Here is a 123,492-nt window from a genome sequence, read left to right as displayed (position 1 = left end):
AAAAATTGTACACAATTTAAAAATACGGAAATAAATTACAACGAGTATAGAACCAGGACATATCCTTCCAAGTCAATTCGACATATTACAATTGGACACAAAGTAAATGATTGATTGAATCTAGTAACTCCGGATAAAGCTTCGCATCCTGGTTGATCGTGTCCAATCGTACTGTGTTGAATGGAATCCTCTTATCTGGGCTTTAATAAAAATGATGTCTTTTGCTGTCGTCCGATATTGCTCATTGTTACAAATCACAGAATTGTTAATGATTCCTAGAATAATATAAACGGTAAGACATGAATAGCAAATAAGTCAACTAATATCATAGTTGACGTCAGCGCTAATTAATAAGGTCTCACCTTGTTACTACTTACATGATTTGCATATTACTTAAGCGGATGGCACATCCGCTACCTAGACATTATATGCAAAACACATAAAAAACTTAAGTAATATTTTACCTATTCTATTCCCAAGTAGAACGCAAAATTAGGATGATATCAAAATGACGAGAAAATGACCGAATCATGATGAAAAATGAATTTTCCTCATTATTTTGACGTCATTTTGATGTCATGATCTTCTGTTCTGCCTCTATCAGAACGAAAAGAATATTTGCAAATAGACCTTTAATGTGCATTTTATGTAAGTTTTTAATGCGATCGATAAAATGTTACGTCTTAAGTTTTTTACCTATAATGTTTTACCTATAATGATTTTTTGTGTCATCCGCTTAAATGTTCAAGTCATGTACTTATAGACGAAACGTTAGCTTACTGTTATTAAGCTGTTATTAAGCTAAACGATACCGCTTACGTCTCAACTATGCATTGATTCGTTATTTATTATTCATGTCTTTCCGCTTACATCATCTATTAATCATCAGCAATACTGATCTGTAGTAACAATCAGTATATCAGATGCTAGAGATAACTACAGCAAAAGGCATCATTCTTATCAGGATTCAAATGGAAAGGTCCCGATTCGACACAGTACAATTAGGCACGACCAGGATGCGAAGCTTTACTAGTATTTGGTGTTACTAAATTGAACCAATCATTTACTTTATGTCCAATTGTGACTGACGGCAAAATTATAAATATTTACATCCACGTTTGATTCATATTCCATTGACAAGGTCTGTCAACAAAATCTGACAGTAGATTGGCTACAAAAACCGCAAGTATGTTTAAAACATTTAAATAGTTACAGATCTGCTCAGTCATCACTTCTTTCTGTCATTACACTGTACTAGTAAATCTTGTTATATTTCTGCTATCAACATACTGACAAAATGTACAGCAGACAAAATCTGCTATTGCAGGTTTGGCTATATAGGTAATTAAACTCGTTTAAAGATCAATTATATTTATTCTATATCATCGTAAAATCGCTAAGACATAACTTGTTCTATATTGTGTCATATTTAAATTGCTTATCAAGAAATTTACGCTATTCATAAGTGTAACGGATATCTATTCTCAATATTGGACTTACATTCTTTTCACGGAAAATTAAAATGAAAAACTACATGGAAATTTATCTGCAATTATAAAAAGAATTAAATTTCGTTAACTATTTTATAAAAGGATTTTTCTCGATTTCTTATATGAGCTATTAAATGTCTTTAAAATTCAAGATTATACACATTCTGTTTTAACAAAATAAACGAGAAAAATCGATTTATGTCAGAAAAACTATTATATAATATATGATTTTATTGTAAAGTACAAGGTGATTTTCTGAAACTAAAAAACAGAAGAAACTAAAGTCAAAAAAGAATAACTGCATTGAAAATTTTGCCGCCGTTGTAAATTTTGTAATTTATTCTCTCCCTATTCTTGAATTGTTACGCATAATTTTCACATAAAATACTCTTTTGTATATTGTTTGAAAATTATTTGAAACGATGATATTATATATAACATGATGATATAACATAACGATGATATAACATAAAAAGACATAATTCTTTCTACATGTTTTGTTCTAATCATTTTTCAATATGTCACTTACGTAACATAACATAAAGTCATCTTACGTAACAGTTTTTATTTTGAACAACAGCTATAAGCGGAATTCTTGGCGATCAGTCTTGAGTTCTACTCCGCACTTTCATTTTGTCTTCGTTACGCTCTAGACTGAGAATATAAAATAATGGCTCGATTAATCAGCATCATGGTGATTGTTGTGATTGTACTTGTGTCTGTCCTCACAGCCGAAGAATTCTATTCCGACAAATACGATGATAAATTGATGTCAAAAGTATCCTCCAGAATGACAGAGCGAAACAATATTATGATTGCGAAAACAATATTATGAATGTTTCATGGACAAAGCACCATGCCCAACCGCAGCTATGAAATTCTATAAAGGTACATATACATCCATACATATAATATAAACATAAAGTATTCTATTGATATCATAATATCGTTTACGACAAATTTTTTAATAAATTCGGTGTAACATTGCATTAAACGAAAGGTCAAGATGACTGTAGTTGTCTAAAATTCGATTCATCTCATCTAAAAAATTGGAATTGCTATTTTACAAATATGAACGTAGAAGTAAACCGAAATTGGACATAACAAGAATGTCCTTATTGGACATCGGACCTGTAGGACGTCCGATGTACATCCATCCACTTAGCGCTCAGTGAGCGGTTGTAGTACTGAATGCACCCAGTGGTTACATTACAGAAAACAAAGCGCTCACTGAGCGCTTAGTAACTATTGGTCCTTTCTGTTAGATCCTTACATTCAGACCAATAACGTTGACGAATTACTCAACCGTTGTGTAATCGTTGTGTTTTCTGAACGCAGCCATTATTGTAAAAACTCCCTAAGCCCGTATCAGACTACGGATTGGGATTGAGCGTTGGATTGAAATTTAACCAACCAGGAGTAAGTTTACTATATTTGAGATTATTTTCTTTTTTCCAATTGGGAAAATTTCAATGCAATCTCAATCCCAATTCATAGTATAATACGGGCTTTACGAAAATGGGAACGCAACTTGAGATGTTTCAAAAGTACAAATCTATAGGTGCGTTCAGCAGAGAAAACCGCTCAGTGAGCGATTATTGGTTCTTACTGTAAAGGCTCGTCTACAATAGCTGTAAGAGTAAGGCTGTAAGGTTGTAACGTAAGCTGTCAGCGAATGAAAATATTTCATTTCGTGTCTTGCAATCTTACAGCCTTACTCTTACAGCTAATGTAGACGAGCCTTTAGATCCTAAAGCGTCGTCTACAATGGCAATAAGCAGTAAAAAGTAAGCGTAAGCGGTAAGAAATAAACCAATCACAGTCAATTATGACAAAAATAATCAACTGTGGTTGGTCCATTTCTTACTGTTCACGCTTACTTCTTACTGCTTACTGCCATTGTAGACGACACTTAACATTCAGACCAATAACGTTGACGAATTACTCAACAGTTGCGCAACTGTGAGTGTCGTGAACGCACCCTACATTCTGTCCTTCAGACTGTGAACGTAATTGTGGTGTACTTTGTCCATGAAAATCCAAACATCAACTTTATCTTCGTTCTGAATCTTGAACAATCTACGTGTTACAATAATACAGTATTTATAATTATTTTGTCCTTGCATCAATTGCAAGAACTAGCTTTGAGAAAGTTAATTGATTAACGTATTAACAATAAGGCGTTTTTTCCTTTTTTAATTTTCTAGAGTTTGATGCTACATCTGTGCTGATAGTGAGTGTTCAATGATAAAGCAAGATACATGTATCTACATAATATTAAAAAAAATTAAAGTAAGATATTTCTTAATTATTTGCGCAGGAAGTCAATAATAAATAAGATATAGAAATGGCATTTCGTGAGCTAGTGGAGGGTGATTGTGGAAATTCCAGTTCGTTGTTAGGTTTGGCATCACATTATGTAAACAACCACGGGTTTAAAGAAGAAGGTATTCAGCAATTATGTGGGCCATCGAACCTGCATCAACCAGTGACTGGAGATGAATTAGTTAAAGAATTCTTAGGAGAATCATCTTGTCCACAAACATTCCGAATGAATAATTTGCTACAAGAAATGAAAATAATTGAGCAAAATATCTCTCATCCTATGGTGGTACCTAGAAACATTATGGTATCAAATAATTCTGATGTAAATTGGATAACTGAATATACCAAATCTAAAGAGGATATGGTGGTAATTTAATAAAGTATTGTTATTATAAAAAGAAATCTTTAATACAAAGATATTTAATTATTAAAAATTTGTGATTAGCATAATTAGAAATTATATTAACATAATATATACTTACTAAAGTAAACGTATGAAGCAATATTTTCCAATACAAACATGATATATTGATATTTCTGATATTACTAATAAGTTTTTAATAGGCTATTTGATATTATTAATATGTTTTCATGTTTGCTGAATTATTTAGAATACAGACATGCAGTTGACCAAAACTTATCCTGATATCTGCTTTGGACCAGAATGGACAGAAGAATATATAGAACAGAATATAGATCGCACACAGAATGCTGTAATAAGTAGCAATTCAGAGCAATTTCAGATTTCAGAAGATTTTAAAAGAGAATATCTTGAATTGCAACCAGATATTTTGGAATTTATGAAAGAATATGATATAAACCAACAAAGAAGACATCTTGATTCCCTTCGTGATGACAATACAATCTTGAACAAGGTAGAAGAGGAATTAGAAGCTGCAGGTACATGGACAAATGAATTTATAAAAGAGGATGCTTCATCAGGTATATAATTTACGTATAGATATATATTTTTTTAAATATGTGTTTATATGACATCTCATAAATATTTTGTATATAACAAATATCTGATATCTTATAATTCTCAATTATATTTAATTGCAATATATTGTATAAAATTAATGGACATTTCAGAAAATGCAGATTTCAATCACTGGGAAGAATTAGAAAAACAATGGGAAAAATTGGATAACACTGATTTTTTTCCATTTAGCATGTCAAATGATTCTGCTTCTGAGGTATATGAATTTCAACAGACAAATCCTATGAAAGATTTGCCAAATGCTTTGGAAGAAGGTAAAAAGCGATTAAAAATGGGAGATTTGCCAAGTGCTGTACTTTGTTTTGAAGCAGCTGTGCAACAGGAAGAAAATAATCCTGAAGCTTGGTATCTTCTTGGAAGAGCACAGGCAGAAAATGAACAAGATCCTTTTGCCATTCCTGCCTTAAGACGTTGTTTAGATTTAGATCCAATGAATGGTGCTGCTCTCATGGCATTAGCTATTTGTTATACAAATGAATGTCAGCAAAGGCAAGCATGCATTATGTTGAAAGAATGGCTATTGAAAAATGAGAAGTATAAACATCTAGTTGCAGAATCTTCGGAGAAACTCGAACAACATCCAGGCTCACCTAGCATATTATTAGAGTAAGTTAAAAAAAATAATTTTTAGCAAGAGATCTTTTTTAATGTATTATGTATCTTGTAGCAACGCTCTACGGAGAGAAGTTCAACAATTGTATATCCAAGCTGCAAGAATGAATCCTCATGTTGAAATTGACCCAGATGTACAGTGTGGATTAGGGGTATTATTGACGTTGATGAGCGAGTATGAGAAAGCTGCAGATTGTTTTCAAGCAGCTTTAGGAGTACGTCCTGAGGTAAATATAAACTTTTCTTTCAATAAAGTTTCATTTTGACGAATCAAATCTTATGACTGATTAATGTTTGAATATATATTTTCGAAAGGATCCTGGATTATGGAATAGATGGGGTGCTACTCTAGCTAATGGACAACGGTCTGCAGAGGCTATAGATGCGTATCGACGTGCCTTAGAATTATCGCCTGGGTTTATTAGAGCACGTTACAATCTCGGCATATCTTGCATTAATCTTGGAGCACATGCGTAAGTATGGACTTCCTTATTTTTCATGTTGGAGTAAAAAATAGTGATAATTATATTAATAAAATTATGTGACATTACAGGCAAGCAGCTGAACATCTTTTGATAGCCTTAAATCAGCAAGCTTCAGGAAAAGACACAGAGGGTAAAACTGTATCTTTTGAAGCAAATATGTCGAGAACAATATGGTCTACTTTAAGATTAGTAGTAGCATTAATGGACAAAGTTCACTTGATAGAATCTGTGGAGAACAGGTAACATTTCATGTTATCTTTCATATTAATTTAAACTGAAGTATATGAAAACTAAGACTAATATATTTTTTTCAGAAATTTACAAAAATTAAATGAGGAATTTGGAATTGTGTGGAATCCGCATGCGTAAATGAATTTATAAAAGTTAATATGGTAATGTCAATATTTTAGGTGTGGATAATTGTGAAGATAATTATATTTTTATTTTTGAATATGGGTAGAATATATGGATGATTAATAATAAATATTCCAATTTTATTAAATCGCACGCGCACGTATGTGTGTATATATACATATACACAAGTGCAAAAATGATTTTTAAAGTTTCCGCTAACTAAATCCCTTTCTAACGTTAAGTGCGTATCCCACTACTGGTTGCAGGTTTGGTTACGATTGGATGTTGGAAATCTACCAATCAGAGCGAAACAATTTACCGGCCAGGTTGCGAATAATAATTTAGAGTCTCCCAGTCTATTTTTGACTTATTTGTTATAAAATTATCCAAAAAGTTGCGAAAAAAATCATATGTAGACAGTTGATTCTTAAACGTGTAGTATAATCCGCCAATTCATTATTGTTAATCGTAATCGCGACCGCAATCAAACTCGCAGTTTGTAGTGGATTACGACCTTTCGATCGTTTTCCAGTAAGAAACATTGGTACACAAAATTATTCTATTCATATTATCGCGTGCAATAAAAGTCCGTCAATTATATAGGTTGAATCTTTACGCATGCGCAATAAGCGTAACTAGTATAGTGTATGATTAAATAAGGGTATGTAGGTTATGTTATGATATTTTACCAAACTGTAATAACGATTTTAAATAGTATTAATAAGAAGAAATTGTTATAAATGTTTTACACAAAAGTTCCTGAATTAAATATAACATAAAGTTCAATTATAATATCTTGATGTTAAAATTTATTACTATGTATTTACATATTATTAATATATTTACTAATATGTATGTTAAAATTAATTACTATGTATTTGTATATTTAATATTTATTTTATTTCAGACATACTATCAAGAATAATGACAAAAAGCAATGAAGAAATGGATATATCAAGTTCAGAAGATGAAATATCTACACATATACTTAAAGAAGCAGTTGATCAACAATTCTTAAATGAAAATCTTTATAATACTCAATCTAGTAAGTAACCTCACTGTTGTATATTTGTATTATTTTTAATTTCTCATAATTTTAAATGTTCACAAAGATAAAATGGAGAAGATTGGAAAATAATTTCGAAAAATAATTCGAAAATATCGAATGATGTTTTCAAAAGTCAAATATTATAACTTTCAAAATATTACTTTATTTCAAATATCGATATAAAAAGAAATTAATTAAAAGACTAGTCTATTTGAAAATGCAATAAAATATGTTATAAATTTATATGGGTAAATTACAAATTTGAAATATTGATATATATTTGTTGTTTTCTATATATTAATCGCTTTTGTGACTTTCTATATATTAATCGCTTTTGTGATTTTAGGAGAATTAAAAATCAACAAATCAAACAAAAAATCTTTGAGAACAAATTTGAAAGAGAAGAATCAATTTATAAATTTTGGTGTGACTACTACATTTCAGAATTTTGTTGCCAAGAAGCTGGATGAAATGTTAGAAAGGTATATATTAAAATAAATATCTTAAATTATCACTCATCATTGATTTACTATTTTATATCTTCTTTTTTTTTAGAATTATTGATACAAAACAATATAAAACTACTGATTATTGCATGAAATCACAAAGAAAAAGAAGTGAAAAATCAGGAATAAAACTTCTAAGTTCATCAAAAAAATTTTTAAGTACCACAGAAACATATCCAGTTCATGAAAAGAAATCTAAAAAGCGCAAGAACTGCTATGAGCTTGTAGAAGACGACGATGCAATATCGAAATTCCGAGAGGCTGCTGTTGATCCAGGACATATATTAAATAAATTAGATACAAAAGCTTGGACTAATAAGAGGCCAGAGCCAGAATTTAAATATAAAAGATTAAAAAATGGTACTTTAATAGAACAATCGTAGTATTTATTAATTTATATAAGTTAAATGTATATTTTTATGTATATGTGTATATATATAAGGTAATAATGTAATTATATATATTAGGTAATAATATAAAAACTTTGTATTAAATTTTGATGACCATATATTTCTTTCAGAATAAAGTAAATCAAAGTTAAAATATAATGGAATCTCAGTTTTCATTTTTTCCATATGTTCTTTTTCTATATCTGCTACAGAAATTTGTTTAATAAGAATAAATCAATCGTATTCAATAGATGGTAGTGTTAAAATCGAATAGGAAAGAGCAACTTGGAGCAACTATTATGTAGCGTTTTCTGTCTCTTTTCGCGCCTGCGCAGTAAAGTACATAATTTGTACGGTCGCGGACATAATAGTATGTGTCCGTTTTTTTTGCAACTTTCGAAACGCATCCCGACTCGAGAAGAATGAGAGTCACTGCTCCGCCTGCGGACACGCCTGCGCAGTGACTCACAATGGAAGGCGAGAAATGAAATATACGCGGTGGGACATATTATAATAATAAGTAGCTGTTATATAACAGCTGCTTCTAATATCTAATATCATTGCTTCTGCTATAGAAGATGGCTGTTGCTGAAACAATAAATCATATATAAATGTATAATAGAATCGTAATTATCGTAATACACTACAAACAATACGAACTTAATTCTTTTAATTAAGTTCGTATTGTTTTAAAAACATAAACATGTTTATTTATCTCTACCTTTTACTACCTGTCCCCCGGAGTATAACACTTACATCGGATGATTCTTGTCTGTTCTGTGTTCCCTCATTTCCATTTAATGCTGGAGTATTCATTTCATCCGAGTCTGTATTATTATAATATGTCCCACCGCGTATATTTCATTTCTCGCCTTTCATTGTGAGTCACTGCGCAGGCGTGCTCCGCAGGCGGAGCAGTGACTCTCATTCTTCTCGAGTCGGGATGCGTTCCGAAAGTTACAAAAAAGCGGGCATATACTATTATGTTCGCGATCGTACTATCTTGCGCTAGCTGTACTTTTACTTTTCTTTTCTCCTAAATTTCAGTAAAAAAACTGGCATTTAACAGAAAACTCAAGTGCTCTTTATAAAATGTTTCAGTACATTAAAAGCTGAGAATGCATTTCGGGCGATACTTTTACGATGTTTATAGTCAGTCTAGTTCTTAAATTTTGTGATTAACGACGAGTATAAAAGTATTGAAGAGATATTAAAGCATTAAAGTTCTCTTATTATTCTTTGCCAGGATAATAGGGTACTGTTGAAAGATTTAAAATAATGGAATTTCCAAGCACCAGTTCAGCCATTAAGATTTGTGAAATGTAAATAGTGTTTTATATGTGTGTCTGTTTTAACCAAAATATAACCTGTAAAACATATTTCTATAATTCTATTCGAATACACAAATATGAATGATTTTATATCTAACATATTTGAATATTTCAAATTTTGGGACTTATCTTTTCTTTAACGGTATATATTTAAAATTTTAGATGTAACGAATTTGTACGTTTATACACTTGTCCACGATGTGGCAAAGGTTACTGTGGGAGTAAATGCTATAAATCAAATGCACATATTGAATGTACCGAGAGCTTCTATAAAGAATGTGTTGAAGAAGAGTTAAGATCTCAGGAAAATGATCCTGCTATTAAAAAGAAAATGTTGGAGATCCTTAAAAGACAATATTATGATCATTGTGATGATAATTTTATAAAAGATAATGGTGAAGATAATAGTGATGAAGAAGGTTCTCCATTGGATTCTGATGATGAGGAGGAGGTAAATAAAAATAAAACTTTAAAAAGTTATGTATTATTTATTGTGTATCAAATATAAGTATATATATCCTTTGGTGTATTTTCTAGGTTGCTGATTTAAAAAGCAGATTACAAAATATCGATCTCGATGATTCTGATCAATTATGGTCAGCTTTATCTAATACTGAGAGGCAGGAGTTTGAAGCGCTTATAAAGAATGGAGAGGCAGATAAACTTTTACCTGAATGGATCCCATGGTGGACTCATCGTGTGAAAAAGAAACTTGTTCAACCTATTGAAGAAGATGCCACAGATGCTTTTAATGACTTGAAATATCCTGCTTTAATAGATGTACCATTATTTAATGAACTTAAGGTAAAATTTAAAGATATAAATCAGAGAATATATTTAAAATTATTAAATTTTATTAAGTAGGCCATTATTTATTTTTAGAAAGCATCTCCTTGTGTATATTTTAATATAATAAATGTAATATATGCTTATGCATATATAGCTCTTTACTATAATGGAGATTATCTTGATTGTGTTGAGGATGCTGCCAATGATTTTTTAACTATATGTATGAACATGAAGAACAATAAGGTGTTTAATAATGCAGAATCAGCGATTCAATCAGTTACAGAAAATGTTAAAAACGTAAGTTTGTATAGATATCATACCACCTACATTAATATCATATTGTACATTGTAATAAAATACATAAATGCATATATATCTATATAATTATTAATGAACTTGTAGGTTAACTCATTGCCAGGAGATAAGCAAACATTATTAGCATTTAAAGATGCTGGAGCTTCTATTTTGCAAGGACCAGTTCCTGAAGTTAAAACCATTTATACATCTGCAGCTCTTTCGGAACTGCATAGATTATTAACAGCAGCCAAGAAAGAAATTTTGACACATAAGAATATAGCTAATAATCGAGAATTCTCAAGAAAATTTTTACAGAAACACAGTCCTACTATAACTCTGTCAGAAAAAACTATTCTGCTGTGCTTAAAAAAATTGGAATACTATTTAGCATGGGTGAAAAGCCACGAAGTGGAACTGCAAAGTATTGTTTGTGATTAAAACTATGGAAATAAAAAGAAAAAAAATGTCTAGATACAGAGAAATGTCATTTGTGTGATTTTTGCCTATATTTTTTATTAGCTACTATTAGGTATTCTTCCTTTAGAAGAAAAATGCAGATTTTATTGATCTAGTCCAATTTTGCATGCAACTAATATGAATGAACCTAAATAGAAATAAGCTTTACTAGTAAATTGCATGTTAGAACACACGGGGTTGGTTAATTTCCATTGTTTTTTTTATGTGCACACCAATCCGTGATCTGCACAAGGCTAGGTATTTTTTCTTACAATTTACGGACACACCCTAAGAGAGTACGATACGATCGATAACAATCGTGAGTGGCATGACGTAGTAACCAGTAGCAGCAATCAGCCGGTGGTGGTCAGTGGGGAAAAATGATGGCGGACGAGAAGTTATTCTTCTCGAATGCCGTCCAACAATTGGCCAGATGTCTAGCCGCTATCAAGCCTACACCATGGGAGAAAGTAAGTTATTATCCTTCAGAATGATGTTTTAATTGAGCATTAATTTTCCAATAATTCTACAAATAGTTGTCATCTTGTATCTACCGATTTTGCGTATCAGGTAACTACAAGGAATGTCAGCTGTTATCTTGACATGTCATGTTATGATTTAAAGGTCACTTACGTCACTTCCAGGATTGTTGTTCTATGATTGTACAATTATTCTTGACACATATTAATTAATATCATTCTGACGTAAAAAATTGTTAACTCATATTATGTAATAACTGTTTGAAGGAAAATTTTGGGAATACAAAGTGATTGCATCTATTTATATATTTCATAACCCATTTGTATTTGATAATAGATGTCATAATAGAGATATACTTGAGAAATTATATTATGTAAAATACTGAATTTATGTAATAAATAAAAAATAATTTGGGAAATATTACAATACATTATATAAAATTCCTCAGAACTTAGTCCTTCTTTGTGATAACCGTGTGATTATAAAAGGAATTGATTATGTGACTGATATAATTTTTATCAAGATAAACCTAATAATGTTTGACGTTTGATTATAGGTAGCCAAATTGTACAAGTTATGTCCACAAGATTCAGCTCAGGGTGTATACCGTTTGGATCAAAGGGGTCAGGACGCAACCATTGCATTGGGGATTTATTTTCTGGAATCTGGCTTGCAACACAAAGATCGGATCTTACCCTATTTACTGAGATTGTTACGTGGTCTTCCGAAAGCAGTATGGCGGGATGAGGTGAGATGTTCACTCGCCGAGAGAGTTCCAGTTGCAGAGCGCTTTAGCTTCTGTCTCAATACATTGTTAAGCGACGTGGCAGCTAGAAGTGAATTGGCACGAGAAGAGATTATTTCAACACAAGTTGAAATACTCGCGGTCTTAACAAATTTGATACGCGGATATAAGGAACAAAATAGTAATAGGGGTTTGCAGGCAAAGAGTAAGTACTAATGAATAATGTCCAAGATTTTACAATTATCCTTATAGAAAATTATAGCAGTTTTTTGTCTTTTAAGTAAAATGATACTTGAGGAATAATTTTCTCAGAAGTTTGTTACAGCTTGTATTTGATCGTTACAATCTGTTCCTAACATTATATCTCGTTTCAGTATCATTATGCAAATGTTTGGTCCCAGTGCTGATTGGATTAGCACGCTCGATGGGTCGCTTCGCGTGCACGGATCCGCCGTTGCTTTGTCGTATCTTTCCACGACGGGAGACCCCGTCGCCAGCAACCAACATGGATCACAGTCGCTCAATGCCTGATAAGAAGCAGCACAGTTTTACAAATTTCAGACCGATCATTCCGCGATCGTTGAGTGGCAATTTCAATTCTTGTATCGACAATACACCTCAGTTGTTGTCTGCTTACGATAATCACGACTATCACTTCGGCAAGAGACCGTCGTTGCAATCTTCCCTGTCTGTACCGTATGACCCGACAACGTACTTCTTCAGCCGTTATGGATCAAGTTTCAATCAGTTTCCGCAGATGCGCTGCAATGAGAGTCCTGAGAGAAGAGCCGGCATGCAATTTACCGTAGTACATTTGCAGAGTGTGTTAGCTTTGGCCAAAAAGTTACTCACGAAAGAAATACTGACGTTTTTAGATGAAGAAGCGCAACAAGTGAGTCTTATTGTATCAGTTAATTTCGTTATTTATTCCTTGCTATTTTCTGTATATTAAAGAATTCATATAATCCTACTCATACACACAATAATTATTGCAGGTTTACAGCTCCGGTCAAGTGCATATTTTTCCATATCGTACGTTTAGCGAAACGATGAATTTGGTGATGGTAGCATTGTTGCGCGAGTTGCTGCAGAATCAACGTGACTTACCGGCCCCGTTCACGAGGGATGTGCAGGAATTTGTCAAAGGTTTATTTTTGTCGGGTCAAACAGAGCTGCAGTCGCGACAGCATGATGCGAGTGAGCGCGAAGACATCGATACGAATTTCCGGACCGTGAATCGCTTCAAAGTGAACGTGATGGCCAACTCTGCGTGCGTTGACCTGCTAGTTTGGGCGATCGGTGATGAAACAGGTGAGCACATCTGAACGACGAGCAAAAAATAAGAAAAAGAAAAGAATCGCGGGCCGGAGGCATCTTTTACTAAAATTAGAGGGGTATCGCATTTTTGTTAGAATAATAATATACCGCGGAGAAGTTTGGCGAATGTATTCGCAACTCGTAAGTGCATGGTTAACGCCAATATCAACATTTCTTCAACCGCGTCTACGCACAGATTGTAAAGCTATTACGTTATTTTTCCAGTATCCGGAGAATATGATTTGCCCGCGCTGTTCGCAGATATCAGTTCAATGCTGATTGGCAAGGGTATATCGATTTACCCGTGTGTCGCTCTCTTGTTAACATATTTATCCTTAGTAACTGCTAACAGAACTGTAGCCTTGCTTAGCGCTGACCGTTCATTCTCGCAGTGTGTTTGATTGATTTTCAGATTTGACGTAGAACAAGTAAACTATTAATCCAGAACTTGATCTTATAACTCAGTAGTGATTATTAATCTTATATCTTATATAAATCTTGTTATTCTAAGATCTATTTATAAGAGATCTAAGATCTATTTATAATTGTTATATCAAACCTTTTAATATTTTTCATATCCAAATCTGTATCAATATGTTGTATCATTTGAAATATATATCGGGCATGATATATTCATCGATGAAAAGATATACACATACGTCTTTAAATCTGTTTTATTAAAGTAGCTTATGGTTTAAATTCATATACAAATTCATACAGCTCTTATAAAATTGTTGTCAATAGTGTCTAAGTATCTAAGTAATCAATATCGATAGCTTTACCACACTGCGATTTATATATTTGAATATTTACGCATTTGTTATATTTATTAACTGTTTATACATTGTTGGTGTATACTTTAGGTGCAGACAGTTTGTGCGGACGACTCGTAGAAAAAATCAATTCCAATCATGGGCCGAAGCTGGTATTGGCGCACATGCCGTTACTCATGGTTTGCCTCGAAGGATTGGGAAAACTGGCGCAGAAGTTCCCCAACATAGCGAGTACATCGATATATTATCTGCGGGATTTTCTCGTTGTGCCGTCGCCCATTCTTCTGAAATTACATCAACAGCACAGCGAACGTACCATGAAAGAGCACCAGTTCAAAGTTCTTGGTAAGCTCTGGCACTTCGTAGTATCATCTTCATCATAATATTATTCATAAACTGATTTACCGGGTTGTGTAATAAATAATTTCGAACTTTGCAGGTCTAATAAAACAATTACGTTTTTATGTCAGTCTAATTTCATGAAACAATGTAAGGATGGTGAAGGATGGCAGAAGATTATAGATCCAAAAGGCCAAAATATTGTTTCATAAAATTATGACGACATAAAAGTACAATCAAGTTTCGTTTTACCTGAAGTCGGAAATTATTGCACAATTTAATAACATATTGACATAAATATATTGACTGTATTTAAACAGTTCAAGGGAAAGAAATCAGCGACACGAAGCAGACGACGTCATCGGTGCAGACTGCGTTTGAGAAACTTCGCGATGCAGCCATCGGCAATCTCTGTATTGCCTTGGAAGCTGCGCACTCGGTGAATCCGGATTGTGTGCCAGCGCTCGTAGCCAGTGTCTCGAACAGATTATTCACTGCGGACATTTGCGATGGGTACGTTCTACTGAAGAAGCCTGTTGGCTTATAATATTTTTAACAAAAAATATTACGTGAATTGAAATTTCCCTTCGGCTTCAGCGAGAGCGATGAGAAGTCAAACAGTGAGGTGATTTCGAAGAACATCGTGATCATGTTAGGCCATGTGGCTGTGGCGCTGAAGAACACGCCGAAGACTATGCGCACGATCTTTCCGTTTTTCCAACAGCTCTTTTGCCGCAGTCCCAGCGACCTGGACTTCCTCATAGTGGATCAATTGGGCTGCATGATCATCGCCAAATGCGAGCCAAAGGTTCGTAATATCTGAGTTGCTTGTAACGTTTACACAGCCTCCCCACACGATCACTAACGAGTATTTGTTGCACAGATTTATGAAGGGATAATGCAGATGTTCTCCATGTCGTTGGGCTCGAGTACGGCTACATACGCCGCGAACGACGATCGCAAGCAATATTGTCACGTCTCCAAGGCTGTCACGAATGCGTTGGCGAACATAGCGGCGAACCTGCAGGGCGAGTCTGAGCTGGACGACTTGCTGCTTCATCTTTTGGAATTGTTCGTGCAATTAGGACTCGAGGGTAAACGCGCGAGCGATAAGATGCCAAACAGTATCGCCGCAACGGTAAGACGACCGTTGCGATGTAGTTCTTGCTGCCTGATCTAAAATCGGAAATAACTGCGACAGAAACATTATTTTACGTGGTGCGCTTATCTGTGAAGCAGAAGGCAGCGAGCAGCGCCGGGAATTTGGGGGTACTTATTCCTGTCATCGCGATATTGGTGCGACGTCTACCACCGATCAGACATCCGCAGAAGCGGCTCTTGAAGTTGTTCAAGGACTTCTGGTTGTATTGCGTTATAATGGGTTTCGCCGCCGATCATCCTTCGAGATTGTGGCCTTCTGAATGGTACGAAGGCGTCAAAGAGGTTGCCGTCAAGTCACCCTACCTCATCTCTCAGACCAGCGCCCGTCTCGAGATGCGGGAGCTGCAGTATACATCAGCGGTGCGCAACGACAGCGTCTCTTTGAATGAACTGCAGGAGCTACGCAGTCAAGTGTTGAAAATCAGCACTCGGTATGATCATCATAACTTTAATATTCAGCTTTTATTAGTTTCTGTACTAATTATACCTCGTATAAAATATTGCCTAGGAAATAATTTATATTCGTTTATGTTACGATATTTTGTTTCCTATTTGCAAGAAAAATCATCTCTTCATTGTTGTAGCGTCAAGATGTGTGTCACCGTCATATTTCCGTCTTATCTCAAACATTTCCCGCATTCTCCTTTCAGTACAAACGACATATCGGCTTACGTGACTAAGTTGCAATTCGCGCAGTGCACCTACCTGTTGTCCGTCTATTGGTCGGAGACATTACGAGTAGCTAACAGCCCTGAGCCTAGCCTGCAACCGATAATGGAGTACCTGTGCGACACGGATCTGCAGAAGGATAAGAGCGGTATGTGGCAATGCATATGCTGCGTCGCAGACTCGGTCTTCGCGAAGTTCAAGGACGTGATGCAGCGCAAACCGAAGGACGAGCAACGCGAGCGGGAACTCGAGAATCATGCGCAGTTCATGCTGGTGCGTTTCAACCATGTGCACAAGCAGATCAGGCGAGTGGCGGACAAATATCTCAGCGCTTTGGTAGATGCTTTCCCACATCTGTTGTGGAACTGTAAGGTTCTTTGGAGTATGTTGGATATATTACAGGTACTTATTGTTTTGTTATGCACTTTGTGCATGCGCGCAGTGTCTCGACACACATGTCAGTTCTTCGATAGTTTACCAGACTAATTTTGAGGCGTATTCGCATGTTGCAGATTTTATCGTACTCGTTGCAACTCGACCCGAACGAAGAGAGCCCGAGTTTGAGGATACCTGGCACGCCGTACAGCATTGAACTGATGAATACCATCGAAGCAAGAGAAGTACGAATGTCCGATCATAATTTAAACTCATTAAAGTAGAAATTTATTGTACTACAGCATATTATTTGAATTGCAGATCATCGTGAAAGATTTCACCGCGAGGTGCAAAGGTATAGTGCAGGAGGCCATGAAGTGGGCGCCGCAAGCTACCAGATCGCATTTACAGGAGTACATCAACCAGATACCATCTTCCGGAATGTGGCATCATTCAGGTTTATCGTTGGCCATCGACTCGGTCCTCGAATTTGTGGACACCGCAATTCCCACAGCGGTTCCAACAAACGTATGTAATGAATTTTATGCACGTGACACTCTCATGCTGTAAGATTTATCTTTGGTCTTCTTTGGCACGTTATTAAGTGGGAACTATACTCGTTCATTGAATTCATGATAGCGATATATGTTATAGACGAACTCCTTGGATAAAAGACCACGCGGTCCTAAAGGCGCGAGCTCGTGGCTTCTGTCGATGATGTCTACGAGATCGTGGCATGCTGGCGAAGTAGCGGGCATGCTTGCCCTCGCGCGTACCGAGTCACCGACGGCGGAGATGTCGCTGGAAGAGAGCAGAGACAAAGTCGTCGATAGATTGATCGAAGCCGTCCATCGTGCCTGTCAAGATCGCAACGATGCCGCCCATCGTGGAGCTCTTTGGCGCGCCACTGCTCTGTTAATATCTATGCCTGGTAAGTGCTTGAATTCTGATCAAGCCTGTAATCTTAAGTCTTGCCTCTTATATCGACGATGATATAATAAATTTGTTTGCTTGACCTACATTGTAATTAGACAGATTAATTAGATGTGTATATTGCCGTGTGATTAAATGTAATTATAACAAGAGTAATTATAACAAATATACAAGAGTCCAATATATATAGAAACTTAGAGAATATTATTAGAGAACAAAGAATGGCTAAGATCGATTGAGATTGAATGAAATTACACATATAATTGTTCACCGAAACGTGAACAGCCATTGATGTTGCTATTTGTACTTCCAGGGATACACAGGCGATTACTACACACGGTCGCGTGCTCGCAAATAGAATTGTTCACGACCGCGGTCATGACCACTGCGGTTGAGTGCTGGCAGTGGATTCTCACCGTACGACCAGACTTGAAGTTGCGTTTCCTGCAAGAGATGCTGCTTGCGTGGCAATATACCGTCGACAAGCGGATGGGCCTCTTCGCCCCGAACGAAGAGGAGGTCAGTCCTCTCGCGGTCTACGAGGGCTGCAAACTGGGCCCGAATCCGCCTCACATAAAGCCGCACGACATCTGGGTAACGTTCATCGTGGAGCTCATCGAGACGGCCAAGTATTGTTGTCAGGAGACGGTCGATATGATCGCCATGCTACTGCATCGTTCGTTACCCATGACCGTCGGTGCGTCCGGCGAGGAACCTGGGATCAATCGACACGTCGCCGCGGTCGGCGTGCGCTTCAAGCTGCTTTCGTGTGGCTTGGTGCTACTGCAAGGTGACGTTCTGCCGAGGTAACCAATTCTGCCTGTTTCTCTATCCTAATTAACGTAAACTGATCTGAGTACAGTCGAAATTAACTGAGCACGCTCTTATAGGACATTGAGCAAGAATGTCTTGCGAGAACGCGTATATTCCAATTGCCTGGATTACTTCTGCCGGGAACGTCAGTTGCCGACTCAAGAAATCGACCAACTGACCGAAGATATAGTTACGCTGATACGCTTTTGGCAGGTAAAGTGGATCGCTTCCTAGTTTTTAAACTGTTAGCACATAAAATTAATTCGTACTTCTCACTTCTGGACATTCCTTCGTATCTTTGTGACGGGGACGTCACGTAATCTGTCCGTTGTATCTATCTAACTATCTTCTGTGTTTTTGACAGGTGATGCATAGCGACAAGAAGTACTTAATGATGACAGGAGCGGATAACGAATTTGAGATAGTGACCTCCCAGAGTTGCACAACCGCGATGATCGTTCCAAGCGAAACGATCGGCTCGTTAGCTGCGACTTTAGCCCCTACGCCGAACGAGTTCTCCAAGTCGTCCAGCAACGTGTGGATGAGCACCATGCCGATGTCGACTAGTAGCAATACGTTGGACAAACGCAGCAATCGCAGCAAACGGGTCGTGAACGCCAGTGTTTTTGTGAAGGATTATATCAAGAAGAGAAATTTGATTCTCGAGTTATTAGCGGTTGAGATCGAGATGTTGCTGGTGAGTATTGGAGAAATTACAAATGCTTAGAACAATCATCTATCCTTGTTAGGCGGGAAGCCATCCTCAATCGCCGCAATCACGTTTAGGTCTGGCGTAATCCTGGCGGCAGACCGGAGCTCGCCCTACAAGGGGAAGGAAGTATCGCGGACTGGCGCGCCAAGGCGATGAACGATCGTTGGCGCGAGTACACGCGACTCGCGTGGGAAATCAGTCCTGTGCTGGCGATATTCTTGCCAGTGCGGTTAAAGAACTCCGAAGTTATTATCAAGGAGATCTGCGGCTTGGTGCGCCTGAAACCCGTGCCTGTTATGCATGTGTCGGAAGCGTTGCAGTATCTCGTCACTACGGATAATCTGCTCAACGATGTACCTGAAGTAAGACGTTGTTATCATTCGGATAGTATTACTTGTACATCAATTAGGCAGATCAGTGGTTAAGTTTACACGTTAGGACGCTGCATGGCCATTTATAAAATTCCTAATTTTGCTGATTGGAATTTCAGTTAGTTTATATGTTAACCTGGGCAAGAGTGTCTCCGATTCAAGCATTGGCGTACTTCTCACGACAATTCCCACATCACCCTATCTCGGCGCAGTATGCGGTACAAGTGTTGGATAGTTATCCTGCCGACGCTGTACTCTTCTACATACCTCAGCTAGTTCAAGCCGTCCGTCATGATACGATGGGTTACGTCATCGAATTCATCAAGAAGATCGCCAAGCGGTCGCAAGTACGTGCGATAAGGATTGAAGCGAAGTGGAATGAAACGCATTGAACGAGAGCAATCTTAATTCTTCCAGGTGGTGGCGCATCAACTGATCTGGAATATGCATACGAATATGTATATGGACGATGAAAAACAAGTTAGAGACTCCGTATTATACGACATCCTGGATTTATTGTCGAAGAATATTCTGAGTGCACTGTCCGGCCCGGCGAAACAGTTCTATGAGAGGGAGTTCGACTTCTTTGACAAGATCACCAACATCTCGGGTGAAATTCGACCGTATCCCAAAGGACCAGAGCGCAAGGCTGCGTGCTTGGAAGCTTTGGCGAGAGTGCAGGTACAACCCGGTTGTTACTTACCGTCGAACCCTGAAGCGATGGTCATCGACATTGATTACAAGAGCGGTACGCCCATGCAGAGGTATGTTTTGAAGGGGATGACTTTGCAATGTAATTTACATATCGCTGGGTGATTATATGACGAAATGTCACATGACTGTTTTGTATTTTCACAGCGCTGCTAAGGCACCGTTTTTAGCACGCTTCAAGGTGCAAAGATACGGCATTAACGAGCTGGAGAACATTGCGTTAGCGGTGTCCACCAACGGGAAGATCGAGGGAAGCAAGAGGGAAGCGGATGAACAGACTTGGCAGGCTGCTATTTTTAAAGTCGGCGACGACGTCAGGCAAGATATGCTGGCTTTGCAAGTAATCAGCATCTTCAAGAATGTTTTCCAGAAGGTCGGATTGAACCTGTTCCTCTTTCCGTACAGAGTCGTGGCCACGGCTCCTGGGGTAAGACACTCGTCTTTAATAGGCATTTTCTAACGAATACTGTTGATAAATTGCCACTCAATTGCATCCATGTGTCACCCAGTGCGGCGTGATAGAATGCGTACCGTATGCGACGTCGAGAGACCAGCTCGGCCGTACGACCGACAGTGATATGTACCAGTATTTCATCACGCAGCACGGCGACGAGACGACAAAAGAATTCCAGAATGTACGCCGCAACTTCGTGAAGTCCATGGCGGCGTACAGCGTCATTACTTACCTGCTACAAATTAAGGATCGCCACAATGGCAATATCATGATTGATACGCAGGGTCATATCATACATATCGACTTTGGTTTCATGTTCGAAAGCTCACCCGGCGGAAACCTCGGGTTTGAGCCAGACATCAAGCTGACTGATGAAATGGTGCTTGTAATGGGCGGCAAGATGGAAGCCGCTCCGTTTCGTTGGTTTATGGAATTATGCGTGCAAGCTTTCCTCGCAGTCAGGTGAGTGGATAGTTTTTTCTCAGGAATTCGTAAAACTAGCACAGGAAGGCACGCAGCATGTAGCTGTGCTCTATGTATTGTAAGAAGATAATAATTTCGTTTTGTCTTACAGGCCGTATCAGGAAGCTATCATCTCACTCGTCTCTCTTATGCTCGACACGGGATTACCGTGTTTCCGCGGGCAGACCATAAAACTCTTACGCGGTCGATTTGTGCCGACCGCTACCGATCGGGACGCTGCGATCTTCATGATCAATGTAATACGTAACAGCTACCTCAACTTCCGTACGAAAACTTATGACATGATACAGTATTACCAGAATCAAATCCCATACTAAACGGTTACCGGAGAAAGTCTTTCCCTTTCCGATGACCAGTCCATCCGCCTTCTCTTCTCTTCCTCATAGTCGTTAGTTGGTGATGCGAATGACGCTACGTTCGCTGCGATTGTTGTTGTAGGTTGGGTATATGAATGGGTACTGCACTGTTAGATATCGCAGCGAACATGCTGCTTCACTCTGTGAATCTCTGTACAAATGCGTCGATGTCAATACTATTTTTAGCCCCATATGTATTTTATGAAAGCGTTTCGCTCTGTATGTATGTAATAATGTATATTTATCTACAAAACCACATATATATAATATATATATATATACACACACACACACACATATACATACAATAGTGTCTGTCTTACGCAGCATATCTGTATATGAACACATTCCTGTTTAATTTATGTGCTGTTAATGGTTAAAGATTAAATTAAATTACTTTAAACCTGTACAGAGCTTATCTGAAAACCTTTCACCATATTCTTTTATGAAACATAAGATGACTCCATGGTATTTTTCCTGTAATATTATGTGATTTAGAGAAGGAACAAATAGACAATTCATATTAAATAACTTAATTTATTTCCTACATACACAGGTTAAGACAGCAATTCTTTTATTGAACAACATTGCACTAATGAATCATTGTTTAACTCTTGCAATAGAAGTCACTATTCAACTCTTGTATTAATCCCATTTATAAACTTTTCCTGGGGTTATACATTTGTTTTCTACAGGAGGATCACCCCTAACAGATAAAGGAAATGTAGATAATAATAGTTATAAAATTTTTAAGTATTTGTTCTCCTAGTAAAATCTGTTTCAAAATTATTTTTAGAAATATTTATGATTAAAAAAGAACATGTGTACCACTTAAGAATAAGAATGCATATGTATCAATTTTAATTCCTTTAAACAAGTTTATAAATAATTATACTTACTTTTTGCTAATCTGTTTCGCCTCACTAATTATTAATGGTGGTTTTACTTCTCGTCGCGCATCATGAATATAATAATAAATTTCAGAAGTTTTATGATAAGGACCTCCTGGTATATTTGGAGGCGGTTGAGTACGTTCAGATTGTTTATCAGCGTATCTGTGAGCTGGCAGAATGGGTCTCTAGAATAAGGAAATAAATATTTAAGCAACGTCATTGAATTGTTGTCTAAACCAATTTCCTCAATTCATCAAAATGTAGTTAATTTCAGTCCAATATGTTAATCACACAGCCAAATTAAATTCTGTTATATACAGTTCATGTTGTGATACAAAATTTTTATTAACTAAATAACAAATATTTATGTTATAGTTTATTTTCTAGTTGAACTTGGAAGAGTATATCAGATAATTGTTGTGATATTGGGTTTTTTAAAATCGTACTAAAATTTTAATATTGAATATGTGTATAATGAGGAATGTTATTACCAACGAAATATATTTCATGAAATAAATTAAACATACGGTTTGCAATAAGCAAAAAATCAAGATGCATAAAAGGTTATGTAATTAAATAAAATATTGTACTTACGCCTCGACCGATATCGCGAATAATTTTTATTAGCCATGTAGCTGAATTATGTCTCCCTGAGCTTGACATATTTTATTAATAATCTGATTGATTTAAATAATCAGTTGAATTGAAGTTTTTCAGATTTGTTGTCAGTTGCACTATTTGAAAATATCAATCGACTGACTTGCCGTTATATCACTTAAAATAAAGGTCTGATGGGCTATCTATTGAGTTGTTGTACTACAACCTGTTTTTTTTTATAAAAGGCAATAGACCCGTTATGACACTCCTATAATCGTCTTGTTAGACCCATTCTTTTTATCAATTAAAGAGTCTTCGCTACGAGCCGCCACTGTCTTTAAAGAATCGAGATCGTGATATAAATCAACGACTAGTTCGACATGCTTTCTTTCCAAATAATAATACTTAATAATACGTTAAACGATCCTTTTTTTGAAATTTTACGATCCAATAGCAAATCAAAAGGCATTTTTATTTTCAAGAAGTACGATTCAAATTTAAAAAGGAATATTTGCTGCGACTAGCAAAATTCGAAACATTGCGGGATTCTATTCAGTACATTAACTTGTATTTAATTATTTTCATATCAATGTGAAATGGACATGAACATAAACACGAGTTAAATAGAGAATAGATATCGCTACTTTCGACTAATTAAATCAATAGATAATCGGACAATTAATCTTCACATTGATTATAAATTGAAATCGAAAACTACTTCTGTTTCCAAATATGCAAAGTAACAATTGGTCTGTTCTTTTTAGCTGCACTGCGGAACTAGTGCAATAAGTTAGAATGAGACAACTATATTTTTTCTCACTTTAACTTATTGCACCAGTTCAGTAGTGCAGCTAAAAAGAACAGACCAAATAAGTGAGTATAAAGGCTCGTCTACATTAGCTGTAAGAGTAAAGCTAAGACTCCATGCATGCGGTGAGCTGCGGCAAATGCTGCGATGACCAATCAGGAGGGAGGCGCAAGTCCGGTTGCGGCAAGCTCCAGCATGCGTCTGTCTCCTGATTGGTCACCGCAGCCGTTTGCCGGAGCTCACCGCATGCATGGAGTCTTAGCTTAAGGCTGTAAGGTTGCAAGGCACGAAATGAAATATTTTCATTCGCTGACAGCTTACGTTACAACCTTACAGCCTTACTCTTACAGCTATTGTAGACGAGCCTTTAGCCATATTTTCCTGTAACCAAAAAATTATACCTACACACACACACACACACACACACACAAAGATACATACATTATGTATCTTTATATAAAATTACAATTTCAATCCATGTAACTAATTATGAATCTGTTCTTTATAGCTGCATTGCTGAACTAATGCAATAAGTTGAAATGAGATAAGTACATTTTTTCTCACTCTAACTTATTGCATTAGTTCAACAGTGCAGCTTATAAAGAACAAACTCCATGTCCGTTACTTTGTAGATGCGCGATGGCGACGGCAGCGGCGGTGAGTGATGACGTTGACCCGTGTTGACAAGAATGGTTGACAGGAAAGAGAATAATCGGACCGGCACAATCATACAAACGAAAATTTATTGAGAGAAAAAGAGAGATGTGTCGCATCTGCGACGAGATCAAAACATCGATCTCAGATGATATGCATTCACACCGAAATAACAGACCGGTAAGAGAAAGAAGGAGAGCATTGAGGTAAAACGACATATGGAGCGATTGTGACTATTTTACAAGGCGGATAATTTTGAGATCGAATACTTGACTGTAGTTCGAAGGAGGACGAGGAATTTCGTGACATCCAGTCTTATTTATACAACGCTTTACTCATAATTGTAAGCATAAGATATATTTAATTCGATTTCAGCACTTTGCCTGTGCTATGTTCAATCAAGTCGACGTACATGGTGAATAGGTTAGAATTATATGAGATATTAATATATAATTAATTCCGTAACACTACAGCCAATTGTTCCTGGAAGATACAGATGTCCAATGTGCGACAAACAACAGTGGATAAATATCATATATGGAGTATAAATTTGTAGTAGATGGAATATTTATTGTGAGAATATCGTATATAGCGAATCCTTGTCATTAAGTCAAGAGTATGTCTGTCAACATGTTGGCAGAACCGAATGTAATCATGGAGTCCACTGATGCTGCTGATACAGTACCATTGATTGGTTTTATTACTACAGACGATGGCCATACTCTTTTGGCAGTAGCTGGTGAGAAAGTTATAGCATTCTATTATAAGAAGCGATATGGATAATAAATAGATACAAGATATTGTAGATAATTGCAATAAATATGTATTAAATTTTTCTATATGTTTAAAAATTAAAGTTTTATGTCCATATTGGAAATTTTACACTATTGTATTGAGAATACATACACACATAATAGATATAGCGGAATTTTAATTAAATATACAAAATTTCTATAAAATATCACATAATGTATATCATTTATCCAGATCTACTAAGAAAAATGTAATCTGTTTTTAGAACGTGAAGATGGCACCTTGGAAATCATGACAGCTCCTATTGCGCTGATGCCACAAAATAACATGATGTCCTCAACAGTAGTGAAGACTATGGATGGCAATTTTATTTTATACCCTGTGTGTATCTAGTAAAATATTTCTGGGTTATAAAATAGTACGAAATATAAATTTTTTATTAATTAAATGTAATAAACATTTATGTTATAGTCTATTTTCCAGTTGAACTTAGAAAGTATGCCAGGTACTGGAGTGCAACAAACTAATTTACTGCCAATGCAGCAATTTGACAACACACCTGTAGTTGTTGAACAAATGAAAGTACTTCCGGATGCAAATGATTGTGCTGTCATGGAACCTTTGTTACCAATTGGGGATGAAAGCAATATCTTATCAGATGAACATGAACAAATGACAATCGATATTTACAGTAAAGACGAATCTGTACCTGTGTTTATGGCACAGAATACTTTAAAAAAATCACTCGGAAGACCAAAAAAAACAGGGGTAACGTCGCAAGTATGTTAACATCAGAAATATTTCTGTCTGAGGAATTTTTGTTTAATAGTCATATGTTGTTACTTTTGTTATAGAATACACAGCCTCTGAAGTGTGATATATGCAGACAAGAGTTTACTAAGCAGACATTGTATCGCAGACATGTGGAAAATCACGCCGAAGAAAAGCCACATAGATGTCCAAAATGCCCGGCATCGTTTAACATCCCAGTGAGTCTTTTTGATGTGTTTCCAGTTGTAACACAATTGAACATTTTGAGAGAGCTAATTTCAAATACCGATTGAAGGATAGGAAAATGTTTATATTTATTACTGAAAGAACACTGACGATGAACTTGCCACTCATAGAAGACGGAAATACGCCAAGGACGACCGCTCGATAGCATCGCGTATTTTAATTTTAATCAACACATATCAATCGACAAAATATGCAGGAACAATTTGTACGATCACTCTTTAGTCTCCTGTATAGAATCGAATTAGTTGTAGCAGTTATGCCGCCTCTCGATCTTAGACGCGGTGGATCGGATTCAGTCTAGTAACTCCGCACAATGGTATCATTGCAGACGAATTTCACGCTTCATATGGCAACGCATAATACCGGCGACCCGAAATGTCCCGAATGCGGTAGGAAATACGCCCGGATGGCGAGTCTGAAGTCTCATATGTTGCTGCACGAGAAGGAGGAGAATCTCTTCTGTACAGAATGCGAGGATGCCTTTTCGACGAAGGTGAGTTTTCATTTAATCGTCTTTGTCTCAACTTGCGAGCGACATTTAGTTTCGAATTGAGACTGTAATCGGAGATTCAATGCTTCTTCGCAATATTTCCTTGAAATATCTTGTGGAATGTATAAATTGTTTCAAAAAACCATTTCTTATCGTTCAAGTGTCATACAGTCGTCTCGTGACACCCTGTATACGCGTAAAAGCCACCGCACCATATAACCATTGCCTTATCGATGTTCTGTCCTGCTGGACGCATTTTTGCTGATCGCGCAGACCTGCTTACCGATAACATTCACCTCTTTGCAGATATAGTATGTGTAATTACTACCTTGCAGCGATTAAGGTGTCGGCTATTTCACGTTGCATTCGTTCGTATGTTCATTGTGCTATCGTTTCACGTGCTCGACCTTACAGGAATCGTGCCCGACGGCATCGATTGATCGTAACGTATGAAACCCTATCGTCTGTTTAACATTCGCAAATCCGTGCAAAGCTTCTCTTTCGGAAAGAAGTATATGTCATCGCTTTGCAGCTATGTGACTCGTGTTAAGCTACCGGTTAGGATCTGTTTGTTACCTGAAAATAAGATTTAACAAGTGTAATAATACCGCTACGATGGATAACGACTCGACATAAAACAACGGATAACAACATTCAGCTCTGACGTTATCGGACAAGCAACACTTTCATGTGTCGTCGACACAGAGGAGAATAGCGACGATCATACTCCGAAGGTCAGCGTCGGTGACCCGCAACGACTTATCTATATCCGTCCGGCTGTTGGCCAAAATTGAGTGATCATAGAGAAAGATAAGAAACAGCGGATTCTCTCCCTGTTACGAGGCCAACCTCGTAATGAACCACTGTCGGATAAATAGAGGAGATGATTTAATCATTCTCGTGAATCCTCTGAAACACTGAAAGGGCATTATCTCATAACGTCGAGCAAGTATGTTGGCCTTGCTAACTTCGCACTCACCGTTGACATTTAACTGTCTCGCCTTTGCTACATATTCGCGCTATATAAACATATCTGTATGATTAACGCTATTAGCAATATTTCGATAGGAATAGGATGAATGAGTCACGCTCGCGATAGCGACGCGTATGCTATCGATCATCGAAGACGCATTCCTCGAGGAAAGCAGCGCTGAGAATACTGAGAGCACATTCAAGCGCACTCGGGATGATTTTCCGAATTTACGGGGACAATGACGGATTAATTGGGACCGCTCGCTGATGATCGCTCGTCGAGTGACCGTGATAAGGCAACGTGGGCCGTAAAACGGCGCGAGTAGGCGGCGGTCTGTATAATACGGCGCGCATGAATTACGCAACCGAATCGCATGATCTCACACAGATCTCTCGTCGATTGCTCGCGCAAGTTTAGTGGTTGCCGACTGTACGCCCGCGTGCACGCACGTCGAGACACGCACGCACGCACGCATACACGCGCGTGTAGCGACGAAATGTAGAGCGGAGCTAAGAAACGCATCGCATTGTCTGTTATTCGTTTCTGTCGTTATTCGAACATACGAGAATAAACTGAGTAGAAGAAAAAGAGACCGAGGGGTCGATCTCAAGATTCAAACATTAAGACATTTGAGACGAAATTATGTATAATCAACTCAAGTGCAATAGAAGACGATGAAAGGGATCGATGCGCTTTATTTGTAGCCGCAAAAGTATCAGAACGATTATTGCATTCATACTCGGAACAATTGCCCGAAGGAAGGAAAAAGTTAAAGAAGCGTCTGTATAAAACTTCAAAGACGCGACGAGAAATATCAAGCCAGTTATCGCGTACGTGAGCAACAAATAATTCGTTAAGGAGAAGTAAGAGCAAATATGAGAAATTGAAAAAATATCGGATTCTCTGACAGACGTAGCCGAGGATCGTTTAAAGCCGGTTGTAGCCGGTTGTGGTTTAAAAACCGCTGGCCGATCTATCCGGACAGTTTGCGGTTGGGTCTGAGAGCATCTGAGAGTACTAACTCTTGCGGGAGGAGAGACAGAAGGAGAGCCGATAACAATGACGACGAATATGACGATCCCGACGACGACGTAAGCGACATTTACAGTCGCTTCGTCAGTGAGCAGCGAGTATTCGTCAAGCGTGCACGTGCTCGCGCGAGTTTGTCATCTCGTATCCCTTCGACGAGATGCGCGATGTAATCGGGATCGAAGGGCATCGCACCCGCTGCCGCCGCTACGTCGCGACCACTTACGTTTGTTTACTCGTCAATTTCCGCGCTTACTTTGTGCTCGACTTCTTCCGCGTTGAGCGTCGAGCGCGACGAGGAAAGGGCTCTCGCGACGTGCGTTAATTAAAACACACTCCTTCCTGCCGAAGATATTCGCCGATATTTACAGTAGCTTGGCAGCGGCGCGGCGATGGAGAAGAAGAGTCCGCCGTCGAGGAAATAAGAGGATTCTGTTGCAACGGTGAAAGTGATATTCCTCGATCGTGGTGGGCAAAGCGTCTCTCCGATTTCTGCAACACTTTGTCCGCCAACGACGTGTCGTCGTTGGCGCCCAAAGCCATCAAAGGCCCGGCAGAGAATCCCCTGCCTCAGAACGCGAGGCGCGGCCATTCGGCATGGTTTTTACACCCTCGGCCACGGATTTGTATATTTTTTCTGGCGCCGAACTCGGAAGGTCTTCGAGGAGGTCTCCGTTCCTCCTTTCTCCGAATGTCGAACGTCCGCGCTGAAGATCGCGCAGATGGTGTTTCCATTTCCTCTCTCATGCGCGACGCGACAGACTTGGGAATGTGGGCGAATCTCCCGAGAATTGTATGTACCTCAGACTCGGAATTCAGCATACAAGTGACCGCGGTAGTGCTTCTTGTTCTTCAGGTACGCTCGGCAGCCGTTGGAGAAACGCCAGGCGCTCGAGAGGAGACAGAAGGCAAGGCAGGAAGAAAGGAACGTCGGGCGAAAAAAATGCGCCGATAATGTGCCGTTACGCCGCTGATAAGGCCGAACCATTGAACTTTACCGGGAAGAGCGAGGATACGGTCCCGATAACTCGGCGGCTGTTATTAATAACGTTAACCCTGAAAATCGTCTGATTCTACGGGACGCTTGGTCGACGCTTCTTCGTTCGCTCATTCGTTCGCGAGATACACCCAGGCGATTCGAGCCGACTCGAATCGGGTGCGCAGGAAGCATCGTAATCGTTCCGCCGTTTTCTCTCTTCTTCGTGGAAGAGACGATCTCGAAAGTGAGATCTCTCGAGGGGCGCGTATTTAGGCGTGTAGATGCAATAATAATCGCAGCGCGGTCCGGTCTGACGAAGAGCAGAAAGCCCGGCGAGATCACGTCGCCGCGTGCGAGACGCGAGCTCCAACTCGGGAGAGCGATTTGATACGGGGAAATCGATGACGTCTCTCCATGAGGTTGTATTTTGGGCAGCACGTTCCCCCGTGAGAAGAGAGAACACTCGCCGTTCCTCTCGCCCGGCTCTCCTTCTCGCGAGTTGGCCGCGCCGCCCGCGGCATCGCTCGCGTTTGCATGAGCCCGGCGCGAGCCCGCTTGACATTTGACACGCCGTCAATTGTTCGCGTGCCGCTGCAACAATGACTCGTGTTCCTGATCGACCTCGTTTCCAAGAGTGTCCGGCGAATTTCGACCATCGCGCGGCTCTCCCGCTCGGTGAAGCCCTACCGACGCCGCGATGTGTTCTCGCCGAGAACTTCACCGAAAGCGCTCCACGAGATTAATCCCGCTCTGGGTCGGTCGATTGACGAGTGGCGATCTTTCCCTCACCTGAGGGAGACGCGAGAAAGGTGGCGAATCAAGTGGGAAGCGAGAGAACGCGTCGCTTCGAGTGGCCGGCACTATACGCGGCAAGGATGCGCTCGTGCTGTCCTCGAAGGTGGGCGGTGTATCGAGGCCGGAGGTCGTTTCCTGAATCGCTGCGTCCGACGTGATTAGATGCTGCGTTCTCCGTAGGCTCGATGCGCCTCGCTGTAAAGAAGCAAAATATACGCTGGTCCGATCCACGGCTCGCACAGACCTTTTTTTTCGGTGTTGCCAGCGTATGAGAATACAATCTGTGACCGCATGAGGGAGAGGGAGAGAGAGAGAGGGGGAGGGAGAGAGAGAGAGAGAGAGAGAGAAAAAGAGAGAGAGAGAGAGAGAGACGCTGTCCTTAATCTCGAGCGCAATATCGACAGGCTTACGAGACTCTGACTTTTTCTCATTTTTCTCTTTTGTTTCCCCGTCGCATTCGTGCCGCATTCTAAGAATATAAGCTATGGTCGCTGCGGCGAGATATCGAGCGCCTCGTTGATCGACGGAACTTTTCTCAGCCGTTCCGGAATTATTCCCTACGTCGTAAAATCTCATATGAACCGCGTCATCTCGAGTTGACTTATGCAGATCGTCAGAGGAAGCGTTGTTCACGAGATTCGTCGTCACCGACATCCGAGGCAACCGAGATGCGAGTGGTGGGTCCCTCGTGGGTGAATCGAAGTCTCATTATCGCGAGGGAACGACGAGAGAAGGAAAACGGATCTCGAAGGAGAGAAACACACGAGGAGGAGCAGGAAGAAAGAGAAGGAGGGGCAGGAAGAGACGAGAGGAAACGGGAGGTCGCGCAGGGAGGTCTGGCGGAAGAGGAAGAAGAACACGACGGCGATTCATAGGCGGAAGAGAGAGAGAGAGAGAGCAGCGGCAGGAGTTGCGAGGGAGAGCGAGAGGCAACTCTGGGAAGATCAATCGGCGTGCGGGGAGGAAGCTGCCGCTGTTGCTGCTGCTGCTGTTGGACCACGAGCGGCGTGCGTGCCGGAAAAAGTGCAATGTCCTCTTTCGGACGCGCGATACCAGTCGCGGCGGCGGTGTCGCGCGGGAATTAAGAGGGAACGGCGATCTCGACGATCACGGGATTCGTCTCGAAGTCGGCCGGTACCTGCTCTGGATGCTGCGAGCAGAGCGGGAGCGGAGGAGTGAGGAAGAAAGAGAGAGAGAGAGAGGGGGAGAATATGAGAATATTTTATTATACATATGCGCTGGAACGTAAGATTCCATACAGGAAGATAGATACGGAGGTGAAGAATGTGGCAAAAGAAAAAGAAGAGATGATTAAATAATCCCCCCTGTATGCTTTAAGAAATTCTTCTTCTTCTTCGAGAGAGAGAGAAAAAATAAAAAGAGAAGAGATAATGATAAAAGGAATAAAAAAAGCAAAGAGGGGGTGGGAGAAAGGGAGAGTGAAACTCTCGAGTTTTTGCAGTTGTCCGGTTTCGCACGCGCGTTGCAGGCACGTGGAGTGCGCGAGCGCGTTTAATAAAGCGCCACGTTTAACTCGTTAGCGTCGCGCACGTTAATTGATCGAGTAGACCGGCGAAGACGAGTGGAAGTTTTTTCGCGGAAATCCATCCGTCGTGCCCGTTTGATCTCGACTTGGTTCCCTGGACCTCCCTTGTCTTCGAGATGCTTCGAATTGTCTGTCGGCCGTCAGGGTCCACTCGCGTAGCACTGATTCGCCATATCGGGACGCGATAGAAACCGTTCAGTTTTGTGTGTTCAAATTCGTATTCGTTGCCGCCCGTAAGTTCCGACGAACGCGTTTAGTTTTAGGCGCAGCCGGATGAGAAATAGTCACGATTATTCGGCAGCGCGTACTCCGCGCTCGATGCCTGCGTTCGTCCTACTTTTTGCTCCAAGCACTGCCATATAAGTATACTCACTGCCCGTCGGCGCGTATTACTTTATGTCGCACGACATAATCCGAGTCGCAGCGCCGTTCTCCGATATGTCGTTCACCGTAGACTGCTTGAATTACGCGCTCCTGCTCATCTGCACGCGTGTATTCCATCTAGCTCTTGGAATCAGCGCTCAGTATTACAAGGTACATGTCGACCTTCGATCCTTCGACGTTGATCCTTCGTTCGATCCTACAGCCCGAAAGCGCGGCACTAGTCGTCGGCAGAATCGGCCAACTCTGTTTCAATCAGCTGAAGCAAAGTTGGTCTCTTCCGTTCAACTGCTGTATTTCGAGTATACTTGCGGTTCTGTGAGAATAACGATGACTGTCATCGCACATGACGTTTTCGATGAATTTATAATCGACTCGAATTGTTTGTATCTTCAGGCCCAGTTGGACGCGCATCTGAAGCTTCACGGAGAGAAGTGGGCGAGCGAGGACGTGCGAAAGTGTAAATTATGCAACAAACAGTTCGTGCAGCCGGCGCTCTATCGAGTGCACATCCGTGGACATTACAGGGTGAGTCCGAAGATCTCATTAAGCAGCGTGCATAAGCGGATCAATAACACTCTGGCGTTTTCTTTCTTCATTCGCTTTATCTCATTTCCCTCGCTCTATCTGAAACTAGAAGAAAAAATTTCTCTCTTCGTATACTTTCTTCTTTTTTTTTTCCCGAGGGTCCCACTGTGCTGTCTAATAAACAATAATGTTCCGCTCGTTGGTGTTCTTATCGCGTTTCTTGCCCCGCAGCAACAGACGAAGATAGTGAAGCAAACCAAAAGAGGGACGAAGCATAAGACGATGTACAAATGTACCATATGCTTGAAGTCCTTCCAAAAGCCGAGTCAGCTGATGCGTCATATCAGAGTGCACACCGGAGAGAAGCCCTTCAAGGTGCGGCAATTTTCGACAATCTGAGATAATAGCGGGTAGCATTGTGTGACGTCCGCTTCATCTACGCTTTTACTTGTGCAGTGTACCGTTTGCAGCAGAGCGTTCACGCAAAAGAGTTCGCTGCAGATCCACGCGTGGCAACACAACGGCATTCGTCCGCACACTTGCAGTCTCTGCAGTGCCAAGTTTAGTCAGAAAGGTTCGGGAATTCAGCTCTCGCCAAAATGCAAGCCTATGGAAAGTACTGCCGTGCTGCATTTGTCCAGAGTTTCTCTCCTCTTTTTCTTCTTCGTCTTATCGTATTCTCTCTTTCTTTCCTTATTTTTATCTTGTCACTCGATCTCGTTCAACTTACTCTTCCATTTTACGATTCTTCAGGGAATCTAAAGGCGCACATACTCCGGGTGCATAATGCACCAGAAGGTGAGCCCACGTACGCGTGCTCCTACTGTTCATGCGTCTTCAAAAAGCTCGGCAGCCTGAACGGGCACATAAAGCGAATGCATTCTAATTCTTCAGAGGTACGGTGATTATTTGATCATTATGCAAAGCAACGCGAACTTTGAGACGCACATACAATCCGATAAACCGCTGCGCTTGTTCAGGAAGCCACTGCCAAGTTCTCGGAAGCTAATTCCAGCGTCTCGTCCGAAGCCGACATGCGTGCGACGGTGGACAGCGTAATATCGCAATTGGCGTCTCTGGAATCCACCGTGAGCAATACGACCGCCGTTTCCACGACAAGCGAAACGTTGAGCGCGAGACAGAACGATATCCTGCAACAGGCGTTGAAGAACAGCGGTCTGCCGAACAAGAATGAAACCGCTTCGAAAGGTGATTCTTAGATTGCGTTGTTCGTGCGTTGCACAGAAGATACATGTCATCCATTTTAATGTACATAATCGTATAATATTTAAATATTATCACTCAGAGTGATAAGATAATTTCAATGCGCTTTCGCTTTGCAGAATGCGCAGAGCCGAAGAAAACGAACGCCCGTACGACGTACGTCACACTTCTGGACAAAGCCGGTGGTGGCACCATGAGGTAAGATTCTTCGTCGCGCGCAAGACAAATAAAGCTGCAATGAAAAGCGCGACGATTTGGAGACACATGGTGAAACTTGAGGGGTCGCACGAGTCGAAACAATGGGCGATGCCCAAGATCGATCTGACGTAACAGGTTTTCTTACATTCGCAGAAAGTATCTCACCATAAAGCAACACTGCGTAGGAAACGTACGATGGTACGCGTGCTCGTTCTGTCTGAAGGAATTCAAGAAGCCGTCGGACTTGATACGTCATTTGCGCGTTCACACGCAGGAAAAGCCCTTCAAGGTAAAAGCGGACCTAAGAACGTTCGCAGCCGCGGCGATGGTCGGTCGTTCATCAGTTGAAGATATTTTTCTGTGCTTTTCAGTGCATGTACTGTGTCCGTTCCTTTGCGCTCAAGTCCACGATGATAGCGCACGAGCGCACTCACACCGGGGTGAAGAAGTATGCCTGCAGCTCCTGCGACAAAACGTTCGCGTGCCACAGCAGTCTCACCGCTCATACGAAGTGAGTTCTAAATGTTTTTCGCACAGACGTACACGCACGTGGTGTGGCGAAACGTCGAAATAAAACATCGTGTCCCCCTCAGATTACACACGAAGCCGCACAAGTGCAACATATGCGACAAGTCGTTCAGCGCCAGTACCATTCTGAAGACTCACATGAAGAGTCATATGCGAGAGAAATCCAAGATATCGCCCGAGGCGGAGAGCCTTGTGCCGCAAGTGGTCCTGCAGGAGCCGCTCGTCATCAGCGACGCTGGCAATCAAATCAGCGTGGCGCAAGTGCAGTCGAAGCAAAAACAGGTGTACGACGGCAACAGCGTGGCGCGGCCACACAAGTGCTGGGTGTGCCATGCGGCGTTCAGGAAGATCAGCCATTTGAAGCAGCATTATCGCAGGCACACGGGTGAACGGCCGTATAAATGCGTCAAATGCGACAGGTATGGGATATCTCGTTCGACATCCCTCTAGTAAAGCCGGATTAACCCATAAATCGCGTTAGTCGCAATTTATTGCATTATATTATTTTCTTCCGCTTCTATTTTGTTTTTTCATTAGTACTTGGCTAATAGACCAGGCTAAAGTGCATAGAAACGGCGATTAACAAGTATTGGAATAGATAAAAAACTTTGACACTGTATAACTATGGCGATGCATTGTAAACCTAAACGCTCGTGTTTCTTATTTACTTATATATACATAAGAGAGATATATAAAAGAAAAAAGTGAACGAATTTTTCAATTTATCTATTTGTCACTTTTTCATTATTTATCTTTTTATGTAATTTGCGTCGATAAAAGTTACCACCTTTTCGCATTTTCAGGAGGTTCACGTCCAACAGCGTCCTCAAATCTCACTTGCATACGCACGATGATTTGAAGCCGTACATTTGCTCGGTGTGTAACACGAAATTCTCCACGCAAAGCAGCATGAAGAGGCACTTGGTCACGCATAGTAATAAAAGGCCATTCATGTGCCCGTACTGCCACAAAACGTTTAAGACGTACGTCAATTGTCGGAAGCACATGAAAATACATAAGCACGAGCTGGCGCAACGGGTCGGTACATCTAATCTTTATAATTTACCGCTGTTTAAGAGTGGGGAGGGAGTACTAAAATTTGCATGCACGTACAGCAATTGGAGGAACAAAAGACGCAAGAGCAGAACGCACAGCAGCCCTTGAGCCAGGATAAAAGCACCATTCCGTCGTTGTCGGAAAGCATCACTCTCACCGAGGACATGGAAGTATCGTTTCAGCCGCAAATGGCACCGGATTTCACGCAAGCCTTCTCTGATCAATTTCAGAGCATCAGCGAGGAGAAGGAGAAGTCGTTCTTGCTGACGGACAGCGCGACGCCGTCCATCGTAAATCGTACGTTTCTCTAAAAATACGATAAGTGTCGGATCAAAGACAGAAAACATAAATGATAAGATGGATATGTATAGAAGTGATGTAATTTGTACAAACGTTATATGTATATAATTTATACCGTATGCGATCGTGTGTTGCAGAGAATCTGTCTGTCGATGCGACTAATTTAGAAACGTCGCAAACTCTGCACTCTGATGAAACTGGCGCTATCGCGTTACCTCATTACTCAGGGGATCAAACGCTTACACCGGTACATAGTATCAATATTCTGTCGAGATGCATTTCGTTTATTTATATAAACGCATACGTGTGGATAATGGTAATAAGAGGCGACGTGCAATGTTCGTGATGTTTTCGCAGGAAAGTATTCGAGAGATCGAAGAGACTCTGAATCAGCAACTGTTCAATATCGGCGTGAACCTCGGGCTGACGAGCAACCTTTCGAGGCCGATGGACGAGACGAACGGGAATCCTCTCGACAGTTCGCGAGAGCAACCGGTACTTAATATAATATACGAGCACAATAAGGGCCTGGAGTCATCTGGCAACGCAATATTCACGTCGCATTTCGACTCGTTCGACATGAGTCAAATTGCACTTCAGGTAAAGATGCTCGCTAAGCATTTTCTAAGCGTGATACGACTGTGACGTAGTATCAGCACATAGTAATCGGTTTTTCAGACGGACAATGACATAGACATTGGCCTAAGCGTGAGCAACTCCACGAGCATGTCCAGTATTTTATCAAGATCCGTGGGAGGGAACGGTGGACAACAAGCGGAAGAGCAACGAACTGCGCCAATTACGACTGCCAGCGATATGGACGCGTCTCTGATTACGAGAAACACTCATCTGATGATCATCAATTCTAAGGAAAACTGTTCAGAATTGGTCAAGCTCTCGCAAGTATGCCCGAGGTACTCGAAAGTCATCGCGAAGGCGGACACTACTAATGAATCGGAGATGCAGATTGTGAACGGGCAGGAGAAAACACCGCAGGAAAATAACGCTTTAGCGTGCGAGAGCGATAGGAGTAGTCTGTCGTTCGCGTAAGTTCCTTCTATTTCGTTGAACAAAAGCATTGTACCAAGCTGCTGAGTACTTGCAACTTTCGGTGGACTTTCGCACTTTTACTTCTCAGTTTACATTTATCGATTGCAAAAATGGACAAAAAGTTGCTAGTATCTAGCAGCTTTGCGCGATAAATCGGTAATTGTAAAATACGTGATGTTTACAGGAAGCCTTTTCAAAGTACGATACAGTCGGACTCGTTTATTTCTTCTGGCATGGATACCACGGCGACGATATCGGAATGCGCTAACTTGTTGCAGTGTCACATGTGCGGCAATCAGGGTTTCACAACCGAAGGGCTGAAGGTATAATTTTAACACGTTAAAGTTTTCGTACAATGACACAAATTACAATTAAACAAATATTTCCAAAGGGCTTTTTCCTTTTTAAAGTATTTAAGCGTTTTCCTCGCGATTCTTCTGAGATGTATACTCGGACGCAGGCGATACATTTCTGCACAAAAGACGTCATCGCAAGACTGCTTTAAAATACATGATAAATTTCTTACAGGAACATCTGAAGTCTCATCGCGGTGAGAAGGAATATCAGTGCTCGGTGTGTCTACAGCGGTTCTGCACAAACAGTGGTCTCAGCAGACACATGAGGACACATATAAACAAGTGAGTAAAAAGATCAATGAAAGAAACATCTTGTTTGTGCGTATGTATGATTGACGTGGCCGATTAAATATTAAATAGAATAACAGATATTTAATATTTATTATTATATTTATAATGAAAAGATTTATTTCTGACATTTGTTTTGATTAAATTTTTAACTTCTAATTAAAATTTTAATTAATTAAAATATAATTAATAATTAAAAACATTTTAACTAAATACTGTACTTAATATATTTATATTATTATTATTATTATATTAATTATTATGTAAATATTACATTGTTCTGCCGATCTTGTGCAGACTGTGGAAATGTACAACGTGTCACAAGGTTCTGGACACCAAGCAACAACTGAAGTTGCATAATAAGATGCACACTGACACGTGGATCGAGTCCATGAAACCTGACGGTTCTCAGAAGGAACCGATTTCGAATTCCGTTCTTCCTTCAATAGTGGCGCTCGATGTCCGAATAGACGCGGACTCGTCGGTGTCTGAGAAGGTCTTGCTGGACACAGTTGCCGAGAGAAAGATCATGGATTGCGTAGATGTGAGTGTCGATCGATACGAGTCCCTGTGTTGGCAGACGTTCCCGCTAGTCAAATGACTTACGTAATGATATACAACGTATTCCAGGAGAACATGGAGAAGAAAGAGACAAGAGAGTACACGAACAAATGCAAATACTGCCCGAAGACCTTCCGTAAGCCGAGTGACCTCATCAGGCACATTCGCACGCACACGGGTGAACGGCCGTTCAAGTGCGATCACTGCAATAAAAGTTTCGCGGTCAAGTGCACGTTGGATTCGCACATGAAGGTCCACACGGGCAAGAAGACATTCCGCTGTCACGTGTGCAGTAGTTTGTTCGCTACGAAGGGCAGCTTGAAGGTCCACATGAGGCTGCATACTGGTAATTCCTCGGAATCGTTCCGCGCCGCACTGTCATCGTGTCGCGAGTCAAGCGGCTTAACTAGAATTTAACACCGTTCGCTATAAGAAACTCAGTTTAACGCATAAACCTCCCAATGTAGTTATCTATGCAGTGAGTCGAGCTTCTTACAGCGTGCTAGTCATATCAGAATACATGAAGTCGTGTGATGTCGAGCAAGTTAGCTGCTTCAGACTAAGTCGGCTAACTCGTAGAAAGAGTTCACGTTGATTTGAATGTCTGTTTCAGGCTCGAAGCCGTTCAAGTGTCCCATGTGCGACTTGCGATTCCGCACTTCGGGCCACAAGAAGGTGCACATGCTGAAGCACGCGCGCGAGCACAAAGGTGGCGCGAAACGCAAGCCAAAACACCTGAAAGTTGCAGCAGTGGCAGCGGCAGCGGCCAGCCTCGGCAACAACGTCGATAACGGCAATTCTCTGGATCATACGAACGTGACGCCAACGACGGCAACGACTACGCCGACGACCATGACTGTGATCAGCGACGAGACGGTGGCGGCGGCGGTGGCGCAGCAAAATCACCTGAGCTACCCCGCGTTGGACACATCAGTGAGCCTCGACACCACCGCGGTGCTGTCGAATCAAATCACGTTCAATCAGACGGATGCGACGACAATACTCAACAACAACGCGATGCTGTCTGTGAACGAGAGCAACGAGCTCGTGGCGAATCTGCAGTTCCTACTGGCGAACGGCCTCGTCACCATTCAGACAGACGACTCGTTGCTGACGACGCAGCCGACGACTGGCGATCCTGACGGCGCCGGCATCATGCCGGCCAACGTCATCGAATTGGTCAACCCGAGCCCCTTCCCAGACACCTGCGAACTAAACAACGCTAATCACATGGTGATAACCAGTCCAGTTCAAGTACCCACAACGGAGACGACGAACTCTGACGCGAACGATGCGGCTGTGATTCAGATAAACGACTGTATGCCCGTATCTTCTGTGCCCGTGCAAGTGGATCAAGCTGCGGACGGCAGCAGGGTGTTCAAGGCGAAAATGAGTCATGTGACAAGCGGCGGTCTACAAGCAGCGAAAACGGCGCAGTCACGGAAGGAGTGCGACGTGTGCGGCAAGACGTTCACCAAGCCTTGTCAAGTGGAGCGGCACAAACGCATACACACAGGCGAGCGACCGTACAAGTGCGAGCTCTGCAGCAAGTCGTTCGCGCAGAAGTTCTCGTTACAGCTGCACCAGAAGCACCACACCGGCGACCGACCATACCCGTGCCCGCACTGCAAGCACTCGTTCACGCAGAAATGCAATCTGCAGACGCACCTGAAGCGCGTCCATCAGCTAGTTATGTTCGACATGAAGAAGCTTAGGAGCGGCCAGCAGGTGTTGGGTGCGCTCTTGCAGGATAATCAGGGTGACGCGAAGTTAGTGAGCTTGGACGATATATTGGTGGTAGATTTCTTCAAGTGAATATTAAGAGAAATAAAAATCAGTCGTTGCGGACAGATGTTCCTTTCAAGAGAGGGAGAAAGAGAAGAAAAGCGAGCTTGTAATATAGTAGTAGCTTGTAATATAGAAGCGCTGTAAACAAGAAGAGATTTCAAGCGCGTTAAGATGTATACGACATGCGTATATCAGTGTGACGCTGTTAGAACAATTCCTGCGTACTCTCGAGGCGTAATTTAACACTGTTTATAATTGACTATTGTTATGACATTTTATATTTGCCGACCTACGAGTCGATACAGTTCGCTGATTGTGCGTTTCGAACTGGCGCCTCGATTGCGCGCGTTCTTTCTACTTTAAATGCTGACACACGCAAATGACAGTCGCAATTATTTAAAATAAAAACGCGTTGTTATATACACCGTCGTATCTGACCGTACACACAAATCTGGATTTACAATCTTCTGCGAGATATATATATATAAAAAGGAACTCAGTGCTGAAAGTCGCAGTCGACTTCGAGAGCCGGACAACCATCAGGATGATTCTTGTAGAACCAACAGGGCTTCACCTTCCTCGCAGATGCGCCGCCGCTTCTCCTGCTCTTCCTCGCCTTGCTGTCGACGACAACTTTTTGTATATTGCCTGGGATCCTGAACTGCACCTTCCCCTGTGCCACGCGAAAGATGTGACTATGATTCTTCAGCAAAGTCTGCAGGCCTCCGCACTCGTGTCGTAGTTGCTGCAGCATCTCGGGTGCTATCAGCTTCGCCACTTCACTGATGTCGATCTGCCGGCCAGCGTTCCACGTTTTGTCAGGCCTCCGCTCCAGCGGTATCCTGCGCTCCGTGCGTAGCAGATGTGCCGCGACCTCGTTGACGATGCGCAAGACCAGGTCTTTGTCCAGCTGCGTGCAATTTCGCGTTCGTTCCGTCGGACTGCGCGGCTTGAAGCTCGCAGACCACAGGCCGCTATCTTCTGTCGCTACGCTCGTGGTATCGCCTTGAGGCGTCGCTCTTGCTGGTCGTGCGTTTATGATCATCTTGATGGTAGCGTCCAGTGCCTCGCTATTCTCTCTCGCGTAGTTCCTTTGCCAGCCGATGAAACACGTTCGCTTCGTCGACGGAATCCGCAGTCTGTCCACTTGCGTGACGAAGCCGCAAGCTTCGCACACGCTTCTCACATAGGACATGTACTCTGAATATTGACTCTCGGCGGCATTGCATCTCCGGTATTTCCCGTCGAACTCGTAGGCGCAACAGGGCAGCAGGAAGAACCGGCACTCGTAGGAACTGCGTGCGGCGATCACGGGGATCCACGGGGTGAGTTCGTCCGAGTGATTGCCTATGATCCAATCCACGTCAGGAAAGACCGTGTCAGAGGACGGGACGATCGTGCTGACCTGACGCAGTAGATTATTTTTAAATGTTTGGTAGGTGTATGTTTGTAAGGTGTATGTAACATTGATGAATATTATATCAGCCCGCAAAAATCATATGTTTTATCTCTGACGTACGTGGAACATGTAGGAGAAGTTGCTTATAAAATGTGATTTAGTTTTTCCTAATATTTTACTTGAAGGAAAAATTACAAGCTATCACACTGAATGATTTCACAGATTGATCTTATCTGTTACAATACAAGCTTCTGTTTGTTTCGAGATTGGACTGATATAACACTTGAGTCCCTATCAGTACACTGCAATATGTATAATTTTTCTTAGGTGCTTTTGCAGTTTCTCGCGGATAAATGATACTCAAGATCATCAGGTAAATAATAAATAATGATCTTAGAGATTTTTTTTTTACATACTTGCAAATGAGTGCTTTTTGGAAACAGATCCCAGATCTTTCTCTTGCGCAAATCGATTCCCATTCCCATGTGACCTTCGCTCGACAAGATGTAAACAAGGAGGCCGTTCCCGCAACCGAAATCTATGAATGTTTGCAACTTTTGCGTGCCCTTCTCTGATCTCTCCTTTTCCCACAACAGTAACAGGTACGTTGCAATCGCGACATCCTCGTAAACGAACTTGATCGGGTCTGTGTTCTCAGGCCACACTTTCACCATTTCGGTACCGTACTTCTCCTTCAATCGATTGTACAGCATGGTGTATTTCTCGGCGGAAATTAGGCTGAGAGAACTGATCTTCGGGCCAACGTTATTGTTCTCACTCATCATCCATTTAATGAAACGAGGTAAGAACTTGGATCTGAACCAATCGCAGCTTTTACTGTAATCTCGATCTTCCGTTTTTTGCATACTTATACTTGTAGTGCCGCACTCGTGGTATTGTATACTGTAGGCTGTATTTGGACCTAGAGACTGTTTGTCTTGAATGATATTTTTATGAAGACTAAAAACGCTGGTAGATCTCTTGTCGACGAACGTAAGCTCCAACATCGGTGAAAACAATTGCATATTGCGTGGTAATAATTTTTTCACGTACAAATAAACTTTATCATCATTTAATTTCTCAATCGGATCCAAATGTTCCAATGATTGGCAATATTCTGCAATATTCAACGTTTCTAATAGGTATTTTTGGCTTTCTGTAGGTGAATCATTCTCAAAATCATCAGGTTGTATCTGTAACTTGGCAATGTGTTCAAAAATATCCAAAACACTGCAATTTATTTCAATTGCTAATAATTCTCGAGATATTAAGATTCTGCGGTTTATAGCATGAGGATTTCTCATCCAAATTGAAATAGCTTTCCAAAACTGGGAGGCACTGCCATTAGTGCTCTCATTAGCAATTTGTTCAAAGTCCATTTTTTTCTATCTAATACTAATACTAATATCTTGTATCTTATATATATATACCAATTTATCTGAGTATCATAAATTTATTTGGGTGTTGGAGTGGTACCTGGTTGACTATACTATTGAACAGAAAAAAATACAAATTATATATATAATATTGAAAAATTATCAAATAAATATACAAGTTGAAGACAAAAGTACCTTTTGTATCACCCACTTGGCATCTAATAGTGCACGTTCCATAATCTGTTGCACGCGTTCTTCATCAGTCTCTAAAGCATGTTGTTTGAAGCTCTGAAAATATGTTTCTAATAACTGAAAATTTATAAAAAGATTTACTATGCTCAAACAGGGTAACATCCTGTCATGGTGCGACTGCTGAATAATTTCTTTGCATTTAATAGAGATGAAATTAATCCCCAGAACTATCCCACAAACAAGAAAAGAAAAATAATAAAATAAGTATATTCGATCGCACCAATCAGGTTATTAACATTTAGGTGAGAATATTTTGTGCATACTTGTTTCACGGAATTTTTGTAAAATTGCTGTGTATGTTTTGGCAGCTTTTCGCATTCGCGTAATAAATATTTGTACAGCTGTTTAGGCGAATTTACTGTCGTACTGACGAATACACGATTCGCCATCGTTTATTCAGTACCATGAAACACATGGATACCGACAGAACCTCAATAAAGATCGTTGGCAGAGAGAAGAAGCAGAGGCGTCATGGGCCGCCGGCTTTTAGCCGAGCCCAGTATGAGGCGCCCTCTGTACAACCGTACACATGAACTACGATGCCAATGTCCACGACTCTTTTCTGATTTCCCCCACCACGCACGCACCATAGCCTGAGCCAACGGCTCAGTCTATTCGTGTGGATCACGCGCTCGGCAATTGTCGGCAATCGTCGGCGCGCCGAGCGACAGAGAGATATTTCCTCCTTCTTGCTCTTGTGTTCGTTGAGCGACGCGAGCGAGAATATCTTTCCCTCTTTCTCGCTCAGCGACGCGAGCGAGGCTAAGGGCAAGAGCACAGACTTCTGCATAACGCATAATACACAACGCATAAGAGAATAAACCAATCAAAGTTCTTCATTTCTATCCTGAAGAGGGAAATGAAGGAAACATTTTTAACGATATTATTAGTAAAATATAAGATAATAAATATTTGTTATAAAATATAAGATAACAAATATTAAACTTAAAATTAATCATTAAAGTTGCATCAATAATCAAAGTCGCAGAAATTAAAATTTTACCAAGTACAAAAAAATTTAGGTTGTTAAAAATGTTATCACCGGTATCGGGCGTGAGATATCATAAATAATACAGAGATTTTCATATTTGATGAATAAATACTTATATACAATTTATTTTTGATGCACCTTGATGGAAACAAAGTGTTACAGCAAGTTAAGCTTATACATTATGCAGAACAATTTTGAATCTTATCTGTAGCCTTATTCATACAATTCCGTATGTGACATACAGAGAACCTCCAGAAGACAGTTTCAGGTAAGATCACAGTGTGTTTCCTTTTTCTACAAACTTCAAGTGCGCCTGGATCGTCGAGTTAATGTCGGGTGGTCGGTCTCTCCTTATTTGCGCACGTTCTACACTCCTCGTTTTAATTAACGTGTTTGATATTCCTTCCTACAGTTACTGCTATCGCGTTCGTACAAACACTACTACATCACATAAATTTATATAAAAAAAACACATTATACGAAATATCATTGCTCCGTTACCGTTGCCTTATAATATTATACGTATAAATTCTGCGTTCAAACACACACATGTATCTGTATACGTGTGATGTCACTAGGTTTGCGAGAATGGCGATTAAAGCTAACTTTTACTTCTACTAAAATACCGATGTACATATATGTATATATATCAAAGAGATATTAAAAAATAAATATATTTATATATATGCACGTCGTCGCAACAAGTAAAAAATATACAATTGTCATACGCCACGTGTGGTCGTAGAGGGGCGCAATGGCTCCGCTTAATTATCCTCAATGGGGAAGAGGAAGGAGGCGCGGGGTATGTGAAGGCAGTAAAGAACTGATCTCACCGCGACGATTAAAACAGATATTACGTACAAAAATCACAACCAGCGAGTAGCCAATTACATGCTAGTAACAAAAATAATGATTAATACGATTAATATTACAATAAATTATGCCAAGTGCGGCTTCAGGAATTTTACGGGCGGCGCCCGCTTCGTCTGTCAGAACGTATCTGTCATCTGTCGCGACCCCTCCAATATTTATCACGGCCGACGTAGCGTCGGAATATCCGTGGATGACGTAAAAGTGTTCGCATAATCCTCGAGTACAGACCATCGATTCGCGAGATTAGGCTACTCAGTCATTAGTCCCGGTACGGTGCTGCACGATATTCTAAACAGCGTCGTATCCTTGGGCGTTTATTAGGCAGTTCGTTAGTTTCATACACGCGTAAAACGTGCAAAAACATGTAAAACGGTCGAAGGCTATGTGTGATTTGCGAAGATAACGGCTAGAGCATCGCGCGTGACTGCACTCGAGAATTGTTATTCTAACATGATTGTGCGCGAAGTTTTTACTAGTAGAACTCGCTGGAACAACTAGTATCAAAACACTCTATCGCTTCTTTCGTCGCTCTCTCGCGTAATCGTCGCGAACTGAAACAATCGACTGTCTACTCACCTAAAATCTAAATAACAAAATACTAGCTGCTCCCTCTTTCTCCCCCTCTTTTTTCTCTTTCTCTCTTTCTCTCTGTGTCAGGATAATCGACAATGAGAACGTAGCTATCAAATACGTCATGCTTGGAGCACAATTCTGACAGTGGCGAACGGCGACCGCCTATGATCACAGAGGGATTTTAAAGAAGTTATAGTCTATCACGTAGGATCTCGTTTAAGTTTCGCTCGAAGACGACCGTCCCCAACAGCACAACCATCTACGCCACAGCGGGGGCGGCTTCCTACGCCGGTATAATAAACTAGCACCGCCGCGCCTCGTATTGAGGGCGCTGACTATCGCTTGGTCGAAAGCCTCCTTGAGGTCGTGTTGCGTCAACGCGGACGTCTCCACGTAATTCACAGCGCCTAGCCTCTGCGCCAGCTGGTGACCCTGGATAGTGGTGATCGGTGCTTGGCCGTATCTGGCAAGTTGCAGCATCAAACGCACATCCGATCTCAGATCGCACTTTGTTCCTACCTGAGATACCACATATAATTTGTAATCACATATTATAATTGTGATATATATCAGTTTATACATTGACGGATGAACAGTGGCAATAATCATATCATGTTTTTAATATTAAATGAGTATAAATTGCAATAATTATATTGTACTGTTGTTACTATTATTATTAATTATATATGGTAAGTATTGCTGAATATATCACAATAAAGTAAATTTTACAGACATTGATATAATCTCTGATTGCAAAATATGATTGTAAGACATAATCAAAGTATTTGGATCATACCAAAATGATTGGAGCATTTGGACAGTACTTTCGCACTTCATTAATCCATCTTGATGCCACACTGTGATAGGATGAAGGACACACAACGCTGAAGCAAACTAGAAATACATCAGTCTCAGGATAGCACAATGATCGTAACGGATCAAAGTCATCCTGTCCTGCTGTGTCACACAGTTGGACATTCAGCGGCTGACCATCCACATTTACAACCACTGAAATGGATGTTGCAAGGCTGTTAATATTGTTTTACAGACAATTTAACACAATATACTATTCATTTGCTCAGAATAAAATACCAAGCTGCATAGAAATAGAAAGATAAAAAGTAATAACAAATAAAAGCTTGTAAGTGAGGAATTCATCAAAATAGGAGGCAAAGCAAAAAATTCGCTATTCTAAGCATATTCTGATAATTGCGTTATCAATGAATGTACATCCACAGCCATACATACCATTATAATTGTCGAAAGCAGTTGGCACATATTCCCCTGGGAAGCCATTAGTCGAGTACGAGACCACTAGACTGGTCTTGCCGACGGCACCGTCGCCCACCAGGACCACCTTGATTCGCTTGTCGAGTGGCGTCGCTGCGTCGTTTTGATTCTGAGTCACACTAACACTGGCGCCAGTACTAGTAGGCGCCGACGACGACGTCGTTGTTGTCGCCATCACCGCCGCCGCTGTCATCGTCGTCGTCGTCGTGGTCGTCGACTGCTGCTTTACCTGCATCTGCATGGTTTGTCCGCCCTTGAGTAGCGGCCTCGTCCAGTTGGTGTGCGAGGATGGCGGCATTGTCTCGCTCTTGATCTTCCCGCAACCCCGACCTTTCATGCGGACGCGGGTACGACAGACCCTACGTACGACCTTCTCTTCTTCCTTCTCCTCCTCCTCCTCCTCCTCCTCCTGCTCCTGCTTCTGCTACTCGGCGCCGCCGCGGCGGCCGTCGTCGTTGCTTTCAGACTACCGACCTGGAGCAATGTTGCGTCGCGAAGCGGCACGTCATGCCTCTCCCGGGAACACCGTCGTCATGAGGTAGGTGAACTTGGTTTACCCGCTGATGCAGAGCTACCTGCGCGATGCGATACGTCGTCGACTATAACCGAGATCGAGGCAGAGGCAGAGGAGCAGGCCGAGACACAGACGGCGGAAAACAATGGGAACTGGCGAGCGAACCCGTGGTCGGTCGCGCGGTGCACAAAAAAAGTCCGAATCGACGATTCACCTGCCGCGACGCGGAGCCACCTGTTACCTTGCACCCCCGCCTCCTAGTGTGCGTCACGGACGTCGTGTCGTTTTACACGCGCGCAGCCGGTACGCGCGTACAGGTGGATGTTCGGCGCGCGTCGCTCTTTCCCCGCCACTTTGCGTTTTGAACCATTTTGAAATCGTGCCGATGCGGAGCGCGCGTGAAGCAAGACCGACGTTCAGCCTCGAGATCATCCTCCTCCCGCTTTTAGGCGATGAGAATCAACAGTATGAAGAAATTGAGCTCCCTCGTCAGGTATATTTCATATTCTTATTCGCGTACAACTCATTTGCGCTTGTGTTTAACACACTGTGTTCTGCTCTAACATAACCTCTCGACATTGTGTCAGGGGATACCAACGGTATTGCCACTCTTCACCAAGGGTAATACAGGGACATACAACGAAGATCATTGGAAGACGCGCGTCGAGCGTCGCTGTGGAGTCTGTGAAGAGTACTGTTCGAATGTGGCGGCTGTTTGTACCAGCAGGAGTTGGATTCTCAGCAGCTTTGGTGACTCAGTGGAGGTATCTGCATCAACATGGGTATCCCGTTGATGTAGCCGACGACAAGCCGGAATTGTTGAATGATTTTATGGTAAGTGGTGCGACATTTGTGCTGAATCAACACGTCATACTTATCATATCGTTATTAAATAAAACCTAAAGTTCTTTTCATACAGGTAACATGCTATTGTTGCTTACCGCTGAGGATAACCAGCAGGATAGGAGGTTGGCTGACCAGCATCAATTTACCAGTCGGCTTGAGGCCAACAATATATCGTGTTTTTGCCAATATGTTTAATGTCAATCAGGATGAGATAGAATTAGACTTGTCAACATTTCCAAGTCTGGTTGAGTTTTTTGTGAGGGCACTTAAAAACAATGCCAGACCGATTGCTCAAAATACAAATATGGTAACTATTTAACATGGATATTATATATCACAGCTAAACTTTGTATAAAAAAGTAATACATATCGTTGAATATCTTCTGTAGACTGCGCCTGCAGATGGTGAAGTTCTTTACTTTGGGCCAGTGACTTCTTGCCGTGTGGAACAAGTCAAAGGAGTAACTTATGATCTCAAGTATTTTTTGGGTGACTTATCCAGCCTTTCAGTGGACCAAATGGTGCATAAGACTGAGCAAAAGGACGATTTTGTTAATGCATTATTAAAGAATCCAGACAATAGGCTTTATCAATTGATCGTTTACCTGGCACCTGGTGATTATCATCGATTTCACAGTCCAACTGATTGGAATATAAAATTCCGACGACATTTCCCAGGTATGTTGTTAAATTCCTAACTAAATTACGGTGATACTCCACAAAAGTTATGGCGGTTGAGCAAATGCCATCTTGAAATTTATGGTGGCATATTGCAATCACTAACGAATTCTCACGCTCTTTTTAATCCTTCATCAGGGAAGTTATTGAGTGTTAATCCGACGGTGCTGAAGTACATGCCGAATCTGTTTTCATTGAACGAACGTGTCGTGTACCTTGGAGAATGGGCGGGCGGTTTCATGGCGTATGCAGCGATCGGAGCAACGAATGTGGGTTCGATAAAAGTCTACCGCGATCAAGAGTTAGCGACTAACAAGGTGCGATGGACGGACACCGCGTACCGGAAGGACCTCAGCTTCGACAACGTGCGCATGGCTAAAGGTGAACTGTTCGGCGAATTCAGACTCGGTTCGACGATCGTGCTCCTGTTTGAGGCACCGCCGGACTTCCAGTTCTGCCTGCAAACTGGCCAGCCCATCAAAGTTGGTCAGGCGTTGAGTGTGTGTCCTGATCGCGAGGCTGACGATCAGAGACGGACTAAACAGCATTTGATCATAGACGTTGCACACAAGTGGAAGGACATAGGGAAGATTGGAGCATAGGGCAGAACGACCAGCGATAGGAGCTCTACTTTCCTGTTTTAGTCTTAGTGAAAAGTCAAAGACGTACCTGTATGTCGCACGCGATCCCATGCAAATTCGAATTGTAGGTAGAACAAAACGGACAGATCTCTGAATGTGCTGAAGACTATTTTTTACGAGTATGTAAGTATCGATCTTGTGCTATTGTACTATTGTATATAACCCTTCGTGCGCGGGAAAATCATCATCGGCCTATTTGAGATTACATGCAAATATATCTCTACGAAGTCATACCCGTTTGTTACTTCAATCGCGCGATATCGAGTATCACGCGAAAGAGACGATGATTTATAATGAGTTTGACACAGTTCAACGTGTACTTTTTACAGTGCATCCAGCCCTCACACAGCGAGCGAACTTTTGTAACACAGGCGCGCGCGCACATGTATGTAAAGCTTTACATAATTACAAGAAGAGACGAAGGAAAGGAAAAATATGTGGGACCACTCAGTGCGTGAGAACGATATTTCCTCGACTTCTTGCGCGTCATTACCAATGGAGGTCGGATCGTAAACTATTTTTCTTAGGTGCACGTGGTAAATCGATCTCTCTAGTTAGTCGGCCGGTCAAGGCCGTCAGATGCAACACTTTCCTCAATTAAAGCTCTAGCCGCTTTTTCAAACCAGGAAATAATAGCCGCGTCGTATATCTTAAGACTCATTGCGCACGAAAAGCCGTCGGCCGGATTGACCCCGTTAGAGCGAGAGAGCGCCTTCATGATCTCTATCGTTAATATTAACGGTATCTCGGGACTCGCCGCACTTTCAACCCTATTTGTCCCGACGTGTTCAGCGTTGATGTGATCACGCGAACGAATAAGCGAATTAAATTGTGTGTGATATGAGTGCTCAATCGAATAGATACATATTTTGTGACGCAAGCGCACGGGATAATAAAAGGCTCGATTAAAAGTGCCCTTTTGCGTAATATTGAATAACAATAGTGGTCATAATTAATCTCCTGACTCGGCCAATCTGCGATTCCGTCACACAGTATCCCTCCTCGTTCCATATTTCATTACCGTCATCAGTCACCGCGGTTCAATTTCATGCCGATTAACTGTTTGCGGTCAATTCCCACATCCGCAATGTTGTCCCGACTAACCCTGATAACTCGCCTTGTTCTAGATCTAGAAAGCCGCAAGCCTCCTTCTGTCCTATCCGACTGTGCACCACGTAGGCAACAACCATTAGAAGCACTTTCGTGTACACAGTCTCTACATAGCATATCCGCACTCCGGGCGAGCTTACGAAACGATACAATCGATGCTGGCTACAACGAAAAGTAAAAAGTAACGTATCGCAGAAAAGGCAAGTCGAATCTCTCGTTCGCATCATTTTGCTTGATTTACCGAAATAGCGTTTACCATTACGTTTCCATTACGTTTACCATTACGTACCATTCTTGCGGAACGCAGCTGCAAATCTCGCGGCACCAATTTGAACGAGTCTTTCTTCGCGCCGATTTAGATTTGTTTACTCTGGAAACGTTTTCACGTTGTAAATGTAAATTGATCGGTCTTCTCCGCGAATCTCGGTCTGCTGATTTGCGGCTTTACCACCTCGGCTCATAAGTCGCTCAAATTCCACTATACTAACATTATCGTATGCGCGCGCATGAATACTTTACGTGTATCCTTTCCAACAGACTTCCATCATCGTCATTATTATCGCATCGTTACGAGGAACTCGTCAATGTCGGTCGTCACGCGTCTACCACGAGGAAGATCGCGGGAAAAGGGAGGAAGGCGTCTGTATGTGAAAGAAAGGAAGCCGGTCGGCGCGCGAACTCGTACGGAGTTGCGAAGCTCCCGGCGAATCAGTGAGCGTCGCGACGCCCGTGGCGCAGGCAGGTTGCACCGTCTCTCCGTCTTCTCGTTGGCCGTCGCCGCGATAGTACGCACTCGCCGGTGCATCGGGGAGGACGCGGCACCCCGGTGACGGCGATACCGCGTACACGCTGCTCTCGTCGGCCGACTCTCCGGTGGACTATGGGGTTGAGCGGCGGCTAAATGGGGGCCGATGGACATTTTCGCGTGACCTTGTCCCTCAGGAGGGAACCGGGCGCTGGGCCGGTGTTCTGCAAGATGGAAACCTCCGCCAGGTTCCGGCAGCTGAAGACGGTGAAGCTGAGCTGCGAGACTACCTACCGGCTCGACATCAGCTTCAAGCCACCGCAACTGCTGCAGTGGGTACAGTAAATGTGCAGTCATACGTGCGCTCGGTAGACCCCGTCTCGGCGGCTGCACGAGTCGTTCGTTTAGTCGCTCGTTCATTCTGGGCCAGTTGTTCCAACTTCTTGATAAGTTAACTGATAGTTAATCATATGTGTTTTTACCTTTATTTTTCCTTCAATTTAAACGAAGACATATGATTTAACTATCAATTAACTTACTAAGGAATTGCCCTTAGGGTGAGGATTGTTCCAATCGCTTGGTAAGTTAAATCATGTGTCTATCTTTGTCTAAATTAAAGGAAAAACAAAGATAAATATATGATTCAACTATCAGTTGACTAACTTACTAAAAAGCTAGAATGACCGGTTTGTCTGTCAGTGAAAATTTCAGGGAGGGCGGGGGCGGTAAGACGCGCACGTTGTGTAATTTCGTGATTAAACGACAAAGTGGAGTTTAGTCTGAAAGAAAGAGTGACTACTTGTTCTGCTTAATTTTTAAGATATCTAGCGGATATTTGGGGTATCGCGTTTCTGCCGTGGATCTCGACGCAAGGCGATTTCATTCGCGTTTCGTTGCGGTGCAAATCCTTTTCTAGTCTCGCGGACTAGCAGAAGTGTATTGACTTCGATATGCGCAACGTGTCTTGAATGCAGCGAAGACATCGATGTCCTCTAAGTATCCTAACGAGATTCTTCTGGAACCGAGGAGTAGAGAGAGGTTCACGCTTGAATCTCGGACAGATACGCGTCGCTCACGCCGCAAATCCCAAACAGAACTCGATCGACTTCGCGTACGACAATTTACCTGCAATCTGCTATTGAATTATTCAACTTTTCGAGATACTCGCTAAGCAGAAAAGAAGGTTACTCGACTTTTGGCCCAGCGGGTCCATAAATTTCCCCACGACAAATTCCCACTCGACTGGTAGCGGTTTATCAGAAATTTATACGATCATTTCCAACATGAGGATGGAGCGCGGAGCCGACGATAAATTTCAACGTCGAAAGCTCCTGTACTCCAGGGACGAGGATTACGAGTTCTCGCTATATCTTCGGATATAGAATCATTAATAATGCCAACTGTTAGCGGTAATACCGAAAATAAACCCGACTGCCGAATGCGCGCATTCGAAACGTTTAGTATGACCGAATAACCGATGCGAGGGAAAAAGTCAAACCAACCGCGCGCGAGACGTCTTACTTCCGCAGTGCGCGCGTGCAGCTCTGCGGCAGAATCTGCAGGGATCTGCCTGGAGACACGGAAATTAGGTAATTTAATCCGCGGATTAAACTCCGGACGTCTTCGCCGTCGGATTCGCGGATGGTGACATCAAAGAAAATTAATTACTACGAATTAACTCGGCCGAAGAGCTCTCACGATGTGAATTCTCTCGAAATACGCAACGCGCGGCGCATATCTCGAGAGATGTGAATTACGACGAGGGCAAACGACGCGAGGCGTCGTTTTCGGAGGATTCTAATTTTACTCGGCGACGCCGCGCGATCGCAAAGATCTTATTGTATCGCAGAGATTTCTGTCAAATTGCAGGTTTCACGTGCGGAGCGAGCGGGAGCGGCGCGCCGGGAATTTAAAGGATTAACACGGGCGAGTCTCGCGCGGAAAATTGGAGCGCACGGTTAAAATCGAATGAGCGCGAACAACAACGACGACGACGGCGGCGAATACAGGCGACTAATTTATACGGGTCGCAATTAACTGGCGAAGTTCATCGCCGCACAGGAAACGTCGCGCCAAGCCGCTCTCGCGCTCGTCCCTCGAGAACCGCTTTGTAGGGCGAAAGAGAGACACAGAGGGAGAGGGAGAGAGGGAGGGAGAGAGAGAGAGAGAGACAGAGAGAGAGAGAGAGAGAGAGCACGTTACGTTACACGCGATTCTGTCGTGAGATAAGTGGCAGCCGCGAACTCGAAACGGTTCCTCGCGAGAGCCGACACGACCAGCGTCTCCCTGACTCGCACATGTGAGTCGCGCGCCAGGTGTGACGGTGCCTCCGCGACAACGGCGTGCGAGAAACGGACGTGTTGCCTTGAACTGCGAAACTTGCTCGCTCTCTTCTTGAGGAATCGATCGTGATTTTACAGAGCGCCCGTTGCATGTTTATATGTGCAACAGTGGTATAAATGACTGATCGATGATAGGCAAGTCCGTGCAAGATGCAACGATTGCAAACAACTGTTTTATATACATACACACATGATATGTTATTCGTACAGATGATGAATTATCTTACCGAAATAACCGAGGCGCGACGAATGACGTTTTCCATTTGCTCGTAGGTGCGATCACACATACACACACACGTGCGGCCCGTAATTGTCATTGATGACATTGATGTGTCATTGGATGAATTTAATCGCACGAGCTTGAGTTATCGTCCATTATTGCGATATCCCTTTTCCATGGTCAGACACGAGCTCCGATAAATATCGCATTAAGTATAATCGCTGCAATTGCGGTGCTGCTAACAATTACGTTGTCGTGCGAGTGATGAGATACGCGATCGCGCAGGATGATCCGGATAATGTCAAGGGCCACCGAGGAAGCTGCCACTGACCTTGCCTTCGCGATCACGTAATTTTCGTCAATTAGGACGAGTTATCCTTATCTTCCGCTTTCGCGCCGTGCTTCGCGTACGGAGGAGAGCGATTGATCGACTTGACGTGACGATAAACTAAAAGTGCGTTCTCATTGAAAGGAACAGAACTTTTCGTCCCTCATGAATCAAATTCTGCTCAAAGAACCGGCAGTTCTACCACACTCCGACCAAAACCCCGGTTTGGCTCCCTCATTGTCCCGTTAATTACGCCATTCTTGTTTCCTCGTGTACGAACAATTCGGGGCTCGAAGTTGGAGCCCCACCGCGTGCAAGCGCTGAACGAAATCTATACGACGCGATACGTACACGACATTTACATCGAAGAGCTCTCGTGCCGTTCGACCGGCATGATAATCGGGTATCGAGGAAAATTATAGAATAGGGAACAGGTGTTCTCTCTCTCTCTCTCTCTTTCTCTCTCTGTTCTCGACAAATGTGCGCGGCCGCACGCTCGCGGTTCGACGCTCGTCGACTCGCGGCGATTAACGGGCGGACGGCGGCAATTATGCACCGATTTGCACGCGTTGCACTCGAAATCGAATATGCAAATTACGGGGGATAAACGTAGCGCGCATAAATAAATCCGACTGCCTCGGCGCGTCATGAGAGCCGAAGTGTCCGGGATGATCTTTGAAAAGTCACGAAGGCTCGCGTGCCGTACCGCGTGCGCGATTTATAATAGAGCAGTTTGCCATTGTCATTTTTCGGACAATGGGAAAGCCCATGGAAGTCCTCCTTCTCTCTCTCTCTCTCTCTCTCTCTCTCTCTCTCTCTCTCTCTCTCTCTCTCTCTCTCTCTCCCCCCTCCCCCCGTGTCTCTCTCACGGCGGTTATCGCCGAAATCTCGTGGAATTTTAAGCAGCTGCGGATTACTGGTACAAATCACGCGATGTACTTATTGCATGGCCTGCTTTTCGATTTTAGTCGCGGCCACGATAGCCACGAGAACGCGAGAACTCCGTTCCTCGCGCCGTTCCGTCGCGAGGGCTTGAACGGCCGGTTCTCATTATGTTCTCCGCGCGTTAATTATTCGGCAAGCTCGGAGACCCGGCGAAAATCGCTGAAAAGTACACGCGCGCTTAACGTGCGCGCGAATCGAATCGCGGGCGGATCGAAGTGTCGCGAGCGGGAACTTCGCAATAACGTCGCAAAGTTCGCCGTCCTTGTCTCCCGTCCGTTAATATAATATAACATTCCGCGCGAATGTAAGGCAGCAGGACGGCGAACAAACGGGACGTGAATAAACCAACGAGCGAGCTTATGATATTACAAGCCGCGGGAGCGTTGCATTTTTCACGAACGATGGTGTTATATCGACCCGCGAGTGCAAGTGGCTCTCGCGGCCGCGAGAGGATTCGCGTCCGCCGATTCTCACCGGCTGATTTCTCTCTCGCTGCTCATCGTGCATTTTTCAACCGTTAAACACGGCTGACGCGTCCTGTGAGACGCGCCGCTCCGGCTGCTCCTGATCGCTCTTAATTTACTGTAACCGCCCACTCCCTCGGTCCTACCGGAGGGGGTTCCCAGTGACGGAGCGACGTCGAAGGGCGACCATTTCGAAATAACCGGGCGACTACTGGCTTATCTCGGCTGAGATAAGAAGCCGATACACGCGAGCGATATGCGCGATCCGCCAGCACGCGCACAGGTCATTTGCACGCACCGGTCGCGCCGCGTTCGCGAAAACTCTAAAAATAAAGCAGCGGAGTCCAAGCACGCTCGTGTCCATATGAGAAAGTGGACCGATACGTTCTAAAGATATATGAACCTGTCGATCCAAGGATCGGAGCGTCCGAGAACATAAGCGAGCTGAGAGAGGCTGACGCAAGCGATCCGAAAGAGAGCGCGCGAGAGAATTCGAAGGCGGCCCGGAGACGCGCGCGGAAGGATACGAGCGCGTCTCCGGGCCGTTAAGATGTTAAGGCGCGCATCCCGGTAGGATCCCCTCTGTGTAATTGTCAAGAAGTTACTTGTCAGGATTCATTGTCTACAAGCCTTTAAGCCAAGTCGCTTTAAACCAAGTCTAGTCGTTAAGTTAAGACGGATGTCAGACGTCTCTTAGATGTCTCTTAGACGTGTCTTGGATTCTAAGTTCTAAGATGTATCTCGACTCGGTCGTTTCTGCGACTCGATAGAAATATCGACCGCGTGCTTCAATTTGCGGCCGATCGGGCTATCTCGGCGATGGTGCAATCGCGCTTCGGCTTTGATTTATAACTTGCGCAACGAAGACGAAGACGAAGACCGCGCGGAACGTGCTCGGCTTTGTTTGGGCATCTCGCTTTTGCGACTCGACAGCCGCCCTCGACTTTTCAGCCCGATCTAGATCTCTATTTTTAAGCGCCATGGACGCAACACATTTTTACGACAAGTTGATTCGTAGGAGTGCCGCCGCCGTCGAGTGCGATCGCCGATTCGTTTATCTTGACGTTACGCCAGGCGTGAAGAGAATATTACCAAGGTACACACACACACACGTGGCGGCGATTGTGCGACGGAAAACGTCCATTTCCGCCTCTGAAAAGAAAAGCTCCGCCGCATCGGGAAACGCATCGGGAAGCGCAACCCGCGGTTGCACTTGTCCGAATTCCCGTCTCCCGCTAATTCCGCAAACACGACTAATACGTCGTAGCAATAATAGCGTTCCGTCGGGAATAAATCGTCGCTTCTAGACCGCCGTGAGAGAAACAATAGGCGCCTTTATACGTATATTATATAAAATGCTAGCGTGAGGATGCACAGTGAACGGCAACTTTTTCTTCGTCGTCGCGAGACCGCGCGCGCTTCAAGGCAAATGTAGAAACTTTCATCGATCCCCCCTCGTCTTTGTATTTTTCAGCTATGACCTTGAACTTGCTATTTTAAGTGGATCTAAAATGCTGTTACGATGAACAGTTATAAAAGTAATCACCGTCATACTCGCGAACACGGCGTGTAACGCTCGATTTTAATACAACTCGCAAACAGCGTCGCGTCCTCGCGAGCTCCTCCGCGAAGCGTTTCGTTTCCGGGACACCCTGAAGTTCGTTACTTACTCAACGGATATGGTGAACAAATGAGCGAAAGCAGAAAGCCCTAGTGACAGTCGCGTATCTCGAGGCTAATAAACGCGCGCTTTACCGCGTTTCGCTTGCCGCGAATCGTATCGATGCGGCCTCTCAATTCCCGAATCCTGCCGATGCATCCTGCGCGAGGTGCATCGGCGGACGTAGAGCGCGCGCGCGCGCGTCCGTCTCGTCAGAGTAACGTCGATCAGAGAGCGCCTCTTAACACAGCAACCGGCTTCTTCCAGGTCCCTGAGCATCGGCGGCAAATCGGTGGAGGCGATCGAGCGGGCGAGGGACGGCACGGCTTGCGCGTACAGTGCCTACCACAGCACCAAGGACATCCCAGCGAGCGCGCGCGGCCACCGGGAGGACCTGTCGATCGCGATGCGAGTCCTCGGCTCCGGCTACCTGACCACCTGCCTGCAGATTAAGTACTACCGGCTGGATGATCAAAGCCACTGCGAATGGGGCGCCCGGCTGCACTGCATCGAGCTCGACTGCTCCAGCGTGGAGGGCCGCCTGGTCACGGTGGACCGGGAGACCTACAGGAAGCTCGGCATCGAGTCTTAGCGTACCGTCCGTCTGTCATTACCGCGTTCGTTATCAGCGTCCCTCGGCGATAACCCGAAACCCACCGCGCCGCAATCGATGTCCCTCGCACGCGACCGGCCGATCGTACGCGGACCAGAATCAGCGTTTATTTCGAGAGCAGGCAGAGCCGAAGCTCTCGTGTGAGGTGGTCCATACTGTTCGTCCGATACCTCCGGGCGATCACGAGGATGAACGGATTCGATCGGGCCGGCGATCGTACGCGTAACTCGTAGCTCTTTGTCCTTCATTACGGAGTCTGTCACTGCGAGTTTATTAATAGGAAATTTTCATTAATAGGTGTTTTAATAATTCATCGCTCTGGCCGACGTTACTCTAACTAAGTGACAGAGCTCGCGTAGCGTACTCTTGATACTTGCGAACGACGCGCTGGAGCGAACGAAGAAAATTCAAGCGCTGGGTGTATCGCGAAGGACCCAGCTGGCGTTTTCGACTCAACACGGCGCGCAAATCGTGCGGGGAGATTTCGCGAAAGTGTCATCGGATGACTCGAGACCGACTGGTGATTCGTCAGCCGCCGGGCGACATCGCGCGCAATGTTGGCGAGCTGTGAAACAGCCGCGAGACAATCTCGAGGCCTCCGATTGGCGACACGACGTGAGGGACGAGAGAGAGAGAGAGAGAGAAAGAGAGTTGACGTGTGTCGAGACGGAATGAATCGTCGGTTGAACTCCGTCTGTGATCGTCCTCCGCGTAATCTTCCTCGGAATCTCCAGTCGCTGTCGCGCAGCGAGAGAGACCGCGGTAAGAATTAATGAAGGGGAAAAGACGAAGCGTGGTTAAACACGTTGATAAGACCGTGTGCCTGTGCGCTGCCTATCGAGCGCTCGCGCACGTGTCATCGATCGTTGATTAATATTTAATTGCCGCGCGAATCAATCGCGCGATACGCCGACGAGGAGGCGTGTTGCCTGCTAATTGAAAAAACCGGGAAGAATCAAGCTCTCGCGTGACGGCGCGGTGTCAGCTTTCGTAAGTTCGCGATCGAAACGCTCGCCCGTCGTATGACGATGCACTCTCATGCGCATTATTAACCGCTAACTGCTTCGGTAACGTTCCGCTGGCATCACCGGTAATAGCGGGCTTGAAAAATGAGCTGTACTCCCAAATTACAAATAACGATTTGCGGGGCTTCGCTCGCGGAAATTGCCACTAGCGATGCATTCTTTCTCGTGCCTCCGGAAACTCGACACGTTTATTAGTTTGATATCAGAATCTAAGATGTTATAAAACATATCATACACACATACACACACACACACACATACACACACACACGGATATTATACAGGGGGAAATGAAAGTCCACTTCAACGGTAATTAGGGGTTAACGCTGTGCGCGTTCGCTTCGGTGTTATTTCTTTCTCTCTTATTTACAGTAATCTCCGCCTCTTCTTTTTTTTCTCTATGTTCACATTTCCGAAAGGAAATCGAGGATTTTTACTCCGTCGTTTCTTACGGAGAAGTTTCCTTCTTTCTTTACCGATGAAAGATCCGACGGGCCCGAGACGCGTACACCATTCTTGTGCGTGTACACCGCTTAAAGGAAGAGATCGTGGGTGAATTAATTAATGTAGAAGCATTCTCAGATGCATTACGCTATACGATAGGAACTCGACGCACTTTAAGTACTCGGAAACTTTGGCAATCAGCGAAGTGACCAATCAGTGCCTCTACGCTTACTGTAACCAATGCAGGTTGTTTCTACTCTCTTGTTTAATAGACTTTAATGAAGCTACGTCGTCGCACGCGTGTAAGTACAAATGTCTCGTTCGCGCACGGTATATATACTTACGCGCATCCGACAGTAACACAAAATATATAATGTACTTTCTAACTTTGACTGAAATAAATCCCGTGCAGGAATACAAATCGTATTAATCTACGCTGCGAATTCCAACGAGAACTACAACAAATTGAGATTGTAACGATAAAATCGCGAAATTTGAAGAAATCTGAAATCGCACTTTAAGAACCGAAGAAGAAAGGCCCATTATTCGCACCATCGTATGCAATCGTATTCATCGTGTTGGGTCTCAGTGTGCAGCAGTACTTATAACCGCGGCGGCTCGTACTGCAGTATCTTGCTGGCGACGTCCTTGTCGCATAACTTCTCCATCTGCGTTCGCATCCGCCCCGCAAGCTTATTCGAGCGCTTGAGGTACATCGCCGAGTGGTGCAGGGCGATCGCGTACGGGATGGGACACCACGCTTCCCTGACCATACCGCGGATCAGCGCGGTGATGTAACTCTCGATCAGGGACGTGTCCTCCTCCTCCGGATAGAGGTAATCCTTCAACGGCACCACCAACCTGCTCGACGGCAGTCTCAAGTACCGAAGCGCGCCTGCATGTTCCGACCACAGTAGTTTCCTAGAATTAACGAAAAGGAACAGATTATTCAAGATCTAAATTAATCAGGAAGTCATCAAGTAGCTTTCAACGCAATACCTGTAGTATGTATCGTGCCGTTGCGCCACAGGCACCAATAAAATCATGGCGAAGCCGTCGTCACCGTACGAGCTCGAGCAGAAGTTCTCGCACATTGCCGTGAACAGGTCGGTGAAGGAGCTCAGACCCGGCAATTCCGTTCTGAAGTCTAGTCTCGCGTGGTGTCTTTTCAACAGGTCGGACATGACGCTAGCGAGCAGCAGGGAAACGTCCTTGTCCAAGTATATCGTGTCGCAAAGGTACGTCAGTATCAGTCTACTGAACCTCAAACTAGGCGACAGTTTCTCCGTGAGATTGGGCAAGACCAACGCCAGACTCAGCACAGCCACGATGCGGTTATTATCCTCCGGTTGTAACCTGACGTTGTTCTTGCATTTGTTGTAAATGTGAACCAACGGCAGGAACGGCCAGTCTTTAGGCATCGCCGCTTGGCTCCAGTCTCCGCAAGGGCTAACGTAACTCTCGTACAACGAAGCTACATCGTTGCACAAATTCATCTTAACTGGTGAATTCACAGCAGAGGTCAGATTCATCTTGGCCATCTTATTCGTAACGATCTCCAGATTCAGCTTCTCGTTGGACAATGCGATTCGCAAGAGATCTTTCACGTGATGAGCAGCGTCCGCGGGTAAAGCTGATATAAGCTTGATTGTGATCTTCCATACGATTTGCGCCGTTGCGTGGTCGAGCGTGTCACTCAGGAGGGACGCTGCTCTCACCATCGCCATTAATAAGTAGAACTCCGTTCTGCTGTACCATGATCCCTCGAAACTCCACTCGGCCGCCTCCAAGTCTATTGCGTATTTACGGAGGGACGGTTGCTCGAATATCGCTCGAATCTCCGTCATGCGCAAGTTATCGCAAAGCTTATTTAACACCGTCGCTAAGAATGGTATGAAAGAATTTAGAGACACGATCGGCTGCAGCTCTCCGTTCTTCATCAGAACACCCAGGTTTGGTAGACAAGAGGGTTCTCGATCAACAGCCGGTTTACTGTCGCTCAGTAAATTTGAATTGGATCTGTGAACAATACGCAGTGAGTTAAAGGAACGGTTCTCTTTTTAGAACGATGGAAAGCGATACTTACCGAAACGTCGAGAAAAGGTGCTGGTTGAAGATCCACGTGGTTCGGAAGACAGATATCTCATCGGCCGCCGATAAAGTCTCTGAGATTAACTTCATAACGCCCCACTAAAATTTAGAATTTCGCTTTTATTTATCATATACGGGTATATTCAAATTTAAGACTGATTAAGATCTCTACTTTAGTCAACTGACATAACAACTTACCGTCATGCTAGATACTGTTGACAGCTGAGTACTCCATTTCGCTAACAAGATAGAGATGTTCGGCTTCAGTGTTCTTTCGTGACTCGCTACGGCGATTAACGCAGCTGCGTGTTCGCATGCTAACTCGGACGTGCTTTGAATATCGTGGTTACTCAGCAGCAGCTGCAATTGTGACAATAGGATCAACTGAGCGCCAGCGACACTGTCCAACCCCACTTCGTATTGCAATAATAAACACCAAAGCCGCAGGCTCTCGATGCTAAGATTAATGTCATCTTTCTTTCTGAAATGTTGAAGTTTTAATGAAATAGAAATAGAAATGTTTAACGAAATACGAAAGTAATATTACGCGTACGAACTTACCCTGTTTCGCTACTAACGTATGTCAGGATGATTTGGATAACTTTTAAGTTATCCAACTTTTGCGCGACAGGCTTCTTGCCATACGTAACAAGGACGCGACATAATTTAACAGCTTTAACCACCGGAATCCCATAAGCATTATTTATCGTATCCAGCATTGCTGTAAGAAGAAAACTTACGCTTTTAAATTTACTTACGAATGTAAGATATCAGAAGATATGAGAAATTATTCACCGCGAAGCATTGAAATTTGGATTACACTAAATTCAATTTATATTTTTATTTCTAATTATACAGTACCTAATCGATCCGTAGACAAAGGCATGAAATTGTGAATAATAATGTCCAACAAGTACGGCGTAGATGAGATATTCAACGCAGTTATTTGCGAGTGTCTTGCAACGCGAATGAGTATCTCTAAGGCACTCTTTACTCCAACAGGCGGTGGATGCATTTCATTCAATATATATCTGAAATAATTATTCATATCATAAATAATTCATATCAACTTCGTCATATTCACGCTCTTAAATCAGAGAATTCGGAATATATTCAATTGTAAATTATTATTAAATTATCATTAAAATCAAAATGTTAAAATCGCGAAGATACAAATTAGAGTCCAAAGATCGCGAGTCAGGATAAACGAGTTACCAGTACCTAATTCTCAACAGGATATCCGATCTCACTAATGCAGCCACAGTGTCCAATTGCGCCAACTCGTGATCCTTTAGACTACTCGTATCCTTGTCCTCGAGTTGCGGCGTCAGGGTTGGTTCCACTTGACCGTCGAATCCGTACAATCTATCCAGGCATACCTCGTCCGCTTCACTGCACAGGAAAGCTCGGAGCGCTTGCAACGCTGCCGTCACTATGCCCACGGACGTGTTGTCTAGGGAGAATCTTAACAGCAGAAGAATATTCTTCTGGCTCAAAGCGCTCAGTGGTGCCGGTTGCAGGGCGTCATCGTACCAGCCTTTACGCGTTTTCTCCATAATATTGGCCAGGGTGACGAGAGCTGTGCATCGTTGCTGTTGCGTGAAAGACCTGCTAAGTTGCAGTAATTCTTGCAGGGAATACCCAGGACGTTCAGGCTCTTCTCCATGATGATGGAGACCTTTGTCGACGGTCAGGCTTTCGTCTTTGTATGGCAACAAAAGACCTGAAACAGAGACAGAGACAATATAAATTTTTATTTATTCCATCTTTCTGAATAAGTGTGTTCATGGATGATTGAGTGCAACACTTGGTCATGATTATGGTCGTCATACCTTTGTTTTAAAATAGAGTAGAGGTACGTATATTATATTTACCGTTGAAATCAAATCGTGCATTGTACCATTGGTCCGAAGTCGGCTCGTCATTCTTCTGCACGGGCAAGTCCTCCATCCATTTGAATTTTTCTAGTTCAGGGTCATTCATGTGGAGCCAACCTTCCTGTTTACTTTTGTCTAATATGTCTTTTGATGGCTTTGGTACGTCTGTTGAATTTGGTTCACAATCCATTTTTGTGTTATTATCATCTGAAGAAAGTTCTATATTTCTGTCGTCAGGTGCATTTTTCTTTATCCTTTCCTCATTCATCAAAATATCATGTTGCATTGTAACGTCCTGATCAAGTGGTCTCTTTCCAGACTTTTTATTCTTATTTTTTAAGAATTGTATTATACTAGGATCAAGACTCTTCTCAAGGTTCTTCTTTTCTTTCAGTATCTCTTTTTCACTCATTTGAGCTAGTTTCTCTAAATTTTCTTTATGAATCTCAGCAGCCAGTTGATCTTTGATTATACTACTAGCCTGTTCCATGTCATTGTTACATTCATCGTCTTGAACTTTCAGTGAATCATGTTTTAGAGACTCCAAAATTGGAACATTATGCCTGAATAAATTGTGATTTCTGTTTATCTCCTACAAAGTAATAAAATATAAAAAAATAGTAATTAGCATAAAGATAATAAGAATATATTTAAAAGGTAAAATATATTTTTTTCATAAATACCATATTGTCAGATGTAAAAGTTTTAGGAAATCCCATTTCACTTGCAAGAGAGATTCGACTATTGTCAAACTTATATTTTTTGATTTGATGCTTCTTTTCTACAACATTACTAAGTATAATATTTGACGGTGTAACAGGTATGTTTTGTACTGCATCTTCTAGCTTCTGTTCCTGAATTTTTTCCTTGACAACAGGATTTATCATCTCTCCATTGCTTTGTGAAGTAGAGACTATTTCTTGTTTTGACTTAAATTTTCTTTCCTTAGAGAATCTTGATCCACCGTTTTTAACAGTATTTTTTGGATATACTATCCTGGCAGAGGGTTGCTGATTTGCTTTTAAAAATTCCTCTTGTTGGCGCAAGAGATCATTTTCATCATCCTTTGTCTTAGCAGAAAGATGTCTAAAAGTCGCCATGGTGGTGATTTATCTAAAATATGCAGAACAGTATAAGAGTACAATAAGGCAATAAAAATAACAGTGCAAAAACAACATATCATATAAAATCTATCGCATTTGTAGAATTATATAAAATAACTATAACTATATATAAATATAATATTGCAGTTTTTATACTATGAACTGAAAAATAAAAATTACTGATATAAATATATATAACATCTTACATTATATTATTATAAATATCATGTATACAACGTATGAGAACCTAACCTTACATATCAGTTCAGTTCAGTTCAATATATGGCTCCGGACTGCATTTAGCTTTGTCCATACGCCATTTTCCAGTAGTATGAAGGTAAAAGAAAAACAGGGACAATGCAGTCCCCACGATCAAAAAATATGCGTAATTACAGGAACCACATCCAACGGATGCAAACTAAAAACTTAACCTTGCATATCATTTCATATAGAATTTACTCTTCCCACCTGAACCTTCAAGTATGTACTAGTCGAGAAGTGTACATTGATGTGTTCTTTTTAGCAGAAGTGACGTCAGATGTAGGGCGGATTCACACTTTGGCAGACAAGCAGATAACAGAAGGCAGCATCCAAGAGAGAGACAGACTATCAACGCGATTTCTGACTGGATATGAACGGTCAAAGCGGCTGAATAAGTTAATAGCTCGCTATCTAGAAAAGTCACATGTTTCATGGCGTGTCCAGAACGTATCTGATCTAACATGATACGATTCGACACATGTCAGACGTATTTTATATTTTCAAGTAATGAAAATTAACGGTATATAAATCCAAAATACTTTTATTGTTTATTATAGAATTTAGCTAAAATTTAACGAACTGTAATTTTCATAAAACTGATGATAATGAAATATTTCGAAAAGAATTTTAAATGTTGGAATCTCTCTATATGTAAGCGTATTAAAGGCTGCGTTCAGAAAACACAATGGTTACACAACGGTTGAGTAATTCGTCAACGTTACTGGTCTAAATATAAGGATCTAACAATAAGGACCAATAGTTACTAAGCGCTCAGTGAACGCTTTGTTTTCTGAACGCAATCAAATTCACAATGTTATTGCCATTTTCTGTCAAAATATATCGAGTTAAATAAGAAATAAGAGATGACTCTGTATTTTCAATCTCATATTTTTCAGTCACTCTTTCATTAAAAAATTATTCATATAATAGATGCAAAATGCATTTTGAAAAGGAAATTTTAAACTTTATAATAATTGTTTAACGAACATTGTACATCTGATACCTTATGCGTGTAATCAAAGATAAATTTATATTTTTCTTTCCTTATCTTTTAAAACAGAAAAATGAGGAAATACTTGGTTTATTTAGCTGATAAATTAATTTATTTATCTAGGCACGACGCTGGAACATACGGTATGTAGTCACGCACCGACCATCGCTGTCATATGCTCTAAGCATAAATGCATAAACGCCAATTACACAAAAAGAGAATTTCGGAGATTATTAAAATAGCTTTATCCGCATCCTTCACAATTATTCCGCTCTCATGTAGTTTATTATGCTTTCAGTCCATCAAATTTTATGTTATAATAAAGAAAAACAAAATTCTTGTCGTTTGATGATTGGCCGTTTATCTTGTCCTCGACCGATAGAGTCCTTCGCCATTTTAATTGTTACAACATTTCAAATGTAAATACGGTTTTCTTTTACAGTTTTCTCATTTGTCATTTTAATTATATGTTATGCCATAATTACACTGTATTGCATTTAATTTTCCGCACAAATTAAATGTAATGTAATACACGTTACGCGTAGTGTAGTTTTCGTATCAACTTTGATATATCTTCTACGAATAGAGAGACAAAAAGACACTTGTTCTTGAAAACAATTTGGTAAAGCTCGAGAAACAAAATTAAGCTAAAATGATCGTTGTCTCGATTCCGTTTGTAATGTATTTTTGCGCTTTGCAGCCTGCTCTTATGGATCTCTTTACGACTCCGGAAATGTTAAATCAATCTCTCTCGCCCGTTTCTTTACTTGAAAAAATACAATTTCGTATATGTACACACTTTGGAACAAGTGATTGAGTTTTTCGTTTCTCTTACAAATATGTACACCTCGGTATTACTTATCGCGTAAATTTGCATAAAGCTGTCGCTTCATTAATGATCGCAACAGAAATGAAAATTTCATCAAGTCGCACGATAAGAGGCGAAATATATATCGTAACATATCATCAATAGCTTTTATTATTATTGTATTATGTGTTTTTTTGTGCTGTAGAAGATCGTTGTAGATCTTGGATTCCGCGCGTATACAAGATATTAAAAAAGAAAGAGCTCCAGACTACAAACAACTTGCAAGTACCAGGATCGAAAAAGTTCATAACTCCAAAAGGGTTGATTTCTCGACTTATGATTGTTAAGCACTTTTTATTCAGTATAATGAGTATTATCTACTCTGTAAGCGCCTGGAACTTTATTTTTTAACACCCTGTATACGCAAATTTGCAACTTTATTTTTATCATGTTGTTATTATTTTCTGGCAAAGATACATGTAAAATGCTCTCCTGTCGTCGGGTCATTCACTTATGCATCTTTTTCTCTCTCCCTCTCTCTCTCTCTCTCTCTCTCTCTCTCTCTCTCTCTCTCTCTCTCTCTCTCTCTCTCTCTCTCTCTCTCTCTCTCTTTCCCAAATATTGTTACAAACGCAAACGAGGACAATGCGGCAGATTTTTCTTTTTTTTTTTTTTATTCCGATCGGCAAATTTGCAGACGCGCCTCAAGAGTAGACTACGAATACGTAATAACATATTTTGTTGAAGATGAAATAGCCGATGTGATATATTTCTTACCTACAATCACACGTATTTACACTAATTACAAGTATCGCGCACAAAAAACTGATTCTTCTCTCTCTTTATCCTATTCTTAGAAAAAAAAAAAAAAAAAAAAAAAACGATCTCTTCAGATAGTTGACTTCTGGTAGTTCTCTCACAGTCTCGTACTTGTTGCATGAAAATGCTCAGTCAGGAAAGACAAACTCAGCGCCACAACATTTGCGTTACGCTATTACGTGAGCGTAATGTAACGGTGTGTATCTCTCTTTTCTCATTCTATTCATTATATTACTCTATATAAAAGGAGGAAAAAAGAAACGACGAACGCGAACAAATCGCGGCATTCTGCATGCAACATTTACACCTTTTTGTTACAACAAAAAAAGACACACTTTCTCTCTCTCTCTCTCTCTCTTTCCGGAATAGATATAAAAATCTTGCTACAATTATAAGTCAATCTCGACACACGTACGTCGTAATTATATATAATTGAGTCAGCTTTCAGCTTGTCTCTCTGTTTGTTCACTCATAGCTTTCCGTAAATGTACACGCGCATTTTGGCACATGCACGTACGCACGCACGCGAGGAGACAGAGACGATATATATAAGGCACAGAATACATATTATACTTTATATATGCGAGCGACGACACACACACACACACACACACACACACACACGTGGTTGCATAGCTCTGGTAAATTAAAAAAAAAACAAAAAAAAAGACGAGGAGAAAGAAACCTATTAAACGAGTTCTGTATATTCCACAGAAAATGTTTTACCGGCGCGATACGTAAAACAAAAGAGAAAATCTAAGCCATATGCACACACACACACACACACACACACACACACACACACACACACACACACGCACGCACGCACACGCACGCACGCACACACGCACACACACACACACACACACACACACATATATATGCATAGTATACTACCGAGAATATTAATCAGCTCTTTAGTAGTTTTCCGGCAAGTAAAAGAAACGCGGTAATAAGGTGTGACAAAAGACTTCTTACAGTCATAAACTTAACAACGTGAATCATAATACATACACACACACATATCTGTTTTATACTCAAATATATTGCCTATATCGTAAGAACCTCGTTAATTAATATCCTCGGTGAAAACAATAGTGTTCACGGTGTGTACGCGAGAAATCATACGATTAATCGGCTTCAAGGATTCCTCAGCAGCGGACAAGAAGCGCGATTACAGGAATATTAATTACTTTGTGCCCTAATATTATCACAAAAAAATGAGTCAGCACTCTGTCCCGGTCGAGGTTGCCTTAACACTGATCGCTCTCGGAATTATACCGTTTTATATCGTTACATACTGACCCAACTATTCTCGCGCGAGTCTTAATAATTACATGTACATTCCCTGGTCATATTACTCGGGGTGGTGATAGAAAAGTATACGGTATTCATATATCATGCGCTTATATTATATACAGTAAACGTCGTTTCTCTGCCGTGTCGATCTTGCCATGCCACGGATAAGGATACGTGTACACATGTAGGGGTGTGTATGTATCTTATCGCGATGCGACGTGTGTGTAATTCCGCCGCTCAGAAAAAAGCGGGAGATCGTTGATTGAGATTTTTGTTAAAAAACGAACGAATCAGACCCGTTACAAGGCAGCATTAATAATTCTTATTTTAAATTTTTGCAGCACGACATTGCTGAAAAAGAATTATTACCTCTAGTAATTCCGAATAATTACTTGTGAAAAACGTCAATATATATATCACGCGCCGATCTTCGGAATACGCGGTTTCGTGCACGATCTCTGTTTTTCTTTTCCCGTCTTTCTTTCACACTTTTATCCTTCCTTTAAACCGCGCTACTCCCTCAAGCGAAAATTTACGTTACACGAGAGAATCTTTCGTGTAGAACGTGTTACTTTTAAATACGATTAATACACGTTACGTTAAACAGGCGCCTGCGTGCGAATACAATAACGCCGTAGACAGACGATAATACGTTACATCAGAGTATTTAAGATTAGAAAACACTACATTTTTCCGTGCTCGATCGCCGCACCTCAATGATCATCGAGCGATCGTGCTTGGTACAATACAAGACGAATTGTATCTATAAGATAAGACTTTCCTTGTTTTCCAGCGTATGCGACATTGCTCGCGAGGCTTCTTCTTATTACAAGTGCAATCACGAAAGCTGCATCGACTGAACGAATTGCTTGTAATCCGATCCCCGATGGCGTCTCACTGTTTCGTGTTTAGTTTCTTGTTCGCGAAAAAATCTGTGTTCGCGGCTATTCGGTATACGTTCGAATCGAAACACCGTATAGTCGGGCGGAGTCCGAAAATGTGACGTTACGTTATGCTATTGCAATGTTAGGTAATCGATAAATTATGTCGATTAAGTCTGTGTGAGGAGCGCCTTAGAAAATTTATATCAAACATCCCTCAGTCTCTTGGACGGTGATCTCTTTTTCCTTCGTTCGTGAATAATTCCGCGCGCGCTAAGTTGTTTCACAGGTCGACGAGATCTGTAGACGTAGAAGAAAAGTTTATTCGTCGTGTTGGTGGGTGTAATACGATATTAGTGTGTAAGGTAATTACGATGAACGATTCTGAATTTTTTAGTTTCCATCTATTACATTTTATTCACCTAGACGTAATGATATTCAATTCAGCAATAATACTCAATTCGGTTGAGAATAGTCAACAATGTCTTAAAGCGATATCTCGAATGACATTGAGTGAAAAATATTAAAAAAATATATCGTGTACTAAAAACTCGCGTGTAGAACATTCACGATTATTGAAGATGTTTTTATATGCGCAGGAATTATGATCTTAAAGATTAAAAATATTTTCATAACATTGGTTATGTCTTGAAAAAGATAATCAATTTTGGATAAGAAAGAAAGACAAAGCAATAATAAATTCCAAACAAATAAATTTCCTAGTTAAAAATATAAAAAAAAATATGTATTGGAAGAAATTATTTAAAATACAAAATGTTTAATCGCAAATTGTAAATTACTTCATTATTCAAAATTTCATCTTTTTCATATGTTCATTTGCCACCGATAAATAGATGGCATTGTGTAATTTGCTTCGATGACGCATGTGCGAACGCATCGAGCTGCAGTGTTGCTTAAAACATTCTGGATTTCTCGATACATAAGAAACGCCGCGGACATAACAATGGTCACGATTCACGAAGAAGTCGCGTCGGAACTCGCACCGTCATTCGTGACAACTTTCACTGAAAGCACAGTAATCCTGTAGACGTATTGATGTATATGAGGCACCGTTTTTATCATTATATACAGTTGCGCTAGACGGTATATATATCTGTCGCGTGAAAAATAAGTGATACGATTCTTTTACACGCTACGTTCTTCTCTTTTTCTGCTTCTTCTTATGAAAGTTAGGAGAATTATCGCCGAGATGATTTGAGCGTCGCGCCATACGTCACAACTTCTCTTGCATTACCTTCGTCTTTTCCTGCCCCTCACCTCACCTTTGTCTCAATGTTCTTCGTACACCAACCACCGAGTAACACTGTAAATGCTGAGTCGCTTCGTGATAACGATGATAACGACGACGATGATGACGATGACGTTGACAATAATGATGAAACGTGCTTTTATCGCGGGAGCACGACAGGTCAGTTGCTCGGGAGCTCAATGTGAATATTTGTGTGCATTAATTCGTTCGTCTGCACCGTTGAGTGTCGACACGGAAGAGTTCACAAAACTATTTAAGAGTCTTATTAATCGCAACGGACATTCCTCGGGCCCTGCTTCGCGCGAGGGACCCTCAAGGAGCGAACGCGAACACGATTTCGCGGTTCGTCGCGATCTCGGGCGATCTGTCGCCGTGCGACGACGAGCCTCGACGACGTGGACGACAAGGAGGGCCGCAAGTGATTCCATCGTACAGACGGGCACTTGTAGAGCACACGCCGTCGTGCCCGCGACTCCACGGGCTACACCGCGCAGCCCTTGCGCGTGCCGTATAGCACCTTCAGCTCCGGTATGATGATTTTCTTAATAAGCGCGTTCGTCTTGGCGGTAAGCAAGTCGCGATGAGGATCTTTCTTGAAGATCTTAATGCCCGGCCGGTGCACCAGAAACGCGTTGTCCAAGATGAGAAAGTCGTAGTCGAGAACACAAAGCGCGTAGCCCTGTCGGCAAGCGATAAAACATTTATTACAACGTATAATATGTGCATAATGTCGAAGAGGAACAGGAGATGGTAATATGCCCCTCCTCTAAAAAGAAAAAAAAAATTGATTTTATTAAAAATTTCGTAGATCATCAGTAGAGTCATAATATTATTGTTGAACTTTGCGTAACTCGAATTATATACAGCCGTGTAAAATGTTGAATAACGGACCAAAAATTCAAGCGGAAATATATTCGTCCGAGTTTAAGAAGAATGAGAAAGCATGTATAATCAAATGCTAAAATATACCTTGAGAACGTCACGAGATGCTCGAAAGTAAAAATGTGTTGCAGAAAATGACTCAGCCGACTGTGTTTTGTGTTATATCAGCGCCACTGCATTATGCGGCGGGCCACTAATCTAATGATTCCACAAGTATTTACAAGAGTCACGCAATATATATATATATATATGTGCATATATGTGTATATATATATATATGTGTATATATGTATATATATATATATACACACATATATACCACCTTCTCTCCTCTATATATTATATTATACTTGTACAATATAAATAATGCAATATTTATCTACATTTGTATACGTTCATAAATAATACATTATACCGCGATGATCCTGCGTGTGTAGAGCTGATTTATCTCAGCAGAAGCAAGTTCGCTTGCTGCGAGCGATTGTTAAATCCGATTAGTCTACACTCGTCGTGCTGAATAGTTTAGACAGTTAGAGATAAACTCACCTGTGTCATCTTGTCACTCTTCCCCTCCCAACTGAGTCTCTCGTCGTAAAGAGGATCGTTATTGGTCCCGATGAAGATCGGCTCCCAGTGTACGAAGCTACCGGTCCTCTTGCCGATGTGGAACACGTGCAGATCCTCCGTCTCAGCCGCTTCCTGCCACTCTTTGCTCTTCGGCACGTTGTGGCAGCCGGAGCACAATTTCTTGTGGAAAGGTATAGCGGTGCCGGTCTTCAGCATCTGCACCTGCGAGACCACGTGAGCTTTAGACGCACACGATGACGGAGAGTAAACAGAGTTGCTCCGAACGTGATTACGCAATAAAAACCGAGCGTGTCGTAAACAATGGCTTGCCGTTTCCGACTCCTGGCGTGTCCTGCGCGTATCGGCGGAAAGTGGTAAAAGAAATAACCGACAATTAGTATCACGCACGCACTCATCCAGATTACAATCGCTCTTTGTTCACGGCGCTCCAGTTCTGAATGTGATGTGACAAAAGGTGCATTGTGCCATGCGTCGAGCCATGTGCCATGTGTCGCGGTCGCCGTGCGCGCAGTACGCGACCGTCGGACAATAGCGTCGCTAATTCCGCGTATCAAGGTCCACGGTCAAAGGAAGTACCATTGATTCGTCGATCCTCGGTCTACACTGTCAACGCGCAGTCGTGTGTGCCGCGCGTCGTCTCCCGTCCTAGTCGTGCTCTCTTTCGCACGTGCTTAATTGCCATCACTGATAGACACGCACGCCGAGCGCATGCAAATAGCACGTCGGACGTACCAGGTGAGTTTTATTGTTGGGCGGCAGGCTCTTGCCGTCCACTTCGAAGATGGGCAGCACGAAGACCTTGGGATTCGGCTTGTAGAGAGCCGGCTGATCCCTCCTGCGAATCATCTCCAGGAACTTGGCGGGCAGATTCGGGCTGGGGTACAGCTCGATGTCGCTGGGGAACACGTAGAAAGTGGGCGCGGACTCTCGCGCTACGTTGCGGCCCACGTTCACCGGGTACAGCAGCTTCTTGTCGTTCTTATACATCTTCGAGAGGCTGACGTTCACCCACGGCGGCCCGAGCGAGCAGTTGTACGTGTCGGACACGATCTGCTCCGATGGCGGTACCTACGACAGGATTGCAGGCGCGTTTTGTAGCGGAGCGGAGACAAGTCAAATTTGTCAATATACCAGTATCAATATTGTTAGTTAATCATAAGAATTGAATTAATCATAAGAAATCAGTAGATCATAATAAAATAAATTAATCAAATAAATTCTCAATAAATTTAAACGCACTTAAAAAAGAAAAGAGGAAAGGAGGAGAACACACGAAGAAGGATGAGGAGGAAAGACCGACGTTCGTGATTAGCAGATGCCCATGCGCGGTTTCCCCTCTTCAGCATCGCGAGGAGCGAAATCGGTCGGAGCGGAAACCGCGTGGATTTCTCGCGGAAGCAGAATACGCGGTGATACACGTATCCGCCACGGCCAAGTGCTCGTTACGACGCGTATCAGCCTGACGAGGATACACACACGGTCGCTACAACAGCAGCAAGGCGGGTATACGGTCTAAATACCGTTCGCGTGCCAAGCGACGAGCTGCATATGCATAAGGTGGATTTACGCACGCATCGCTCGAGAAACAAATTACCGGGACGGAGCACCCACCCCGCCTATGCCGCAACGTAACGACGTTCGCACGCCGCGGCGGTCGGATCTATCATTAATCCGTCGTATCCCCCCTCCGGTGGACGTAACGACGATTAATATGATTCACGTGCCAGGCGATCGACAAGTACAAAATCCTGAAAGTAATTCCGCTAGATTTGGATGTCGCGCGCTCGGTGCGACGTAACGACGTCCTCTCCTCGTTGGTTCTCCAGACGCCATTAAGCGCATCACAGCGGGACACTTGCGAAGTGCCGCAGGCTCTTACGTACGAAACGTTTCCAGGTCTCGGGAAAGTGCGCGGGGATGTGCACAACGGAACTCCAGCAACTACGGGGAAAATTGACAGGAATGAAAAAAAGGATATGTATATTTTTTTTTTCATCACAGTGACACGACATAATTGGCGATGCTCAAAGTCAGAGAGGAGCCAGGTGTACACTTGGTTTTGGTGGAACTCGAGACAATAGACGATACTTGGACGAAGGATCAAATCGTCCGCTCACCGCTTTTGGCACGTGTTTGCTGCTGAAGAAGACGTGGAAGGTTACCAGCTGCGAGACCAACGGGCTGCCGCAATTTCTCGAGTACCTGATGGCGTCGAGGGTCGCCGGGAAGTCGGTGCCGGGCGCGTGCATGGCGATCGATATCGGCGCCCGCCAGCGCTCCAGCAGCGGCTCCAGATTGTCCAGGAACGTGTAGTCGGCGTGCGTGGTGTACGTCACGCTCTCCCAGCATCTCAACGCCATGCTCATCGGCACGTAATTATAGAGCACCCAGTAGTCGCCCCGCTGCGCCCGCCTCGGCTCGGTTGACTTCTCGTTGCAGGGAACGGCCTCCTTCAGGCTCATCGCCGCGGGCCGCGCGACCGTCATGCCGTTCCTCACCTAAGACGAGAAAGCGGCCGTTTAACCGCCGCTCAAACGAGGAAATTATCGTCTGCAGCGAACGATCGCCCACGAAGCCTCAATTCTTCTACGCGCTCTCGAAGAAAATCGCACTAACTTCGGCAGTTGAACGGCTATATTGATCATTGTGAACGTGAAAGGCACAAGGATAATCGGCGCGCGATCGTCTCTTGAGATAACGAAAATAACCGTCAGCTTTTTGGAGTTAACGAGTCGCTGGAATTCTGCGTGGAACTTTTGTGCATTGTGCAGTCCATTTTTATTTCGCTTCTCTCTCTCTCTCTCTCTCTCTCTCTCTCTCTCTCTCTCTCTCGCTCTCTCTTGAAAGAAAGAGAGTCACTTCGGTATTGGAAAAAAAATTATACACTTCATTCTTTGCGAAGAATGTTACCTTCTATCCTCGGCAGCTGTCTCTTCAGAGAGGCCAATAAAAAGTGATTAAAACGCTCGAGTGCAAGTTTGAATTTCTCGTGCTACGAGAGCAGCAGCTACAATGTTCCCTTAATTTGATTTTCATCCTTACGGTCCAGCAGAATTGTCCGAAAGCGTCGAAGCGTAGCAAAGGATCAAAGGGAAGATGAATGATAAGAAGAAAGGCGGCAAGGGGAGAGAGCGTACCGTCTGGTTATGCGAGTGCTCCGACTTGTCGAAAGCCTCGACCTTGGCCCCGTTGGGCGTCGTAGTGACGAGGAGCTTGCTCCTGAGGGGACCGGTGGCGGCGACGACAGAGGCGGCGGCGGCGGCGGCGGCGGCGGCGGCGCCGTTCGTCCTGGATGTCGCGGCATCCTTGACGGCGCCCACAGACGCGGCGGAAGCTGCTGACGAGGACGCGGCGCCCTTCTGAGTGCCGTTTACGAGGTCGATGGCGCCGCCGTAGGTCTCCGATTGGAGCGGCGCCGCCCAGTTGGTCGGCGGTTCCTCGATCCACGGCCCGGAGGAGCCGATGTTAGCGCACACGTACAGCAGCACACACACATTCAGCACCACCGACAGGCGCAGCGCCCAGTTCCTGCGGGCGATGGCTAAGATGCTCATCCTACAGCCTCCTCTGGGTCCGTTCTGTCGCGACTGATGGCGTGGAGAGATGGCCGCAGGATGCGAACAGGAGGCGATGAAGGAAGATCGTCCTTCGTCCTCGTTCGATCCTCACGAGATCCTCGCGCGACGTGTGAGCGATCCCTGCCGAACGTCAATGACGTCGCGGTCGCTGTTGCGGTTGGTCTCGCTAAGCGTCGTCCGGCTCCTCGTGATCCTCTTAGTCGTTGACCGCCGCGCATCCAGCCTGTCGCGGCCCACGGCTGTCCGCGATCAGGACCTGCTCATGACTGTTGCGGAGGCCGCTGTCGACTGGAACTTGAGTGCACGCACCTGGAACGAGCGTAGGGAAAGGGACCCGGATTACGACAGGTTGATACGGCTTGTTAGGGTCGAGTGTCGCGTATCCTCTCGTCGAGATAAGACTCGACACTATGCACTTCGCTCTTCAGAGATAGTCTTTCTCTTTCTCTCTCTCTCTCTCTCTCTCTCTCTCTCTCTCTCTCTCTCTCGTATCTCGTGCCGGATCGCGGTCTCGTTTATCTCACGGCGCATCGCTGGCGATCTAGTTTAACGACTCGACGAGAGACCCGACACGACTTTCCCCTTATCCCGCGGCTTCTTCCTCGTTCACGTGAGCAGGCATTTATGACGGGCCCTCCGCTCTCGTCGATGCAAACCGAGTCGAGCCGCCGGTCAGCCAGCCAGCTCATCATCATCGCGCGACATTATCATCGAGCGACGCGCCGGTTTGAATTGGGTAACGGCGATTCGCCGCGATGGTTCTCTTCTTCATGGGATCACGATCCGATGTTTAGCAACGTCGGCCGAGTGAAAGCGAGAGGGAACAAGCGACGAGACAGAGGGAAAGAGAGAGAGAGAGAGAGCCACTAACCGTCGAAAATGACTAATAAGAGGCAAAGACCGGAGCCGTCGGTTTTTTCGTGGTCGATCTTGCATCATCGAGCGAGGAATTCAACGGTACCGCGAAGAAGAGACCAGCGACGAAAGTTGCCGCGCCGAACTCGCGAGTCGTCGACTGTCCAACGGCAGTATTTCCAGATCAAGCGAGAGAGACTTTTAGAGGCACGCTCTCCGCGGAGAAACCATTTCAATAATATCCCGGGTCGCGGGAATAATCTACGGCACGCGATCCTTGCTCGTCGTGCGCGGCAACGGCTACTTTAATGGTGAAATTAGGAAGAAGTTACCATCGACGACAAACTTTTCGACAAACCACGGGGTCCGAGACGCGTGACTGTTGTCAATAGCGATGAATCTTATCTTCATTCCATTCATAGCTGAAGAAAGACGCGTACAAAGGCGTGTTTGTGCATCGAGCCGTACATTATTGCCCGCTCAACTTGGAATATTTATATAGTTTTGTTAAACAAATAATGGCTGACGCACACACACACACACACACACGGTGAATTAATGACCGTTATCGACCGGTTATTTTTATTGGGTTATAATTATGGGTTATTTTTATTATAATTATAATTCAAATAAGATCAAAGCATCGAACAACAATATCGAAATTATTACTAAATTAATAATGCGTCAAAAAAAAGAGTGCCGAGGAAGCGTGATATCACCGTGATTGCCGTTGGTGATGATACAATACTACTGTGATCAAAAAGTATCCGAACTTTATTTTTTAAAAATCGCGGATAAACTGTAAATTAAATCCGTTTGCTTTCTCAAGTTGGTACAAATGTCCTTCACATTTGGTGAAAAAATCATGACGTTCCTTCAAAAGTCGTTTGAAAGTGGCAGTTGTTTATGTCAGTGAAAATTGTTATGCACGGCGATTTTTACAATGTCGAAAAATATGGAGCAAAGGATTTGTTTGAAATTTTGTGGTGCGAACGAAATTTCATTCACAAATGCATTCAAAATGTTGCAAAAAGCTTATGGCGATGACTGCTTATCGAAAACAAGTACGTCGAGTGGTTTGAGAAGTTTCAAGAAGGACGAGAATTCGCTGAAGACGACCCACGCTCTGAAAGACGTCAACGAAATCAACGTCAACGGGTGACGCTCACATTGAGAAAGTGAAAGAATTGCTGCTCCAAAATTGTCGATTGACTGTGCGAGAGATAGCAGATGAAGTTGGAATATCATTTGGATCGTACCAGCACATTTCGTCCAATGTAATGCACAATAATGGACATGAAACGGATCGCATCGCGCTTGATTCCGAAAAAACCTGAATTTTCTCCAAAATTTTCTCCTGTCCCCCCTACTGAAAAAAACATTTCGCGGACAGCATTTCGAATCGATTGAGGGCATTAAAGAAAAATCGCTGCGTGAATCGAAGGCCATACACCATCTGCCGCATATGAGCGTTGTTTCCAGGATTGGATCAAACGCTGGCATATGTGCGTTGCAAGCAATGAGAACTACTTTGAAGGAGACTATAAGAATTTTCATGATTGCATTGTAAGTTTGATTTTTAAAGATAAAGTTCGGATACTTTTTGATCACAGTAGTAGATACCGTCGACGATACATCGTCGTCTAATACATTCCAATACATTCGCACGCTGCTGCACGATACCGCACAACAAATTTTGCAATAACGCGAGAGGTAAGGGGGAAAGGAGAGGAAAAACAGAAACAGAAATGCTGTTACGCAGTTTTGCTCAAGCTCTTAGCTAGCAGCACCGTGCGTAGCGCAGCTACGGTGATTTCCAATCTCGTCCGGCCTCGCGGTAAGAGGCCCGGCTGTTGCAATTTGATGGCCGTGATAACGCACGTGCTCGTTAACGAGCGAGCGTTCGACGGCTATCGAGTAGTTAGCGGGGAATCGCGAAACGAAGGAGCGCGCTCGCGCGCGGCAGCGAGGAATATAAAATCCCACGAGGCCCAATTTCGTCAAAGGGCCACCATCGCTCTTTCATTCGCCGGCGAGAGACGACGGCTTTTAATTATCGACTCTCTTTCTCTCGCTTCAAAGACCCAGTCATCCGTTCGCCTATCGATCGCCCGACGAAACTCATCAACGACAAGCCGCCTGCCGGCCGCTCGGCCGGTGGCGTAAAGGTTCTTTGATCGCTCTTGGCAACGCGGACGCCGCCCGCTATTTTTAAAACACGGAATCAACACGCGGCTCGACCGTCGCCGCGCCGCGCCGTGTCGTCGTCGTGTAATCTCCTGAAAAACGTGCCCCGCATTCGCCAGCGTCTCGTGATAACGGATTGTTATTACTTCGCGATTGGCTTAAACTTTAACCAAGTCTCGAGCGCGCGCCACGGGGTTAGGATCGAGAGTAACGGGCTCGCGTGGTGACTCCGGGAGAGGGGGAGGGGAGGAGATTTCTTTTTGTTACACGTGTAACTTTAGACATATTGACTTATCAAGAGCCGCGTTTTCAGCCGATTCGTTCCCCCGGGTGAATTACGATAACATCTCCGGGTAAAACCGCGTGGATATTTACGATTTTATATCATTTATCGTTTCAACACGGAATTAGATTAATCTCGACTGGATAAAACGGAAAGTAATTATAACAGATAGGAAAGGCCTCGCGACCGTGAGAGCACAAAGAGACGCACGACGACTTTCGCAATACTGCCATTTTTTCAATCGACAAAATACTTTCTATTGTTCATCATTACAGCGATTGTTACGTCAAACGCCTGTCATTCAATCGGACAATCCAAAATTACAGATTTGTGGTTATAGATTGTTAGAAAGTATTGAGGTTATTTCAATGAGGATTCGTTAACGGCAGAAAAAAAGAGAAACAATCGGCTAATCATCTGAGTCCAAAGAATTCGGATGGAAAGACGAACGCTGATTGCTTATTTCACACTCGATTAAAACCGCATATTTGTTTGTCGATGATAAAGGAGGTTGCCTGGCTAATGAGATGTCTGCTCACCGTATGAATAATAAATCCGCGTAATAAATTCTATCGACAGGCGAATAATAAGCCGGACTCACCGCGGCTGAGATTAAATGGAAATTCCGATCGTATCTGGACTAACGAACGTCCCGATGTGACGTTTCGAAATATCAGATTTTCATTGCAACAGTAGGATATTTTTCTTTCTATTTTACAAACTGCTTTGTTTTACTTAGATGCAAGTAAAACGAGAGAAACATGTTTGTGACAGTTTACGCGGCTTCGACTGTAATTCGAACGAATTATCCACACGCAGCTCTCTAATATCATAACTTTTATGATCGCCGTACAGTGGCGTTAACATCCGATCAATCGAAGCATCTGCGCGTTTTATTACGAGCAATTATTGGATCGAGCTATAAATAACTCCCGACAAAGATAGCACGTATTTATTTTTTCCGAACGCTCGTAGAGAAGAAAGGGACGAGAAGGAGTGAAGGAGCAAACTGCTTGTTAATTCGTACAAATGATTATTGATATCCATAAATATATATTTGAATACACAATTATCTCAGATTAAATTTATTGTGTGAAAAATTCCATTTATAAACGAAAGAGAAAAAACGCGCGAATTATGCGAAATATACGTTAAAAATACGTTAAATACGCAAAACAAATCTTCCGTGCGTGTAAATCGCGAGGTGGACACGCGTCGTTAGTCCTTGGATCCCAAAAATGCGGGAGGATAATACCGTATCATTCACTTCATCAGAGATCCCTCAAAGAAACTCATATGTACGCGAGCCTAACGCGATCTTCCACCTGCTTTATCGAATCACGATCGCGATCTTGAAGACCCACGCGCATCCGTTCTCGCTCTCTTCCTGTCCCTTCCTTCAGGAAGTAGGCGTGGATGACCGAAATTGATAGCGGCTCGGCTCGTCGGAGCAGCTCGTTAATCATCGCCATTCGCGCGTCCAGTGACCATGAAACTCAATTTTCGTCAAAACCAGATCGTGAAATAGTTGACGCGTAAATCCGCGTTCGTTGAAAATCGCACTGTACCATAAAGCATTCAGAAACGCCTGTCATTAGAAAGGACTGCTCTTCCTGCTCCTCCTCCTCCTCCTCCTCCTCCTCCTCCTCGGAAAGTGCACCGACGCGTGATTCGAATGACGTTTCACGCAGTTACTTTTCGCTCTTGCATGTCATTACTTTTACGCTGATACATTTTCGTGACGTAACGTGACTAAACGAGAATCGTCAACTGCGACGCGATCGCGAATTTATCGCACTTCTTCGCACTCTGACGCGCCAAATGGTCGCGCTTGAAACAACAAAAGTCGCGGCCGTGAGAGGCGCGTTTAATTGATATTCCATCATGCGAGCGTGTTTCGCCGTTTTCGGGCCCGAGCGAATATTCAGCAATCCCGTCGGCATCGTGCCGGTCGGCGAAGTTAAGCCTTTGCGTTCGCGCAGCGTCGCTATGGCACCGGAAGCTTACCGGCGTCGCATAAATGGCGGGCTTAAAGGGGTTAAAACAACGAGGTTTCGCGAAAAAGCGATCCCCAGTCGGCTTTTCATGGCAGTTTATCAGCCGTGTGTCCGGTAACGGCGCACGCGTTTATCGCCGTGCGAACGCGCACACCGCGCGGTGAAATTGTCGGTAAATTACGAAAGAGTCTCGATCACGTCCGAAATAATTGGCTGACACGATAACGAGGCACTCGAGTTTTTCGGATAATCAAACGAGTGCGTTTCATAACGCGACGAATGTGTTCGTTCCGTGAGATATCGTGAGTCGTTCGCACAGTCATAAATAAAAATTTACTTAAACGCGGAACATCGGAAATTGAATTCAATACCACAACGATAATATAATCGACGCGACTCGCGATATCGAATGAAAATATCTACAAAATGGAGCACAATTACGTAAAATTAATATTAATGTCAAATTAAGTTTCGTATTAATTTAATATTTAATATCTTACTTCGCAGGAAACTTGAATGTACAAAACGAAAATTAATATCCATTCTAAAAAAAAAAAATTAATTAATATCTATTTTATAAAGACACGAACAGTTTCATAATCTTCTTCCTCTAATTTGTTATCTTACGTTTTATCTCGTTAGTCATTACATGATCATTACACTGTTTGGATTGCCGAACGTTCGATCGAATGACGACTCGGTTTGCTCGGTTCGGCGTATTTCTAATGTATTTTTAACGATTCGTAAATTCCTGTAAATCATGCGACTGCATTAATGACAAAAAAAAACGAAGAAACGAGTTGTCAGCGTCATTCGTCGCGCACATCGCGAGGATTGTAATTTGCGCCCATATAAATAGAAATGACATGCGTGTCACTAGCGAGATAGACCCGATAACTTACGGAGTGTCTCCATTATCGTAGTATGAAATTTTAACGACTACGTCGTCGATAGTCACGAAGATCCAATTACCGTCTTACAATGTTACGTTTTTCTTCAACGTTACACAATCGACCGGATAATAATGTCTCGACGGAAGTCTTGGAACATCAAACGTTCCACGTGCGAAACGAATCAGCGCACACATACACACGCGCGAATGAGGACTCGGCGCGCAAAACGAGAGCGAAAAAACGGGAGGAAAAGAAATTCAATTCATCAGTCGCGACAGTGACCAATCGTCACTTAACCCTTTGAGGCACATATTTTTCAGAAAATCCGAATCACATGAAAATTTATATACGGGGGTTTCCGGGGTCGCTGATGACGAATCCGTTATCAGATTTTCGAAATTCAAGATGGCGAATTCAAGATGGCGGCCACAAATATGAAAAATCGCGATGATTTCGGTGACATCGGTGATTCGTAATCAGCGATCTTAAAAGCTAACCAAAGTACAATTTCAGCTAATCACTTATAAAAATTTTACGATCCGCCATCTTGGAAAATAAATTTTAGAATTTGGACCTCAGATTCGTAATCAGCGAGCTCAAAAACTACCCAGAGTACAATTTTAGCTAATTTAATAAAAATTCTATGATCCGCCATCTTGAATCCGTCATCTTGGAAAATTAATTTTGGAATTTGGACCTCAGATTCGTAATCAGCGACCCAAAAAAACCCCCAAATCTTGATTTTGAGCAAAAAATTCGTAGTTCGTCGAAAATTATACTTTTTTGTAAAAATGTGTATTTTTCACATTGCTTATTTATAATAAATGGACAACTTGTGCAAAACGCTTTTCAACCTTTCATGTATGTTCCCATGTCATATAAGAAGCTAAAAAACGCAAAAAACCCGACCCAAGAATCCCTCAAATATGAAATATTTCATGGAAATGTGAGAATAAGTAGGTGATAAGTATACTTACCACTATGCCTCAAAGGTTTCGCCTTGACGGCGGTCGTCGCGGTCTCAACGAACGAAATTCGCGTAATACGTACGAGGCGAGACTCGCACGCGACATTCTCGTAATCCGACGATTTTACTGGCGCACCCCACGCTCGCCGTCGAAGATGCTCTCGACTTCCTGACGCGCCCAGCACGATCGACCGATCATTCGACCGCGGCGCGCGAGTAACGAGCCCGTAAAAGTCAATCGCGCCGCGGCGGAATATCGCCGGCGCAACGGGTCGTAAGAAAGAGAGAAAGAAAAAAGAGAAAAAAAGAGAAACGCGAAGCGGTTGCGTTCGCCTTTATTTACGGACATTTCGGAAAATTTACGGTCGCTTCGGGAGATTTCCCTTCGGGACGTCGGTCCCGGGTAAATATGTCGTTGACTATAATCGCGCGCATTTAGCGCTTAATACGGCCGTTCGAGTCTTATCGTCTCGCACGAAGGCGTGACGCTAAGACGTCGAAATTAATGTGAACCGGGAGAAATCGGGACGAATGCTGGCGCTACCGAGCGGAGAGCGAAGGAGAGAACGAGAGAGTTTCCTGTCAGGAACTCGACTTCGGTCGTGCAAGCCGACGCGCGTCGCGACTTGTTTGTTTGTCGCGGCGACGCGCGCGCGCGTTTGTTCGATAATTGAGCCAATGAATCACGTGCGTGTCAACGTTCAAGTTGCATCGATATTCTTACCTCCCCGGCTTTGTTTATTGATGAGGCCGCGCGCGCTTCGATGCCGGCGGTGGGTTCGTCGGCCGCGCGTCGACAAAGGGTGTCCCTCGCGATCGGCCGTGTCGCGCGGAATCGAGCGCGAATCGACGAAGAAACGACCGTCAGCGTCGCGCGCGGGTCGACCGCGGCGCGGCAGCGGGTGTCATCATCGATCGCCTCGCAATTTGCGATGTAACGTTGCATTTTCCGCTATTTCGTCGGCCGCCGCGATCGTACGGTCCGATGAACCCCGGCGTTATCCTGGCAATTATTCCGCTGCCGGGCGCACTCGTGTGAATCGTAAATCTCCGGCAATTAATTAATGTGTTTATTGCGCCGCCGGTCGATGGGAATCCATTAATTGGCATTTCTCCATGCCGGGCAATAATTCAATTTAATGTATGCCGAGCTGGCGAAATCACGCGCATCAGCGTTCGTACGAAGCGCGGCATCGCGTCAGCGTTTTATTTGCTGATTGCGACACTCTTCGCTGTTGTTTAATAGTCGCGCGATAATGACCCCGTGGACCACTTTCCAAGCTTGTCATTATGCACGCATTATACACGCTCTGGAGAAGCGAAGGGAACTATGTAATAACTGGATGATGCGAGAAAGTTCAGCGACTCTTTATTTTTTCGCCCGTGCACACGTGCGCACGTGCGATAAAAAGTGACATCGCGCGCAACGACGGCAGAAACGAGTGTCTTCACTTACGTCGTGCGACAGCTCGGCTAAATTATTTATCCCCATGGTCTCCTCATTGTGCACGCGAGACGCCACGCCGCGGCCCGCGCGTGTGCGATCGATGTGCGACGCTCGCCGCGATCGGGAAAGGTGAATGGAGGGAACCCGAAGAGCCCGCGTGTAACTTCCCGGCCGGAAATTGTCCACCGTGTCCACAATGTCGAGTGCTGCTGTTGCGTAACGCTTGCAGAAACGACATCGTGAATTTTATGCTGCTGTTGCGTAACGCGCGACACTTAAGCAGCATGTGTCCTCGATAATTACAGACGACAGAAAATGAGAAAGAGAAGCGTAGTATCGAGCGAGTGCAAAAGTCTTGATGGACGCGCTGATGGAAAAATGGATTGATTTTATCGAGTGAGCGTCAAAAGTATATGACCTTTCCACCGGCGTACCGCATCACATACACATCTGCATGTATCCGCGTAAGTAAAACCGCCATAAAAATGGATCAGTCACGAAATCTTGGAGGAAGCCGTTAAAAAACTTCTGCACTCAGCCATTAACGATTAAAATATATGAAACGATGTGGTGTATATATATACGGGCGACCGCAATGTTACATTTGGAGTATCCTTCCAAATAATCACACGATAATCATCGATGCTACGCGACGCTACGGGCTCTCGAGACGACCGACTCCTCGTCCCCCTCTACGTCTTCCCCAATTACTCCGGAAGAATCTCCAGTACGTTCTCCGATCGCGGAGTCACCGGGATGATTAAGTCGGGAACGATGCGCGGCGGTGATGTCTGAGCAATAACCGGCGCGCACGCGGCACTAATTTTCTCCGGACACGACGCGGCATCGTACGTAAGAACGAACAGATAGGTCTTCCACGTGGGCCGTAATTGCCTTACGACGGCGGCAGGTAGCGTCGGCGAGCCGACGCGCTCACTTATCGCGCATCCGTCGCCGTACATCTTGCCGATGCGATAAAACGCGCGGAGTCGCGCCTTCATCTCGGCGCCACGTGCCTTCTGTAAAATGGAAAATCGCGCGCGTGACCTTTTCTCGATCTCCCCCCTCCCCCTCCTCCCTGTCCCTCCCGCGTGTCCTTTTATTAGCCCGCGCTTCAGCGCTTTATTCTTCGCCGCCGAAGCGTGTTTACGCGCGTCGTCGAGTCCTTTGTCGAGCGGCCGATGGAATCTCAGCGAAAGCATACGGATGACTCTTCGCTCTTCCGCGCGCTGACGCGACGAGTTGATGAATTTCCGCGCGCGCGCGTTGCACTTGACGATCGATTTGGGCACGCAGGCTGGCGAAATGTATATCCGTGGACGCGCTGACGCGCGAATCGATCTCGGAACTGTGCCGCGAAAATTGGCCGGGGAAATAGATGGCTGCGTTTTTTTCAATGCTTCCGTCTCGGCGAGGAACGCGCTCTCGCGAGGGAGAATCGCTGCGGGCGGCGCCGCGGCAGTTTCGCAGACGAACGCGCCCGGACGAGAGCGACATTCGATACGCTCCAGAGCGGCCGGATCGAGTTCACGGACGGAAATCGCAACAGCCACGCGCGCGCGCGCGCGTGCGGATTGATAGGAGCGATATACCATGCTTGCCATACGAGCCGAGCGATCGACGTTAATGGCCAAACAACGACGAATTACGGCACGTATACCAGCTCGCCGATCGCGGCTTGTGATTCGCGTCGCAGGTGCGTTCGCGGCAAATTCGCCCGCGCGAAATCGCTCCCCGCCGCAGGCCTCGCGCGGATCGCCATCGAGATCGATCGTTCGGCTTTCGTGCCGGTAACGAGGCCCGCAGCGAGCGAATCGAGACAAATCATACGTACTCGCGTGAGCTCTTCGTGCGCTCTTCGTTCGATCGTTGACGCGTCGAGAGCATTCAACAGGCCCGTCAGTCTTCCGGAAAAGAAAACGGAAAAAGAATCCGCGAGACAGAGAGAGAGAGAGAGAGAGAGAGAGAGAGAGAGAGAGAGAGAGAAAGCGTTATATATTGAACGCTCTGGGACAGTGTCCCTTCTCAAACGCAAGAAAGTCAAAAATGATATAAAGAATTTTTGAGTTATACATTAGATGAAAAAATATGAAAGGCAAGTATAAACAAGTAATGGAATAATATAAAAAAAAAGTATAATACAAAAAAATAATATAATAAATAGTGGTATAAACAATAATAGATCAATTTAGAGTAATATAAAGTAATAGAGAATAATTAGGCAGTCGGGGAGTGAAGACAGTCGCCAGTGCTATATCTCATATGATTATAGCAGCCTCGTATTGGACCTCTCGACGAGAGAGATAGAGAGAGAGAGAGAGAGAGAGAAAACGCTTCTCCTCTTATTATTCGTCGGCGAGATCGGAGAATTTTAATTTCGAAGAGCGATATCAATTTGAGATCGAGAAAATATTCAGACAACCAATTTCTGATAATAAAAAAAGATTCCGATCCTCTTCGGCGAATTTCCTGGCGTAAATATTACAGCGAGAATTCGACGGAGCACGAAAATTCGCTCCGGGGGGTCTCAAGGATTCCGGGTCGAGTTCGATGGAACGAAAAGAATCATTTCCGCCCGCGGGCGACTTTCCAACGGCTACCGGTCTCTCTCGCCGGAGCACGAAGGATCGCGCGAACAAACGCTCGGTCGGTCGATCGTTCGACCGACCGACCGATTTACCATTGTGCGGCAAACGGCGCGTACAAAGTATTGCCTCGCGCGACTAAGTATTAGAGAAGTATTGTCGCTCGCGCGTACGTGTGCAAACGTGGCCTCTTCTATATTTAAGAGCCGCTCCGTGCTCCGGCCTCAAGGTAATCCGCTTTTCCGTCTTTTGATCTGATATAATAATCCGATCTTTTTACGTCGACGTTTCTTACGCCGTGGCGTTCGACCGCGCTTTCCGGCCGCTGAGTCGCCCGCGCGCTCGCCTTCGTCATGACGCGGATCTCGAGTCGCGTAGAAAAAAGATAGGATATACCGTAACCTCTACCTTGGTTTTTCCCTCGCCTTCGCTTGTCAGCCTCACGCCGCGGCCGGGAAGAAAGAATCAAGGAAGATTGATTTTTTATTTCGCCTGTCGCGCATCGGAGCGCGACTCGGACAGGTGCGACTCGGCGGTTGACAGTCGAGAGGAATCACACACGCGATTAACGTTCAGGAGACAATGATTGCGATTTAGCGGGATGACATGTCGCGCGAGTAGCGAACGGATAATCTACGAGATAAATGCGACGGAGAACTGCTTACGTGCAGTTCAACAGCATTGACACCTTTCGCGTCGCGTGGCCCGGCAGTGGTTGAACTTTCCGTCCGGGACGGAATTTGATATTTTTTTTTTTCAGTCAACAAGGTTGAAAAAACGAACAACGCGACGGCGATGATAACCGATATGTGACTTACATCGTAAGTGACTTACATCTCCGAGTCTAAATTCAGGTAGAGCTTTGCGTTTTTTCCACAGCCTAATTCCGCACCGTCTCAACCGTCGTTGTTTTCGCACGGACAGAATATATCACGCATCGGCCGTCGAAATTTGAGCGGGAGCTACGCGGGAGCGCAATGCGCGCTCCTCGGAAATGACGCGCGTAGATCAACGCCAGGGCGACACAGTATCGCTAATGAGCTGCACGCTCACGCAACGCGCCGCCGCGCGTCTCTCTCGCGGTCTTGTTCCACCATTTCAAAATTACGACGATAAATCACGCGGTCTGTCGTACACGTATTTCCCTCTCCCTCTCTTCTCCCTCTCGTCCCGCGCACACACACACACACACACACACACACACACACACACAAGGCTCACTTCGCGCTAATTACGACGGCGGTTTCTAGGCTCGTGTCTGCACTGCTCGCGAGAATCAGCAGCGAGAATCGGTCTCGGAGCAGCGATGAAACGCTCCATTGTGCGTGATCGCGTAAACGCAATTTTGCCCGACGGGGCGCGGCGGCGCTCCGCGCTCTGCCGGTTACGCCTCTTTAATTAAAAAATGTAGGGCGCGCGCAATAGTTAGCTACCCTCTTAATCACGAGATTGACGGGACGCGAGTCACGCGAGCTATTTGTAAGGAGCGCGCCTCTGTTTGCGCTCGTGCGACGTCAATTACGCGGACTAAGGATAGAGTGGGGGAAAAAAAGGAAGCACGCGCGGAAGAGAATGCGGTAAATCCCGAGAGAAAGAGAGCGAGAGAGCTGCTTTCAGTCCGGCGAAAATCAGCGCTCAAACTCTCTCGATCGACGACGACGACGACGACGACGACGACGACGACGATCCGGGCGACCGAGTGGAGGCTCCTCCCGCGGGTCGGCATCGCCGGCGGAAGTTCGTACGAGAAATTAGCTTGGAAATCACGCTCGATGGCGGCGCGACGTGCGGGAAAGTCGCGTGTAATAATATCGCGGCTGGAAACCGGTTGTACCGGAGGAAAGCCTGCCGCGCGACAACCTTGAGGCCCCGCGAACGAACGTCGTTACCGTGGTCGTTGTCGTCGTTGTTGCGGTGCTCCAGACGAGGCGTCCTGCTCGCGACGGGGAAGCGGCGCGCGGATTCTAACGTTGCAAGTTCACGGTTCTGCGATTCGTGGCGACCGTCCGTCACGCTCCGCGCGGTCGTTTGCTCGAGAGCGACTTATACTGGCGATCGCTGCTCGCCGGGCGATTACGAAACGTGGTATCGTCAGGCATCTCCCTCCACCCCATCCCTCGATGATATTCTATCATATTCGCCGTTATCGCGTACGAGAAAGTTCTCGGAAAATCATTTTCAGCCGACGTCCTCAGACGTTGATTACTCCGTCGCGACGATGATTTTTATCGCGGGCTATGTTAGAAACGGTGAACGCGTTCGTACAACTCCAGCGGGGTCTCGCGGACATATTAGCGGATGTTGCGACGTAAGTCGTACGTGTTTCCAAGTTCGAGCAGATAACTGAGACTTCACGCGATACATTCAAGTGTATACGTTATGTTTGGTCCCTCGCGAATTTGCCTCCGCTGTCGTTTCGGTGTCGCTAAACTCTCACTTTTTTCGCAACGTCGACTCCGTCAGTCGAAAATCCGCTCGCGTGCGGAGAAATTCCTGCAATAACCGGTCTGATATTGTGTGATATTGTGTGATGTGTGGGCGTTCTCTCTCGCGCAAACTTCGGCGAAGCTCGGCGGTTTCGACTTCGAAACTACCTCCGCGTTATCCCTCCCGCTCGTCCACGAGCGCAATGCTACCATACCGTCGAGAAATTAGGACTCTGGCAGGATGCTTTCAGGAAATAGCAGATTCAAAGGCTTAAACAGCAACGTCCGTTCTTCCGACGTGTGTGTATTCTCGCATTTAGCGGTAGCGTACACGTGATCCGCTCGCTTGACGTTGCATGCGGCGGTTTTATGGGCTATCCTACTCTCTGCTACATGTCGACTTATCGCATTCAAGTTAACATTACTTTTCATTTATACTTTTACGTGGCTCCCACGAGCGGGTCGTTTCGCAATCACGAGGAACATCGAACGCCGCCGCATCGGTGTCGCGCGTTACCGCGTACTTCCATTTCTTGGAATTACAATATTCCAATCGGAGATAACGTAGATAAAGAGCCTCATCTGATACCGTCTCATGTTACAACAGATAAAAAGACTGTACTGAATAATGCAAACATAATAAAGCGAGCACCATAAAAGTTGCGAAAATTATAGCTGATACGCACGATAAAGCGTTGATAAGTTGAACATGAACAACCCGAAACAGATCGACCCGAAAGAGTTTCTGCGCCCAAGGATAGAGATAAACATCTTGGACGAGAGAGAAATACGGGCGAAAGAAGAAAAAAAAACGTCACGCGAGGTAATTCGTGTCTCATGTGCGCGAACAATATATTCCATTGTTGACAATAAATATATCGTAACGGTGCCTTCTGAGCGCACCATCCTGCACACATACACACACATACACATTGTTAATTCGGATACTCACGTATCGCCGATAAATTTCGTATTTACACATAAGCATGTAAACATGCACTGCGAGGAGGGGAGTACCACACAGACGCACAATATAATTCAAACGAGGACGACGTATTACGGCGGCGCGAGCGTTACCGAAATTACCGCGTAATACCCAATAATGGGCTCTGAAATCGCAAATTCAATTCCGAACGCAATTAGCGCCGAGGACAGATCCCGATATAAATCGCCAGGATATATTTCTGCGGTCGTCGAGGCGCGCGCGTGCGAGTTCACCTTAACACAAATTCCACGTCGCGCATCGCGACGTATAATAATAATAATAATAATGTTCCATCGCGCTGTTTTCCGAGTAACGCACCGTGAAATCCTCCTCGTCCAGGAAACCAGCCTTTCTTCCGCCGCTTTGCGGGCTTACCTCCACGCGAACGAATTCAAATTGTACTCCTCGGATTAATAACATCAGCAGTGGAACAAAACGCGCCACACTTTATACGCGCGCGCTTCGTCCCCCCCCCTCTCCTGTTCTCCCGGAGCGAAATTCCTTGTTACGTCACGGTATGTCCGCGAAATCCCGACATAACAACAAGTCCCTCCTCCCACCCCGGTCGTTCGCCAGCGTGATCGACGCCCGAGAGCGAGAGTCATCATCGCGTCTCGGCGAACGATCGCGAGAAGAAGAATTGATTCGTCGCGAAAATCACGCGAATTCACCACGCGGCGATGACAATGACCGGCATGTCGCGGCACGGGAGAAACGGGAAACGAAACGTTAGTCGGAGAGTCGCAGCGGCCGGCACAATTGTGTTCCTCGCTCTCCTGGAAGGAAAAATGGAAGGAAAGAAACAGCCGTCCACGCGGCAAGATATTTACGGCGATGTACGTAATAACGTGTGTATTTTTTCTATTCTCTCTTATCTTGGTGCGATTTTGCACAGTTATCGCGCAAGTAATGAGTTTTTCCGTGCGTCGTTATTATAAATTCATGGCAACATCGAATCCACACCGGAGAAATATACAGGATGCTAAATTTCAAACGTAACAGGTAAAAAATCTCGAAAACTATGAAATATATTAAAAAAGAGCTAAAACACGTGTTCCATGATTTCGAAGGGGAAAGAGAATGGCATTATCAGTTTTTTATTTGGAGGTCATTTTCAAGGTCAGTTGAAGGTCAACTTAATTTTTTTTAAATAGAAAGAAACCCAATTTTTTATTGTATCTTCTTTTTCTACCAATTAATTAATAAACAACTTTTGTCTGAAACATTGTTGATTTGCCTAATATTCTTCGAAATATTTAAGGAAAACTTGGTAACTTTTTCAACATTTAACTTACGATATCTCGCTAACTATTCGTCGAAAAAGAAAAAAATAGTATTAGAATTTTTTACTTTATTTACTATCAAGAATATATTACTATAATGGTATCCTAACTTTTGTTAACTCATCGACCTTTGGAAATTTCAAAATTATTAAATTAACTCGAAATCATGGAACATGGTGTTTTAGCTTTTTTTAATATCTTTCATAGTTTTCGAGATTTTTTACCTGTTACGTTTGAAATTTAGCACTCTGTATATCGATCTTGTCCAAACGTTTGCTTCGCGAACGAACGCCTCTGCGAGAAAGCGCGATATCCTGCCGGATGCGAATATCTATTTCTATTTCTAATCTATTTCTAATCTATTTATTTAACAAATTTCCCCGTCTGCGCGCGTATAGGTGTTATTCGCAATTTACAAGAAAATCTCCACGACGCCTGTTCAATTTCAGCTCAGACACTTTCAGCTCGAACGCCCGAAGCGACGCAACGCTCACATGTTTGTCGATCGAAGAGTCCGCGAATTTGCCTCCTTATCGATTTATCGTTTATACCGTATAGACCGTTATTTATTTCTCGACTTTCCCCTTCAACTTTCCACGAGTTCTTGAGAATTGATCGCTGTCAAATTGTCGGGCATGGTCGGAGCCGTCAAATTTACATACAATACGCTCGATGCGAAATTACTCGAGCCGGCGGAACTGCGAGGTCGCAAACTGTCGATGTTACGTGTAAAATACGAATTGCTAAAGATGGAATGCACAATAGTGTCTATTATTATACGGTTTCGTGTGTTATCTGTCCCCGGTATCGTGTTTACGCCGACGGAGTCTCATAAGAAACGCTTATCAGTCTCTGACGATCGCAAAATTCATTGGCGATTAACGTACGAATGCGCGCCAAGGAAAAGAAAAAATTCCTCGTCGAAGCGCGACGCACGTTGCCTCTTTCTCTCTTTCTCTTTTCTTCGCGCAAACTCGCGGCGACGGGTTATGTGGTCATCTATTGGCACGCGTATTATTTCCACGAACACCTGTTTGGGTCAAGGCGCTAGCGAAATGATGCAAATTTGTACGTTTGCTCTCGATTCTGCGCAACCGGTTCTTAAATAACAGCTTCAAAGAGATCGATCCGATAGAAATCCTAATGAATGATCCAATCGCGCAAAAATTACATTGCAAGGGAGACAATCGCGATAATAACGAACATTGAAAATACGTAGCGGATCGATATTACGATATCGTCGATAGGCAGTCGATAAAAGGAGAAAAAAAGACGCAAGTCGGATAGAGCTTTTGCAAACACGTTGCTTCAATTTGCTTCAATCTTAACCCAAGAAACAAGGCACTTCACTAATCAGGTTGCGATTAAGATTTTCCCACAGACTGAGAACAGATATGATATGATATTTATCTATAAATTTTTAATTACTAAGAAATATGATTTTTGCCTACAAATTTAATTTACATCTCCTTTTCTTCCAAAATCGCTACATATCGCAGATAATACGATACGATATTGCGTATCGTAGATGATATATTTTGATATCGCGAGGATATCGATTGCGGCGCTGTTGCGTCTTCATGATATTAGGTACGTACCTGTGTGTACGTACCTACATACGTATCCTCTCTCGCTAAGAGGCACTTTGACCGGTCGCTCACCCCTACCCACCCTCGTAAATATGCTCATAGCATCCCCGTGTAAATTAGCACCTGTGTGTAACAAAAGCGAAACCGCCGGCCGCGAAACTCGATCCTCGGGGAGGAGCTACGAAGCTTGCCGACGAACGGACGAGTAAACCGGGAGGAGGTTATCTTGACGAGAATTTAACGACAATGTCCTTCGGAAAGCTGAACAACATTAACGACACTTGAGCACAACAATATTTCGAGTTTCCCCGCTGCGGTTTCGAGCCGCTTCGAAACGAGAAACTGAATCCCCACGGAGTCGATCGGAGGATCAACAGGCGAGAACAAAAGGATATCTCGCTTGGAAAAGACTCGCCGTCGGTGCACCCGTGGACTTTCGCTACCCGTTGCTCACCATTACGCCACGTTCCGACCATTATTTCTCATCGCCACGAATGGGCGCTGCATCCTCGCGCTCGATGTCTCACAGGATGTAGTGCAACACTTTTTATGAACTCTGGAAAGTCTCCGTGGATTCTCTCCGCTCCTTGAGACCGCGCGTGCATTTTGCGACGCTCGCGATTCCTCCGCTGTTCCGATGTTCCATTCGTGGATTCTTCAGGTCCGATGTCGTCCGGGAGGTACGACATATCCGAGAGGCAACTGACGGGAGACTGCTCTCGAGATGAACGCGGCCGGGCACTTTCACGTCTTATCGCCGGCGCGCGTCTCGCGATCCTGGAATAACCACCGCACGCGGACTTTCGGATTCCCGAACGGAGACGCCGCCCGGAAAACGGTAACGACGAGGCCGCGCGACAATTTTCCGAGGATCCTCCTCTCTTCAGCGACGGGGTTTCTCGATTCACGCGGCCAGGCCGACGCGACCAGGTCGATGAAAAATCGGCCGACGCGCCGCGCGAGGTTCTTTCGCTCTCGCTGCGACCGTTTTACTTTCGACCAGTGACAGACGATCACCGGGAGAACGGACGAAAGTTGCGGACGAAACTTTCGCCGTTCTCGCGACGCGACGTTAACGCCAGGACGTCTGCTGGCTGGATTTAGAAACCAGCGCCAGTGGCTGGCGGACGAAAGAAAAATTTGCACACTTGCGCACGTACGGAATGGACACACGAACAGCGTTATTCTTCGGTCACTTGCGGCTGGTGTTGGTCCGACGGAAGCCGAGTTGCAGAATCTCAAGAATTACTGTTATACACACACGTGTAGCAAAGAGCCGCGGATGAAAGCGGCGGGCAGCCGAGAACTCGCGCGCGCTAGGAAGGCGCGACGAGAACGCGGAACGGATCGCTCTTCTCGCTCGCAATTAGGCGCTTAAAAGTCCACTTCCCGGCGAATAATAACCGAACATAATGCAACATCTGCCGTGTATATACTATCGTCTTACACACGTAACAATAAAACGCTTCCCTCTTCGATCGCTCGTGGGAACATTGCGATATTACGATAGAAGATTACGGCTGTACTTAAACGTCCGATCGGATAATTAAGACGGATTACTCGACATAGACACGGCGGAGCGAGCACAAAAGAACCACCGAGTCATTAGCCGCGATTCGTGATGCAACGACAGAACGATGATCTTCGATCGATCGCGGTGTAATCCTTGCGTCACGATTTAGCGTGACGCAAGGATGAATTTGCACTCCTAAATAATTTCGCGCGTGCGCGCAAATCCGCTTAATAATATCTGCCTCTTAAGGGTTTATAATTATCGGCTCTCTCGCGGCAAAGCTCTCTCGCGGCCGCGCCGTGCCGCGCCGCGGCGTGCGGTGCGATAAATATTCAATTAAGCGCGAATAAAGCGCGCGTGCAAATTGAAAGACCGCAGCTATGAGATGAGCTAACTCGTCTCGTCCGGTGGAGGAGAGAGAGAGAGAGAGAGAGGCATTTCTGAGTTAACTCATTCTCACCAATTAACCGGTCGAACCGCCGAGCGCGCGCGCGCGCGCGCGCACGCGGCGAATCCGCTTCTCGCGGGATTCCCTCGCGACCGCGAGTCTCGCTCCCTCTGTTCTCTTCTCTGGCGTTCTCTCCGCGCGTGTAGCAGCAACGTCCCTGAAGAAGTGGACGATCATCGGCGTCATTAGCGTGCGTGAAACTTCCAGCCGGCGAAGACCGGCAGAGCTTTCACCTTACGCTCCTCGTCCTCGTCCTCGCCCGCGCTCGCTCTCTCGCCAAGGTCGTCCCGAGGATGTCGCGCGACCTCTGCGTCATCGTGGATGGAATATGTATGCGGCACCACGTAAGTGCACCTCGGCCGCGGGTAAGACGGATAAATATTTCAGCCTCGACTAGAGGCGACCACGACACGCGCTTCGCGCTGTGCAGTTTTTCCGCCCCGTCGCAAACACGTCTTCCCCGCTCCCTTTCCCGTCCTTCCTTACCTTACGTTGACCGGAAAACGTCCGAAGTAACGCGCTGGAACGCTGACGAACGTTTCAGCCGGTGATGCTGAACGGCAACTAATTCCCATAAACGAATGACGGGTGGGAGGAATCGCAACATTGAGTCACGGTGGTATTATCGTCGGTACGATATACGATATTATCGTACTCGGTTGAGTCACTTTTTTCTCTCCCCCCACATTTATCTTCGTACACGGAGGTGGTTGCATCGACGTGGCGATGAACGCCACCAGACGAACGCGATTTCAACGAAGGAAAGAGCATTTCTGCTTCTCGTGATCAAATCAAATCCGCATTTCTATGAGAGAAACTCCGTTCCGTTCGACCGAAACGCGGCTGGTCCGTTTGGTTGCTGCGACGACGTTGATTCAATTGACCGATCTTCCTCCTCCGTGAATGTGAAATGTTCCACTTACGACCAACAGCCAGTTTCCCCCGCAGACTCTATCTGCGAGCGCTCGGGGGCGAGTAAATGTTCGTCGAAAGTCACACACTCGCACCTCGAGAGCCGATATAATTAGATAGCAATCTAACTTACTCAATATACTAATAGTATATAGTCGCAAGCTGGCCGAATAACCGCGAGTCTCGCTGAGAGAGACGACCCCCTAAACCACACTGAATCCCACACGTGGGTAGAAAATTTGCACGAGGGGAACGATCGAAGCCCGAGAGAAAGAGACGAATTTCAGCGTCGAACTGTCGTCGCGACGACAGTCGCGATATGGGCGCAAGTATTAAAATTTATCGCGATTGTTCGTACACAGATATCGCTTATGGAACATCGAGTGTTATCGCGCGTATCTCGTTATCGCGCTTTCGAGTTGACCCCTTCATCGCGCGAGACACACTTTCGTCGGGCCATTCTTTCGGTCGAGCTTTCGCTCCGTTGTGACTCATGAAGAGCATTAAGCTGCTGGATCAGAATCTGAAATAGCCTGCGAAGCCGACTGACAATATTTGCTATACCTCCACAATATCTGCTATCAAACGTCAAGAGATACGACGACGGTGTATGTACAAACATACGACATTGTACTTTTCCGCATTCAATCTTTAATACCGTGTATCTTATCGTTGTATGTTTACTCCGGAAAAAGTACGCTACATTTTTAGCCTCACCACTTGAGAGAAGTGCACTTATCGGGACGATATACTATAGTTGCCTCGTCCAGATTGCACGCGGTGGGGCCCCGCGTGCGCGATTCGCGAGGTCGAATCGATACAGTCGCGGCGATCGTTAAAGGCTATTGTCGCACTCGACACGCAGCGGCAGTCGGCTGAAGGGTTAATTAGGAATGCGCGATTTACGCTCGCGATCTGTTACGCGGCGAGTCAACGCTCTCGTCCTCGTTCCATTTCGGCCGCGGCCGCGTTCCGGTTGCTCGTCTCTCTCTCTCTCTCTCTCTCTCTCTCTCTCTCTCTCTCTCTCTCTCTCTCTCTCTCTCTCTCTCTCTCTCTCTCTCTCTCTCTCTCTCTCTCTCTCTCCCTCCCTCTCTCTCTCTCTCGACACGCGACAGAAGAAAAGAACGAGCATTTTCGTGAATTCGCAGACACGCGCGGCACATCTTATCGCGAGGAGATTACCGGCCGCAATTAGAGGCGCGATCGTTCCTAGTTGCTGCAACGTCCTGCGCACCGCAGGTGTCGCGAGAGAGACGCGTGTTACGCATCGATAATGCGAAAGTTGTACACGGGGAACATTTTTTACCGCATACCGCGTCGCGTTATGTAACACCGGGATATCCTTGCCGAAGCCTAAATTAATACAAGTTGACAAATATTTGCAGTAATACGAATATATCTTAGTCGGACAAAAAGCTGATATGCTGATTTTCGCTCAATGTACGAATAAAAATATTTCCCAGAGAAGCTTCATCAATCATGACCCGCGTGATAATTTCCATCCACGAATGCAAACACACGGCGTTATTGCGTTATCGCTCTCGTCGCTCTCGTCGTAGTACGCTCTCTCGAATTATCATCGCGCGAACCTCACCGATATGAAAAGGAACGAGTATTATTGACTCGCGTCGTGGACTTGTTCATCTTCCTCGCGAGTAGTCTCATGTCGTTATTGTCTTTCGCTGATTTGATTTCCCCGGTGTCGAGGAAAGAGGCGCAGTGTCGACCGAAGCGGTTTCGTTTTCGATCGCGGCGGATCGCGTTGTCGCCCTTCCGTCCCTCCCTCCCTCCCTCCCTCCCGCCCCCGACCGCTGGAAAAAATCGATTCGGCGCATTGCTCGTTTGGACGGTGGCCAGGGGTGGAGGCGCAATTAAATTTTCGACGTGTGATCTCATTGCCGGGAATAACGTCGGGTAGCGAAGCTCGAACGGCGGAGCGCCGATCGATTTTACCGCCGCGTCACGCTGCTTGGCTCTCACCCTGTCTTAGCACGGCGTGTGTTGTGTGCTGTTCCGTGCGAACAGAGCCGTACTCTTTTGTGAGACAGACGAGCCCTTTCCAAAGGGCGAGAGCGCGATATATATGCGCGACAGTCAATCCGCTTATCAATTTTCCGCTCGACCAGACGGGATTACTTTCATAATCGCCTTCGCGTCGTTAACCCGCCCGCCCGCTAACAATCGCTTTATTTATATTCTATCGGTTATTTATATTTAACATGTCGACATGTATATTTTCCAACCGCACACAGCGGGCTCGAAGATTCACATTAATAGTACACGAACTGCTGTACAACGAGCACTGTTGCTGTCGAAAGAGTATCCTATTTTTTTACTTGCCTAATGTTACATATTACACTAAGTCGCGCTATTTTTTTCGTTGCGATGTTACGTAACATAATGTACAATACAACTGTAACATTCGTAATTGCCATATTGCGTTGCATAGTAATTTCGTTAATTATGTTGCGTCAGGGTAAATCTGCAATTTCCAATGTTCCATTTGATAAGAAATTATTCACGTTTCGCGCACTGCCCTCGCTTGCACTTACGAGACCCGTACGAACGCGCGATTGCACCGCAGCTGAATAGCTGCACCGTAAACGCGAATCAGCCCGTCGGCCCGCGAACGCATGCAACTTTGCAACTTCGCCAATAAATTGCATCTCGTTGCGAGCGAGCGAGCGCGCGCACGTGCGGTCTAACTTTTCTTTTTTTACCGCTGTGGTTCACCGTATGACGTACGATTTCCTGTTACACGAGACATTGTATAGCGAAATGTCACCTGGCTGAGTTGGCGTTTAACGGATAATAAAATAAAAAAATTGAAAAAAAAAAGGGGAAACACACAAAGTCCCCACAGAAAGCGACAGGAAATTAAAAACGGAAACGATTAACCCCGGAGGGATGTGATTCGCCCGCGCTATGAAAGAACAGAAAAAAAAATATATAAAATATCCGTAGTGAGGGGAGAAGAGAAGGGAAAGAGGGGGGGGGAGAAACCACCGCCCTTTTCTCGCATGCGAACCTGTGCAAATGCAACGATGTGCTCCGCGCAGCAACGTGGGACGCTACGACGAATAAATAACGATGTAATATCGCGATATTGCCGCAATATGCAGAGGCCTGGTGACAATGCGATTGTATAACTCTGCGCAAATAGTAATAAAACCCTCTCGCGCGCGTACACCGTTTCTTCGCAACAGACTTCGCGGCAGCGATATTCGTATCTCCGATGGCGGGAACAACGCCATTCGCCGAAAGCGGAGCGTAAGCGCTTATCGCGTCTTTAGAAAAGAAAGAAGAGTTAAGCGAAATGGAATCATATTTGAATCGCACCGCCCGCGCCGACTACCTCGTCCAAGAGAAAAGGACCCCGACGCGCCATTTTGCTAATCGAGGGCTAGGAAAAATAGTCCGTTGTGAGTGATTAACGCGCCTCTCCCGACTGCTTCGTTTCGCGAAAGAACGAAAAAGAGTCGCGTGTCGCCGATTCTCCTCGCAAATTGCGGACGCGGGATTAATGTACCGGGATTGTACAAACGTTTAATTAGCTAATTGTGGGCTATACACACACACTTATCGGTCGTGTAGATTCCAATCGTCACGCTGTAATCTCGTAATTACACATGTCGATGAATATCAATTTCACGATTGCATCGGGCACGTGTGCCGAGATAACGGTGAGAATAAGTCCTACAAAATTCGGCTTATCAGTCAAGATTGATACGCCGTGCAGGAATCAATCATCGTATCGAATAGAGATACTTGAGATACAGATTAATGTCTGATATACGATCGCATATCTCGATAATCGCGGATATTAGAGTCGTTACAGCAAAGCCGATAATGAAATTGGTTAATGATGCTGAAATTATAGTATGGTAACTATATCTTTTTCTTGTCCTAACAAAAAAGTAGCAGTTGCGATACATATATTATATTATCGCTAATGCTGTAGCGATACTTATTACGAAAATGGTTTTTTTGATTGTAATTTTGTCATTACGCGTGATTATAGTCACACATACCAAACATTGTTTTCATCCTCTGTCTTAAATTTTGCACGAGGAATATTGCTCGCGCGATGTGTTTATCAGTTCCGTTTGGAAGATGTTTTACGCCGGAGACGTAAAACATTTTATGTCGGTGAAAAATAACCGCAAGGAATAGAATAAATAAATGCAAATAAATAAATTAAAAAGAAGAATATTTAAATTAAGAAAAAAAAACTATATTTTTCATATATTTTAGCTTTCTCTCTCATTCTTTTTTATTTACTACACGCACATGCATGAAATATATATTTTAATGTATATGGTTGTTATTTTCAATTTTTATTTCCTTTGGTTTATTTTTCTTTCACCAACACCGGTTTCCGGTTTAAACGTGAAAAATTATGTATGCAAGAGGCAAATACAAATAATTAAATACAAGTTGTTAAAAATACGCACTGTAGTTTTCACGTTTTAACCTTTGCCGGATGTGTAAAACCGGGAAAAAGGTATCCGTCAGTTATTGGAATATTTAACGCTAACTTGAGGTAACAGCTAACGCTGAGGTATTTTTGCTAATTTTAATCTTTAACCGCTCTGGTGCTCTACGCAAAACACATCTCTATACATTTCATGAATATTTTATTAATTTCATTTTTTCCATTTTATTCATCATATCTTTGCCAGAACTGAGAATTACTTATTTCGAACTCAAATTGTATATTGTATTGCGAAAAACCGCAGCAATATCGTACACGTTTTGCGGTTAATCCTAAAAGTAACATTTGAAACATGGTGCTTCGAAAAACGACGGAGTTTATCACATTCGTAGCAAGTTTTCAATCTTCCGTATGAAAGTTTCCGGCGAGTAAGCCTTAAGAGTGAAGTTTCGTACAAAGTCCGAGTTCTCGACAGTCCAAGTTAAAATAAAGTCGGTTTCGAATTAACGGAAAAGTACAAAGTTCCGTTATCCATTTACACCCTCATTCAATTTATGAAGATCCCCCCGCTCACCCCCTCCCCTCTTTCACGTAAAATATGAAATATTTCTGTAAGTACGGTTTCTGCTTATCGGCACACGAACAAAGATAACTTCTAATTCATCTACGCTACTTTGTACTCGAACTTCTTCTCGAACTTACTCGATCCAAGCTCTCTGGAGAATCTACGATAAAATAACGCGTTAAGTCACGAAATAACTTTCGTCTTTTCTTGTCCCTTTAACATAATATACGTGTCATTAACGAATATACTCAATAAAGCAAGTAAGCGTCTTCTCGACTTTTCTGCACGAGCGTCCAGTGGTGCGATTCTTTAACTGGTTATTAGAAGAAGGTCAGTTTCATTATCGTTACGTTTTTAGCTTTTCTACGGTATACGACAAAAGCTGCGCAACGATAACGAAAGTGTCGTTAACTCCAATAACGTGTTACAGAATCGCACTACTGACTGAGGAGATAAAATTGCTCGTTGTCTTCGTCGAAAGTTACCGAGTCGGAAGTTAACGAGTCGAGCCGATACTTTTTTTTAAATATGTATCGACGGATCTCATACTCTATCGATTACGCGCCACAGATATTGTCAAGATTAACACAGCCTTGATCGGTATTGTTCGGAATACGGACGCTCGGAAAAAGAGAGCTCGTCCGGCGGTCGCGACACTTCGGAGACTGCTTCCACCGCTTTGGACCCTTCCTTTCACGCTATCAGGCAGCTCGATAGCGCGGTGACCGAGCTAGGTGCACGCGATTGACAACACGCCGCCACAGAAATAGATTCGACCGACATATACAGCGTGTCCCGCGAAAGGTGCACGCCGCGCCGCAGCGCGCCTTGCGCCCCTTGCCTTCTCTTTCTCTCCCTCTCGTTTGTACAACGTACGACTTTCTCTATTGTCTTTTAATGTCATTTCTGAACCACTTCCTCAAATCGAGATCTCAATTTCTTACACTTCAAAGTGTAAGCACCTTCATTCGAGAGTCCGAGAACGTTCCGTTTCAAATTTCGTTTACTCTGCCCGAGAAAAATATTCCCTTGAATTTATTAATTTTATTTTGATGTACACTATCTATGTTTCCTCTAATTTCCTCGTCTAAGCTTAGTACGCTAGTGAAACACGCTGCCAGACACGCTGTTTGTTCTCTTCAAAGTTAGACACGGACGGTTTACTTTTGCTCGCGCGAGCTCTGTTACTTCATTTTTCTTATAAAGATTACTCCGAGTCACACAATTGGGTCACTAGTCTTTCGCATTGATTTTGTCAACACTGATGTATACTGTCGTCGCGCACTGACTCTCTAGAGTCCGCTTATAGACCCCGTTTACGGGTAATTGCATCTGAATTATTTCCATGTCGCCAACGAAAACTGAACCACGCTGACGCGATCTCTCGTGCGAACGCTTCACGTCGCAGTGAAACGAACAAAACGTGATAACGTGATTACGTGTCTACGAAACTTTCCGCGACGCGTACTATAATAGAGATCGAACAATGGAATCGAATACCGCATGAATATCACACCAAGTATCAAAACGGTTACCGATAGTCTGATGTATATATGCTTGTGTGTGCGATAATCAACCGCGCGCACACACACACACACACACACACACACACACACACACACACACACACACACACACACACACACACACACACACACGCACACACACACACACACACACACACACACACACACACACACACACACAGACATGTACACACAAAACTGTCCTAGCCCGAGTCGAAATTTGATCCTACTTTAACCCTATAAATTTCATCGCGCTTGAAGAGTCAAATGGAAAATCTCGAGATGAAGCACCGCATATCGTTTTCCTTCGGTGGTGCTTCGGTATAATTTGATATTCCATTATTCCAATCTCACCGTGTAATTTTGATTCTCAATTTCAATAAATAAAGTCCACTATATAATTTATTTAACAGCAGAGAGACAAACTGTAGGTATAATACGCAGATATTAAATATTTTAATAAAGATTATTCAAAATGAATGAAAAGGAAAAAGAGTCTGTATTCTCTCTAATGTTTCTCTGTTTATAGTAACATGAACAGTAACATTGAACAGACACGAAGAAGAACGCGTTGAGAACTTCAAGATGAGAGCCTACGAAGCACCATCAGATACACAAAACAGCATTCGCGAGGCTTCAAATATAGATTTTAAATTTCGGCCTGGGAATTCTCGCTTTCATTAGCAAATTCTTCGATCAATACTTTCTTTCGTAAAGGATATATTGCGACAAATAGTTGTTGAATAATGAAGGATCCAACATCCAGGGATCGATTAGGCTGCGGAGTTGCAGATAATGACGTAATTCTAGCTATCATTTAGTAGTACGAGTATACTTCAGCTGAAGATTTTAATTAGAAGATCAGTTACACACGATTACACGAAGATATTTAAGATCTAACGTTAAAGCGATGCGGTGAAATTGCGCCGAGGAGAGATTCAGTTCGAATTGGTCAAAGTACCCGCAGACGAAAGGAATGTCAACGAGACCATCGTATCCGGGGGATGCGCTCCATGCATGTGTCATCGTTGTTTCCTTCATCCTACGTTATTCGAATTCTTTGAATTCGATTCGAACTCCCAGGAAAATCTCACTTCATCGAGTGACTTGAGCGAAATACAATCCTTCAAGAATTCGCGCGCGCGAGCAATTAGTTATTCCGGTTTTAACTCACGTTGTTACTTTTATCAGAAGCGTTTTGCGCCGCACGATATGTTATCACGCGGATATAACTTGCGCGCTCGCAACAATCGCCAACTAGCGCTTTCAAACCACGGATCTATTAAGATAACAAAAATAAAACGCCGAAATATCGCTGCCTCCATTTTCCATCTCTTAATATCCGAGGATACCTACAGACCGAAAGCGAGAGGATGAATTAATATTGTTCGAGGGGGGGGGGGAATGGACGCAAGTATGGAATAGTTACGGCGGTTATCGCTTGTCTCGTTCGCGAGCTAGCGAAGAGATACACAACGGGGCGCGCTGTTGGACGGCGAGCGACGGAAGCGAACGAAAACGCAGCGAAATTCCGCCGCGACAACTGCTGGTAAAATGAAATGTTCACTGTAACGAGGCCGCATTGAATATCCAGCTACTGTTACGTGATGTAATGAAGCTCCGATGCGCAGTGGAAAGTGACGCGAGTATCCGCCGCCGCCGCCGCAGTTCGCGTAACGAGTTTTCGCTATTGTCAAACGCCGTTTATGAGGGACCGTCGGCACGCGGGATGACGGGATATCTCGAAAACGACGCGATCCGCTCATTCCGGGGAGAGATTTCGCGCGGGCTTCGTTCGATTCCCGCTAATGGGAAGACTAATCTCCGTTTCAGTTGAAAAGAAGAAAAAGCGATCAAACGGAAGGCAATCGCGAGAGCTGCGACGACATAATAATTCGGGCCGCATCAAGTAACGCTGAAATTAACTCGACTGAAATGAACTAATCGTTACTGAATTCGCGCGACGAATCGAATCAACGTGATTTTAAATCGCATAAAGTGTCGCTTAATGCCAGGCAATTGCTTACTCGGCGGAGGTTTAGGTCGATCACTCTGGATGTGTGTGTCGTGTGTTTACTACTGCGTAATTGTTTACCCCGTGGAGTTTCTAGGTATGTCGCTACGTTTACTTTTGAATGGAATAGAAAAGAATCCTTTTCACAGCGCGCTTTTCACAGTACAAATATTGTCAAAACTCATAATATCATGCGACAAAAAAGTTTTATACGGAATCGTGAAATTTAATTTAATTTTTTAAAATCGTCTCTCTCTCTCTCTCTCTCTCTCTCTGTCTCTCTCTCTCTCTCTCTCTCGTTTATAAGCGCGAAAACACCGATACCTGCATATTTTCACGGGGAAGAGATTAGTTCTAAATTCATCCGAGAACCAGTCGTTACGATTAAACCTACGGGAGTATTTTACATAAACACCAAACACAAGCAACAAATGATATCACAATTTACAGGCAGATACGGGGAATTACTCAAGATGTATGGCGAGATTCGTGCTATATTAAGCATATTGCGCAATCCCGCTTTTAAAACCTCAATTAGTCACGAGTTCTTTTGTATCCGCGGACGCCGTACTTCTTCCGCGAACAATGCGCAATCATCCTCGCGAATTCCGCGCGATCGCGCGCGATACGCGCAGCGAGAAATATCGCGGAAGCGCCAAGTGACGTGACAAACATACGAGTTTTCTCGTGTGGCAGTCTTACTACACACAGGACACTCAACGAGCCGATCCGTCAACGTCGGTGTGGTGCTCGAGGTTTCCTTCGTATCATCGAACTTGGAAAGAGAAGTAAATCTAACACAATCGAGACCTGTCCTCGAAAAGAGAGGAAAAGGGGGCACCAGGTAGTGCGGGGGGGAGTTTTCAGCGGTGGAGAAAACAAAGCTCAAATCGAAGAAATGCCGACTCATGATCCTCGGTGTATCTCTAGTGTGTATGTTTGCCCGCAACGATGGAGGACGCTTCACAATGCGGAATATTTGGAAAGTATTACTCACCAGCAATCCGTTCAGCTGCGCATCCTCCCGGCTGCCGAGATGTGCTCTCCTTCTCCGACACAGGGGCTGTTCGTCGCGACGTCAAGCAGCAAGAACAGCAGCAGCAGCCGGCGGCGGCGGCGGCGGCGGCGACCGTGGAATGACCGGACCGCGGCGCACCTCCCGAAATCCTTCGGCTCCGTCGCGACGCGATATTCCGTTCACGTCGTCACAAGTCCCGAGGAGAGCGAGCACGACGACACGACGACACGGCGACGCGACGCATCTCGTCCGAGGACGGCTAGCGTTTTGTTTCTCTCGCGCTTGACGTTTTCTCCAACGACACCGCGCGCGGAAGGCGACGAGGGCGACGATGGCCGAAGATCGAGCACTCTCTCACTCTCACTCACTCTCACACTCTCTCTCTCTCTCTCTCTCTCTCTTTCTCTCGCGTGCGCGCGCGCTAATCACGAAGTGTTACCGGTTCGGGAGACGAGAAACCCGGAGCATAACGAGTTTTCGGCTTGCTCCGGCGGGAGGAGGGATCGAGGGACGACTGGGAGGACAAGGGGGAGAGGGGGAGAGAGAGAGAGAGGAGAGAGAGAGAGAGAGAGAGTACGTATGTCCGCGTGTGCGTCGTGAGAGCGGTGACGAAGTGAAAATGCGTGACGCGACGAATGAACGAGATGAGTTAGGTAAATTGATACCCTTTGGGCGAGCAAAAACTGCTACAGTTCGCCGCGCGTCATGTCCGTCAGGAGAAGAGGGAAAAGAGAAGAACGACACGCGCGCGCGTGCTGCGAGACGAACCTCCCCGCGAACACGAGTGCGCCGCTCGAGCAACAGCATCCGACTGAAATTCGCCGTCGAGAGAGTACGACGGGTTGCGCGGCGCCACTAGCGCCGCCGCACGGCCGTCGCGCGTACCAAATTAGCGCGACAATTCGTAACCTACCGAGCGATTTGAATTTGCCCGTTCGCGAGGCCGCATTGCTCGTTCGCTGAAAGACCTCGAGAGCCAAGATTGAATTAGATAGCGCACTGCTGACGTCAAGACGTCGCGTCACATCTAGCTCTCTTCCTGTTCTTGAGGATTATCCCGAGCGTGATGTTTTCGATATGTACGATTATCGATTGTCGGGAAAAGGGGTAGCTATGAGAGGATAAACGCTACGCTTGTAACAGTGTCATTCCGTATTTTCATAGATATATATCGCGCAGCTAATTCTGATTGATCGCCATTTTAATGCTCTCTGCCTAGACGCGAATTTAATAAACTAACCGAACGCAATGTTGCGTGTCTCGTACGAGGTGCCGTAACGGTGCCGAGAGCCTTTCTAGAGAACAAGAAGAAACTGTGTATACAAAAAGTACACCTAGCTCTGACCATGTCCAAGACGAGAACGTGCGCGATCCATACGTGGAATATTCTCGGTACATCCGTAGCCCGCCGCTTTTACACGTGACGCCTAGAAACTCATTCCTTTTGGCAGTTTCGTTTCTCACCACCCTCCCCGTTTAGGATGCAATGCAGGTAAACGGATTTCTCTTTTTCTCTCTCTCTCTCTCTCTCTCTCTATATATATATCTTTCTTTCTTTCTCTTTTTCTCATCCTCCCAACTGCGACGAGAAAGGAAGAGGAAAGAGAGAACGAGGTGTGCAAAGTGCAGCCGTAACGAACGAACCTCGTGACATGGTATATCGTATTGCGCCTACATGGCGCGCCGCGCCTGGCACGAGCCGCAATACGGCTGCTCTACCGCCGCCGACGTCGCCTCGCCTCCCTGAGTGTGGCCGAGCGAGTCGACCGCCCGTTAGTAGGCCACCGATCGTCGTCGACCGTCGCGATGGACATCGCTTGTCGGCATCGCGCCGCTTGTGGTCCTTACGTCCTCGAGGTGGATCGCAAGCTCGCGCGACTCCTGCAGCCGTCGTTGCAGCCCGCTCGGAATTGAGCGGCATGACGAGCGTCCTCGCGCCGTTGTCATTGACGTCGTCGTGCGGCCGAATGTACAGCAGCGCAATTCCAAGGTAAGAGAAACGAAGACGGAGGCACGTTTCCGTTCCGCCGGCGTATGCGAGTGCGACGTGAGCGAGCGAGCGAGCGAGAGAGAGAGAGAGAGAGAGAGAGAGAGAGAGAGAGAGAGAGAGAGAGAGAGAGAGAGAGGGAGAGAGAGAGAGAGGAGGGAGAGAGAAGGAGGGAGAGAGAGAGGGAGGGAACTTGGAGCGCGATTGCAGGAGCGAGAGAAAGAGGAAGCGCCTCGTCCCCGCCCGGCGGCTTGCGAAATCGCGTAACAATTAGCTTATCGCGGTATAATTTCGCAGTATCAACAGCGAGTGGCGGAATCGCGCGTCCGCCGCACTGTTCTAGCCGCCGCCGTCGAAGTTTGTTGTGATTCGCACGCGTGTTACGGACGTTCTTTCCGCCCGCCGCCTCCGCTTGATGACTAGCCGCCTCTCTCGGGCTCCATTCGACGTCGCTTTTATTCAGCCGCTAGTGCAATCTTGCGAGCCGACATCGGACCCGCGAATTCGATCGTCTTCCTCTTTCCGTCGCGTTCGTTGAGCCGTAATAGAGCACTAAAGCTCGATCGGATGTCTCTTAACAACGCACCACGTCAGCCGCAAACCGCAACTATACTTCATTCTTCACTCGCATTCTATGGATAAACTATGTGTCGGGACTGTGATTAAGAAAGAGAGATAGAGGACAGGGAAAGAGAACGATAACTTGGCCGGCTTGATCGATGGTACGCGCGTACTCGATTTCGATCATCGAAAGACTGTCGCCCGTCGACGTGAACTTCCGCACGAAAATCGAATCTAGCGCTATAGCGCATTTATCGGGTGTGCAGACCTCTGCATCCGCCATATTGCCTCATTCGAATTTTCAAAAATTCAAGACTTCCGACTTCGAGCTCGAGCGTCTCGGAAAATTCCGTTTCTTTCTCTTATTTTATGTTTTTTATACGGAGTGCGTTGTTTGTTTGCGGTTATAGAGCGGCGCAGTAGATCGTCGCGCGTTTGAGAGAGTTGTCCGCGGATGTTTTACCACTGTGCTGCATATCGGCGTTAGATAATAGCGAATAGCATTTGGTCCCAGTGATATGGAGAATTTCCGTCGGTGCGGACGATGACAAAGTTTTATTTATATTATTAGCGGAGGATCTCGTTCCATACACATACACACACACACACACAGAAAGTGAGACGAATCGCGTTCCCGTTACCGCAATTAATTTCAATCGATCGTTTCGTCGCGCGCGCTCGCGACCTTATCGCGCTCCCGTTATCGCCGAATTATAAAGAGGGAAAAAACTACGCTCTCTCTCTTTCTCTCTCTCTCTCTCTCTCTCTCTTCATCGTTACCGCAATCTTTATTTAATTAACTTCACCGCTACTCAATCCCCCGCGGTCACGCGAGAACGAAACATTAATGCGCGCAGAGTTGAGCCGTTTGATGCTGTCCCGTGAGACGGTACTTTTTAATCATTAATAAATGGCGTTACTGATGCCGTTATCGCAAACGTGATTTATACTAGCAGGATTCGTTACTGTTTACCGAACAATTGCGGCACTTTATGACATTTTCAATAAAAACAGAATGTTTACCTCTTGCTGTGTCTCTCTGTTGCATACATTATATTAAGCTGTGATAAAGATAATTGAATAAAAATTTGATTACTGTTTGTGTGTAAAGTGTCGGATAGATTCCAATAAAGTATTTAAAAGGCATTAATTCGTACGAATCTTGTGAGTCTATACTTCTACGCATAATCACGTCATACAGGAAAAATTAGAATCTTTCCGCGATAAACCTTGCAAAAAGATACAAAAGATAGCAAAATAAATATTTTTCTAAATAATACTTTTGGCGATGACGTCTTGTTTGTATGTTTCGTCCCTATCTAGAATTTACTAATAGAGATCTTCATTATGATAAGGTGAATCATCCTTGTGTTTTTTTCCCTCGAAATACAGAGATAATTTAAATGCTCATTCAACGCTTTGTTTCAACGTTAGCTGAACTTTAAAATAGAAATTTAATAATTGCGAGAATAGATTTATTACCTCGTATATACTTACATTCGATATGTATGAATGATTTTTATCTTTTTTAAGTTGCTGCGCTTTGTAAGAATAAGGATGTCGAGGCGGCTGAGTTTCTATGGTCTGGTAGGCCTGGCGTCCGTCTGCATCTTCTTCCTAGCGTTTAATCAGCGCTACAGCAGCTACCTTGAGCATCGACTGCAGCCGGTGATATCGGTCAGTAAAAATTCGGAGGTGGGGATTGCTCTAAAATTGAGTCACGCCAAACACGCTCTTTCCGATGGTAAATTCTAACTTTCGCACCTAACTTTTTTATCTAACTCTCTCTTTCTCTCTCTCTTCATACACTAACGGTATTCTTGTAGGAACTGCATAAAAGATTGGTGATTCTCTTTCTCCCTGTTTCCATCTACTCTCCTGTTCTCCTTTCTCATGTTGTTTCAGGACAATATATCGGAATATCTCCAGAGATGCGTCATTTTTATGACACGTTTACACATAATTATCTTCAAATGCTATTATATGGACTCAGAATCACTTCAGTTTGAAATGTTGCTCACGAGATAATAAGGAAGTGAAAATACCCGAAAAAAGTACTTGATAGATAACATCAAACTACGTGTTGTTGCGATTCGATATCTTTGATAATTGCATAAACTGATAACTTTGTATAAACTGATAACTCGCATTATTTATGAATTATCGAAAGATACGCCTATTCTTTGTCTGGAATTTAAATACAATATGGAAAACACGTATAATATTACTTATCGAAACTAGTAGATGCTTGTAGATTAGCACTAATAATACACTTTCACTCTTAATATACTTTCGCTTCTTTAACTGATATGTAACAACTACAACTTCATGGTACACTCACCGGTATCAGCACTCTTGTGCATCTTTTACAAAGATTAACACGCCGTCGAGAAAGAGGGAGAAAGATCATTATCGTATGTCACATCAATGGTAGATACATTCGTACTCACAATGCAGACGCACAATCGAAAACGCTAAAACATCGATGCTTTCTTCTTCGATGTAGGATGTTGAAATAAGGCCACGGACTACAAAAATTCAAGAACCAGTAACGGTAAGCCAGGTATGCACGTGTGTATCAATTTAAATATGTGTAAATATTGTCGCTTCTTACTAAAAAACAGTGTTAGAGAGCCTTATCTTATCTTCATATTGATGCAAATATTAAGGTTATCCTACAATACATGTTGTAAGTTGTAAACCGTAAAAATTGGCGAACCACAGTCGATTATTACAAAAATAATTGGCTATAATTGGCTATAAAGTTCTTACGGCTTACAACTTACGACACGTATTGTAGAATGACCTTTAGAGAAATTCGTGATATACTTTTTCCTTCCCAGAGACGTCTATCTATTGTATCTCAGATCTTATAGAAAATCTTAGTATTAATAAGTAATAATTTCTAAAATACTATTTTTTTACAGTCTGTCATATAACAGTGTCATATAATGTGTTCTTACGTAAATAACAACGTATTTTTACGTGATTGTGTTGACTAATAGCAAAACATTTTATCAAATTTATGATGTCGAATCACGAAACCAATAAAATAGCATGTATCGTCAATAAAATTAAACCTTTAGTTTTTGTACATTTTGTTTTTATTATTTTTATCTTTATTATTATTTTATCTTTAGTATCTTTAGTATCTTTAGTACAATACCGTATATCTCCCAAAGTGTGATTGTGTAAACTGTGTAAACTGATCTATAAAAAAATACTCATTTATTGCACATTACTTGCGTTTAGTTCTTATTCCCTCTGCTTTGAAATAACATTCGAAAATAGCTTTTCACTTTGCTTGCTTTAAATCGTAAAAAATAAGTGGTACTCATCATGTATGCATACTTAAATTACGTCTTGTATAACAAATGGATGAAAAAAATATAAAAACGGATATTGCAAATATATTAACACGTGTAATCGTGGCCGTAAAGATTGACACATTCAACAATGTACTCCGGAGTACAACCGATGTTTCACGGAAAGATTTGTTTTTGAAAAATTCTGGAGAGATTTCAATTATCTAATCATATGAGTTTCGGAACATATCGAAAAAAAACTTATGTTATGACCTTATGACCGCGATTATACACGAATCCATATAATTTACACAGTTTTAATCTCTTAAAATAGCGAGTTGACACCGATAACATTTTTCTATAGAAACTCACTTGCTTCTGTGTAATTGAGTTTTGAGAAATTGTTACTTTTTCTGTTTCTTATTTAAGACACGCGTGTTGTATATCCGTTTTAAAATTGTGTCCTCTAACGCTGAATTAATTCGTAATGTCGCTAACAAATATAGTAAAATACTTCTTTTTTATAACGTAATCAATCTACTTTTTAGGCGTACATCACAGGATCCGCGGACAATTCAACGATTAACGAGATTCAAGATGTGATTGATCAGCAAAGAAGGGCGATTAAACGGGATATGGAAAATTATGAATATCCAAACGGAAAGTATGGAATAAACGTGAGGTAAATGTCACGTGCATTCGAACATTACTTTCAAGAACTCTCTTGTAAATGCGGGAAATTAAGATATAGAAAAAAATGTTAAACCTTTTTTCGCATCTGTTTATTGCAGCAAACTCGAAGATCTAGTGATGGAACAGGGAGGAAGACCCATGAGGAGCATAATTCTGACAAGTTGGAGAAGTGGCAGCACGTTTCTCGGCGATGTGGTGAATGCACATCCAGCGAATTTTTATCATTATGAGCCGCTGCTTGACTACGGAATCGTACAGATTAGAGGGCCGCCGCTCGCTGACGAATCATTAACGAAGATAATTTCTCTGCTGAAATGTGAATTCAAAGAACTCGGTAATTTCACCAATTGTACTTGCTTAGAACGGCTTATCATAAAACTGGAAAACTATGCAATTGTATTTGCTGCAGATCGATACCTGAACTACGGAAAGACTCATCCCTGGGTTTTCAACCACAACACCCACTTGTGGCGACAATGCCAGGCGCATAAACGTATCTGCTGGGATCCGCGTTTTGTATCCAGATTTTGCCGATTATTTCCTTTCCAGTCGATGAAGCTTGTACGGTTGAGGCTGCGCGCGGCGGAAAAACTGCTGGCTGAGGAAGAGTAAGAAATCAACATTGAGAACAGAAGCATTATTATATTCGGAGATATCCAAAGCACGTCTGACCTGTAGCGAACGTTCGTCAGACGTTCAGATATCGTGTTACTTCAGTCTATAGAAATGCATTTGTTCGCGTTGTAGTTTAGGAGTGCGATTAGTCCTACTCATCCGTGATCCGAGAGGCATCCTGCAATCTAGAAAGCACAGAGAATGGTGCCCCGCCAAACCCGACTGCTCCGATCCGACTCTGGTTTGCGCAGATATGGTATCGGATTTTATCGCAGCGGTAGAACTCTCGAAAAAATATCCGCATTCATTCAGGTATCACGATTCGCATAAGATGCGATCATAATCATTTCGTTATTCGAACACGAGTGTTAAAGTCGATTTTTGCCATACAGGTTTATTACTCGATGTAGTTTTCATTTTTAGTAATTGTGTACTGTTATACATTTCGTCCACGTTGACACTCTGAACTTTGCTTTTATTTCAATTTCTAACAGAGTGGTACGCTACGAGGACCTATCCGTGGACCCCTACAAACACGTGAAGGAACTTTACAATTTCTACGGCTTGGACTTCCACGTGAACGTGAAGCGATTTCTGGACACGCACACCAAGAACGACGTGGGTGGCGTATCGAGCACCTTCCGAAATTCCAAGGTCGCGCCGTTCCACTGGCGGGCGGATTTGGACTTTGAGGAGGTGCGCGAGATACAGAAGGCTTGCGCGACCGCCATGCGACTGTGGGGATATGTGATGGCCTCAAATTCCACCCACCAGAAGGACTTCGATCCTATCACGGACTACCGGCTCCAGTTGTGACAACTGGCGGATCGCATGCTCAATGTAGATATGATGTATAGCGTGTCGGTATAGCGAACGAAATTGCGACACACAGTACATAGTTTGTTTAAATATGTACGGAAAAGGTGCTAGCGGCCATTCATAAGAGAGACGACGTAATGAACGTATGCACGAATGTCGATTAATCGGAGAAGGCCACCAAGTTTTCAACTTTGCGAGACCAATTAAGACGAACCGTTCTTTCTAAAACAGATCGACGGATACAGAGCTTGTTCGTAATTTTTCGACCGTATGACAGCCTAATACGTTTTGAATCGAGGATATGTTGGGCACGAAGGATATACACCAAGTTCCTGAGACCCTGGTGTGTCGGCGAAAATCCATTGTCTATCCATATCGACGCAAGTGTCGTCGCGGATGCATTCGAAATGTTTCTAAAGGCTGTGAATTTTTCGGAAAGTTATTTCGTGTCATACGTGTACACTTGTAAGATTGCAGTTCATTATTAAGAAACGGGGGGTTAATGGCGAAGAGGGTATTAATCATCGATAATTGTGACACCCGAAATCTTTTTGCGCGAGTTTATCGAGTCTTGCAACATTTCGAATCATCGGCAACGTTGAGAATCTTATATCTGCGCTACCTGACGGAAAAACTTTCCACCGACAACATTCAATGTGATTCATAGAGGAAATGCGATCGCGATATCAGTTAACTCGTTCACCCTATGGAACATTCGAATATTGAATTTCTTGCTCATGTCGGCGCCCGCGATGTTTCAAGAACGAGAACGTGTCGAGAACGAGAACACCGAGTTTCCATTCTACCGGCCTTCGTTCGACGCGGCCGACGATCATCGAGAATACGGACGCGACCAACTTGCGCGAGCGCGTAATTTTTATAACGTACGACACGGTCGTATAGCACTGCACATTTTAGATATATTATAGAATTATATCATCGTGAGCTGTTTGCTGGCGAGACTTAGATCATAAGATACCTTTTCGAATCTTTACACGCTATCGATTAGCAGTCAGGACTGACAACCTGTCCGGTACACACTTCGTTATGTATTATAGTGCAATTACGTTACATTATATATGTGTACTCGCGCGATTGTACTTCTCGCGTCCTTGCATTGTACGCACCGGGCACTATATTATCGTCTGCTCTCTGTGTGAATCGATCAAGATTTATTATAATGTGCATTCACTTAAAAATTTTAGTATTATAATTTCGATAGATATATTATTACCTTGATAGTATTATTATTAGAGTTTGGACAGTGAGGAGCTAAAAGCTGGGCATTACAGTCATGTTTGTGGCTAAAGGATAATTCCTGGTTAGAATTTCACGTCCCTAATTTTCACTCTAATTATCATTTTCCTCGTTATATAATCGTTAAATAATTATTTTATCGTATACATTGGGGATGGGTCAAAACTTAAAATCGAAACTTTAGAAGACCTCGAAACTCTTCAAACCTGAAATGCTAAAACGGATAATTATGCATAAAATGGATCCAATGCTTAAAAATTAATGTGTATACATATGTGATTGTATATATGATGGAAAATTAAAATTGTTTTACGTCAATAAAAATAATACTTAAGTGTAGAAAACACTTTTGTTTTAGCGAAGAAAAGTGTAATTATATAATGACCTGTTTTATGCATCAATTGTCAAAAGTACTTTTCGTTAAAATTAAAAATTCAACAAAATTTTATCAAAAAATTAAGTGCTTAATACAGAAACTGAAAATTAGATAATTTTTCGGATCGCATTAAATTTTTATTAAACATAATTATAGATGGAAATTAAATGAAAATAATTATTTTTGAGCGCGTGTATATAAAAAAAACTAAAAAACTAAAATTCTTATCAACTCTATTTCTTCCAATAGTTTTTCAACTTTCAACTTTCTTTTTGAAAACGGCATCTCTGTCTCAGGTTTCGAGAATCCTCGAGAAACGTTTCAAAGTTTCGAGTATCCCATTCTTAGTATATACAACCTCCCCCTCTAGAGTATAAAATGAAAACGAAGAAAACAGAATGTTTTCTTATATATAAGTAAAATCTTGCAGTAATCCGTTTCGGACAATGTTGGTATGTCATCGATTGAGATTACTAATGAAGTGTAAATTCGTAGTACCATTTTTGTGCGGTCTTGCGCTGTTACGTTTACGCGGAATGGGTATCTAGTCCAAAAGGAACGCATATTACTTCGTATTTTGTACTTTAGACGTAATATAAAGGTTCCAATAAAAGAATCGTATTTCTACGGAGCATCCGCTATTTATTTCCTCTTGTTTATTACATTTTATTTATTTTATTACTTTACGGTTTTTCCATGTCTATACCTAAAATAGAATAGAATAAAATCAATCAACTAATGACACGCGTAAACTGCAACTTACATTATCTATTTATAATTTCAGCGAAATATCTAATTAATATCAGCTCTCTTATCATAGCGTATATTATAAACATCATTAAAAAAAATAACATATAGATTGAAAATACATGCCACGAAGCTTTTACGCGTTAAAATAACTCGCATCTAAGTATATATTACTTATTTACCAAAAATATTAATAAAAAAATGGTGTCACACTTATATTTTGTACAAAATGCTCAATTACCTCTATATTTCTCACATAGAAGTACTCGATGTTCATGTTAGAGCCACATTCATGTACCTGCAATGGAAAATCATTAAATCGGATGTATAAAAAGAAAAAAAAAATTTTTATTTATCGACGAATCAGTGAGGGCAAGTTTTAATCATATATGTCATTATAGCGTATATTTTTTTTTCTCATCATTTGTGTATTTTACATTTTGCAAAATTGAAATATTTAAAGCATTACTTCTTGTATAATTTAAGACATTGTTCGTTCCAACGCATGTTTACCTTTAAATTTCATCTGCACAAGTCAGTCGATTATGTCGCCACAAATTGTGAATTGATGCTGATCTACACACAAATGAAATCAGAATCTTCTTAATATTTAATAAATATATAATTTAGTCGCACAGTAATTTCAATATTTGGTTATCAGATAAAAATTTTGCAGCAAAATATTTTCAGACATATGCTTGTCAGGTTTGATCATCATATAAATATTAGAATGTATTAGAATGTAAGGAATGTATAAATTCTTACTAGACTTTGGAAAACTCCAACAAGATTTAACATTATTCATCATAGCAGATTTATTCTGTGTTTAGGGGTGTTTCTGTCCTTGAAGAAATGAATTGGAATGTTCACAGAACATTGGGAATAAATCCAAAATGAACATGGCATATATATCCGGAAATCATAAAATATTTCTCTATATCATTTTATGTTATACTGTGATTTCCTATTGAAGGCCAACTTCATCTTATTTCCTGGCAAATAAACACATTCATATGTATCTTGCATTCTTCCTAAAAGAAATTAATTTTCATTAATTTTTGTTACTTATATAACAGTCCGCTAGGAGTAACATACATTATTAAATCAGATAATTCATATCACCATGTTTACATGTAAGACAGGGATAACTTAATAAATCATCATTAAAAAAAAAGTTTTATCTAACATTCTCTTTCATATTGTATCGAAAATTCATTTAGAAAGTTTTAATTACATAACTGACATACTTTTTTTATTTTATGGTCAGGATTTGTTGTTCCTATTATCATCCATTTTCTAGAAAGATATCTGAAATAAAATAATGTCACAATTAGAATATACCACTACATTTGTATGATTTCACCAAGATTTGTATTTTTCAGAAATAACATTATTCTTCATGTATATTCTGATTGACTAGGGCTGTTTTATTCATCATATCTTAATTATAATATTGATATAACAGATTTCCTTCAATTTAAAAGATGTGATATGTAATATAAATTTAACTTTAACTTATATGAAGTAATTTTAACTTACATAAATTTCCCAATCTTTAGAAACAGTTAGAAAGTTTTCATTATGAGCTGCAAGTCACTTTATTTCCTGTTAAAAGAATTATATATTAATATACAGTTCATAGAGATTACTGAAAAAAAAACTTGAGAAATGATTTTATCAGTAAACTGAATCAGTCATAGATTCTCAGACTGGGGCAGTAAGATCGCATCATGCTTTGTTCATCTAATTGTATTAATATGCACAATTTATAATATTGATAAAAATAAATTGAAAGCAATATCTTCAAATATATTTCTTAAGATATTGACTGGTAATTGAATATGATCTAAACATAATCTGACTAAAACATGAGACAGATAAAGAAAAATGCTTACTTTAGCACTTTAAGGTTACAATATTTCCTCCAAAGTTTAATAAACAAAATGATACTTACTTAAATGAGTATGGATGAGCATGATCTACTGGATCAGTCATGAAGTTCCAATTTCAATTTATTGTATTTAACAAAATATCAATTATTCATTAATCAAGTAAACTCTTAGAACTTCATTATCATTATCTACATAGGCAGTCTGAAAATTTCTCGGCCTAACAATGAAAGAAAATTATTTTTGCCGTGAAATGTTTTAGTTTTCAATATAATCTCCTGAAACTTCAATACATTTGTTCCAATGTTTTTCCAATAATTCAATACCATTATTAAAGTACGATTCCGGAAGGTCTGCAAAATATCCACGGCTGCAATAGCTTCGTCATTTGATGTAAAACACTTTCCAGCCAGAAATTTTTTCAAGTTTGGAAACAGATAATAGTCAGAGGGAGTCAAATCTGGTGAATACGCTAGATGTTCAAGCAATTCGTGCTTTAATCTGTTGAATTTTGCCATTGTCAAAACAGTTGTGCGAACATGTGCATTGTCTTGATGGAAAATGATTCTTTTCTTCTTTAAAGCAGGTCTTTTCTCACGAATGTTTGCATCCAATAGATCCAAAAGGTTACAATAATATTTAGAGTTAATTGCTTTACCTTTCTGAAGATAATCGATCAACAAAACACCTTTGTAATCCCAAAAAACTGTTGCCATAACCTTTCCTGCTGATGAAATCGTCTTTGCTTTCTTTGGTGCAGTTCCACTGGCTTCAATCCATTGTTTCGACTGTTCTTTTCGCTCTGGTGTATAGTGGTGGATCTAAGTTTCACCAACAGTTATGAAACGAAATCCATTTCATTTTGCTTAAAACGATCCAAACATGCTTGAGAAATACGCATTCGAATGCGTTTTTGGTCAATTGTTAGCAAATGCAGCACTCATCTTGCACAAAGCTTTTTCATATGTAATTTTTCATGCAAAATATTTCCAAATCGTTCTTTTGAGATGCCTATGGTCTCAGCTATTTCACGCATTTTCACTCGTCGATCATCTAACACCATATCATGGTCTTGTTGAATGTTTTGTGGTGTTATAGCAGTTTTTGAACGACCTTCGCGTGGATCATTTTTGAGGCTTGTACGACCAGATTTAAAAAGAGCGGCCATTTTTTCACAGTGGAAAGTGAAGGTGATGCATCCTTATACACTTTTAACAATTTCGGATGAATTTCTGTTGGTGTCAAACCATCCAAAACAAAGAATTTAATCACTGCACGATATTCAATTTTTTCCATTTTCGTTTGAAAGAGGCGTTTACACAATGGTATACAGATTTTATGTCAGTGCCACTTGTGTGGAGTCTTTTGTTCGCCTTCGTGACGGTTGGATGTGGTTCCTGCTACTATGCATATTTTTGATCGTGTGAACTGCATACGCGTTGTCCGTTTTTCTTTTACTTTCGTAACCGTTGACTGGCATAGGACAGCTCTGCTCAGAACCATTTATTGAACCAGAACCAGAATCACTTGTGTGGCATCGTCTGTCGTTAAATACTGGTACTTATCATACAGCTTTTGTAACATGGAGCAAATGCATCTTGTCGAATTTCATTCTCAAGTAATTACAACATGAGCTTTTTGACTGACCTAATAGTTAACAGACACTCTCCGATGTTCGTTAGCGGGTTAGTTCTACAAATCCCATTCTAAAAACAGGAATACTGAATTCAATCAACGGTATATAAAACACGTGGCAACGTTATACATGAGAATTAACATAATCAGATCCATGATAAGATTATAATCAAGAAACGATCATACGAACGAGACTATAAACGTGTCATCATCGAAACGTGTGAGGAACGTGGCATTTTATGTTAAAATATTATAACTTAAAAAATATAATTGAAAATATCATACGCAAGAAGAATTGTCTGCAAAAAGCTTGTCATGAGATGATGAAGCAACGAGTGCACGTGGATGACGACGGATACCAGAAATGTGTATTTCGATCTTGTACATACCTTTTTCTTCGTCAGACGACTGCACAACGACACAACCCACACGAAGGTCAAGAGCAAAATGAACGATCCGTAGATGAACAAGGGAATGGTGGCGATGATGGGAGAGAAATTTTTGCGCATGCGTGAAACGCATTGTATGTGGGTACGATGCGTTTGATTGGACTTGCAATGGTTCTAGAACTAACGGATTGGCAGCCAATCATAAATCTTCTTCTCTAGAGTAAACTTGTAAGTGAAAATTTTTAAATGTAAAAACATATAAGAATGTGGATGTTTATGTGTTTATGTGTTCACGAGTCTAATCTGTGTACGCGGTTGGCAAATAGAACAACAGTAGATAAACAGTAAGCAAATCGATTAATCTGAAGCTGTGTTTCAAAATTACTGGCAGCAGAGAGAAGAATGAGAGCAGCCACCGGCCGTATTTCGGGGGTATGGCTAGGCGCATTTTAGATACGCCATCTGACCAAAATGCGCCTAAACTACGTCCGCTAGGCGCACTTTCGCGGTGATAAAAGTAAAATGCGCCTAGGTTCGTGTCCGTACTACTTCCATGCAATGGATAGTAGGTTAGAAAAAGACAGACGACAGACAATCGTTCCGTCTTTGTCTTACTACTGAGCGGCGCGCGGCAGTAAGCACGAGGCGAGGTAGCAGCGATCTTATCGCTAAGCGAACATCTCTCCGCTTTTCTTTCATCTTTCACGCTCCAGAGACGTCAAAAGACGCGGTAGCGTCTCGTGTCAAGGGAACGTGCGAAGCGAGGAATTATTTTTCACGCACGCGAGGTAGCATATGGGAGACTAGACGAACGTCGACATATTATCTGTTTCTTTCCCGCTCGTCTAGCTTACTGACTGGGTGAGCCGCAAGATTTTTCTCGCTATTCCTATACCTCGCTCTTTTTCTCTCTCGCTCGTTCTTTCTCTCTCTCGTGCACTTGCTCGCTCTTCCTCTCTTCTCGTGTTCTTACGGCTTGATTAAATATATTAATTACATGACAATATATATATAAATAAATGACACATATATAGTGTATATGTATATAAAGAATATTTAGTATTAATGCCCAAATAAAGAAGAGAGAATTATAATGAGAGACGAAAAGTTAATAGAAATCCACTCTTAGCCAATATATACATCTTTTAAAAATGATTTGTTATTAAAGTATATGACAGAATAATTTATTTATGCTAATAAATTTAAATTAAAAATTAAATGAAATGTTATTTGTTTTGTAAAAGATATTCCATTGTTACATTTTTCTTTTCGTAGCAAAAATAAATTTAGTCTAGTAAAAAAAGAAATTAGTTTTATTATCATATTTCAATTACGACTTTATTATTTAATTTTACGAATAGATAATAGATAAGAATAGATAACGTGCATATTGTTGCTCAACGGAAACCGCGAGAAAATGGTGATCTCCGTCAAAAAATAAATGCAAACTTTTTAATAATATAATAATTTTTTTACGTAAGTGTTTGTTTTTATAGTATAACCTGTTGAATTTTATTAATTATTAATTCAGCATGTTATAGTATAAAAAATATATTTTAATATAAAAATTAATGTAATATTCATTGTTTGCATTTGCAAGAAATATGGATAGAACAGGATAGGTTGCAATGATATATAGGAAGAAAAAAGATAGATGGATAAATAGATAGATAGATAGATAGATATAGAGATAGATATAGATGGATAAATAGATAGACAGATAGATAGATAGATAGATAGATGGATAGATAGATATAGAGAAATAGATAGATAGATAGTTAGATAGTATAGAAAAAAAGATAAATAGAAATATAATTATCATTATTATTATTATTAATGTTTTCAGTTTCAAGAGAACATTCGCTTAAACGTAAGTCTTACTTAGGTCCAGTTTCACGACTTATATTATATTAACCGGAATATATTATACGACTTATATTATATTAATCGGAATATATTATACGATTTATATTATTTTAACCGGAATATAATTCGTTAATATTGGAAGTACCGAGCGGTTATTTCTGATCGTTTCTATTTTTTAGATTAATATCCTGTTTCTTTAAGATTACAGGATTTTTGTTTTGAGGGTTTGTTTAATGTGATGTTTGTAAAGAATGTATATAAATTTCTACATATAAGATTAAAAATATGAAAAATATTGCAGTGAAAGCAAAGAGGTTCTCCACGGTGCGCACGATATCTCAATAACTATTTGACCAATCGACTTGCAACTTGGCAGCATTATAAAATAGACTTCTCTTTACCATTTTAATTACAATTAACCAAATTCATTAATAATTATTATTTTTTATTAAACTTTACCGAGAGGCCAGAAATATACGATTTTTGTTCTAAATGCTACCATTTTATTATTTGTGTTCCGATTGTAGTTCAGACGATAGCTATACTTATAGAAAATAAAAAGCTACTTAAAATAATTGTGAAAAATTATATCACACACATTTGGAAATTCCTTGGAATCGTCTATTTGCAACCTCTTTGCTTTTACTGCAATATTTTATATATTTTTAACCTTACATACTTGTAGAAAAATGTATATATATTCTTTAAACATCATTAAGCAAACCCGTAATCTTTTAATCATGTGATCTTTTTCGCTTCCGCAAAAAAAATTAACGAAATATACGTATTTTTTGTCGGGTTGAATAAGACAACTCTTTAAAAGCCTATCTAAACAAAATTACATAATCGCATCATTGATATGCGCAAGAAAATCAACCAATCATAATCCATACAAGCGTGCCTTTTATATTAGACATATTTTACATTCAATTAATCTGTTTCCTTCTCTAGAACAAGTAATCATCAAAGGTCAAGATAACGTCAAAATTATTTTGACTTAATTTTGACATCATCTTCACTTTTATATAATTATTAGTTCTACTTCAGTTATGCATATGAACAATACGACTATGCAAGTTTGT

At 43.0% G+C, this 123,492-nt stretch overlaps 14 protein-coding genes across 33 annotated transcripts; 8 read left to right on the top strand and 6 right to left on the bottom strand.

The window, feature by feature from the left end:
* The first annotated feature begins 3,456 nt into the window (after positions 1–3,456).
* Pex5 (peroxisomal biogenesis factor 5) lies at positions 3,457–6,403 on the top strand. Its single transcript, XM_025298452.1, has 8 exons — positions 3,457–3,723; positions 3,811–4,182; positions 4,427–4,757; positions 4,908–5,421; positions 5,483–5,654; positions 5,743–5,900; positions 5,981–6,151; positions 6,227–6,403. The coding sequence occupies exons 2-8, from the start codon at positions 3,838–3,840 to the stop codon at positions 6,279–6,281; spliced, it is 1,746 nt and encodes a 581-aa protein (XP_025154237.1). The 5' UTR covers positions 3,457–3,723; positions 3,811–3,837; the 3' UTR covers positions 6,282–6,403.
* Positions 6,404–6,431: 28 nt separating this feature from the next.
* On the top strand, positions 6,432–8,209 carry LOC105182323 (uncharacterized). 2 transcript variants are annotated; one of them, XM_025298453.1, is made up of 4 exons: positions 6,432–6,927; positions 7,174–7,311; positions 7,661–7,796; positions 7,981–8,209. In XM_025298453.1, exons 2-4 carry the CDS (start codon positions 7,191–7,193, stop codon positions 8,201–8,203), a joined length of 480 nt encoding a protein of 159 aa, XP_025154238.1. In that variant the 5' UTR covers positions 6,432–6,927; positions 7,174–7,190; the 3' UTR covers positions 8,204–8,209. The 2 variants fall into 2 exon arrangements, with proteins under 2 accessions (XP_025154238.1, XP_019696258.1); XM_019840699.2 differs by having other exon boundaries at positions 6,433–6,927; positions 7,870–8,209.
* Positions 8,210–9,178: 969 nt separating this feature from the next.
* On the top strand, positions 9,179–11,100 carry LOC105181946 (zinc finger HIT domain-containing protein 2). The gene is made up of 5 exons (XM_011139035.3): positions 9,179–9,531; positions 9,703–9,991; positions 10,078–10,344; positions 10,423–10,626; positions 10,732–11,100. Exons 1-5 carry the CDS (start codon positions 9,488–9,490, stop codon positions 11,062–11,064), a joined length of 1,137 nt encoding a protein of 378 aa, XP_011137337.1. The 5' UTR covers positions 9,179–9,487; the 3' UTR covers positions 11,065–11,100.
* Positions 11,101–11,414: 314 nt separating this feature from the next.
* On the top strand, positions 11,415–22,177 carry Pi4KIIIalpha (phosphatidylinositol 4-kinase III alpha). Of its 2 annotated transcripts, none has more exons than XM_011139004.3 (22): positions 11,415–11,552; positions 12,119–12,512; positions 12,682–13,199; positions 13,303–13,618; positions 14,488–14,742; positions 15,057–15,249; positions 15,334–15,544; positions 15,620–15,874; positions 15,973–16,328; positions 16,548–16,968; positions 17,079–17,186; positions 17,263–17,469; positions 17,596–17,872; positions 18,188–18,680; positions 18,765–18,900; positions 19,052–19,384; positions 19,474–19,761; positions 19,890–20,117; positions 20,188–20,534; positions 20,629–20,908; positions 20,991–21,397; positions 21,510–22,177. In XM_011139004.3, the coding sequence occupies exons 1-22, from the start codon at positions 11,463–11,465 to the stop codon at positions 21,733–21,735; spliced, it is 6,339 nt and encodes a 2,112-aa protein (XP_011137306.1). In that variant the 5' UTR covers positions 11,415–11,462; the 3' UTR covers positions 21,736–22,177. The 2 variants fall into 2 exon arrangements, with proteins under 2 accessions (XP_011137306.1, XP_011137311.1); XM_011139009.3 differs by having other exon boundaries at positions 15,976–16,328; positions 21,510–21,735.
* A 148-nt stretch (positions 22,178–22,325) lies between these two features.
* LOC105181930 (NADH dehydrogenase [ubiquinone] 1 alpha subcomplex subunit 7) lies at positions 22,326–23,564 on the bottom strand. Of its 2 annotated transcripts, none has more exons than XM_011139025.3 (3): positions 23,262–23,564; positions 22,674–22,852; positions 22,326–22,484 (listed from the first exon to the last, which is right to left on the bottom strand). In XM_011139025.3, exons 1-3 carry the CDS (start codon positions 23,328–23,330, stop codon positions 22,481–22,483), a joined length of 252 nt encoding a protein of 83 aa, XP_011137327.1. In that variant the 5' UTR covers positions 23,331–23,564; the 3' UTR covers positions 22,326–22,480. The 2 variants fall into 2 exon arrangements, with proteins under 2 accessions (XP_011137327.1, XP_011137318.1); XM_011139016.3 differs by having other exon boundaries at positions 22,326–22,480.
* A 1,036-nt stretch (positions 23,565–24,600) lies between these two features.
* On the top strand, positions 24,601–40,988 carry LOC105181873 (zinc finger protein 236). Of its 4 annotated transcripts, none has more exons than XM_011138953.3 (25): positions 24,601–25,069; positions 25,200–25,465; positions 25,745–25,860; positions 25,963–26,259; positions 26,334–26,468; positions 26,825–26,989; positions 33,086–33,217; positions 33,449–33,592; positions 33,674–33,791; positions 33,971–34,113; positions 34,198–34,426; positions 34,561–34,639; positions 34,793–34,928; positions 35,011–35,150; positions 35,233–35,586; positions 35,971–36,205; positions 36,283–36,520; positions 36,661–36,770; positions 36,881–37,123; positions 37,202–37,569; positions 37,758–37,896; positions 38,102–38,211; positions 38,515–38,761; positions 38,848–39,124; positions 39,392–40,988. In XM_011138953.3, exons 2-25 carry the CDS (start codon positions 25,345–25,347, stop codon positions 40,591–40,593), a joined length of 5,478 nt encoding a protein of 1,825 aa, XP_011137255.1. In that variant the 5' UTR covers positions 24,601–25,069; positions 25,200–25,344; the 3' UTR covers positions 40,594–40,988. The 4 variants fall into 4 exon arrangements, with proteins under 4 accessions (XP_011137255.1, XP_011137248.1, XP_011137239.1 ...); XM_011138946.3 differs by having other exon boundaries at positions 24,602–25,069; positions 25,951–26,247; XM_011138937.3 differs by having other exon boundaries at positions 24,602–25,069; positions 25,951–26,259.
* Positions 40,674–43,974, bottom strand: LOC105181862 (probable tRNA (uracil-O(2)-)-methyltransferase). The gene is made up of 4 exons (XM_011138975.3): positions 43,857–43,974; positions 43,537–43,650; positions 42,382–43,454; positions 40,674–41,971 (listed from the first exon to the last, which is right to left on the bottom strand). The coding sequence occupies exons 3-4, from the start codon at positions 43,342–43,344 to the stop codon at positions 41,063–41,065; spliced, it is 1,872 nt and encodes a 623-aa protein (XP_011137277.1). The 5' UTR covers positions 43,345–43,454; positions 43,537–43,650; positions 43,857–43,974; the 3' UTR covers positions 40,674–41,062.
* A 715-nt stretch (positions 43,975–44,689) lies between these two features.
* LOC105181828 (ras-related C3 botulinum toxin substrate 1) lies at positions 44,690–47,886 on the bottom strand. The gene is made up of 3 exons (XM_011138845.3): positions 47,279–47,886; positions 46,827–47,038; positions 44,690–46,549 (listed from the first exon to the last, which is right to left on the bottom strand). The coding sequence occupies exons 1-3, from the start codon at positions 47,655–47,657 to the stop codon at positions 46,247–46,249; spliced, it is 894 nt and encodes a 297-aa protein (XP_011137147.1). The 5' UTR covers positions 47,658–47,886; the 3' UTR covers positions 44,690–46,246.
* Positions 47,887–48,136: 250 nt separating this feature from the next.
* On the top strand, positions 48,137–50,913 carry Pisd (phosphatidylserine decarboxylase). 2 transcript variants are annotated; one of them, XR_002162699.2, is made up of 6 exons: positions 48,137–48,327; positions 48,422–48,668; positions 48,754–48,987; positions 49,070–49,358; positions 49,497–50,122; positions 50,329–50,913. XR_002162699.2 is itself a non-coding variant. In XM_019840710.2 (5 exons), the coding sequence occupies exons 1-5, from the start codon at positions 48,287–48,289 to the stop codon at positions 49,958–49,960; spliced, it is 1,275 nt and encodes a 424-aa protein (XP_019696269.1). In that variant the 5' UTR covers positions 48,137–48,286; the 3' UTR covers positions 49,961–50,913. The 2 variants fall into 2 exon arrangements, 1 of the variants encoding a protein (XP_019696269.1); XM_019840710.2 differs by having other exon boundaries at positions 49,497–50,913.
* Positions 50,914–50,981: 68 nt separating this feature from the next.
* On the top strand, positions 50,982–60,316 carry LOC105181849 (CB1 cannabinoid receptor-interacting protein 1). 2 transcript variants are annotated; one of them, XM_019840724.2, is made up of 3 exons: positions 50,982–51,290; positions 51,647–52,186; positions 58,081–60,316. In XM_019840724.2, the coding sequence occupies exons 2-3, from the start codon at positions 52,011–52,013 to the stop codon at positions 58,403–58,405; spliced, it is 501 nt and encodes a 166-aa protein (XP_019696283.1). In that variant the 5' UTR covers positions 50,982–51,290; positions 51,647–52,010; the 3' UTR covers positions 58,406–60,316. The 2 variants fall into 2 exon arrangements, with proteins under 2 accessions (XP_019696283.1, XP_011137185.1); XM_011138883.3 differs by lacking the exons at positions 50,982–51,290; positions 51,647–52,186 and adding an exon at positions 56,691–57,249.
* Positions 59,765–65,431, bottom strand: LOC105181857 (RNA polymerase II-associated protein 1). Its single transcript, XM_011138900.3, has 10 exons — positions 65,219–65,431; positions 64,547–64,976; positions 63,861–64,455; positions 63,208–63,709; positions 62,848–63,017; positions 62,548–62,707; positions 62,185–62,467; positions 61,982–62,085; positions 60,895–61,914; positions 59,765–60,816 (listed from the first exon to the last, which is right to left on the bottom strand). The coding sequence occupies exons 2-10, from the start codon at positions 64,961–64,963 to the stop codon at positions 60,498–60,500; spliced, it is 3,570 nt and encodes a 1,189-aa protein (XP_011137202.1). The 5' UTR covers positions 64,964–64,976; positions 65,219–65,431; the 3' UTR covers positions 59,765–60,497.
* Positions 65,432–71,206: 5,775 nt separating this feature from the next.
* LOC105181819 (beta-1,4-glucuronyltransferase 1) lies at positions 71,207–107,135 on the bottom strand. Of its 2 annotated transcripts, none has more exons than XM_019840790.2 (6): positions 106,251–107,135; positions 75,903–76,652; positions 74,883–75,263; positions 73,498–73,833; positions 72,724–72,966; positions 71,207–71,974 (listed from the first exon to the last, which is right to left on the bottom strand). In XM_019840790.2, exons 2-6 carry the CDS (start codon positions 76,317–76,319, stop codon positions 71,777–71,779), a joined length of 1,575 nt encoding a protein of 524 aa, XP_019696349.2. In that variant the 5' UTR covers positions 76,320–76,652; positions 106,251–107,135; the 3' UTR covers positions 71,207–71,776. The 2 variants fall into 2 exon arrangements, with proteins under 2 accessions (XP_019696349.2, XP_019696352.2); XM_019840793.2 differs by lacking the exon at positions 106,251–107,135 and adding an exon at positions 89,447–89,763.
* A 795-nt stretch (positions 107,136–107,930) lies between these two features.
* LOC105181770 (carbohydrate sulfotransferase 5) lies at positions 107,931–116,516 on the top strand. 10 transcript variants are annotated; one of them, XM_025298433.1, is made up of 8 exons: positions 107,932–108,261; positions 110,353–110,496; positions 111,326–111,382; positions 112,673–112,806; positions 112,916–113,151; positions 113,227–113,425; positions 113,565–113,744; positions 113,927–116,515. In XM_025298433.1, exons 2-8 carry the CDS (start codon positions 110,377–110,379, stop codon positions 114,246–114,248), a joined length of 1,248 nt encoding a protein of 415 aa, XP_025154218.1. In that variant the 5' UTR covers positions 107,932–108,261; positions 110,353–110,376; the 3' UTR covers positions 114,249–116,515. The 10 variants fall into 10 exon arrangements, with proteins under 10 accessions (XP_025154219.1, XP_025154218.1, XP_025154220.1 ...); XM_025298431.1 differs by lacking the exon at positions 107,932–108,261 and adding an exon at positions 108,493–109,708 and having other exon boundaries at positions 111,326–111,373; XM_011138757.3 differs by lacking the exon at positions 107,932–108,261 and adding an exon at positions 108,494–109,708.
* On the bottom strand, positions 116,514–120,731 carry LOC105181763 (uncharacterized). 2 transcript variants are annotated; one of them, XR_003112854.1, is made up of 7 exons: positions 120,545–120,618; positions 118,171–118,236; positions 117,879–117,939; positions 117,397–117,662; positions 117,145–117,207; positions 116,873–116,929; positions 116,514–116,590 (listed from the first exon to the last, which is right to left on the bottom strand). XR_003112854.1 is itself a non-coding variant. In XM_011139659.2 (3 exons), exons 1-3 carry the CDS (start codon positions 120,662–120,664, stop codon positions 119,857–119,859), a joined length of 384 nt encoding a protein of 127 aa, XP_011137961.1. In that variant the 5' UTR covers positions 120,665–120,731; the 3' UTR covers positions 119,613–119,856. The 2 variants fall into 2 exon arrangements, 1 of the variants encoding a protein (XP_011137961.1); XM_011139659.2 differs by lacking the exons at positions 116,514–116,590; positions 116,873–116,929; positions 117,145–117,207; ... (1 more) ...; positions 117,879–117,939; positions 118,171–118,236 and adding exons at positions 119,613–120,061; positions 120,168–120,226 and having other exon boundaries at positions 120,545–120,731.
* Between the last annotated feature and the right edge of the window lie 2,761 nt (positions 120,732–123,492).

Source organism: Harpegnathos saltator, unplaced genomic scaffold (genome assembly GCF_003227715.2).
Source record: "Harpegnathos saltator strain DR-91 unplaced genomic scaffold, Hsal_v8.6 scaffold219, whole genome shotgun sequence".
In the NCBI taxonomy this organism is placed as follows: domain Eukaryota; kingdom Metazoa; phylum Arthropoda; class Insecta; order Hymenoptera; family Formicidae; genus Harpegnathos; species Harpegnathos saltator.
This window is presented reverse-complemented; position numbering and strand designations above follow the sequence as displayed.

Excerpts from the sequence above, each read along its gene's own strand:
- LOC105181857 (XM_011138900.3), bottom strand. The coding sequence starts at position 64,963 with ATGGCGACTTTTAGACATCTTTCTGCTAAGACAAAGGATGATGAAAAT. Across the intron at positions 64,456-64,546 it reads CTTTTACATCTGACAATATG|GAGATAAACAGAAATCACAA; the intron begins GTATTTATGAAA and ends ATTACTTTGTAG. Across the intron at positions 62,086-62,184 it reads CAACAGTATCTAGCATGACG|TGGGGCGTTATGAAGTTAAT; the intron begins GTAAGTTGTTAT and ends TCTAAATTTTAG.
- Pex5 (XM_025298452.1), top strand. The coding sequence starts at position 3,838 with ATGGCATTTCGTGAGCTAGTGGAGGGTGATTGTGGAAATTCCAGTTCG. Across the intron at positions 4,758-4,907 it reads AAAAGAGGATGCTTCATCAG|AAAATGCAGATTTCAATCAC; the intron begins GTATATAATTTA and ends TGGACATTTCAG. Across the intron at positions 5,901-5,980 it reads ATTAATCTTGGAGCACATGC|GCAAGCAGCTGAACATCTTT; the intron begins GTAAGTATGGAC and ends GTGACATTACAG.
- LOC105181946 (XM_011139035.3), top strand. The coding sequence starts at position 9,488 with ATGGAATTTCCAAGCACCAGTTCAGCCATTAAGATTTGTGAAAT. Across the intron at positions 9,532-9,702 it reads GCCATTAAGATTTGTGAAAT|ATGTAACGAATTTGTACGTT; the intron begins GTAAATAGTGTT and ends TTAAAATTTTAG. Across the intron at positions 10,627-10,731 it reads TTACAGAAAATGTTAAAAAC|GTTAACTCATTGCCAGGAGA; the intron begins GTAAGTTTGTAT and ends ATGAACTTGTAG.
- Pi4KIIIalpha (XM_011139004.3), top strand. The coding sequence starts at position 11,463 with ATGATGGCGGACGAGAAGTTATTCTTCTCGAATGCCGTCCAACAATTG. Across the intron at positions 14,743-15,056 it reads GCACCAGTTCAAAGTTCTTG|TTCAAGGGAAAGAAATCAGC; the intron begins GTAAGCTCTGGC and ends GTATTTAAACAG. Across the intron at positions 20,535-20,628 it reads AGCGGTACGCCCATGCAGAG|CGCTGCTAAGGCACCGTTTT; the intron begins GTATGTTTTGAA and ends GTATTTTCACAG.
- LOC105181770 (XM_011138757.3), top strand. The coding sequence starts at position 109,667 with ATGCGCGCAGAGTTGAGCCGTTTGATGCTGTCCCGTGAGACG. Across the intron at positions 110,497-111,325 it reads GACTGCAGCCGGTGATATCG|GATGTTGAAATAAGGCCACG; the intron begins GTCAGTAAAAAT and ends TCTTCGATGTAG. Across the intron at positions 111,383-112,672 it reads AACCAGTAACGGTAAGCCAG|GCGTACATCACAGGATCCGC; the intron begins GTATGCACGTGT and ends TCTACTTTTTAG.
- LOC105181828 (XM_011138845.3), bottom strand. The coding sequence starts at position 47,657 with ATGAAAGGTCGGGGTTGCGGGAAGATCAAGAGCGAGACAATGCCGCCA. Across the intron at positions 47,039-47,278 it reads TGCTTTCGACAATTATAATG|TGGTTGTAAATGTGGATGGT; the intron begins GTATGTATGGCT and ends CATCCATTTCAG. Across the intron at positions 46,550-46,826 it reads CAAATGCTCCAATCATTTTG|GTAGGAACAAAGTGCGATCT; the intron begins GTATGATCCAAA and ends GTGGTATCTCAG.
- LOC105181763 (XM_011139659.2), bottom strand. The coding sequence starts at position 120,664 with ATGCGCAAAAATTTCTCTCCCATCATCGCCACCATTCCCTTGTTCATC. Across the intron at positions 120,227-120,544 it reads GTCGTCTGACGAAGAAAAAG|AATGGGATTTGTAGAACTAA; the intron begins GTATGTACAAGA and ends TCCTGTTTTTAG. Across the intron at positions 120,062-120,167 it reads GAGTGTCTGTTAACTATTAG|ACGATGCCACACAAGTGATT; the intron begins GTCAGTCAAAAA and ends ATTTAACGACAG.
- LOC105181819 (XM_019840790.2), bottom strand. The coding sequence starts at position 76,319 with ATGAGCATCTTAGCCATCGCCCGCAGGAACTGGGCGCTGCGCCTGTCG. Across the intron at positions 72,967-73,497 it reads CCAACAATAAAACTCACCTG|GTGCAGATGCTGAAGACCGG; the intron begins GTACGTCCGACG and ends GTGGTCTCGCAG. Across the intron at positions 71,975-72,723 it reads AGAGTGACAAGATGACACAG|GGCTACGCGCTTTGTGTTCT; the intron begins GTGAGTTTATCT and ends GCTTGCCGACAG.
- LOC105181930 (XM_011139016.3), bottom strand. The coding sequence starts at position 23,330 with ATGTCAAGCTCAGGGAGACATAATTCAGCTACATGGCTAATAAAAATT. Across the intron at positions 22,853-23,261 it reads TTCGCGATATCGGTCGAGGC|AGACCCATTCTGCCAGCTCA; the intron begins GTAAGTACAATA and ends TCCTTATTCTAG. Across the intron at positions 22,481-22,673 it reads GCGAAACAGATTAGCAAAAA|GGGTGATCCTCCTGTAGAAA; the intron begins GTAAGTATAATT and ends TTTATCTGTTAG.
- LOC105181873 (XM_011138937.3), top strand. The coding sequence starts at position 25,345 with ATGTCTGTCAACATGTTGGCAGAACCGAATGTAATCATGGAGTCCACT. Across the intron at positions 34,640-34,792 it reads GCCGGTGGTGGCACCATGAG|AAAGTATCTCACCATAAAGC; the intron begins GTAAGATTCTTC and ends TTACATTCGCAG. Across the intron at positions 35,587-35,970 it reads AAATGCGTCAAATGCGACAG|GAGGTTCACGTCCAACAGCG; the intron begins GTATGGGATATC and ends TCGCATTTTCAG.
- LOC105181862 (XM_011138975.3), bottom strand. The coding sequence starts at position 43,344 with ATGGACTTTGAACAAATTGCTAATGAGAGCACTAATGGCAGTGCCTCC. Across the intron at positions 41,972-42,381 it reads CAAAAAGCACTCATTTGCAA|GTCAGCACGATCGTCCCGTC; the intron begins GTATGTAAAAAA and ends CTACTGCGTCAG.
- LOC105181849 (XM_019840724.2), top strand. The coding sequence starts at position 52,011 with ATGGGGGCCGATGGACATTTTCGCGTGACCTTGTCCCTCAGGAGGGAA. Across the intron at positions 52,187-58,080 it reads AAGCCACCGCAACTGCTGCA|GTCCCTGAGCATCGGCGGCA; the intron begins GTGGGTACAGTA and ends GGCTTCTTCCAG.
- LOC105182323 (XM_019840699.2), top strand. The coding sequence starts at position 7,191 with ATGACAAAAAGCAATGAAGAAATGGATATATCAAGTTCAGAAGATGAA. Across the intron at positions 7,312-7,660 it reads TCTTTATAATACTCAATCTA|GAGAATTAAAAATCAACAAA; the intron begins GTAAGTAACCTC and ends TTGTGATTTTAG. Across the intron at positions 7,797-7,869 it reads CTGGATGAAATGTTAGAAAG|AATTATTGATACAAAACAAT; the intron begins GTATATATTAAA and ends CTTTTTTTTTAG.
- Pisd (XM_019840710.2), top strand. The coding sequence starts at position 48,287 with ATGAGAATCAACAGTATGAAGAAATTGAGCTCCCTCGTCAG. Across the intron at positions 48,328-48,421 it reads AAATTGAGCTCCCTCGTCAG|GGGATACCAACGGTATTGCC; the intron begins GTATATTTCATA and ends ACATTGTGTCAG. Across the intron at positions 49,359-49,496 it reads ATTCCGACGACATTTCCCAG|GGAAGTTATTGAGTGTTAAT; the intron begins GTATGTTGTTAA and ends ATCCTTCATCAG.